The sequence below is a fragment of the Dendrobates tinctorius genome, unplaced genomic scaffold (assembly GCF_039654945.1).
Source record: "Dendrobates tinctorius isolate UK_male_01 unplaced genomic scaffold, ASM3965494v1 ptg000350l, whole genome shotgun sequence".
In the NCBI taxonomy this organism is placed as follows: Eukaryota; Metazoa; Chordata; class Amphibia; order Anura; family Dendrobatidae; genus Dendrobates; species Dendrobates tinctorius.
Window position 1 is genome coordinate 2,953,706 of NW_027362016.1, and position 116,701 is coordinate 3,070,406.

The window sequence follows — 116,701 nt, forward strand, 5'->3', positions numbered from 1 at the left end:
GTTATTTATTGACTTTTTTGGGGTGGTGTGACAAGTTTGTAATCACAAGGAATGGTAACATTTCTGCTGACTAGCATGGAAGGAGTTAAGTTCCAATTGCATATCGAAGTAAGGATGGCCGAGTGGTCTAAGCCGCAGCGTTCAGGTCGCAGTCTCCCCTGGAGGTGTGGGTTCAAATCCCACTTCTGACTTCAACATTTAATTTCAAGAAACTTTATCTTCATTTATTGATTAGATGAGGTCAAACAAAACTTAGTAATGTGGTTTTGAAAAATTTCCTGAGAGTCTTTGGAGTGAATCTGAATTTGTCCTCTCAAAAAAGAACTCTAGGAACATCAAACAGATTTTTTGTGCATATGTCTGTTGTTCTTTTGGCACTAGAAAAATCCTTTGGACAGTCAATGAGGAGGGACTATTTCACCTCTTTGTGTTCTCTGTCCCTATTAGGGTAGGGAATCAACCTTCTACAGTGCTGTCATGAAATATATCTAGAAACGGATTTGCTGGTAAGTCTACTTTCATAGTTTTCACCTCATACATCAATAGACCATAACGATACTTAATAAACAAAAACTTAACAAGTTGGTAATCATAGTTTAAAAAATGTGAAATGCCCATGTCATTCTGACATGTTTCAGCACATTTTGGGACAAATGGTCTCACTTTTAACAATCAATAAAATATTTTCTCTAAATTTTTGTCTCTTTTTTGCTCCAATTGTTTGCATCTCATAAAAAATAAAACTTGATGTAACATTATGCATGCAAATTGTGTTTTATGTGCGACCATGACCTATTCTAGAAGCACAGGGTCAGAATTATACTGGTGCGTGGAGACAAACTGAAAATGTAAAAATTCAATGGCAAAATTGCTGTCTTTTTCTACTCATTCACAAATAGTTAATGAATGTTATTAAATATGTACAGCAAAATGGAAGGCGTTTCAAATAGAAATCATGCTTCAAAAAACAGTCAAATGAAAAATTATAATATATCCCTCCAGGTGTGACACTTGACATTTGCAGAGTGTCAAACCCCCCAGAAAATGTATAGATATGTCTGAAATAGCTCAGTTGGGAGAGCGTTAGACTGAAGATCTAAAGGTCCCGGGTTTCGGCAAAATGCTTTTTCTTCACCATTTACATTTTAAGGAGATATTAAACAAAGCACATGGACTGATCATGATCAAAAGGCCTAAAAATCTTAACTATCTACAGAAAACAAAATGTTAAAAATTTGAGAAACGGTAACTTTTTCCTTTTGAACACGTGAATGTTTTTTAGTAATTTTTCCTCTATTTTGTTTTATTTCAGATTGACTTAGCTGTAAGAGGATTAAAAGGTAACCTGATAGCTGAAACAGACAGCACTTATCAGACACTAGCTGAATGATTATAGTCAGCTTGTTTGACTTTGAAACACTGAGGCATTACTGAGACAAATGTCCTTAAAAAATATGCTGTGGACAACGTCAAAAAGGCAAAAAACACAAGCTCCACACAGGTCCGTCATCTTTAATTTGAAATATAGGAGGTTTCTACTTTAATGGTGAGACAAAGCATCTACATATTTGACATTGCTCCAGTGAGTAGAGCCCACTTAAAAATGTATGGGTTGCTTGCCTCTGCAAGCAAAAGCTGGGCACTAAACTGGCATACTTGCAATGCTGGATGGTTCAGAGTGAAAACACCTATAGGCTGACAATAGTAATTGCAGGTGTTGATTAACTCATTGTGCAAAATAATTTCTAAAATGTGGTCACTTTGGGAGGTTTTCTGCTGTTTTGGTACTCTGCAAATTTCATCTGCAAGGTATTCCTGCAAAATCTGCATTGCAAAACCCAAATAGGGCTCTTCCTTTCAAAGCCCTGCTGTGTGGCCAAACAGTAGTTTCTGAAGAAATGTGGTGCATCACCGTATTTGTGAGAAATCTAACATTTCTAATATCCAAACAAAATAAATGGAGGTTTAAAAATTAATGCAGACGAAAAGTACGCATATAAAAAATGTTATTTATTGACTTTTTTGGGGTGGTGTGACAAGTTTGTAATCACAAGGAATGGTAACATTTCTGCTGACTAGCATGGAAGTAGTTAAGTTCCAATTGCATATTGAAGTCAGGATGGCCTAGCGGTCTAAGGTTCAGGTTCAGGTCGCAGTCTCCCCTGGAGGCGTGGGTTCAAATCCCACTTCTGACATCAACATTTAATTTCAAGTAACTTTATCTTCATGTAATGTGGTTTTGAAAAATTTCCTGAGAGTCTTTGGAGTGAATCTGAATTTGTCCTCTCAAAAAAGAACTCTAGGAACATCAAACAGATTTTTTGTGCATATGTCTGTTGTTCTTTTGGCACTAGAAAAATCCTTTGGACAGTCAATGAGGAGGGACTATTTCACCTCTTTGTGTTCTCTGTCCCTTTTAGGGTAGGGAATCAACCTTCTACAGTGCTGTCATGAAATATATCTAGAAACGGATTTGCTAGTAAGTCTACTTTCATAGTTTTCACCTCATACATCAATAGACCATAACGATACTTAATAAACAAAAACTTAACAAGTTGGTAATCATAGTTTAAAAAATGTGAAATGCCCATGTCATTCTGACATGTTTCAGCACATTTTGGGACAAATGGTCTCACTTTTAACAATCAATAAAATATTTTCTCTAAATTTTTGTCTCTTTTTTGCTCCAATTGTTTGCATCTCATAAAAAATAAAACTTGATGTAACATTATGCATGCAAATTGTGTTTTATGTGTGACCATGACCTATTCTAGAAGCACAGGGTCAGAATTATACTGGTGCATGGAGACAAACTGAAAATGTAAAAATTCAATGGCAAAATTGCTGTCTTTTTCTACTCATTCACAAATAGTTAATGAATGTTATTAAATATGTACAGCAAAATGGAAGGCGTTTCAAATAGAAATCATGCTTCAAAAAACAGTCAAATGAAAAATTATAATATATCCCTCCAGGTGTGACACTTGACATTTGCAGAGTGTCAAACCCCCCAGAAAATGAATAGATATGGCTGAAATAGCTCAGTTGGGAGAGCGTTAGACTGAAGATCTAAAGGTCCCTGGTCCAATCCCGGGTTTCGGCAAAATGCTTTTTCTTCACCGTTTACATTTTAAGGAGATATTAAACAAAGCACATGGGCTGATCATGATCAAAAGGCCTAAAAATCTTAACTATCTACAGAAAACAAAATGTTAAAAATTTGAGAAACGGTAACTTTTTCCTTTTGAACACATGAATGTTTTTTAGTAATTTTTCCTCTATTTTGTTTTATTTCAGATTGACTTAGCTGTAAGAGGATTAAAAGGTAACCTGATAGCTGAAACAGACAGCACTTATCAGACACTAGCTGAATGATTATAGTCAGCTTGTTTGACTTTGAAACACTGAGGCATTACTGAGACAAATGTCCTTAAAAAATATGCTGTGGACAACGTCAAAAAGGCAAAAAACACAAGCTCCACACAGGTCCGTCATCTTTAATTTGAAATATAGGAGGTTTCTACTTTAATGGTGAGACAAAGCATCTACATATTTGACATTGCTCCAGTGAGTAGAGCCCACTTAAAAATGTATGGGTTGCTTGCCTCTGCAAGCAAAAGCTGGGCACTAAACTGGCATACTTGCAATGCTGGATGGTTCAGAGTGAAAACACCTATAGGCTGACAATAGTAATTGCAGGTGTTGATTAACTCATTGTGCAAAATAATTTCTAAAATGTGGTCACTTTGGGAGGTTTTCTGCTGTTTTGGTACTCTGCAAATTTCATCTGCAAGGTATTCCTGCAAAATCTGCATTGCAAAACCCAAATAGGGCTCTTCCTTTCAAAGCCCTGCTGTGTGGCCAAACAGTAGTTTCTGAAGAAATGTGGTGCATCACCGCATTTGTGAGAAATCTAACATTTCTAATATCCAAACAAAATAAATGGAGGTTTAAAAATTAATGCAGACGAAAAGTACGCATATAAAAAATGTTATTTATTGACTTTTTTGGGGTGGTGTGACAAGTTTTTAATCACAAGGAATGGTAACATTTCTGCTGACTAGCATGGAAGGAGTTAAGTTCCAATTGCATATCGAAGCGGTCTAAGGCGAGCGGTCTAATACCGAGCGGTCTAAGGTGCTGCGTTCAGATCGCAGTCTCCCCTTGAGGCGTGGGTTCAAATCCCACTTCTGACATTTAATTTCAAGAAACTTTATCTTCATTTATTGATTAGATGAGGTCAAACAAAACTTAGTAATGTGGTTTTGAAAAATTTCCTGAGAGTCTTTGGAGTGAATCTGAATTTGTCCTCTCAAAAAAGAACTCTAGGAACATCAAACAGATTTTTTGTGCATATGTCTGTTGTTCTTTTGGCACTAGAAAAATCCTTTGGACAGTCAATGAGGAGGGACTATTTCACCTCTTTGTGTTCTCTGTCCCTATTAGGGTAGGGAATCAACCTTCTACAGTGCTGTCATGAAATATATCTAGAAACGGATTTGCTGGTAAGTCTACTTTCATAGTTTTCACCTCATACATCAATAGACCATAATGATACTTAATAAACAAAAACTTAACAAGTAGGTAATCATAGTTTAAAAAATGTGAAATGCCCATGTCATTCTGACATGTTTCAGCACATTTTGGGACAAATGGTCTCACTTTTAACAATCAATAAAATATTTTCTCTAAATTTTTGTCTCTTTTTTGCTCCAATTGTTTGCATCTCATAAAAAATAAAACTTGATGTAACATTATGCATGCAAATTGTGTTTTATGTGCGACCATGACCTATTCTAGAAGCACAGGGTCAGAATTATACTGGTGCATGGAGACAAACTGAAAATGTAAAAATTCAATGGCAAAATTGCTGTCTTTTTCTACTCATTCACAAATAGTTAATGAATGTTATTAAATATGTACAGCAAAATGGAAGGCGTTTCAAATAGAAATCATGCTTCAAAAAACAGTCAAATGAAAAATTATAATATATCCCTCCAGGTGTGACACTTGACATTTGCAGAGTGTCAAACCCCCCAGAAAATGTATAGATATGGCCGAAATAGCTCAGTTGGGAGAGCGTTAGACTGAAGATCTAAAGGTCCCTGGTCCAATCCCGGGTTTCGGCAAAATGCTTTTTCTTCACCGTTTACATTTTAAGGAGATATTAAACAAAGCACATGGACTGATCATGATCAAAAGGCCTAAAAATCTTAACTATCTACAGAAAACAAAATGTTAAAAATTTGAGAAACGGTAACTTTTTCCTTTTGAACACATGAATGTTTTTTAGTAATTTTTCCTCTATTTTGTTTTATTTCAGATTGACTTAGCTGTAAGAGGATTAAAAGGTAACCTGATAGCTGAAACAGACAGCACTTATCAGACACTAGCTGAATGATTATAGTCAGCTTGTTTGACTTTGAAACACTGAGGCATTACTGAGACAAATGTCCTTAAAAAATATGCTGTGGACAAAGTCAAAAAGGCAAAAAACACAAGCTGAACACAGGTCCGTCATCTTTAATTTGAAATATAGGAGGTTTCTACTTTAATGGTGAGACAAAGCATCTACATATTTGACATTGCTCCAGTGAGTAGAGCCCACTTAAAAATGTATGGGTTGCTTGTCTCTGCAAGCAAAAGCTGGGCACTAAACTGGCATACTTGCAATGCTGGATGGTTCAGAGTGAAAACACCTATAGGCTGACAATAGTAATTGCAGGTGTTGATTAACTCATTGTGCAAAATAATTTCTAAACTGTGGTCACTTTGGGAGGTTTTCTGCTGTTTTGGTACTCTGCAAATTTCATCTGCAAGGTATTCCTGCAAAATCTGCATTGCAAAACCCAAATAGGGCTCTTCCTTTCAAAGCCCTGCTGTGTGGCCAAACAGTAGTTTCTGAAGAAATGTGGTGCATCACCGCATTTGTGAGAAATCTAACATTTCTAATATCCAAACAAAATAAATGGAGGTTTAAAAATTAATGCAGACGAAAAGTACGCATATAAAAAATGTTATTTATTGACTTTTTTGGGGTGGTGTGACAAGTTTTTAATCACAAGGAATGGTAACATTTCTGCTGACTAGCATGGAAGGAGTTAAGTTCCAATTGCATATCGAAGCAGTCTAAGGCGAGCGGTCTAATACCGAGCGGTCTAAGGCGCTGCGTTCAGGTCGCAGTCTCCCCTGGAGGCGTGGGTTCAAATCCCACTTCTAACATCAACATTTAATTTCAAGAAACTTTATCTTCATTTATTGATTAGATGAGGTCAAACAAAACTTAGTAATGTGGTTTTGAAAAATTTCCTGAGAGTCTTTGGAGTGAATCTGAATTTGTCCTCTCAAAAAAGAACTCTAGGAACATCAAACAGATTTTTTGTGCATATGTCTGTTGTTCTTTTGGCACTAGAAAAATCCTTTGGACAGTCAATGACGAGGGACTATTTCACCTCTTTGTGTTCTCTGTCCCTATTAGGGTAGGGAATCAACCTTCTACAGTGCTGTCATGAAATATATCTAGAAACGGATTTGCTGGTAAGTCTACTTTCATAGTTTTCACCTCATACATCAATAGACCATAACGATTCTTAATAAACAAAAACTTAACAAGTAGGTAATCATAGTTTAAAAAATGTGAAATGCCCATGTCCTTCTGACATGTTTCAGCACATTTTGGGACAAATGGTCTCACTTTTAACAATCAATAAAATATTTTCTCTAAATTTTTGTCTCTTTTTTGCTCCAATTGTTTGCATCTCATAAAAAATAAAACTTGATGTAACATTATGCATGCAAATTGTGTTTTATGTGCGACCATGACCTATTCTAGAAGCACAGGGTCAGAATTATACTGGTGCATGGAGACAAACTGAAAATGTAAAAATTCAATGGCAAAATTGCTGTCTTTTTCTACTCATTCACAAATAGTTAATGAATGTTATTAAATATGTACAGCAAATTGGAAGGCGTTTCAAATAGAAATCATGCTTCAAAAAACAGTCAAATGAAAAATTATAATATATCCCTCCAGGTGTGACACTTGACATTTGCAGAGTGTCAAACCCCCCAGAAAATGTATAGATATGGCCAAAATAGCTCAGTTGGGAGAGCGTTAGACTGAAGATCTAAAGGTCCCGGGTTTCGGCAAAATGCTTTTTCTTCACCATTTACATTTTAAGGAGATATTAAACAAAGCACATGGACTGATCATGATCAAAAGGCCTAAAAATCTTAACTATCTACAGAAAACAAAATGTTAAAAATTTGAGAAACGGTAACTTTTTCCTTTTGAACACATGAATGTTTTTTAGTAATTTTTCCTCTATTTTGTTTTATTTCAGATTGACTTAGCTGTAAGAGGATTAAAAGGTAACCTGATAGCTGAAACAGACAGCACTTATCAGACACTAGCTGAATGATTATAGTCAGCTTGTTTGACTTTGAAACACTGAGGCATTACTGAGACAAATGTCCTTAAAAAATATGCTGTGGACAACGTCAAAAAGGCAAAAAACACAAGCTCCACACAGGTCCATCATCTTTAATTTGAAATATAGGAGGTTTCTACTTTAATGGTGAGACAAAGCATCTACATATTTGACATTGCTCCAGTGAGTAGAGCCCACTTAAAAATGTATGGGTTGCTTGCCTCTGCAAGCAAAAGCTGGGCACTAAGCTGGCATACTTGCAATGCTGGATGGTTCAGAGTGAAAACACCTATAGGCTGACAATAGTAATTGCAGGTGTTGATTAACTCATTGTGCAAAATAATTTCTAAAATGTGGTCACTTTGGGAGGTTTTCTGCTGTTTTGGTACTCTGCAAATTTCATCTGCAAGGTATTCCTGCAAAATCTGCATTGCAAAACCCAAATAGGGCTCTTCCTTTCAAAGCCCTGCTGTGTGGCCAAACAGTAGTTTCTGAAGAAATGTGGTGCATCACCGTATTTGTGAGAAATCTAACATTTCTAATATCCAAACAAAATAAATGGAGGTTTAAAAATTAATGCAGACGAAAAGTTCGCATATAAAAAATGTTATTTATTGACTTTTTTGGGGTGGTGTGACAAGTTTGTAATCACAAGGAATGGTAACATTTCTGCTGACTAGCATGGAAGGAGTTAAGTTCCAATTGCATATCGAAGTCAGGATGGCCGAGCGGTCTAAGGCGCTGCGTTCAGGTCGCAGTCTCCCCTGGAGGCGTGGGTTCAAATCCCACTTCTGACATCAACATTTAATTTCAAGTAACTTTATCTTCATGTAATGTGGTTTTGAAAAATTTCCTGAGAGTCTTTGGAGTGAATCTGAATTTGTCCTCTCAAAAAAGAACTCTAGGAACATCAAACAGATTTTTTGTGCATATGTCTGTTGTTCTTTTGGCACTAGAAAAATCCTTTGGACAGTCAATGAGGAGGGACTATTTCACCTCTTTGTGTTCTCTGTCCCTATTAGGGTAGGGAATCAACCTTCTACAGTGCTGTCATGAAATATATCTAGAAACGGATTTGCTGGTAAGTCTACTTTCATAGTTTTCACCTCATACATCAATAGACCATAACGATACTTAATAAACAAAAACTTAACAAGTTGGTAATCATAGTTTAAAAAATGTGAAATGCCCATGTCATTCTGACATGTTTCAGCACATTTTGGGACAAATGGTCTCACTTTTAACAATCAATAAAATATTTTCTCTAAATTTTTGTCTCTTTTTTGCTCCAATTGTTTGCATCTCATAAAAAATAAAACTTGATGTAACATTATGCATGCAAATTGTGTTTTATGTGTGACCATGACCTATTCTAGAAGCACAGGGTCAGAATTATACTGGTGCATGGAGACAAACTGAAAATGTAAAAATTCAATGGCAAAATTGCTGTCTTTTTCTACTCATTCACAAATAGTTAATGAATGTTATTAAATATGTACAGCAAAATGGAAGGCGTTTCAAATAGAAATCATGCTTCAAAAAACAGTCAAATGAAAAATTATAATATATCCCTCCAGGTGTGACACTTGACATTTGCAGAGTGTCAAACCCCCCAGAAAATGTATAGATATGGCAGAAATAGCTCAGTTGGGAGAGCGTTAGACTGAAGATCTAAAGGTCCCTGGTCCAATCCCGGGTTTCGGCAAAATGCTTTTTCTTCACCGTTTACATTTTAAGGAGATATTAAACAAAGCACATGGACTGATCATGATCAAAAGGCCTAAAAATCTTAACTATCTACAGAAAACAAAATGTTAAAAATTTGAGAAACGGTAACTTTTTCCTTTTGAACACATGAATGTTTTTTAGTAATTTTTCCTCTATTTTGTTTTATTTCAGATTGACTTAGCTGTAAGAGGATTAAAAGGTAACCTGATAGCTGAAACAGACAGCACTTATCAGACACTAGCTGAATGATTATAGTCAGCTTGTTTGACTTTGAAACACTGAGGCATTACTGAGACAAATGTCCTTAAAAAATATGCTGTGGACAAAGTCAAAAAGGCAAAAAACACAAGCTGAACACAGGTCCGTCATCTTTAATTTGAAATATAGGAGGTTTCTACTTTAATGGTGAGACAAAGCATCTACATATTTGACATTGCTCCAGTGAGTAGAGCCCACTTAAAAATGTATGGGTTGCTTGTCTCTGCAAGCAAAAGCTGGGCACTAAACTGGCATACTTGCAATGCTGGATGGTTCAGAGTGAAAACACCTATAGGCTGACAATAGTAATTGCAGGTGTTGATTAACTCATTGTGCAAAATAATTTCTAAACTGTGGTCACTTTGGGAGGTTTTCTGCTGTTTTGGTACTCTGCAAATTTCATCTGCAAGGTATTCCTGCAAAATCTGCATTGCAAAACCCATATAGGGCTCTTCCTTTCAAAGCCCTGCTGTGTGGCCAAACAGTAGTTTCTGAAGAAATGTGGTGCATCACCGCATTTGTGAGAAATCTAACATTTCTAATATCCAAACAAAATAAATGGAGGTTTAAAAATTAATGCAGACGAAAAGTACGCATATAAAAAATGTTATTTATTGACTTTTTTGGGGTGGTGTGACAAGTTTTTAATCACAAGGAATGGTAACATTTCTGCTGACTAGCATGGAAGGAGTTAAGTTCCAATTGCATATCGAAGCAGTCTAAGGCGAGCGGTCTAATACCGAGCGGTCTAAGGCGCTGCGTTCAGGTCGCAGTCTCCCCTGGAGGCGTGGGTTCAAATCCCACTTCTGACATCAACATTTAATTTCAAGAAACTTTATCTTCATTTATTGATTAGATGAGGTCAAACAAAACTTAGTAATGTGGTTTTGAAAAATTTCCTGAGAGTCTTTGGAGTGAATCTGAATTTGTCCTCTCAAAAAAGAACTCTAGGAACATCAAACAGATTTTTTGTGCATATGTCTGTTGTTCTTTTGGCACTAGAAAAATCCTTTGGACAGTCAATGACGAGGGACTATTTCACCTCTTTGTGTTCTCTGTCCCTATTAGGGTAGGGAATCAACCTTCTACAGTGCTGTCATGAAATATATCTAGAAACGGATTTGCTGGTAAGTCTACTTTCATAGTTTTCACCTCATACATCAATAGACCATAACGATTCTTAATAAACAAAAACTTAACAAGTAGGTAATCATAGTTTAAAAAATGTGAAATGCCCATGTCCTTCTGACATGTTTCAGCACATTTTGGGACAAATGGTCTCACTTTTAACAATCAATAAAATATTTTCTCTAAATTTTTGTCTCTTTTTTGCTCCAATTGTTTGCATCTCATAAAAAATAAAACTTGATGTAACATTATGCATGCAAATTGTGTTTTATGTGCGACCATGACCTATTCTAGAAGCACAGGGTCAGAATTATACTGGTGCATGGAGACAAACTGAAAATGTAAAAATTCAATGGCAAAATTGCTGTCTTTTTCTACTCATTCACAAATAGTTAATGAATGTTATTAAATATGTACAGCAAAATGGAAGGCGTTTCAAATAGAAATCATGCTTCAAAAAACAGTCAAATGAAAAATTATAATATATCCCTCCAGGTGTGACACTTGACATTTGCAGAGTGTCAAACCCCCCAGAAAACGTATAGATATGGCCAAAATAGCTCAGTTGGGAGAGCGTTAGACTGAAGATCTAAAGGTCCCTGGTCCAATCCCGGGTTTCGGCAAAATGCTTTTTCTTCACCGTTTACATTTTAAGGAGATATTAAACAAAGCACATGGACTGATCATGATCAAAAGGCCTAAAAATCTTAACTATCTACAGAAAACAAAATGTTAAAAATTTGAGAAACGGTAACTTTTTCCTTTTGAACACATGAATGTTTTTTAGTAATTTTTCCTCTATTTTGTTTTATTTCAGATTGACTTAGCTGTAAGAGGATTAAAAGGTAACCTGATAGCTGAAACAGACAGCACTTATCAGACACTAGCTGAATGATTATAGTCAGCTTGTTTGACTTTGAAACACTGAGGCATTACTGAGACAAATGTCCTTAAAAAATATGCTGTGGACAACGTCAAAAAGGCAAAAAACACAAGCTCCACACAGGTCCGTCATCTTTAATTTGAAATATAGGAGGTTTCTACTTTAATGGTGAGACAAAGCATCTACATATTTGACATTGCTCCAGTGAGTAGAGCCCACTTAAAAATGTATGGGTTGCTTGCCTCTGCAAGCAAAAGCTGGGCACTAAACTGGCATACTTGCAATGCTGGATGGTTCAGAGTGAAAACACCTATAGGCTGACAATAGTAATTGCAGGTGTTGATTAACTCATTGTGCAAAATAATTTCTAAAATGTGGTCACTTTGGGAGGTTTTCTGCTGTTTTGGTACTCTGCAAATTTCATCTGCAAGGTATTCCTGCAAAATCTGCATTGCAAAACCCAAATAGGGCTCTTCCTTTCAAAGCCCTGCTGTGTGGCCAAACAGTAGTTTCTGAAGAAATGTGGTGCATCACCGTATTTGTGAGAAATCTAACATTTCTAATATCCAAACAAAATAAATGGAGGTTTAAAAATTAATGCAGACGAAAAGTACGCATATAAAAAATGTTATTTATTGACTTTTTTGGGGTGGTGTGACAAGTTTGTAATCACAAGGAATGGTGACATTTCTCCTGACTAGCATGGAAGGAGTTAAGTTCCAATTGCATATCGTAGTCAGGATGGCCGAGCGGTCTAAGTCGCTGCGTTCAGGTCGCAGTCTCCCCTGGAGGCGTGGGTTCAAATCCCACTTCTGACATCAACATTTAATTTCAAGTAACTTTATCTTCATGTAATGTGGTTTTGAAAAATTTCCTGAGAGTCTTTGGAGTGAATCTGAATTTGTCCTCTCAAAAAAGAACTCTAGGAACATCAAACAGATTTTTTGTGCATATGTCTGTTGTTCTTTTGGCACTAGAAAAATCCTTTGGACAGTCAATGAGGAGGGACTATTTCACCTCTTTGTGTTCTCTGTCCCTATTAGGGTAGGGAATCAACCTTCTACAGTGCTGTCATGAAATATATCTAGAAACGGATTTGCTGGTAAGTCTACTTTCATAGTTTTCACCTCATACATCAATAGACCATAACGATACTTAATAAACAAAAACTTAACAAGTAGGTAATCATAGTTTAAAAAATGTGAAATGCCCATGTCATTCTGACATGTTTCAGCACATTTTGGGACAAATGGTCTCACTTTTAACAATCAATAAAATATTTTCTCTAAATTTTTGTCTCTTTTTTGCTCCAATTGTTTGCATCTCATAAAAAATAAAACTTGATGTAACATTATGCATGCAAATTGTGTTTTATGTGCGACCATGACCTATTCTAGAAGCACAGGGTCAGAATTATACTGGTGCGTGGAGACAAACTGAAAATGTAAAAATTCAATGGCAAAATTGCTGTCTTTTTCTACTCATTCACAAATAGTTAATGAATGTTATTAAATATGTACAGCAAAATGGAAGGCGTTTCAAATAGAAATCATGCTTCAAAAAACAGTCAAATGAAAAATTATAATATATCCCTCCAGGTGTGACACTTGACATTTGCAGAGTGTCAAACCCCCCTGAAAATGTATAGATATGGCCGAAATAGCTCAGTTGGGAGAGCGTTAGACTGAAGATCTAAAGGTCCCTGGTCCAATCCCGGGTTTCGGCAAAATGCTTTTTCTTCACCGTTTACATTTTAAGGAGATATTAAACAAAGCACATGGACTGATCATGATCAAAAGGCCTAAAAATATTAACTATCTACAGAAAACAAAATGTTAAAAATTTGAGAAACGGTAACTTTTTCCTTTTGAACACATGAATGTTTTTTAGTAATTTTTCCTCTATTTTGTTTTATTTCAGATTGACTTAGCTGTAAGAGGATTAAAAGGTAACCTGATAGCTGAAACAGACAGCACTTATCAGACACTAGCTGAATGATTATAGTCAGCTTGTTTGACTTTGAAACACTGAGGCATTACTGAGACAAATGTCCTTAAAAAATAGCTGTGGACAAAGTCAAAAAGGCAAAAAACACAAGCTCCACACAGGTCCGTCATCTTTAATTTGAAATATAGGAGGTTTCTACTTTAATGGTGAGACAAAGCATCTACATATTTGACATTGCTCCAGTGAGTAGAGCCCACTTAAAAATGTATGGGTTGCTTGCCTCTGAAAGCAAAAGCTGGGCACTAAACTGGCATACTTGCAATGCTGGATGGTTCAGAGTGAAAACACCTATAGGCTGACAATAGTAATTGCAGGTGTTGATTAACTCATTGTGCAAAATAATTTCTAAAATGTGGTCACTTTGGGAGGTTTTCTGCTGTTTTGGTACTCTGCAAATTTCATCTGCAAGGTATTCCTGCAAAATCTGCATTGCAAAACCCAAATAGGGCTCTTCCTTTCAAAGCCCTGCTGTGTGGCCAAACAGTAGTTTCTGAAGAAATGTGGTGCATCACCGTATTTGTGAGAAATCTAACATTTCTAATATCCAAACAAAATAAATGGAGGTTTAAAAATTAATGCAGACGAAAAGTACGCATATAAAAAATGTTATTTATTGACTTTTTTGGGGTGGTGTGACAAGTTTGTAATCACAAGGAATGGTAACATTTCTGCTGACTAGCATGGAAGGAGTTAAGTTCCAATTGCATATCCAAGTCAGGATGGCCGAGCGGTCTAAGGCGCAGCGTTCAGGTCGCAGTCTCGCAGGCGTGGGTTCAAATCCCACTTCTGACATCAACATTTAATTTCAAGAAACTTTATCTTCATTTATTGATTAGATGAGGTCAAACAAAACTTAGTAATGTGGTTTTGAAAAATTTCCTGAGAGTCTTTGGAGTGAATCTGAATTTGTCCTCTCAAAAAACAACTCTAGGAACATCAAACAGATTTTTTGTGCATATGTCTGTCGTTCTTTTGGCACTAGAAAAATCCTTTGGACAGTCAATGAGGAGGGACTATTTCACCTCTTTGTGTTCTCTGTCCCTATTAGGGTAGGGAATCAACCTTCTACAGTGCTGTCATGAAATATATCTAGAAACGGATTTGCTGGTAAGTCTACTTTCATAGTTTTCACCTCATACATCAATAGACCATAACGATACTTAATAAACAAAAACTTAACAAGTAGGTAATCATAGTTTAAAAAATGTGAAATGCCCATGTCATTCTGACATGTTTCAGCACATTTTGGGACAAATGGTCTCACTTTTAACAATCAATAAAATATTTTCTCTAAATTTTTGTCTCTTTTTTGCTCCAATTGTTTGCATCTCATAAAAAATAAAACTTGATGTAACATTATGCATGCAAATTGTGTTTTATGTGCGACCATGACCTATTCTAGAAGCACAGGGTCAGAATTATACTGGTGCGTGGAGACAAACTGAAAATGTAAAAATTCAATGGCAAAATTGCTGTCTTTTTCTACTCATTCACAAATAGTTAATGAATGTTATTAAATATGTACAGCAAAATGGAAGGCGTTTCAAATAGAAATCATGCTTCAAAAAACAGTCAAATGAAAAATTATAATATATCCCTCCAGGTGTGACACTTGACATTTGCAGAGTGTCAAACCCCCCTGAAAATGTATAGATATGGCCGAAATAGCTCAGTTGGGAGAGCGTTAGACTGAAGATCTAAAGGTCCCTGGTTTCGGCAAAATGCTTTTTCTTCACCATTTACATTTTAAGGAGATATTAAACAAAGCACATGGACTGATCATGATCAAAAGGCCTAAAAATCTTAACTATCTACAGAAAACAAAATGTTAAAAATTTGAGAAACGGTAACTTTTTCCTTTTGAACACATGAATGTTTTTTAGTAATTTTTCCTCTATTTTGTTTTATTTCAGATTGACTTAGCTGTAAGAGGATTAAAAGGTAACCTGATAGCTGAAACAGACAGCACTTATCAGACACTAGCTGAATGATTATAGTCAGCTTGTTTGACTTTGAAACACTGAGGCATTACTGAGACAAATGTCCTTAAAAAATATGCTGTGGACAAAGTCAAAAAGGCAAAAAACACAAGCTCCACACAGGTCCGTCATCTTTAATTTGAAATATAAGAGGTTTCTACTTTAATGGTGAGACAAAGCATCTACATATTTGACATTGCTCCAGTGAGTAGAGCCCACTTAAAAATGTATGGGTTGCTTGCCTCTGCAAGCAAAAGCTGGGCACTAAACTGGCATACTTGCAATGCTGGATGGTTCAGAGTGAAAACACCTATAGGCTGACAATAGTAATTGCAGGTGTTGATTAACTCATTGTGCAAAATAATTTCTAAAATGTGGTCACTTTGGGAGGTTTTCTGCTGTTTTGGTACTCTGCAAATTTCATCTGCAAGGTATTCCTGCAAAATCTGCATTGCAAAACCCAAATAGGGCTCTTCCTTTCAAAGTCCTGCTGTGTGGCCAAACAGTAGTTTCTGAAGAAATGTGGTGCATCACCGTATTTGTGAGAAATCTAACATTTCTAATATCCAAACAAAATAAATGGAGGTTTAAAAATTAATGCAGACGAAAAGTACGCATATAAAAAATGTTATTTATTGACTTTTTTGGGGTGGTGTGACAAGTTTGTAATCACAAGGAATGGTAACATTTCTGCTGACTAGCATGGAAGGAGTTAAGTTCCAATTGCATATCGAAGTCAGGATGGTCGAGCAGTCTAAGGCGCAGCTTTCAGGTCGCAGTCTCCCCTGGAGGCGTGGGTTCAAATCCCACTTCTGACATCAACATTTAATTTCAAGAAACTTTATCTTCATTTATTGATTAGATGAGGTCAAACAAAACTTAGTAATGTGGTTTTGAAAAATTTCCTGAGAGTCTTTGGAGTGAATCTGAATTTGTCCTCTCAAAAAAGAACTCTAGGAACATCAAACAGATTTTTTGTGCATATGTCTGTTGTTCTTTTGGCACTAGAAAAATCCTTTGGACAGTCAATGAGGAGGGACTATTTCACCTCTTTGTGTTCTCTGTCCCTATTAGGGTAGGGAATCAACCTTCTACAGTGCTGTCATGAAATATATCTAGAAACGGATTTGCTGGTAAGTCTACTTTCATAGTTTTCACCTCATACATCAATAGACCATAACGATACTTAATAAACAAAAACTTAACAAGTAGGTAATCATAGTTTAAAAAATGTGAAATGCCCATGTCATTCTGACATGTTTCAGCACATTTTGGGACAAATGGTCTCACTTTTAACAATCAATAAAATATTTTCTCTAAATTTTTGTCTCTTTTTTGCTCCAATTGTTTGCATCTCATAAAAAATAAAACTTGATGTAACATTATGCATGCAAATTGTGTTTTATGTGTGACCATGACCTATTCTAGAAGCACAGGGTCAGAATTATACTGGTGCGTGGAGACAAACTGAAAATGTAAAAATTCAATGGCAAAATTGCTGTCTTTTTCTACTCATTCACAAATAGTTAATGAATGTTATTAAATATGTACAGCAAAATGGAAGGCGTTTCAAATAGAAATCATGCTTCAAAAAACAGTCAAATGAAAAATTATAATATATCCCTCCAGGTGTGACACTTGACATTTGCAGAGTGTCAAACCCCCCAGAAAATGTATAGATATGGCTGAAATAGCTCAGTTGCGAGAGCGTTAGACTGAAGATCTAAAGGTCCCGGGTTTCGGCAAAATGCTTTTTCTTCACCGTTTACATTTTAAGGAGATATTAAACAAAGCACATGGACTGATCATGATCAAAAGGCCTAAAAATCTTAACTATCTACAGAAAACAAAATGTTAAAAATTTGAGAAACGGTAACTTTTTCCTTTTGAACACATGAATGTTTTTTAGTAATTTTTCCTCTATTTTGTTTTATTTCAGATTGACTTAGCTGTAAGAGGATTAAAAGATAACCTGATAGCTGAAACAGACAGCACTTATCAGACACTAGCTGAATGATTATAGTCAGCTTGTTTGACTTTGAAACACTGAGGCATTACTGAGACAAATGTCCTTAAAAAATATGCTGTGGACAAAGTCAAAAAGGCAAAAAACACAAGCTCCACACAGGTCCGTCATCTTTAATTTGAAATATAGGAGGTTTCTACTTTAATGGTGAGACAAAGCATCTACATATTTGACATTGCTCCAGTGAGTAGAGCCCACTTAAAAATGTATGGGTTGCTTGTCTCTGCAAGCAAAAGCTGGGCACTAAACTGGCATACTTGCAATGCTGGATGGTTCAGAGTGAAAACACCTATAGGCTGACAATAGTAATTGCAGGTGTTGATTAACTCATTGTGCAAAATAATTTCTAAAATGTGGTCACTTTGGGAGGTTTTCTGCTGTTTTGGTACTCTGCAAATTTCATCTGCAAGGTATTCCTGCAAAATCTGCATTGCAAAACCCAAATAGGGCTCTTCCTTTCAAAGCCCTGCTGTGTGGCCAAACAGTAGTTTCTGAAGAAATGTGGTGCATCACCGTATTTGTGAGAAATCTAACATTTCTAATATCCAAACAAAATAAATGGAGGTTTAAAAATTAATGCAGACGAAAAGTACGCATATAAAAAATGTTATTTATTGACTTTTTTGGGGTGGTGTGACAAGTTTGTAATCACAAGGAATGGTAACATTTCTGCTGACTAGCATGGAAGGAGTTAAGTTCTAATTGCATATCGAAGTCAGGATGGCCGAGTGGTCTAAGGCGCTGCGTTCAGGTCGCAGTCTCCCCTGGAGGCGTGGGTTCAAATCCCACTTCTGACATCAACATTTAATTTCAAGAAACTTTATCTTCATTTATTGATTAGATGAGGTCAAACAAAACTTAGTAATGTGGTTTTGAAAAATTTCCTGAGAGTCTTTGGAGTGAATCTGAATTTGTCCTCTCAAAAAAGAACTCTAGGAACATCAAACAGATTTTTTGTGCATATGTCTGTTGTTCTTTTGGCACTAGAAAAATCCTTTGGACAGTCAATGAGGAGGGACTATTTCACCTCTTTGTGTTCTCTGTCCCTATTAGGGTAGGGAATCAACCTTCTACAGTGCTGTCATGAAATATATCTAGAAACGGATTTGCTGGTAAGTCTACTTTCATAGTTTTCACCTCATACATCAATAGACCATAACGATACTTAATAAACAAAAACTTAACAAGTAGGTAATCATAGTTTAAAAAATGTGAAATGCCCATGTCATTCTGACATGTTTCAGCACATTTTGGGACAAATGGTCTCACTTTTAACAATCAATAAAATATTTTCTCTAAATTTTTGTCTCTTTTTTGCTCCAATTGTTTGCATCTCATAAAAAATAAAACTTGATGTAACATTATGCATGCAAATTGTGTTTTATGTGTGACCATGACCTATTCTAGAAGCACAGGGTCAGAATTATACTGGTGCATGGAGACAAACTGAAAATGTAAAAATTCAATGGCAAAATTGCTGTCTTTTTCTACTCATTCACAAATAGTTAATGAATGTTATTAAATATGTACAGCAAAATGGAAGGCGTTTCAAATAGAAATCATGCTTCAAAAAACAGTCAAATGAAAAATTATAATATATCCCTCCAGGTGTGACACTTGACATTTGCAGAGTGTCAAACCCCCCAGAAAATGTATAGATATGGCTGAAATAGCTCAGTTGGGAGAGCGTTAGACTGAAGATCTAAAGGTCCCGGGTTTCGGCAAAATGCTTTTTCTTCACCGTTTACATTTTAAGGAGATATTAAACAAAGCACATGGACTGATCATGATCAAAAGGCCTAAAAATCTTAACTATCTACAGAAAACAAAATGTTAAAAATTTGAGAAACGGTAACTTTTTCCTTTTGAACACATGAATGTTTTTTAGTAATTTTTCCTCTATTTTGTTTTATTTCAGATTGACTTAGCTGTAAGAGGATTAAAAGATAACCTGATAGCTGAAACAGACAGCACTTATCAGACACTAGCTGAATGATTATAGTCAGCTTGTTTGACTTTGAAACACTGAGGCATTACTGAGACAAATGTCCTTAAAAAATATGCTGTGGACAAAGTCAAAAAGGCAAAAAACACAAGCTCCACACAGGTCCGTCATCTTTAATTTGAAATATAGGAGGTTTCTACTTTAATGGTGAGACAAAGCATCTACATATTTGACATTGCTCCAGTGAGTAGAGCCCACTTAAAAATGTATGGGTTGCTTGTCTCTGCAAGCAAAAGCTGGGCACTAAACTGGCATACTTGCAATGCTGGATGGTTCAGAGTGAAAACGCCTATAGGCTGACAATAGTAATTGCAGGTGTTGATTAACTCATTGTGCAAAATAATTTCTAAAATGTGGTCACTTTGGGAGGTTTTCTGCTGTTTTGGTACTCTGCAAATTTCATCTGCAAGGTATTCCTGCAAAATCTGCATTGCAAAACCCAAATAGGGCTCTTCCTTTCAAAGCCCTGCTGTGTGGCCAAACAGTAGTTTCTGAAGAAATGTGGTGCATCACCGTATTTGTGAGAAATCTAACATTTCTAATATCCAAACAAAATAAATGGAGGTTTAAAAATTAATGCAGACGAAAAGTACGCATATAAAAAATGTTATTTATTGACTTTTTTGGGGTGGTGTGACAAGTTTGTAATCACAAGGAATGGTAACATTTCTGCTGACTAGCATGGAAGGAGTTAAGTTCTAATTGCATATCGAAGTCAGGATGGCCGAGCGGTCTAAGGCGCTGCGTTCAGGTCGCAGTCTCCCCTGGAGGCGTGGGTTCAAATCCCACTTCTGACATCAACATTTAATTTCAAGAAACTTTATCTTCATTTATTGATTAGATGAGGTCAAACAAAACTTAGTAATGTGGTTTTGAAAAATTTCCTGAGAGTCTTTGGAGTGAATCTGAATTTGTCCTCTCAAAAAAGAACTCTAGGAACATCAAACAGATTTTTTGTGCATATGTCTGTTGTTCTTTTGGCACTAGAAAAATCCTTTGGACAGTCAATGAGGAGGGACTATTTCACCTCTTTGTGTTCTCTGTCCCTATTAGGGTAGGGAATCAACCTTCTACAGTGCTGTCATGAAATATATCTAGAAACGGATTTGCTGGTAAGTCTACTTTCATAGTTTTCACCTCATACATCAATAGACCATAACGATACTTAATAAACAAAAACTTAACAAGTAGGTAATCATAGTTTAAAAAATGTGAAATGCCCATGTCATTCTGACATGTTTCAGCACATTTTGGGACAAATGGTCTCACTTTTAACAATCAATAAAATATTTTCTCTAAATTTTTGTCTCTTTTTTGCTCCAATTGTTTGCATCTCATAAAAAATAAAACTTGATGTAACATTATGCATGCAAATTGTGTTTTATGTGTGACCATGACCTATTCTAGAAGCACAGGGTCAGAATTATACTGGTGCATGGAGACAAACTGAAAATGTAAAAATTCAATGGCAAAATTGCTGTCTTTTTCTACTCATTCACAAATAGTTAATGAATGTTATTAAATATGTACAGCAAAATGGAAGGCGTTTCAAATAGAAATCATGCTTCAAAAAACAGTCAAATGAAAAATTATAATATATCCCTCCAGGTGTGACACTTGACATTTGCAGAGTGTCAAACCCCCCAGAAAATGTATAGATATGGCTGAGATAGCTCAGTTGGGAGAGCGTTAGACTGAAGATCTAAAGGTCCCTGGTCCAATCCCGGGTTTCGGCAAAATGCTTTTTCTTCACCGTTTACATTTTAAGGAGATATTAAACAAAGCACATGGACTGATCATGATCAAAAGGCCTAAAAATCTTAACTATCTACAGAAAACAAAATGTTAAAAATTTGAGAAACGGTAACTTTTTCCTTTTGAACACATGAATGTTTTTTAGTAATTTTTCCTCTATTTTGTTTTATTTCAGATTGACTTAGCTGTAAGAGGATTAAAAGATAACCTGATAGCTGAAACAGACAGCACTTATCAGACACTAGCTGAATGATTATAGTCAGCTTGTTTGACTTTGAAACACTGAGGCATTACTGAGACAAATGTCCTTAAAAAATATGCTGTGGACAAAGTCAAAAAGGCAAAAAACACAAGCTCCACACAGGTCCGTCATCTTTAATTTGAAATATAGGAGGTTTCTACTTTAATGGTGAGACAAAGCATCTACATATTTGACATTGCTCCAGTGAGTAGAGCCCACTTAAAAATGTATGGGTTGCTTGTCTCTGCAAGCAAAAGCTGGGCACTAAACTGGCATACTTGCAATGCTGGATGGTTCAGAGTGAAAACACCTATAGGCTGACAATAGTAATTGCAGGTGTTGATTAACTCATTGTGCAAAATAATTTCTAAAATGTGGTCACTTTGGGAGGTTTTCTGCTGTTTTGGTACTCTGCAAATTTCATCTGCAAGGTATTCCTGCAAAATCTGCATTGCAAAACCCAAATAGGGCTCTTCCTTTCAAAGCCCTGCTGTGTGGCCAAACAGTAGTTTCTGAAGAAATGTGGTGCATCACCGTATTTGTGAGAAATCTAACATCTCTAATATCCAAACAAAATAAATGGAGGTTTAAAAATTAATGCAGACGAAAAGTACGCATATAAAAAATGTTATTTATTGACTTTTTTGGGGTGGTGTGACAAGTTTGTAATCACAAGGAATGGTAACATTTCTGCTGACTAGCATGGAAGGAGTTAAGTTCTAATTGCATATCGAAGTCAGGATGGCCGAGCGGTCTAAGGCGCTGCGTTCAGGGCGCAGTCTCCCCTGGAGGCGTGGGTTCAAATCCCACTTCTGACATCAACATTTAATTTCAAGTAACTTTATCTTCATGTAATGTGGTTTTGAAAAATTTCCTGAGAGTCTTTGGAGTGAATCTGAATTTGTCCTCTCAAAAAAGAACTCTAGGAACATCAAACAGATTTTTTGTGCATATGTCTGTTGTTCTTTTGGCACTAGAAAAATCCTTTGGACAGTCAATGAGGAGGGACTATTTCACCTCTTTGTGTTCTCTGTCCCTATTAGGGTAGGGAATCAACCTTCTACAGTGCTGTCATGAAATATATCTAGAAACGGATTTGCTGGTAAGTCTACTTTCATAGTTTTCACCTCATACATCAATAGACCATAACGATACTTAATAAACAAAAACTTAACAAGTAGGTAATCATAGTTTAAAAAATGTGAAATGCCCATGTCATTCTGACATGTTTCAGCACATTTTGGGACAAATGGTCTCACTTTTAACAATCAATAAAATATTTTCTCTAAATTTTTGTCTCTTTTTTGCTCCAATTGTTTGCATCTCATAAAAAATAAAACTTGATGTAACATTATGCATGCAAATTGTGTTTTATGTGTGACCATGACCTATTCTAGAAGCACAGGGTCAGAATTATACTGGTGCATGGAGACAAACTGAAAATGTAAAAATTCAATGGCAAAATTGCTGTCTTTTTCTACTCATTCACAAATAGTTAATGAATGTTATTAAATATGTACAGCAAAATGGAAGGCGTTTCAAATAGAAATCATGCTTCAAAAAACAGTCAAATGAAAAATTATAATATATCCCTCCAGGTGTGACACTTGACATTTGCAGAGTGTCAAACCCCCCAGAAAATGTATAGATATGGCTGAAATAGCTCAGTTGGGAGAGCGTTAGACTGAAGATCTAAAGGTCCCGGGTTTCGGCAAAATGCTTTTTCTTCACCGTTTACATTTTAAGGAGATATTAAACAAAGCACATGGACTGATCATGATCAAAAGGCCTAAAAATCTTAACTATCTACAGAAAACAAAATGTTAAAAATTTGAGAAACGGTAACTTTTTCCTTTTGAACACATGAATGTTTTTTAGTAATTTTTCCTCTATTTTGTTTTATTTCAGATTGACTTAGCTGTAAGAGGATTAAAAGATAACCTGATAGCTGAAACAGACAGCACTTATCAGACACTAGCTGAATGATTATAGTCAGCTTGTTTGACTTTGAAACACTGAGGCATTACTGAGACAAATGTCCTTAAAAAATATGCTGTGGACAAAGTCAAAAAGGCAAAAAACACAAGCTCCACACAGGTCCGTCATCTTTAATTTGAAATATAGGAGGTTTCTACTTTAATGGTGAGACAAAGCATCTACATATTTGACATTGCTCCAGTGAGTAGAGCCCACTTAAAAATGTATGGGTTGCTTGTCTCTGCAAGCAAAAGCTGGGCACTAAACTGGCATACTTGCAATGCTGGATGGTTCAGAGTGAAAACACCTATAGGCTGACAATAGTAATTGCAGGTGTTGATTAACTCATTGTGCAAAATAATTTCTAAAATGTGGTCACTTTGGGAGGTTTTCTGCTGTTTTGGTACTCTGCAAATTTCATCTGCAAGGTATTCCTGCAAAATCTGCATTGCAAAACCCAAATAGGGCTCTTCCTTTCAAAGCCCTGCTGTGTGGCCAAACAGTAGTTTCTGAAGAAATGTGGTGCATCACCGTATTTGTGAGAAATCTAACATTTCTAATATCCAAACAAAATAAATGGAGGTTTAAAAATTAATGCAGACGAAAAGTACGCATATAAAAAATGTTATTTATTGACTTTTTTGGGGTGGTGTGACAAGTTTGTAATCACAAGGAATGGTAACATTTCTGCTGACTAGCATGGAAGGAGTTAAGTTCTAATTGCATATCGAAGTCAGGATGGCCGAGCGGTCTAAGGCGCTGCGTTCAGGTCGCAGTCTCCCCTGGAGGCGTGGGTTCAAATCCCACTTCTGACATCAACATTTAATTTCAAGAAACTTTATCTTCATTTATTGATTAGATGAGGTCAAACAAAACTTAGTAATGTGGTTTTGAAAAATTTCCTGAGAGTCTTTGGAGTGAATCTGAATTTGTCCTCTCAAAAAAGAACTCTAGGAACATCAAACAGATTTTTTGTGCATATGTCTGTTGTTCTTTTGGCACTAGAAAAATCCTTTGGACAGTCAATGAGGAGGGACTATTTCACCTCTTTGTGTTCTCTGTCCCTATTAGGGTAGGGAATCAACCTTCTACAGTGCTGTCATGAAATATATCTAGAAACGGATTTGCTGGTAAGTCTACTTTCATAGTTTTCACCTCATACATCAATAGACCATAACGATACTTAATAAACAAAAACTTAACAAGTAGGTAATCATAGTTTAAAAAATGTGAAATGCCCATGTCATTCTGACATGTTTCAGCACATTTTGGGACAAATGGTCTCACTTTTAACAATCAATAAAATATTTTCTCTAAATTTTTGTCTCTTTTTTGCTCCAATTGTTTGCATCTCATAAAAAATAAAACTTGATGTAACATTATGCATGCAAATTGTGTTTTATGTGTGACCATGACCTATTCTAGAAGCACAGGGTCAGAATTATACTGGTGCATGGAGACAAACTGAAAATGTAAAAATTCAATGGCAAAATTGCTGTCTTTTTCTACTCATTCACAAATAGTTAATGAATGTTATTAAATATGTACAGCAAAATGGAAGGCGTTTCAAATAGAAATCATGCTTCAAAAAACAGTCAAATGAAAAATTATAATATATCCCTCCAGGTGTGACACTTGACATTTGCAGAGTGTCAAACCCCCCAGAAAATGTATAGATATGGCTGAAATAGCTCAGTTGGGAGAGCGTTAGACTGAAGATCTAAAGGTCCCTGGTCCAATCCCGGGTTTCGGCAAAATGCTTTTTCTTCACCGTTTACATTTTAAGGAGATATTAAGCAAAGCACATGGACTGATCATGATCAAAAGGCCTAAAAATCTTAACTATCTACAGAAAACAAAATGTTAAAAATTTGAGAAACGGTAACTTTTTCCTTTTGAACACATGAATGTTTTTTAGTAATTTTTCCTCTATTTTGTTTTATTTCAGATTGACTTAGCTGTAAGAGGATTAAAAGATAACCTGATAGCTGAAACAGACAGCACTTATCAGACACTAGCTGAATGATTATAGTCAGCTTGTTTGACTTTGAAACACTGAGGCATTACTGAGACAAATGTCCTTAAAAAATATGCTGTGGACAAAGTCAAAAAGGCAAAAAACACAAGCTCCACACAGGTCCGTCATCTTTAATTTGAAATATAGGAGGTTTCTACTTTAATGGTGAGACAAAGCATCTACATATTTGACATTGCTCCAGTGAGTAGAGCCCACTTAAAAATGTATGGGTTGCTTGTCTCTGCAAGCAAAAGCTGGGCACTAAACTGGCATACTTGCAATGCTGGATGGTTCAGAGTGAAAACACCTATAGGCTGACAATAGTAATTGCAGGTGTTGATTAACTCATTGTGCAAAATAATTTCTAAAATGTGGTCACTTTGGGAGGTTTTCTGCTGTTTTGGTACTCTGCAAATTTCATCTGCAAGGTATTCCTGCAAAATCTGCATTGCAAAACCCAAATAGGGCTCTTCCTTTCAAAGCCCTGCTGTGTGGCCAAACAGTAGTTTCTGAAGAAATGTGGTGCATCACCGTATTTGTGAGAAATCTAACATTTCTAATATCCAAACAAAATAAATGGAGGTTTAAAAATTAATGCAGACGAAAAGTACGCATATAAAAAATGTTATTTATTGACTTTTTTGGGGTGGTGTGACAAGTTTGTAATCACAAGGAATGGTAACATTTCTGCTGACTAGCATGGAAGGAGTTAAGTTCTAATTGCATATCGAAGTCAGGATGGCCGAGCGGTCTAAGGCGCTGCGTTCAGGTCGCAGTCTCCCCTGGAGGCGTGGGTTCAAATCCCACTTCTGACATTAACATTTAATTTCAAGTAACTTTATCTTCATGTAATGTGGTTTTGAAAAATTTCCTGAGAGTCTTTGGAGTGAATCTGAATTTGTCCTCTCAAAAAAGAACTCTAGGAACATCAAACAGATTTTTTGTGCATATGTCTGTTGTTCTTTTGGCACTAGAAAAATCCTTTGGACAGTCAATGAGGAGGGACTATTTCACCTCTTTGTGTTCTCTGTCCCTATTAGGGTAGGGAATCAACCTTCTACAGTGCTGTCATGAAATATATCTAGAAACGGATTTGCTGGTAAGTCTACTTTCATAGTTTTCACCTCATACATCAATAGACCATAACGATACTTAATAAACAAAAACTTAACAAGTTGGTAATCATAGTTTAAAAAATGTGAAATGCCCATGTCATTCTGACATGTTTCAGCACATTTTGGGACAAATGGTCTCACTTTTAACAATCAATAAAATATTTTCTCTAAATTTTTGTCTCTTTTTTGCTCCAATTGTTTGCATCTCATAAAAAATAAAACTTGATGTAACATTATGCATGCAAATTGTGTTTTATGTGTGACCATGACCTATTCTAGAAGCACAGGGTCAGAATTATACTGGTGCATGGAGACAAACTGAAAATGTAAAAATTCAATGGCAAAATTGCTGTCTTTTTCTACTCATTCACAAATAGTTAATGAATGTTATTAAATATGTACAGCAAAATGGAAGGCGTTTCAAATAGAAATCATGCTTCAAAAAACAGTCAAATGAAAAATTATAATATATCCCTCCAGGTGTGACACTTGATATTTGCAGAGTGTCAAACCCCCCAGAAAATGTATAGCTATGGCCGAAATAGCTCAGTTGGGAGAGCGTTAGACTGAATATCTAAAGGTCCCGTGTTTCGGCAAAATGCTTTTTCTTCACCGTTTACATTTTAAGGAGATATTAAACAAAGCACATGGACTGATCATGATCAAAAGGCCTAAAAATCTTAACTATCTACAGAAAACAAAATGTTAAAAATTTGAGAAACGGTAACTTTTTCCTTTTGAACACATGAATGTTTTTTAGTAATTTTTCCTCTATTTTGTTTTATTTCAGATTGACTTAGCTGTAAGAGGATTAAAAGATAACCTGATAGCTGAAACAGACAGCACTTATCAGACACTAGCTGAATGATTATAGTCAGCTTGTTTGACTTTGAAACACTGAGGCATTACTGAGACAAATGTCCTTAAAAAATATGCTGTGGACAAAGTCAAAAAGGCAAAAAACACAAGCTCCACACAGGTCCGTCATCTTTAATTTGAAATATAGGAGGTTTCTACTTTAATGGTGAGACAAAGCATCTACATATTTGACATTGCTCCAGTGAGTAGAGCCCACTTAAAAATGTATGGGTTGCTTGTCTCTGCAAGCAAAAGCTGGGCACTAAACTGGCATACTTGCAATGCTGGATGGTTCAGAGTGAAAACACCTATAGGCTGACAATAGTAATTGCAGGTGTTGATTAACTCATTGTGCAAAATAATTTCTAAAATGTGGTCACTTTGGGAGGTTTTCTGCTGTTTTGGTACTCTGCAAATTTCATCTGCAAGGTATTCCTGCAAAATCTGCATTGCAAAACCCAAATAGGGCTCTTCCTTTCAAAGCCCTGCTGTGTGGCCAAACAGTAGTTTCTGAAGAAATGTGGTGCATCACCGTATTTGTGAGAAATCTAACATTTCTAATATCCAAACAAAATAAATGGAGGTTTAAAAATTAATGCAGACGAAAAGTACGCATATAAAAAATGTTATTTATTGACTTTTTTGGGGTGGTGTGAAAAGTTTTTAATCACAAGGAATGGTAACATTTCTGCTGACTAGCATGGAAGGAGTTAAGTTCCAATTGCATATCGAAGGACGATACCAGATGATCACAGCCGCAACAAAATCTCCCCCCAGGACGGACGTCTTTCCAGCGGGACGAGACTGCAGCTCGAGACCTGGTGAGAAAATATATCATCTTACCTAACCTTCTGTATTCACGTCCGGCTGGGAGGAGATAGTTGGCTGTCTTCTCTGAACCCTTAAACTGACCACGTTTGAAAGTCCTGAGCCTATGGACCCGGTCAGGTATATAATTCCTTAATTGTCTGTGTGTATTATCCGGTCTAACCAATTCGGAGGGTGTATCTAGAATCCATCTAGTATCTGATAAAAACTATTTCATACTGCACTAGGGCTACTAGAAGCATACAGAGCAGAGTGCAAAGGGGCTGTTTCCACTGAGTTATCACCCTGGTTCCGACCTTAGACGGTCGAAGAAGTTATATATATATATCAGATATATACATATAGGTGCTCACGTCCGGCCATACGCCCACGGTATAAACTGGGCCCGGTGACGTGAATGACACGGTATATACATTTTTAAGGAAAGAGGTGATTACTAATTTTTCCCCCTCTGCTGAAATATCAACCACCTATCTAGAAGTGATTACCACTATTTACTATACCTAAAGTGACAAAAAGCCCAGCCCTAGTTGCCTTGGTAACAAAAGAACAGTGAAAGGGATAAGGAATACATTCATAATAGTTTTTTTTTATGTTTGAAGTATTGATGCATTGTTGTGACACGCCTGTCCGCAGCTCTCATATTGAATATACTGCCATACTGGTTAGACTGCTATTTCAGCTGCATTTCCTGAATGCAAAGTGTTTAATAATCACGCTACATTATCTGTATTCAGTCCGGAGGATATAAAATATAAAATGTAATAAGTTGTTTTATAGTATACACACAGTAACCCTTCAAGCATATTTATAATTACGGTAATCTAAAAGTTTAATTGTCTGCCTTATCTGCTTTGCCTCTCTGCTTTGCTGTTTTGGTTGTTTGCATACGTGATTGTTACCTCAGCCAGCCTGAAAAGGAAAAAAATATAGATAGGGAGACGTACTGAGCAAATTCTCTGTCACTCTGGTTCCGGTCCTGCTCTCGGCTTGACCGATGATCGCAGAAGTCTGAACTGTGTCTCTCCCAGTGGGCAAGTGGGAGTAGGGGCTTGATTACTCTCAGTGATTTTCCAACCTCTAAGTGGTTGGTAACTTCTTGCGGGTTTCCCACCGGACATCATCTGGCTAAGATGATGGTGTTTTAGCTGCAGCATAGGTTCATAAGTTATATGGGTGGAAGGGTAATTTCAATTACCGTGTTGATGTGACTGAGTGATTGCTCTCTCCCTGAAAAGTATGGTTTGCCCAGGTGTAGATTTTTCACCTCTACAAATCAGGCTGGCATATGGATAGGTAAATTGCGAATTGTTTTGGTGTCAAGGATTCGCAGTATTTGATGTCAGTACCAGTTTTAAATTCATTGTCTTTTGTCTTTTGTAGTGTGTATAATTTGCAGGAGGCGTACTAGCATGTGGTTAAAATTTTTGAATGCATTCTATGTGTGTATACATATATATGTTGTGAAATTAGAGAATTGGATAAACTGGTTTTGTTCTGCATACTATAATTATAAGGTTAGTTGGTTCAGGTAGAAAGAGAATTACTTGAATGGTAATTGCTTGATTTGTACAGATATCTCTGTGAGATCCGAGGTCTATTGTTACTTTTTAGTTATTGTTTTACTAATGTCACTACATTTCTCTATGAGATGGTTTTCTTTGAAAGGTTTTAGAGCGAAAGTTTTGAGGAAACAGAAATTTTAACAATTTATAAGGTATTTTTATACTACGCAGTTTCTGGATACACAAGATTTGTGAAATACTCTGGTGTTAGTTGTTGGTTAATTCCCTATATTACTGTGTTCAAGATAGCTAGACATCACTATGTTCACTGAAGACCCCTTTACTCGGACATAAGGAGTACATACAGCTTTTACAGTCACATATCCAACTGTTCATAACCCCGTGAGAATTTGTTTCAAGACGCCCACATACATATGTTTTTCAGATATACTCAGAATTCAGATGATAGAATGGGTGGGAGCAGTCAGTCAATATCTATAAGACAGATATGACCCATAGTGGAGTGAGAAAGAAAATGTACGTTAAGAAACCCTCTGATCACGAGGGGAGGAGCATTAGATAAGAAGGGATAGAAGAATGTGTTAATGAGTGGAGAGCAGCGTCCCAGCCTCAGGTATTATGAGGTGTTACAGGACCCTGAAGCATTTTATAAGATGGCAGAGGAAGTTAGGAAAAAAGGCATGAGGAGAGGAATATAACAAGATTGCTGAATTTTGTGCAAAACAAATATTTACACAGGAAGATGTCAGTTGCAATATCTGCATTACATTCATTTATACATCTATATACATTCCCGATGACTGGACGTGTGCCAGCTGTCAAACGCAGAATGCAGAATATCGTGAGACTTGTTCTGACTGTCAGATGACCAACCCAAAGAGCCGTACCTTCTTTCCAACTATTTATATAGACGGCACGTCTTGTGCTACATCCTGTCCAGCATCCATTATAGTTTTATTAATTAATGTAATTTATGAAAAGAATAATGAAGAAAAAGATGAATATGACATGGAGGTATATAAGTAAACAGAACCGGAGGAGACAGGAAATAAATAGCTCAGACTGATAATCTACAGTATTTATCGTTATATGGTGAGGGGACATAATTATCATCATCATCTTTTAAGCCTCAAAGCTCATACTTTTATACACAATCTACTACATGCAAGGACTCCTGGAAATGCCAGGAGACAGATACCCTAGTAAACAGCTCGCCCCCCCCCACAAAAATACAGTAGAGAAACAACATCTCTCACCCAGACAGAGGTTGAGGATACTCCTCTCAAATTCCTGGTGGGTCCCGATGCAATCAGAAGATTGATCAGGGACATTGATCTACTTGCTGAAGAAGTATGTAGTCTTTTTTTTTTTTTTTTTTTTTTACAGGACACATCTGTAGATCATGTGGGCGTTGAACTAATGGCACTGATCCCAGACTCAATATTGGCAGGCTGAAAATCCAGTTTGTAAAGGTGGGGCCGAAGCCAGTAGCCCTGCTGCCAAGGAAATTGCAATATTCATCCTATTTCACCCTCCATTTCATAATTTGCAATTATTTCTATGAAGTTATGGATAATACATGACTTATGTGCTGTCAATGAAGTTATAGTACTGAACACATCTATGGTACCAAATCCACACACTATGTTTTTTTTTATCAATTCTATTTATTTTTCTATGGTTTACGGTGATTGACCTGGCCAATGCTTTCTTCAGTTTATTTCTACATGCTGCAAGCCAGTACCTGTTTGTTTTCACATGAGGGCCAGCAATATATTTGGACTATGATGCCTCAAGGGGCACAGTATAGCCTCTCTATGTTCACCCGAGCCATGACCACGGTCCTGGAGCCCTGGAAGAGGATACATCCCACAGCCACTTCGTTTTACAATATATATGGATGACCTCTTCCCCTGACTGAAGACAGCCAAGCCAATACTGCTCTTCTACACATGCAACCTTTTTATAATTATTTCAAGACTTTCCAAGAAGGTAATCAGTGTGTTTTATATACTAAATTGCAATCACATTTTCACAGCTCTAGGACTGCCAGGCTATACCGAACTGTTTTGTCTGTTTGTCATGAAGAAGCCTGACCATGTAAATGGAGTCCTAACACAGCTTCACGGAGGAAGACAATGCCCTCCTGGCTTCTACTCTCCAAGACTTGACCAAGTGGCTCGTGGAGTCCCAACTTGCATGAGAACCGTGTTTGCAACCCACCTGTGCTGGACAAAGCTTCTGATATTTTTATGGGTCACCAGTTGAAGATCCTGGCCCAAAGCACCTGTCTGCAATGCCCTACTCTGCTCCCGGACGTCACCATCTCCAGATGTGCTGTCCATAATTCAGCTACTCTTCTACCTCTGCCAAAGGGGGGAGGAAGATGGAGGATGAAAACCACATCTCTGACACATTAGTGGAAGAGGTAGTCGACTCTGAAATGGCTGAACGCGATTGTCTTGCTGTCATGAGGCAAGAGAACACCTGGAAGATCCTGACCTGATGCTCATTGTGGATAGACCAAGGTATGCAGACCAAGAAGGCCGTTCGCACACTGGTATAGCAGTAGCCACAGAAGTAACTTGCTGCCAGCAAAACCACTGCCTATATCCAAAAGGACTGCAGGCCTTGACAGAAGCATACGAGAGGTCCACTCAACATGAAGCTATCAAGATCAATCTGGAGAGAAAGAGACTTCATCACGGCTAACGGAACGCCGGTCAGACACCACAAAGCCATGCAAGAATTAATGGAGTCCTTGTTGATGCCAGGAAGAGTTGCGGTGGTAAAAGTAAAAGCACACACACTGGAGACACTTCAAGGGAAGCAGTGGGCAACAGGCTAGCTGAAGTAACAGCAAAAGAAGCAGCAGTAATACCGGTTGACACGGAAACAGAGGAAAAGGAATAACACTCCAGAAACAAGTATCCAAGGAAGAAAAGAAGAAATGGACCTAAGATGAAGTTATACAGGATGAAATACACCTAAGGATGAACAAGGAAAATTTAAGGCCTCGAACAAAACTTTACATACTTGATGCTATACAGGAAACAGGGGTCATAGCATAAGAGTTTAGTCTTTCCCTTGGGTCACATACACGCACAAGTATAATTGCCTATATGTAGACTAAGTTTAAAAACATGTGACTAAAATGCATTTTCGAGTCTTTTCATCCATCCCAGATCCTGAGGACATAGGAGCCCACCAGATCCTGCCCGGTGACTGAGTCCTCATCACCAAGAGGTTCAACAGACGTACCCTTGAACCTAGAGATGACAGCCTGTTCCAAGTCCTGTCAACTATCGCAGCAGTCCATGGGTCCTCGCTTCCCACTGCAAGGAGATGCCGGATCCAGAGTCCAGTAGCGGCTGCCACTCTTCATCCATCTGGCACTTATCCTTCTCCTAGCTCAAGGGGTAGTCAATCACCAAGGGGTAGTCACTCATGAGAAGGGCATACTGACTTTCTGGTATAATGTCTCCACCCCAAGAGTAACATATCAATTTGACTACTGTCTCACAATAAGAATGTCCAGGCCCCATGGCACAGTTTCATATCAGGTTTAATACACAATTCATCTGTGTCACTACTGCTGAAATAGGGGAAGGTTCAAACTGGGAGGATTAGTCTCTTGTTGGGTGGCACACTGGTGAAAGTGACTGGAGACATCAACCAGCCCAGGCCCTACAGCGAAGGGACAAATGGGGAATAAGCCTATTAAGTCGCATGACCCTGTCCAAAGCCCATTTTAAGGGTCAGAGTGGCCTTCCAGATTCAATACTCCCTGTCACTGCCACTCACTGCCCCAAGGAGGGATGCATAGTTCTGTACCTTACTATTGACAACCCTTCAGAGTATGAGCAAGGGTTATATGTACTAGGCTCAAGTACTAAACTTGGGAGGGAAAATGGTGACACAAAAGGTAAATTTTGGCTAAGAAGCATAGATACCAGTGGGGGCACACAGGGAGCACCTGACAAATTCAAAGTCGAGAACGAGACAATAGTTGTGTTTAAACCCACCATCCCCGCAAATAAGAATGCAAAGCGGATAAACTATTTATACAATAATCAACAACGGTTTATAAAATACACTGGGGATGCCATGAAGGCAATTATTGACCCATTAAGTTTGCAAAAGTTATTTTATGTCCTTTGATCATATTTTCTTTAATTCTATGCTGCATAGTGCCATGCCTTAAGAAAATGATGATGAAAACTATGGAAACCACAGTGATGACCATGCATGCCGATTTTGAAGATCCCCTGTATGAAAGATGTCCCAATGAAAACATGCAAGCACCACCTCCGGAATATGCCTGCTTGAAGCAAGCCAATGAGGGAAAGTCCAGGATCTGACTTCCTCCTGTGCAAAGTCCGTTAGGAGGGGGTCCATCTACTAGAGATGGGTCGTCTCGTATATACGGTGAAGATTAGTTAGTTAGGTTCCAGCAATGTTGAGATAGGTAGGCTGGGAGGACAGATCGATAGGTTCGACGAGATTAGGATTTTGATTTTGCATATCTCCAAAGGAGGGACTGTTAAGGGAAGAATATATGGCACATTAATATATACAAGAATCAAAACTGTATCACTATATGGACGCTTTGCTGGATATTGGGATCATGTTGCTTTAAGATACTTCTGATTTTCTTATATTTTCTTATATTTTCTTAGAGTTGTTTCTGTATGGTATCATTCACCTAAGCTTCACCAAATATTGAATAAACTGGGTGGACCAGGGTAAGCCAAGCTAGAAAACAATACTTGTGTATATAAGTATTGTTTAGCAATGTGGGAGCAGTAAACGGTAACCCAGAAGTGTACATAATGATTGTGTAGCGACCTGAGAAAAGCAAATAGTAACTGGAAATATGTCCATGATGTAACTGATGATGTAGCTCAAATTCTGTTATAAAAGCTGTACACGTATGATTAAAGACAGAGAAGAATCATACTGACACGATACCCTCTTGTCTTGTGTATTCTTTCCTCGAGTATACGTATACCTTGTGCCAAAGCTACAATTCGGCCACAGACAATTAAGACGGGTCGCACCTTAGTGTGACAGAATCATCACTTGCAATGCTGGATGGTTCAGAGTGAAAACACCTATAGGCTGACAATAGTAATTGCAGGTGTTGATTAACTCATTGTGCAAAATAATTTCTAAAATGTGGTCACTTTGGGAGGTTTTCTGCTGTTTTGGTACTCTGCAAATTTCATCTGCAAGGTATTCCTGCAAAATCTGCATTGCAAAACCCAAATAGGGCTCTTCCTTTCAAAGCCCTGCTGTGTGGCCAAACAGTAGTTTCTGAAGAAATGTGGTGCATCACCGCATTTGTGAGAAATCTAACATTTCTAATATCCAAACAAAATAAATGGAGGTTTAAAAATTAATGCAGACGAAAAGTACGCATATAAAAAATGTTATTTATTGACTTTTTTGGGGTGGTGTGAAAAGTTTTTAATCACAAGGAATGGTAACATTTCTGCTGACTAGCATGGAAGGAGTTAAGTTCCAATTGCATATCGAAGTCAGGTTGGCCGAGCGGTCTAAGGCGCTGCGTTCAGTTCGCAGTCTTCCCTGGAGGCGTGGGTTCAAATCCCACTTCTGACATCAACATTTAATTTCAAGAAACTTTATCTTCATTTATTGATTAGATGAGGTCAAACAAAACTTAGTAATGTGGTTTTGAAAAATTTCCTGAGAGTCTTTGGAGTGAATCTGAATTTGTCCTCTCAAAAAAGAACTCTAGGAACATCAAACAGGTTTTTTGTGCATATGTCTGTTGTTCTTTTGGCACTAGAAAAATCCTTTGGACAGTCAATGAGGAGGGACTATTTCACCTCTTTGTGTTCTCTGTCCCTATTAGGGTAGGGAATCAACCTTCTAAAGTGCTGTCATGAAATATATCTAGAAACGGATTTGCTGGTAAGTCTACTTTCATAGTTTTCACCTCATACATCAATAGACCATAACGATACTTAATTAACAAAAACTTAACAAGTAGGTAATCATAGTTTAAAAAATGTGAAATGCCCATGTCCTTCTGACATGTTTCAGCACATTTTGGGACAAATGGTCTCACTTTTAACAATCAATAAAATATTTTCTCTAAATTTTTGTCTCTTTTTTGCTCCAATTGTTTGCATCTCATAAAAAATAAAACTTGATGTAACATTATGCATGCAAATTGTGTTTTATGTGCGACCATGACCTATTCTAGAAGCACAGGGTCAGAATTATACTGGTGCATGGAGACAAACTGAAAATGTAAAAATTCAATGGCAAAATTGCTGTCTTTTTCTACTCATTCACAAATAGTTAATGAATGTTATTAAATATGTACAGCAAAATGGAAGGCGTTTCAAATAGAAATCATGCTTCAAAAAACAGTCAAATGAAAAATTATAATATATCCCTCCAGGTGTGACACTTGACATTTGCAGAGTGTCAAACCCCCCAGAAAATGTATAGATATGGCCGAAATAGCTCAGTTGGGAGAGCGTTAGACTGAAGATCTAAAGGTCCCTGGTCCAATCCCGGGTTTCGGCAAAATGCTTTTTCTTCACCGTTTACATTTTAAGGAGATATTAAACAAAGCACATGGACTGATCATGATCAAAAGGCCTAAAAATCTTAACTATCTACAGAAAACAAAATGTTAAAAATTTGAGAAACGGTAACTTTTTCCTTTTGAACACATGAATGTTTTTTAGTAATTTTTCCTCTATTTTGTTTTATTTCAGATTGACTTAGCTGTAAGAGGATTAAAAGGTAACCTGATAGCTGAAACAGACAGCACTTATCAGACACTAGCTGAATGATTATAGTCAGCTTGTTTGACTTTGAAACACTGAGGCATTACTGAGACAAATGTCCTTAAAAAATATGCTGTGGACAAAGTCAAAAAGGCAAAAAACACAAGCTCCACACAGGTCCGTCATCTTTAATTTGAAATATAGGAGGTTTCTACTTTAATGGTGAGACAAAGCATCTACATATTTGACATTGCTCCAGTGAGTAGAGCCCACTTAAAAATGTATGGGTTGCTTGTCTCTGCAAGCAAAAGCTGGGCACTAAACTGGCATACTTGCAATGCTGGATGGTTCAGAGTGAAAACACCTATAGGCTGACAATAGTAATTGCAGGTGTTGATTAACTCATTGTGCAAAATAATTTCTAAAATGTGGTCACTTTGGGAGGTTTTCTGCTGTTTTGGTACTCTGCAAATTTCATCTGCAAGGTATTCCTGCAAAATCTGCATTGCAAAACCCAAATAGGGCTCTTCCTTTCAAAGCCCTGCTGTGTGGCCAAACAGTAGTTTCTGAAGAAATGTGGTGCATCACCGCATTTGTGAGAAATCTAACATTTCTAATATCCAAACAAAATAAATGGAGGTTTTAAAATTAATGCAGACGAAAAGTACGCATATAAAAAATGTTATTTATTGACATTTTTGGGGTGGTGTGACAAGTTTTTAATCACAAGGGATGGTAACATTTCTGCTGACTAGCATGGAAGGAGTTAAGTTCCAATTGCATATCGAAGTCAGGATGGCTGAGTGGTCTAAGGCGCTGCGTTCAGGTCGCAGTCTTCCCTGGAGGCGTGGGTTCAAATCCCACTTCTGACATCAACATTTAATTTCAAGAAACTTTATCTTCATTTATTAATTAGATGAGGTCAAACAAAACTTAGTAATGTGGTTTTGAAAAATTTCCTGAGAGTCTTTGGAGTGAATCTGAATTTGTCCTCTCAAAAAAGAACTCTAGGAACATCAAACAGGTTTTTTTGTGCATATGTCTGTTGTTCTTTTGGCACTAGAAAAATCCTTTGGACAGTCAATGAGGAGGGACTATTTCACCTCTTTGTGTTCTCTGTCCCTATTAGGGTAGGGAATCAACCTTCTACAGTGCTGTCATGAAATATATCTAGAAACGGATTTGCTGGTAAGTCTACTTTCATAGTTTTCACCTCATACATCAATAGACCATAACGATACTTAATTAACAAAAACTTAACAAGTAGGTAATCATAGTTTAAAAAATGTGAAATGCCCATGTCCTTCTGACATGTTTCAGCACATTTTGGGACAAATGGTCTCACTTTTAACAATCAATAAAATATTTTCTCTAAATTTTTGTCTCTTTTTTGCTCCAATTGTTTGCATCTCATAAAAAATAAAACTTGATGTAACATTATGCATGCAAATTGTGTTTTATGTGCGACCATGACCTATTCTAGAAGCACAGGGTCAGAATTATACTGGTGCATGGAGACAAACTGAAAATGTAAAAATTCAATGGCAAAATTGCTGTCTTTTTCTACTCATTCACAAATAGTTAATGAATGTTATTAAATATGTACAGCAAAATGGAAGGCGTTTCAAATAGAAATCATGCTTCAAAAAACAGTCAAATGAAAAATTATAATATATCCCTCCAGGTGTGACACTTGACATTTGCAGAGTGTCAAACCCCCCAGAAAATGTATAGATATGGCCGAAATATCTCAGTTGGGAGAGCGTTAGACTGAAGATCTAAAGGTCCCTGGTCCAATCCCGGGTTTCGGCAAAATGCTTTTTCTTCACCGTTTACATTTTAAGGAGATATTAAACAAAGCACATGGACTGATCATGATCAAAAGGCCTAAAAATCTTATCTATCTACAGAAAACAAAATGTTAAAAATTTGAGAAACGGTAACTTTTTCCTTTTGAACACATGAATGTTTTTTAGTAATTTTTCCTCTATTTTGTTTTATTTCAGATTGACTTAGCTGTAAGAGGATTAAAAGGTAACCTGATAGCTGAAACAGACAGCACTTATCAGACACTAGCTGAATGATTATAGTCAGCTTGTTTGACTTTGAAACACTGAGGCATTACTGAGACAAATGTCCTTAAAAAATATGCTGTGGACAAAGTAAAAAAGGCAAAAAACACAAGCTCCACACAGGTCCGTCATCTTTAATTTGAAATATAGGAGGTTTCTACTTTAATGGTGAGACAAAGCATCTACATATTTGACATTGCTCCAGTGAGTAGAGCCCACTTAAAAATGTAAGGGTTGCTTGTCTCTGCAAGCAAAAGCTGGGCACTAAACTGGCATACTTGCAATGCTGGATGGTTCAGAGTGAAAACACCTATAGGCTGACAATAGTAATTGCAGGTGTTGATTAACTCATTGTGCAAAATAATTTCTAAAATGTGGTCACTTTGGGAGGTTTTCTGCTGTTTTGGTACTCTGCAAATTTCATCTGCAAGGTATTCCTGCAAAATCTGCATTGCAAAACCCAAATAGGGCTCTTCCTTTCAAAGCCCTGCTGTGTGGCCAAACAGTAGTTTCTGAAGAAATGTGGTGCATCACCGCATTTGTGAGAAATCTAACATTTCTAATATCCAAACAAAATAAATGGAGGTTTAAAAATTAATGCAGACGAAAAGTACGCATATAAAAAATGTTATTTATTGACTTTTTTGGGGTGGTGTGACAAGTTTTTAATCACAAGGGATGGTAACATTTCTGCTGACTAGCATGGAAGGAGTTAAGTTCCAATTGCATATCGAAGTCAGGATGGCTGAGTGGTCTAAGGCGCTGCGTTCAGGTCGCAGTCTTCCCTGGAGGCGTGGGTTCAAATCCCACTTCTGACATCAACATTTAATTTCAAGAAACTTTATCTTCATTTATTGATTAGATGAGGTCAAACAAAACTTAGTAATGTGGTTTTGAAAAATTTCCTGAGAGTCTTTGGAGTGAATCTGAATTTGTCCTCTCAAAAAAGAACTCTAGGAACATCAAACAGGTTTTTTTTGTGCATATGTCTGTTGTTCTTTTGGCACTAGAAAAATCCTTTGGACAGTCAATGAGGAGGGACTATTTCTCCTCTTTGTGTTCTCTGTCCCTATTAGGGTAGGGAATCAACCTTCTACAGTGCTGTCATGAAATATATCTAGAAACGGATTTGCTGGTAAGTCTACTTTCATAGTTTTCACCTCATACATCAATAGACCATAACGATACTTAATTAACAAAAACTTAACAAGTAGGTAATCATAGTTTAAAAAATGTGAAATGCCCATGTCCTTCTGACATGTTTCAGCACATTTTGGGACAAATGGTCTCACTTTTAACAATCAATAAAATATTTTCTCTAAATTTTTGTCTCTTTTTTGCTCCAATTGTTTGCATCTCATAAAAAATAAAACTTGATGTAACATTATGCATGCAAATTGTGTTTTATGTGCGACCATGACCTATTCTAGAAGCACAGGGTCAGAATTATACTGGTGCATGGAGACAAACTGAAAATGTAAAAATTCAATGGCAAAATTGCTGTCTTTTTCTACTCATTCACAAATAGTTAATGAATGTTATTAAATATGTACAGCAAAATGGAAGGCGTTTCAAATAGAAATCATGCTTCAAAAAACAGTCAAATGAAAAATTATAATATATCCCTCCAGGTGTGACACTTGACATTTGCAGAGTGTCAAACCCCCCAGAAAATGTATAGATATGGCCGAAATAGCTCAGTTGGGAGAGCGTTAGACTGAAGATCTAAAGGTCCCTGGTCCAATCCCGGGTTTCGGCAAAATGCTTTTTCTTCACCGTTTACATTTTAAGGAGATATTAAACAAAGCACATGGACTGATCATGATCAAAAGGCCTAAAAATCTTATCTATCTACAGAAAACAAAATGTTAAAAATTTGAGAAACGGTAACTTTTTCCTTTTGAACACATGAATGTTTTTTAGTAATTTTTCCTCTATTTTGTTTTATTTCAGATTGACTTAGCTGTAAGAGGATTAAAAGGTAACCTGATAGCTGAAACAGACAGCACTTATCAGACACTAGCTGAATGATTATAGTCAGCTTGTTTGACTTTGAAACACTGAGGCATTACTGAGACAAATGTCCTTAAAAAATATGCTGTGGACAAAGTAAAAAAGGCAAAAAACACAAGCTCCACACAGGTCCGTCATCTTTAATTTGAAATATAGGAGGTTTCTACTTTAATGGTGAGACAAAGCATCTACATATTTGACATTGCTCCAGTGAGTAGAGCCCACTTAAAAATGTAAGGGTTGCTTGTCTCTGCAAGCAAAAGCTGGGCACTAAACTGGCAGACTTGCAATGCTGGATGGTTCAGAGTGAAAACACCTATAGGCTGACAATAGTAATTGCAGGTGTTGATTAACTCATTGTGCAAAATAATTTCTAAAATGTGGTCACTTTGGGAGGTTTTCTGCTGTTTTGGTACTCTGCAAATTTCATCTGCAAGGTATTCCTGCAAAATCTGCATTGCAAAACCCAAATAGGGCTCTTCCTTTCAAAGCCCTGCTGTGTGGCCAAACAGTAGTTTCTGAAGAAATGTGGTGCATCACCGCATTTGTGAGAAATCTAACATTTCTAATATCCAAACAAAATAAATGGAGGTTTAAAAATTAATGCAGACGAAAAGTACGCATATAAAAAATGTTATTTATTGACTTTTTTGGGGTGGTGTGACAAGTTTTTAATCACAAGGGATGGTAACATTTCTGCTGACTAGCATGGAAGGAGTTAAGTTCCAATTGCATATCGAAGTCAGGATGGCTGAGTGGTCTAAGGCGCTGCGTTCAGGTCGCAGTCTTCCCTGGAGGCGTGGGTTCAAATCCCACTTCTGACATCAACATTTAATTTCAAGAAACTTTATCTTCATTTATTGATTAGATGAGGTCAAACAAAACTTAGTAATGTGGTTTTGAAAAATTTCCTGAGAGTCTTTGGAGTGAATCTGAATTTGTCCTCTCAAAAAAGAACTCTAGGAACATCAAACAGGTTTTTTTTGTGCATATGTCTGTTGTTCTTTTGGCACTAGAAAAATCCTTTGGACAGTCAATGAGGAGGGACTATTTCTCCTCTTTGTGTTCTCTGTCCCTATTAGGGTAGGGAATCAACCTTCTACAGTGCTGTCATGAAATATATCTAGAAACGGATTTGCTGGTAAGTCTACTTTCATAGTTTTCACCTCATACATCAATAGACCATAACGATACTTAATTAACAAAAACTTTACAAGTAGGTAATCATAGTTTAAAAAATGTGAAATGCCCATGTCCTTCTGACATGTTTCAGCACATTTTGGGACAAATGGTCTCACTTTTAACAATCAATAAAATATTTTCTCTAAATTTTTGTCTCTTTTTTGCTCCAATTGTTTGCATCTCATAAAAAATAAAACTTGATGTAACATTATGCATGCAAATTGTGTTTTATGTGCGACCATGACCTATTCTAGAAGCACAGGGTCAGAATTATACTGGTGCATGGAGACAAACTGAAAATGTAAAAATTCAATGGCAAAATTGCTGTCTTTTTCTACTCATTCACAAATAGTTAATGAATGTTAATAAATATGTACAGCAAAATGGAAGGCGTTTCAAATAGAAATCATGCTTCAAAAAACAGTCAAATGAAAAATTATAATATATCCCTCCAGGTGTGACACTTGACATTTGCAGAGTGTCAAACCCCCCAGAAAATGTATAGATATGGCCGAAATAGCTCAGTTGGGAGAGCGTTAGACTGAAGATCTAAAGGTCCCTGGTCCAATCCCGGGTTTCGGCAAAATGCTTTTTCTTCACCGTTTACATTTTAAGGAGATATTAAACAAAGCACATGGACTGATCATGATCAAAAGGCCTAAAAATCTTAACTATCTACAGAAAACAAAATGTTAAAAATTTGAGAAACGGTAACTTTTTCCTTTTGAACACATGAATGTTTTTTAGTAATTTTTCCTCTATTTTGTTTTATTTCAGATTGACTTAGCTGTAAGAGGATTAAAAGGTAACCTGATAGCTGAAACAGACAGCACTTATCAGACACTAGCTGAATGATTACACTGGTCAACAGCATTTTTGGTGCCAAAGATATTTCATCGAATTTAGGGTATTTTTGGGGTGCTGATTCTGAATATGTCATCAGTTTTGCCAGATTGGCTCAAGTTTTTGAGATTTTTGGTATCTTATTTATAGCACTTGTTGGTAAATGCGACGCATCATCTCATTAATTTCTTTGGATTAGTACTTGAACTGAGCAGTTCTCAATATAGTTTTGTGTTAATTAGTGTTCTAAAAGTTTGTTCATAGCTTGATTTTTGCACTAACTTTATGTTGTTGTCTGTTTTCCAGTGAAAAGCATGAACTCATCAAGAAGAAGTTGTCTTAACGATCCAGACTCATTCTGTTACATTTGTGGTGAATACACACTGCCAAAACATAGAAGAAACATAACAGACTTCGTAAAAAAAGTGTATTTTGCCTATTTTGGGGTTATGCTTGGGGACCAAGACAAGTTTTGGGCACCACACATAGTGTGCAAAGCATGTATCGAATTATTACGAAAATGGAGCAAAGGACAAAGAAAAAGCTTCAAATTTGGTGTTCCAATGGTGTGGAGAGAGCCAAAAAATCATCATGATGACTGTTATTTATGGTAAACACAGGTACAGGCACATCTTCACAATGAGGGACAGGCCTTCTTGCAGATTCCATGTTACTCCCATTTTCGTTTCTTATGCTTATTGAATCCTTGCACTTGCACTGCACAGAAATAACAGTCATCATGATGATTTTTTGGCTCTCTCCACACCATTGGAACACCAAATTTGAAGCTTTTTCTTTGTCCTTTGCTCCATTTTCGTAATAATTCGATACATGCTTTGCACACTATGTGTGGTGCCCAAAACTTGTCTTGGTCCCCAAGCATAACCCCAAAATAGGCAAAATACACTTTTTTTACGAAGTCTGTTATGTTTCTTCTATGTTTTGGCAGTGTATATTCACCACAAATGTAACAGAATGAGTCTGGATCGTTAAGACAACTTCTTCATGATGAGTTCATGCTTTTCACTGGAAAACAGACAACAACATAAAGTTAGTGCAAAAATCAAGCTATGAACAAACTTTTAGAACACTAATTAACACAAAACTATATTGAGAACTGCTCAGTTCAAGTACTAATCCAAAGAAATTAATGAGATGATGCGTCGCATTTACCAACAAGTGCTATAAATAAGATACCAAAAATCTCAAAAACTTGAGCCAATCTGGCAAAACTGATGACATATTCAGAATCAGCACCCCAAAAATACCCCAAATTCATTAAAATATTTTGGACACCAGAAAAAAAAATTTTTTTCGTTGACCTGTGTTATAGTCAGCTTGTTTGACTTTGAAACACTGAGGCATTACTGAGACAAATGTCCTTAAAAAATATGCTGTGGACAAAGTCAAAAAGGCAAAAAACACAAGCTCCACACAGGTCCGTCATCTTTAATTTGAAATATAGGAGGTTTCTACTTTAATGGTGAGACAAAGCATCTACATATTTGACATTGCTCCAGTGAGTAGAGCCCACTTAAAAATGTATGGGTTGCTTGTCTCTGCAAGCAAAAGCTGGGCACTAAACTGGCATACTTGCAATGCTGGATGGTTCAGAGTGAAAACACCTATAGGCTGACAATAGTAATTGCAGGTGTTGATTAACTCATTGTGCAAAATAATTTCTAAAATGTGGTCACTTTGGGAGGTTTTCTGCTGTTTTGGTACTCTGCAAATTTCATCTGCAAGGTATTCCTGCAAAATCTGCATTGCAAAACCCAAATAGGGCTCTTCCTTTCAAAGCCCTGCTGTGTGGCCAAACAGTAGTTTCTGAAGAAATGTGGTGCATCACCGCATTTGTGAGAAATCTAACATTTCTAATATCCAAACAAAATAAATGGAGGTTTAAAAATTAATGCAGACGAAAAGTACGCATATAAAAAATGTTATTTATTGACTTTTTTGGGGTGGTGTGACAAGTTTTTAATCACAAGGGATGGTAACATTTCTGCTGACTAGCATGGAAGGAGTTAAGTTCCAATTGCATATCGAAGTCAGGATGGCCGAGCGGTCTAAGGCGCTGCGTTCAGTTCGCAGTCTTCCCTGGAGGCGTGGGTTCAAATCCCACTTCTGACATCAACATTTAATTTCAAGAAACTTTATCTTCATTTATTGATTAGATGAGGTCAAACAAAACTTAGTAATGTGGTTTTGAAAAATTTCCTGAGAGTCTTTGGAGTGAATCTGAATTTGTCCTCTCAAAAAAGAACTCTAGGAACATCAAACAGGTTTTTTAGTGCATATGTCTGTTGTTCTTTTGGCACTAGAAAAATCCTTTGGACAGTCAATGAGGAGGGACTATTTCACCTCTTTGTGTTCTCTGTCCCTATTAGGGTAGGGAATCAACCTTCTAAAGTGCTGTCATGAAACATATCTAGAAACGGATTTGCTGGTAAGTCTACTTTCATAGTTTTCACCTCATACATCAATAGACCATAACGATACTTAATTAACAAAAACTTAACAAGTAGGTAATCATAGTTTAAAAAATGTGAAATGCCCATGTCCTTCTGACATGTTTCAGCACATTTTGGGACAAATGGTCTCACTTTTAACAATCAATAAAATATTTTCTCTAAATTTTTGTCTCTTTTTTGCTCCAATTGTTTGCATCTCATAAAAAATAAAACTTGATGTAACATTATGCATGCAAATTGTGTTTTATGTGCGACCATGACCTATTCTAGAAGCACAGGGTCAGAATTATACTGGTGCATGGAGACAAACTGAAAATGTAAAAATTCAATGGCAAAATTGCTGTCTTTTTCTACTCATTCACAAATAGTTAATGAATGTTATTAAATATGTACAGCAAAATGGAAGGCGTTTCAAATAGAAATCATGCTTCAAAAAACAGTCAAATGAAAAATTATAATATATCCCTCCAGGTGTGACACTTGACATTTGCAGAGTGTCAACCCCCCCAGAAAATGTATAGATATGGCCGAAATAGCTCAGTTGGGAGAGCGTTAGACTGAAGATCTAAAGGTTCCTGGTCCAATCCCGGGTTTCGGCAAAATGCTTTTTCTTCACCGTTTACATTTTAAGGAGATATTAAACAAAGCACATGGACTGATCATGATCAAAAGGCCTAAAAATCTTAACTATCTACAGAAAACAAAATGTTACAAATTTGAGAAACGGTAACTTTTTCCTTTTGAACACATGAATGTTTTTTAGTAATTTTTCCTCTATTTTGTTTTATTTCAGATTGACTTAGCTGTAAGAGGATTAAAAGGTAACCTGATAGCTGAAACAGACAGCACTTATCAGACACTAGCTGAATGATTATAGTCAGCTTGTTTGACTTTGAAACACTGAGGCATTACTGAGACAAATGTCCTTAAAAAATATGCTGTGGACAAAGTCAAAAAGGCAAAAAACACAAGCTCCACACAGGTCCGTCATCTTTAATTTGAAATATAGGAGGTTTCTACTTTAATGGTGAGACAAAGCATCTACATATTTGACATTGCTCCAGTGAGTAGAGCCCACTTAAAAATGTATGGGTTGCTTGTCTCTGCAAGCAAAAGCTGGGCACTAAACTGGCATACTTGCAATGCTGGATGGTTCAGAGTGAAAACACCTATAGGCTGACAATAGTAATTGCAGGTGTTGATTAACTCATTGTGCAAAATAATTTCTAAAATGTGGTCACTTTGGGAGGTTTTCTGCTGTTTTGGTACTCTGCAAATTTCATCTGCAAGGTATTCCTGCAAAATCTGCATTGCAAAACCCATATAGGGCTCTTCCTTTCAAAGCCCTGCTGTGTGGCCAAACAGTAGTTTCTGAAGAAATGTGGTGCATCACCGCATTTGTGAGAAATCTAACATTTCTAATATCCAAACAAAATAAATGGAGGTTTAAAAATTAATGCAGACGAAAAGTACGCATATAAAAAATGTTATTTATTGACTTTTTTGGGGTGGTGTGACAAGTTTTTAATCACAAGGAATGGTAACATTTCTGCTGACTAGCATGGAAGGAGTTAAGTTCCAATTGCATATCGAAGCAGTCTAAGGCGAGCGGTCTAATACCGAGCGGTCTAAGGCGCTGCGTTCAGGTCGCAGTCTCCCCTGGAGGCGTGGGTTCAAATCCCACTTCTGACATCAACATTTAATTTCAAGAAACTTTATCTTCATTTATTGATTAGATGAGGTCAAACAAAACTTAGTAATGTGGTTTTGAAAAATTTCCTGAGAGTCTTTGGAGTGAATCTGAATTTGTCCTCTCAAAAAAGAACTCTAGGAACATCAAACAGATTTTTTGTGCATATGTCTGTTGTTCTTTTGGCACTAGAAAAATCCTTTGGACAGTCAATGACGAGGGACTATTTCACCTCTTTGTGTTCTCTGTCCCTATTAGGGTAGGGAATCAACCTTCTACAGTGCTGTCATGAAATATATCTAGAAACGGATTTGCTGGTAAGTCTACTTTCATAGTTTTCACCTCATACATCAATAGACCATAACGATTCTTAATAAACAAAAACTTAACAAGTAGGTAATCATAGTTTAAAAAATGTGAAATGCCCATGTCCTTCTGACATGTTTCAGCACATTTTGGGACAAATGGTCTCACTTTTAACAATCAATAAAATATTTTCTCTAAATTTTTGTCTCTTTTTTGCTCCAATTGTTTGCATCTCATAAAAAATAAAACTTGATGTAACATTATGCATGCAAATTGTGTTTTATGTGCGACCATGACCTATTCTAGAAGCACAGGGTCAGAATTATACTGGTGCATGGAGACAAACTGAAAATGTAAAAATTCAATGGCAAAATTGCTGTCTTTTTCTACTCATTCACAAATAGTTAATGAATGTTATTAAATATGTACAGCAAAATGGAAGGCGTTTCAAATAGAAATCATGCTTCAAAAAACAGTCAAATGAAAAATTATAATATATCCCTCCAGGTGTGACACTTGACATTTGCAGAGTGTCAAACCCCCCAGAAAATGTATAGATATGGCCAAAATAGCTCAGTTGGGAGAGCGTTAGACTGAAGATCTAAAGGTCCCTGGTCCAATCCCGGGTTTCGGCAAAATGCTTTTTCTTCACCGTTTACATTTTAAGGAGATATTAAACAAAGCACATGGACTGATCATGATCAAAAGGCCTAAAAATCTTAACTATCTACAGAAAACAAAATGTTAAAAATTTGAGAAACGGTAATTTTTTCCTTTTGAACACATGAATGTTTTTTAGTAATTTTTCCTCTATTTTGTTTTATTTCAGATTGACTTAGCTGTAAGAGGATTAAAAGGTAACCTGATAGCTGAAACAGACAGCACTTATCAGACACTAGCTGAATGATTATAGTCAGCTTGTTTGACTTTGAAACACTGAGGCATTACTGAGACAAATGTCCTTAAAAAATATGCTGTGGACAAAGTCAAAAAGGCAAAAAACACAAGCTCCACACAGGTCCGTCATCTTTAATTTGAAATATAGGAGGTTTCTACTTTAATGGTGAGACAAAGCATCTACATATTTGACATTGCTCCAGTGAGTAGAGCCCACTTAAAAATGTATGGGTTGCTTGCCTCTGCAAGCAAAAGCTGGGCACTAAACTGGCATACTTGCAATGCTGGATGGTTCAGAGTGAAAACACCTATAGGCTGACAATAGTAATTGCAGGTGTTGATTAACTCATTGTGCAAAATAATTTCTAAAATGTGGTCACTTTGGGAGGTTTTCTGCTGTTTTGGTACTCTGCAAATTTCATCTGCAAGGTATTCCTGCAAAATCTGCATTGCAAAACCCAAATAGGGCTCTTCCTTTCAAAGCCCTGCTGTGTGGCCAAACAGTAGTTTCTGAAGAAATGTGGTGCATCACCGTATTTGTGAGAAATCTAACATTTCTAATATCCAAACAAAATAAATGGAGGTTTAAAAATTAATGCAGACGAAAAGTATGCATATAAAAAATGTTATTTATTGACTTTTTTGGGGTGGTGTGACAAGTTTGTAATCACAAGGAATGGTAACATTTCTGCTGACTAGCATGGAAGGAGTTAAGTTCCAATTGCATATCGAAGTCAGGATGGCTGAGCGGTCTAAGGCGCAGCGTTCAGGTCGCAGTCTCGCAGGCGTGGGTTCAAATTCCACTTCTGACATCAACATTTAATTTCAAGAAACTTTATCTTCATTTATTGATTAGATGAGGTCAAACAAAACTTAGTAATGTGGTTTTGAAAAATTTCCTGAGAGTCTTTGGAGTGAATCTGAATTTGTCCTCTCAAAAAAGAACTCTAGGAACATCAAACAGGTTTTTTAGTGCATATGTCTGTTGTTCTTTTGGCACTAGAAAAATCCTTTGGACAGTCAATGAGGAGGGACTATTTCACCTCTTTGTGTTCTCTGTCCCTATTAGGGTAGGGAATCAACCTTCTACAGTGCTGTCATGAAATATATCTAGAAACGGATTTGCTGGTAAGTCTACTTTCATAGTTTTCACCTCATACATCAATAGACCATAACGATACTTAATAAACAAAAACTTAACAAGTTGGTAATCATAGTTTAAAAAATGTGAAATGCCCATGTCATTCTGACATGTTTCAGCACATTTTGGGACAAATGGTCTCACTTTTAACAATCAATAAAATATTTTCTCTAAATTTTTGTCTCTTTTTTGCTCCAATTGTTTGCATCTCATAAAAAATAAAACTTGATGTAACATTATGCATGCAAATTGTGTTTTATGTGTGACCATGACCTATTCTAGAAGCACAGGGTCAGAATTATACTGGTGCATGGAGACAAACTGAAAATGTAAAAATTCAATGGCAAAATTGCTGTCTTTTTCTACTCATTCACAAATAGTTAATGAATGTTATTAAATATGTACAGCAAAATGGAAGGCGTTTCAAATAGAAATCATGCTTCAAAAAACAGTCAAATGAAAAATTATAATATATCCCTCCAGGTGTGACACTTGACATTTGCAGAGTGTCAAACCCCCTAGAAAATGTATAGATATGGCTGAAATAGCTCAGTTGGGAGAGCGTTAGACTGAAGATCTAAAGGTCCCTGGTCCAATCCCGGGTTTCGGCAAAATGCTTTTTCTTCACCGTTTACATTTTAAGGAGATATTAAACAAAGCACATGGACTGATCATGATCAAAAGGCCTAAAAATCTTAACTATCTACAGAGAACAAAATGTTAAAAATTTGAGAAACGGTAACTTTTTCCTTTTGAACACATGAATGTTTTTTAGTAATTTTTCCTCTATTTTGTTTTATTTCAGATTGACTTAGCTGTAAGAGGATTAAAAGGTAACCTGATAGCTGAAACAGACAGCACTTATCAGACACTAGCTGAATGATTATAGTCAGCTTGTTTGACTTTGAAACACTGAGGCATTACTGAGACAAATGTCCTTAAAAAATATGCTGTGGACAACGTCAAAAAGGCAAAAAACACAAGCTCCACACAGGTCCGTCATCTTTAATTTGAAATATAGGAGGTTTCTACTTTAATGGTGAGACAAAGCATCTACATATTTGACATTGCTCCAGTGAGTAGAGCCCACTTAAAAATGTATGGGTTGCTTGCCTCTGCAAGCAAAAGCTGGGCACTAAACTGGCATACTTGCAATGCTGGATGGTTCAGAGTGAAAACACCTATAGGCTGACAATAGTAATTGCAGGTGTTGATTAACTCATTGTGCAAAATAATTTCTAAAATATGGTCACTTTGGGAGGTTTTCTGCTGTTTTGGTACTCTGCAAATTTCATCTGCAAGGTATTCCTGCAAAATCTGCATTGCAAAACCCAAATAGGGCTCTTCCTTTCAAAGCCCTGCTGTGTGGCCAAACAGTAGTTTCTGAAGAAATGTGGTGCATCACCGTATTTGTGAGAAATCTAACATTTCTAATATCCAAACAAAATAAATGGAGGTTTAAAAATTAATGCAGACGAAAAGTACGCATATAAAAAATGTTATTTATTGACTTTTTTGGGGTGGTGTGACAAGTTTGTAATCACAAGGATTGGTAACATTTCTGCTGACTAGCATGGAAGGAGTTAAGTTCCAATTGCATATCGAAGTCAGGATGGCCGAGCGGTCTAAGGCGCTGCGTTCAGGTCGCAGTCTCCCCTGGAGGAGTGGGTTCAAATCCCACTTCTGACATCAACATTTAATTTCAAGAAACTTTATCTTCATGTAATGTGTTTTTGAAAAATTTCCTGAGAGTCTTTGGAGTGAATCTGAATTTGTCCTCTCAAAAAAGAACTCTAGGAACATCAAACAGATTTTTTGTGCATATGTCTGTTGTTCTTTTGGCACTAGAAAAATCCTTTGGACAGTCAATGAGGAGGGACTATTTCACCTCTTTGTGTTCTCTGTCCCTATTAGGGTAGGGAATCAACCTTCTACAGTGCTGTCATGAAATATATCTAGAAACGGATTTGCTGGTAAGTCTACTTTCATAGTTTTCACCTCACACATCAATAGACCATAACGATATTTAATAAACAAAAACTTAACAAGTAGGTAATCATAGTTTAAAAAATGTGAAATGCCCATGTCATTCTGACATGTTTCAGCACATTTTGGGACAAATGGTCTCACTTTTAACAATCAATAAAATATTTTCTCTAAATTTTTGTCTCTTTTTTGCTCCAATTGTTTGCATCTCATAAAAAATAAAACTTGATGTAACATTATGCATGCAAATTGTGTTTTATGTGCGACCATGACCTATTCTAGAAGCACAGGGTCAGAATTATACTGGTGCATGGAGACAAACTGAAAATGTAAAAATTCAATGGCAAAATTGCTGTCTTTTTCTACTCATTCACAAATAGTTAATGAATGTTATTAAATATGTACAGCAAAATGGAAGGCGTTTCAAATAGAAATCATGCTTCAAAAAACAGTCAAATGAAAAATTATAATATATCCCTCCAGGTGTGACACTTGACATTTGCAGAGTGTCAAACCCCCCAGAAAATGTATAGATATGGCCGAAATAGCTCAGTTGGGAGAGCGTTTGACTGAAGATCTAATGGTCCCTAGTCCAATCCCGGGTTTCGGCAAAATGCTTTTTCTTCACCGTTTACATTTTAAGGAGATATTAAACAAAGCACATGGACTGATCATGATCAAAAGGCCTAAAAATCTTAACTATCTACAGAAAACAAAATGTTAAAAATTTGAGAAACGGTAACTTTTTCCTTTTGAACACATGAATGTTTTTTAGTAATTTTTCCTCTATTTTGTTTTATTTCAGATTGACTTAGCTGTAAGAGGATTAAAAGGTAACCTGATAGCTGAAACAGACAGCACTTATCAGACACTAGCTGAATGATTATAGTCAGCTTGTTTGACTTTGAAACACTGAGGCATTACTGAGACAAATGTCCTTAAAAAATATGCTGTGGACAAAGTCAAAAAGGCAAAAAACACAAGCTCCACACAGGTCCGTCATCTTTAATTTGAAATATAGGAGGTTTCTACTTTAATGGTGAGACAAAGCATCTACATATTTGACATTGCTCCAGTGAGTAGAGCCCACTTAAAAATGTATGGGTTGCTTGTCTCTGCAAGCAAAAGCTGGGCACTAAACTGGCATACTTGCAATGCTGGATGGTTCAGAGTGAAAACACCTATAGGCTGACAATAGTAATTGCAGGTGTTGATTAACTCATTGTGCAAAATAATTTCTAAAATGTGGTCACTTTGGGAGGTTTTCTGCTGTTTTGGTACTCTGCAAATTTCATCTGCAAGGTATTCCTGCAAAATCTGCATTGCAAAACCCAAATAGGGCTCTTCCTTTCAAAGCCCTGCTGTGTGGCCAAACAGTAGTTTCTGAAGAAATGTGGTGCATCACCGCATTTGTGAGAAATCTAACATTTCTAATATCCAAACAAAATAAATGGAGGTTTAAAAATTAATGCAGACGAAAAGTACGCATATAAAAAATGTTATTTATTGACTTTTTTGGGGTGGTGTGACAAGTTTGTAATCACAAGGAATGGTGACATTTCTCCTGACTAGCATGGAAGGAGTTAAGTTCCAATTGCATATCGTAGTCAGGATGGCCGAGCGGTCTAAGTCGCTGCGTTCAGGTCGCAGTCTCCCCTGGAGGCGTGGGTTCAAATCCCACTTCTGACATCAACATTTAATTTCAAGTAACTTTATCTTCATGTAATGTGGTTTTGAAAAATTTCCTGAGAGTCTTTGGAGTGAATCTGAATTTGTCCTCTCAAAAAAGAACTCTAGGAACATCAAACAGATTTTTTGTGCATATGTCTGTTGTTCTTTTGGCACTAGAAAAATCCTTTGGACAGTCAATGAGGAGGGACTATTTCACCTCTTTGTGTTCTCTGTCCCTATTAGGGTAGGGAATCAACCTTCTACAGTGCTGTCATGAAATATATCTAGAAACGGATTTGCTGGTAAGTCTACTTTCATAGTTTTCACCTCATACATCAATAGACCATAACGATACTTAATAAACAAAAACTTAACAAGTAGGTAATCATAGTTTAAAAAATGTGAAATGCCCATGTCATTCTGACATGTTTCAGCACATTTTGGGACAAATGGTCTCACTTTTAACAATCAATAAAATATTTTCTCTAAATTTTTGTCTCTTTTTTGCTCCAATTGTTTGCATCTCATAAAAAATAAAACTTGATGTAACATTATGCATGCAAATTGTGTTTTATGTGCGACCATGACCTATTCTAGAAGCACAGGGTCAGAATTATACTGGTGCGTGGAGACAAACTGAAAATGTAAAAATTCAATGGCAAAATTGCTGTCTTTTTCTACTCATTCACAAATAGTTAATGAATGTTATTAAATATGTACAGCAAAATGGAAGGCGTTTCAAATAGAAATCATGCTTCAAAAAACAGTCAAATGAAAAATTATAATATATCCCTCCAGGTGTGACACTTGACATTTGCAGAGTGTCAAACCCCCCTGAAAATGTATAGATATGGCCGAAATAGCTCAGTTGGGAGAGCGTTAGACTGAAGATCTAAAGGTCCCTGGTCCAATCCCGGGTTTCGGCAAAATGCTTTTTCTTCACCGTTTACATTTTAAGGAGATATTAAACAAAGCACATGGACTGATCATGATCAAAAGGCCTAAAAATATTAACTATCTACAGAAAACAAAATGTTAAAAATTTGAGAAACGGTAACTTTTTCCTTTTGAACACATGAATGTTTTTTAGTAATTTTTCCTCTATTTTGTTTTATTTCAGATTGACTTAGCTGTAAGAGGATTAAAAGGTAACCTGATAGCTGAAACAGACAGCACTTATCAGACACTAGCTGAATGATTATAGTCAGCTTGTTTGACTTTGAAACACTGAGGCATTACTGAGACAAATGTCCTTAAAAAATAGCTGTGGACAAAGTCAAAAAGGCAAAAAACACAAGCTCCACACAGGTCCGTCATCTTTAATTTGAAATATAGGAGGTTTCTACTTTAATGGTGAGACAAAGCATCTACATATTTGACATTGCTCCAGTGAGTAGAGCCCACTTAAAAATGTATGGGTTGCTTGCCTCTGAAAGCAAAAGCTGGGCACTAAACTGGCATACTTGCAATGCTGGATGGTTCAGAGTGAAAACACCTATAGGCTGACAATAGTAATTGCAGGTGTTGATTAACTCATTGTGCAAAATAATTTCTAAAATGTGGTCACTTTGGGAGGTTTTCTGCTGTTTTGGTACTCTGCAAATTTCATCTGCAAGGTATTCCTGCAAAATCTGCATTGCAAAACCCAAATAGGGCTCTTCCTTTCAAAGCCCTGCTGTGTGGCCAAACAGTAGTTTCTGAAGAAATGTGGTGCATCACCGTATTTGTGAGAAATCTAACATTTCTAATATCCAAACAAAATAAATGGAGGTTTAAAAATTAATGCAGACGAAAAGTACGCATATAAAAAATGTTATTTATTGACTTTTTTGGGGTGGTGTGACAAGTTTGTAATCACAAGGAATGGTAACATTTCTGCTGACTAGCATGGAAGGAGTTAAGTTCCAATTGCATATCCAAGTCAGGATGGCCGAGCGGTCTAAGGCGCAGCGTTCAGGTCGCAGTCTCGCAGGCGTGGGTTCAAATCCCACTTCTGACATCAACATTTAATTTCAAGAAACTTTATCTTCATTTATTGATTAGATGAGGTCAAACAAAACTTAGTAATGTGGTTTTGAAAAATTTCCTGAGAGTCTTTGGAGTGAATCTGAATTTGTCCTCTCAAAAAACAACTCTAGGAACACCAAACAGATTTTTTGTGCATATGTCTGTTGTTCTTTTGGCACTAGAAAAATCCTTTGGACAGTCAATGAGGAGGGACTATTTCACCTCTTTGTGTTCTCTGTCCCTATTAGGGTAGGGAATCAACCTTCTACAGTGCTGTCATGAAATATATCTAGAAACGGATTTGCTGGTAAGTCTACTTTCATAGTTTTCACCTCATACATCAATAGACCATAACGATACTTAATAAACAAAAACTTAACAAGTAGGTAATCATAGTTTAAAAAATGTGAAATGCCCATGTCATTCTGACATGTTTCAGCACATTTTGGGACAAATGGTCTCACTTTTAACACTCAATAAAATATTTTCTCTAAATTTTTGTCTCTTTTTTGCTCCAATTGTTTGCATCTCATAAAAAATAAAACTTGATGTAACATTATGCATGCAAATTGTGTTTTATGTGCGACCATGACCTATTCTAGAAGCACAGGGTCAGAATTATACTGGTGCGTGGAGACAAACTGAAAATGTAAAAATTCAATGGCAAAATTGCTGTCTTTTTCTACTCATTCACAAATAGTTAATGAATGTTATTAAATATGTACAGCAAAATGGAAGGCGTTTCAAATAGAAATCATGCTTCAAAAAACAGTCAAATGAAAAATTATAATATATCCCTCCAGGTGTGACACTTGACATTTGCAGAGTGTCAAACCCCCCAGAAAATGTATAGATATGGCTGAAATAGCTCAGTTGGGAGAGCGTTAGACTGAAGATCTAAAGGTCCCGGGTTTCGGCAAAATGCTTTTTCTTCACCGTTTACATTTTAAGGAGATATTAAACAAAGCACATGGACTGATCATGATCAAAAGGCCTAAAAATCTTAACTATCTACAGAAAACAAAATGTTAAAAATTTGAGAAACGGTAACTTTTTCCTTTTGAACACATGAATGTTTTTTAGTAATTTTTCCTCTATTTTGTTTTATTTCAGATTGACTTAGCTGTAAGAGGATTAAAAGATAACCTGATAGCTGAAACAGACAGCACTTATCAGACACTAGCTGAATGATTATAGTCAGCTTGTTTGACTTTGAAACACTGAGGCATTACTGAGACAAATGTCCTTAAAAAATATGCTGTGGACAAAGTCAAAAAGGCAAAAAACACAAGCTCCACACAGGTCCGTCATCTTTAATTTGAAATATAGGAGGTTTCTACTTTAATGGTGAGAAAAAGCATCTACATATTTGACATTGCTCCAGTGAGTAGAGCCCACTTAAAAATGTATGGGTTGCTTGTCTCTGCAAGCAAAAGCTGGGCACTAAACTGGCATACTTGCAATGCTGGATGGTTCAGAGTGAAAACGCCTATAGGCTGACAATAGTAATTGCAGGTGTTGATTAACTCATTGTGCAAAATAATTTCTAAAATGTGGTCACTTTGGGAGGTTTTCTGCTGTTTTGGTACTCTGCAAATTTCATCTGCAAGGTATTCCTGCAAAATCTGCATTGCAAAACCCAAATAGGGCTCTTCCTTTCAAAGCCCTGCTGTGTGGCCAAACAGTAGTTTCTGAAGAAATGTGGTGCATCACCGTATTTGTGAGAAATCTAACATTTCTAATATCCAAACAAAATAAATGGAGGTTTAAAAATTAATGCAGACGAAAAGTACGCATATAAAAAATGTTATTTATTGACTTTTTTGGGGTGGTGTGACAAGTTTGTAATCACAAGGAATGGTAACATTTCTGCTGACTAGCATGGAAGGAGTTAAGTTGTAATTGCATATCGAAGTCAGGATGGCCGAGCGGTCTAAGGCGCTGCGTTCAGGTCCCACTTCTGACATCAACATTTAATTTCAAGAAACTTTATCTTCATTTATTGATTAGATGAGGTCAAACAAAACTTAGTAATGTGGTTTTGAAAAATTTCCTGAGAGTCTTTGGAGTGAATCTGAATTTGTCCTCTCAAAAAAGAACTCTAGGAACATCAAACAGATTTTTTGTGCATATGTCTGTTGTTCTTTTGGCACTAGAAAAATCCTTTGGACAGTCAATGAGGAGGGACTATTTCACCTCTTTGTGTTCTCTGTCCCTATTAGGGTAGGGAATCAACCTTCTACAGTGCTGTCATGAAATATATCTAGAAACGGATTTGCTGGTAAGTCTACTTTCATAGTTTTCACCTCATACATCAATAGACCATAACGATACTTAATAAACAAAAACTTAACAAGTAGGTAATCATAGTTTAAAAAATGTGAAATGCCCATGTCATTCTGACATGTTTCAGCACATTTTGGGACAAATGGTCTCACTTTTAACAATCAATAAAATATTTTCTCTAAATTTTTGTCTCTTTTTTGCTCCAATTGTTTGCATCTCATAAAAAATAAAACTTGATGTAACATTATGCATGCAAATTGTGTTTAATGTGTGACCATGACCTATTCTAGAAGCACAGGGTCAGAATTATACTGGTGCATGGAGACAAACTGAAAATGTAAAAATTCAATGGCAAAATTGCTGTCTTTTTCTACTCATTCACAAATAGTTAATGAATGTTATTAAATATGTACAGCAAAATGGAAGGCGTTTCAAATAGAAATCATGCTTCAAAAAACAGTCAAATGAAAAATTATAATATATCCCTCCAGGTGTGACACTTGACATTTGCAGAGTGTCAAACCCCCCAGAAAATGTATAGATATGGCTGAAATAGCTCAGTTGGGAGAGCGTTAGACTGAAGATCTAAAGGTCCCGGGTTTCGGCAAAATGCTTTTTCTTCACCGTTTACATTTTAAGGAGATATTAAACAAAGCACATGGACTGATCATGATCAAAAGGCCTAAAAATCTTAACTATCTACAGAAAACAAAATGTTAAAAATTTGAGAAACGGTAACTTTTTCCTTTTGAACACATGAATGTTTTTTAGTAATTTTTCCTCTATTTTGTTTTATTTCAGATTGACTTAGCTGTAAGAGGATTAAAAGATAACCTGATAGCTGAAACAGACAGCACTTATCAGACACTAGCTGAATGATTATAGTCAGCTTGTTTGACTTTGAAACACTGAGGCATTACTGAGACAAATGTCCTTAAAAAATATGCTGTGGACAAAGTCAAAAAGGCAAAAAACACAAGCTCCACACAGGTCCGTCATCTTTAATTTGAAATATAGGAGGTTTCTACTTTAATGGTGAGAAAAAGCATCTACATATTTGACATTGCTCCAGTGAGTAGAGCCCACTTAAAAATGTATGGGTTGCTTGTCTCTGCAAGCAAAAGCTGGGCACTAAACTGGCATACTTGCAATGCTGGATGGTTCAGAGTGAAAACGCCTATAGGCTGACAATAGTAATTGCAGGTGTTGATTAACTCATTGTGCAAAATAATTTCTAAAATGTGGTCACTTTGGGAGGTTTTCTGCTGTTTTGGTACTCTGCAAATTTCATCTGCAAGGTATTCCTGCAAAATCTGCATTGCAAAACCCAAATAGGGCTCTTCCTTTCAAAGCCCTGCTGTGTGGCCAAACAGTAGTTTCTGAAGAAATGTGGTGCATCACCGTATTTGTGAGAAATCTAACATTTCTAATATCCAAACAAAATAAATGGAGGTTTAAAAATTAATGCAGACGAAAAGTACGCATATAAAAAATGTTATTTATTGACTTTTTTGGGGTGGTGTGACAAGTTTGTAATCACAAGGAATGGTAACATTTCTGCTGACTAGCATGGAAGGAGTTAAGTTGTAATTGCATATCGAAGTCAGGATGGCCGAGCGGTCTAAGGCGCTGCGTTCAGGTCCCACTTCTGACATCAACATTTAATTTCAAGAAACTTTATCTTCATTTATTGATTAGATGAGGTCAAACAAAACTTAGTAATGTGGTTTTGAAAAATTTCCTGAGAGTCTTTGGAGTGAATCTGAATTTTTCCTCTCAAAAAAGAACTCTAGGAACATCAAACAGATTTTTTGTGCATATGTCTGTTGTTCTTTTGGCACTAGAAAAATCCTTTGGACAGTCAATGAGGAGGGACTATTTCACCTCTTTGTGTTCTCTGTCCCTATTAGGGTAGGGAATCAACCTTCTACAGTGCTGTCATGAAATATATCTAGAAACGGATTTGCTGGTAAGTCTACTTTCATAGTTTTCACCTCATACATCAATAGACCATAACGATACTTAATAAACAAAAACTTAACAAGTAGGTAATCATAGTTTAAAAAATGTGAATTGCCCATGTCATTCTGACATGTTTCAGCACATTTTGGGACAAATGGTCTCACTTTTAACAATCAATAAAATATTTTCTCTAAATTTTTGTCTCTTTTTTGCTCCAATTGTTTGCATCTCATAAAAAATAAAACTTGATGTAACATTATGCATGCAAGTTGTGTTTTATGTGCGACCATGACCTATTCTAGAAGCACAGGGTCAGAATTATACTGGTGCATGGAGACAAACTGAAAATGTAAAAATTCAATGGCAAAATTGCTGTCTTTTTCTACTCACTCACAAATAGTTAATGAATGTTATTAAATATGTACAGCAAAATGGAAGGCGTTTCAAATAGAAATCATGCTTCAAAAAACAGTCAAATGAAAAATTATAATATATCCCTCCAGGTGTGACACTTGACATTTGCAGAGTGTCAAACCCCCAAGAAAATGTATAGATATGGCCGAAATAGCTCAGTTGGGAGAGCGTTAGACTGAAGATCTAAAGGTCCCGGGTTTCGGCAAAATGCTTTTTCTTCACCATTTACATTTTAAGGAGATATTAAACAAAGCACATGGACTGATCATGATCAAAAGGCCTAAAAATCTTAACTATCTACAGAAAACAAAATGTTAAAAATTTGAGAAACGGTAACTTTTTCCTTTTGAACACATGAATGTTTTTTAGTAATTTTTCCTCTATTTTGTTTTATTTCAGATTGACTTAGCTGTAAGAGGATTAAAAGGTAACCTGATAGCTGAAACAGACAGCACTTATCAGACACTAGCTGAATGATTATAGTCAGCTTGTTTGACTTTGAAACACTGAGGCATTACTGAGACAAATGTCCTTAAAAAATATGCTGTGGACAAAGTCAAAAAGGCAAAAAACACAAGCTCCACACAGGTCCGTCATCTTTAATTTGAAATATAGGAGGTTTCTACTTTAATGGTGAGACAAAGCATCTACATATTTGACATTGCTCCAGTGAGTAGAGCCCACTTAAAAATGTATGGGTTGCTTGTCTCTGCAAGCAAAAGCTGGGCACTAAACTGGCATACTTGCAATGCTGGATGGTTCAGAGTGAAAACACCTATAGGCTGACAATAGTAATTGCAGGTGTTGATTAACTCATTGTGCAAAATAATTTCTAAAATGTGGTCACTTTGGGAGGTTTTCTGCTGTTTTGGTACTCTGCAAATTTCATCTGCAAGGTATTCCTGCAAAATCTGCATTGCAAAACCCAAATAGCGCTCTTCCTTTCAAAGCCCTGCTGTGTGGCCAAACAGTAGTTTCTGAAGAAATGTGGTGCATCACCGCATTTGTGAGAAATCTAACATTTCTAATATCCAAACAAAATAAATGGAGGTTTAAAAATTAATGCAGACGAAAAGTACGCATATAAAAAATGTTATTTATTGACTTTTTTGGGGTGGTGTGACAAGTTTGTAATCACAAAAAATGGTAACATTTCTGCTGACTAGCATGGAAGGAGATAAGTTCCAATTGCATATCAAAGTCAGGATGGCCGAGCGGTCTAAGGCGCAGCTTTCAGGTCGCAGTCTCCCCTGGAGGCGTGGGTTCAAATCCCACTTCTGACATCAACATTTAATTTCAAGAAACTTTATCTTCATTTATTGATTAGATGAGGTCAAACAAAACTTAGTAATGTGGTTTTGAAAAATTTCCTGAGAGTCTTTGGAGTGAATCTGAATTTGTCCTCTCAAAAAAGAACTCTAGGAACATCAAACAGATTTTTTGTGCATATGTCTGTTGTTCTTTTGGCACTAGAAAAATCCTTTGGACAGTCAATGAGGAGGGACTATTTCACCTCTTTGTGTTCTCTGTCCCTATTAGGGTAGGGAATCAACCTTCTACAGTGCTGTCATGAAATATATCTAGAAACGGATTTGCTGGTAAGTCTACTTTCATAGTTTTCACCTCATACATCAATAGACCATAACGATACTTAATAAACAAAAACTTAACAAGTAGTTAATCATAGTTTAAAAAATGTGAAATGCCCATGTCATTCTGACATGTTTCAGCACATTTTGGGACAAATGGTCTCACTTTTAACATTAACAATCAATAAAATATTTTCTCTAAATTTTTGTCTCTATTTTGCTCAAGTTGTTTGCATCTCATAAAAAATAAATCTTGATGTAACATTATGCATGCAAATTGTGTTTTATGTGCGACCATGACCTATTCTAGAAGCACAGGGTCAGAATTATACTGGTGCATGGAGACAAACTGAAAATGTAAAACTTCAATGGCAAAATTGCTGTCTTTTTCTACTCATTCACAAATAGTTAATGAATGTTATTAAATATGTACAGCAAAATGGAAGGCCTTTCAAAAAGAAATCATGCTTCAAAAAACAGTCAAATGAAAAATTATAATATATCCCTCCAGGTGTGACACTTGACATTTGCAGAGTGTCAAACCCCCCAGAAAATGTATAGATATGGCCGAAATAGCTCAGTTGGGAGAGCGTTAGACTGAAGATCTAAAGGTCCCTGGTCCAATACCGGGTTTCGGCAAAATGCTTTTTCTTCACCGTTTACATTTTAAAGAGATATTAAACAAAGCACATGGACTGATCATGATCAAAAGGCCTAAAAATCTTAACTATCTACAGAAAACAAAATGTTAAAAATTTGAGAAACGGTAACTTTTTCCTTTTGAACACATGAATGTTTTTTAGTAATTTTTCCTCTATTTTGTTTTATTTCAGATTGACTTAGCTGTAAGAGGATTAAAAGGTAACCTGATAGCTGAAACAGTCAGCACTTATCAGACACTAGCTGAATGATTATAGTCAGCTTGTTTGACTTTGAAACACTGAGGCATTACTGAGACAAATGTCCTTAAAAAATATGCTGTGGACAAAGTCAAAAAGGCAAAAAACACAAGCTCCACAAAGGTCCGTCATCTTTAATTTGAAATATAGGAGGTTTCTACTTTAATGGTGAGACAAAGCATCTACATATTTGACATTGCTCCAGTGAGTAGAGCCCACTTAAAAATGTATGGGTTGCTTGTCTCTGCAAGCAAAAGCTGGGCACTAAACTGGCATACTTGCAATGCTGGATGGTTCAGAGTGAAAACACCTATAGGCTGACAATAGTAATTGCAGGTGTTGATTAACTCATTGTGCAAAATAATTTCTAAAATGTGGTCACTTTGGGAGGTTTTCTGCTGTTTTGGTACTCTGCAAATTTCATCTGCAAGGTATTCCTGCAAAATCTGCATTGCAAAACCCAAATAGGGCTCTTCCTTTCAAAGCCCTGCTGTGTGGCCAAACAGTAGTTTCTGAAGAAATGTGGCGCATCACCGCATTTGTGAGAAATCTAACATTTCTAATATCCAAACAAAATAAATGGAGATTTAAAAATTAATGCAGACGAAAAGTACGCATATAAAAAATGTTATTTATTGACTTTTTTGGGGTGGTGTGACAAGTTTTTAATCACAAGAAATGGTAACATTTCTGCTGACTAGCATGGAAGGAGTTAAGTTCCAATTGCATATCGAAGTCAGGATGGCCGAGCGGTCTAAGGCGCTGCGTTCAGGTCGCAGACTCCAACTTCTCCCACTTCTGACATCAACATTTAATTTCAAGAAACTTTATCTTCATTTATTGATTAGATGAGGTCAAACAAAACTTAGTAATGTGGTTTTGAAAAATTTCCTGAGAGTCTTTGGAGTGAACCGGAATTTGTCCTCTCAAAAAAGAACTCTAGGAACATCAAACAGATTTTTTGTGCATATGTCTGTTGTTCTTTTGGCACTAGAAAAATCCTTTGGACAGTCAATGAGGAGGGACTATTTCACCTCTTTGTGTTCTCTGTCCCTATTAGGGTAGGGAATCAACCTTCTACAGTGCTGTCATGAAATATATCTAGAACGGATTTGCTGGTAAGTCTACTTTCATAGTTTTCACCTCATACATCAATAGACCATAACGATACTTAATAAACAAAAACTTAACAAGTAGTTAATCATAGTTTAAAAAATGTGAAATGCCCATGTCATTCTGACATGTTTCAGCACATTTTGGGACAAATGGTCTCACTTTTAACATTAACAATCAATAAAATATTTTCTCTAAATTTTTGTCTCTATTTTGCTCCAGTTGTTTGCATCTCATAAAAAATAAATCTTGATGTAACATTATGCATGCAAATTGTGTTTTATGTGCGACCATGACCTATTCTAGAAGCACAGGGTCAGAATTATACTGGTGCATGGAGACAAACTGAAAATGTAAAACTTCAATGGCAAAATTGCTGTCTTTTTCTACTCATTCACAAATAGTTAATGAATGTTATTAAATATGTACAGCAAAATGGAAGGCGTTTCAAATAGAAATCATGCTTCAAAAAACAGTCAAATGAAAAATTATAATATATCCCTCCAGGTGTGACACTTGACATTTGCAGAGTGTCAAACCCCCCAGAAAATGTATAGATATGGCCGAAATAGCTCAGTTGGGAGAGCGTTAGACTGAAGATCTAAAGGTCCCTGGTCCAATCCCGGGTTTCGGCAAAATGCTTTTTCTTCACCGTTTACAAGTGGTTCAAATCCCACCTCTGACATCAACTTTTAATTTCAAGAAACTTTTTTCTTCATTTATTGATTAGATGAGGTCAAACAAAACTTAGTAATGTGGTTTTGAAAAATTTCCTGAGAGTCTTTGGAGTGAATCTGAATTTGTCCTCTCAAAAAAGAACTCTAGGAACATCAAACAGATTTTTTGTGCATATGTCTGTTGTTCTTTTGGCACTAGAAAAATCCTTTGGACAGTCAATGAGGAGGGACTATTTCACCTCTTTGTGTTCTCTGTCCCTATTAGGGTAGGGAATCAACCTTCTACAGTGCTGTCATGAAATATATCTAGAAACGGATTTGCTGGTAAGTCTACTTTCATAGTTTTCACCTCATACATCAATAGACCATAACGATACTTAATAAACAAAAACTTAACAAGTAGTTAATCATAGTTTAAAAAATGTGAAATGCCCATGTCATTCTGACATGTTTCAGCACATTTTGGGACAAATGGTCTCACTTTTAACATTAACAATCAATAAAATATTTTCTCTAAATTTTTGTCTCTATTTTGCTCCAGTTGTTTGCATCTCATAAAAAATAAATCTTGATGTAACATTATGCATGCAAATTGTGTTTTATGTGCGACCATGACCTATTCTAGAAGCACAGGGTCAGAATTATACTGGTGCATGGAGACAAACTGAAAATGTAAAACTTCAATGGCAAAATTGCTGTCTTTTTCTACTCATTCACAAATAGTTAATGAATGTTATTAAATATGTACAGCAAAATGGAAGGCGTTTCAAATAGAAATCATGCTTCAAAAAACAGTCAAATGAAAAATTATAATATATCCCTCCAGGTGTGACACTTGACATTTGCAGAGTGTCAAACCCCCCAGAAAATGTATAGATATGGCCGAAATAGCTCAGTTGGGAGAGCGTTAGACTTAAGATCTAAAGGTCCCTGGTCCAATCCCGGGTTTCGGCAAAATGCTTTTTCTTCACCGTTTACAAGTGGTTCAAATCCCACCTCTGACATCAACTTTTAATTTCAAGAAACTTTTTTCTTCATTTATTGATTAGACGAGGTCAAACAAAACTTAGTAATGTGGTTTTGAAAAATTTCCTGAGAGTCTTTGGAGTGAATCTGAATTTGTCCTCTCAAAAAAGAACTCTAGGAACATCAAACAGATTTTTTGTGCATATGTCTGTTGTTCTTTTGGCACTAGAAAAATCCTTTGGACAGTCAATGAGGAGGGACTATTTCACCTCTTTGTGTTCTCTGTCCCTATTAGGGTAGGGAATCAACCTTCTACAGTGCTGTCATGAAATATATCTAGAAACGGATTTGCTGGTAAGTCTACTTTCATAGTTTTCACCTCATACATCAATAGACCATAACGATACTTAATAAACAAAAACGTAACACGTAGCTAATCATAGTTTAAGAAATGTGAAATGCCCATGTCATTCTGACATGTTTCAGCACATTTTGGGACAAATGGTCTCACTTTTAACATTAACAATCAATAAAATATTTTCTCTAAATTTTTGTCTCTTTTTTGCTCCAATTGTTTGCATCTCATAAAAAATAAAACTTGATGTAACATTATGCATGCAAATTGTGTTTTATGTGCGACCATGACCTATTCTAGAAGCACGGGGTCAGAATTATACTGGTGCATGGAGACAAACTGAAAATGTAAAAATTCAATGGCAAAATTGCTGTCTTTTTCTACTCATTCACAAATAGTTAATGAATGTTATTAAATATGTGCAGCAAAATGGAAGGCGTTTCAAATAGAAATCATGCTTCAAAAAACAGTCAAATGAAAAATTATAATATATCCCTCCAGGTGTGACACTTGACATTTGCAGAGTGTCAAACCCACCAGAAAATGTATAGATATGGACGAAATAGCTCAGTTGGGAGAGCGTTAGACTGAAGATCTAAAGGTCTGTGGTCCAATCCCGGGTTTCGGCAAAATGCTTTTTCTTCACCGTTTACATTTTAAGGAGATATTAAACAAAGCACATGGACTGATCATGATCAAAAGGCCTAAAAATCTTAACTATCTACAGAAAACAAAATGTTAAAAATTTGAGAAACGGTAACTTTTTCCTTTTGAACACATGAATGTTTTTTAGTAATTTTTCCTCTATTTTGTTTTATTTCAGATTGACTTAGCTGTAAGAGGATTAAAAGGTAACCTGATAGCTGAAACAGTCAGCACTTATCAGACACTAGCTGAATGATTATAGTCAGCTTGTTTGACTTTGAAACACTGAGGCATTACTGAGACAAATGTCCTTAAAAAATATGCTGTGGACAAAGTCAAAAAGGCAAAAAACACAAGCTCCACACAGGTCCGTCATCTTTAATTTGAAATATAGGAGGTTTCTACTTCAATGGTGAGACAAAGCATCTACATATTTGACATTGCTCCAGTGAGTAGAGCCCACTTAAAAATGTATGGGTTGCTTGTCTCTGCAAGCAAAAGCTGGGCACTAAACTGACATACTTGCAATGCTGGATGGTTCAGAGTGAAAACACCTATAGGCTGACAATAGTAATTGCAGGTGTTGATTAACTCATTGTGCAAAATAATTTCTAAAATGTGGTCACTTTGGGAGGTTTTCCGCTGTTTTGGTACTATGCAAATTTCATCTGCAAGGTATTCCTGCAAAATCTGCATTGCAAAACCCAAATAGGGCTCTTCCTTTCAAAGCCCTGCTGTGTGGCCAAACAGTAGTTTCTGAAGAAATGTGGTGCATCACCGCATTTGTGAGAAATCTAACATTTCTAATATCCAAACAAAATAAATGGAGGTTTAAAAATTAATGCAGACGAAAAGTACGCATATAAAAAATGTTATTTATTGACTTTTTTGGGGTGGTGTGACAAGTTTTTAATCACAAGGAATGGTAACATTTCTGCTGACTAGCATGGAAGGAGTTAAGTTCCAATTGCATATCAAAGTCAGTATGGCCGAGCGGTCTAAGGCGCTGCATTCACGTGGAGTTGTGGGTTCAAATCCCACTTCTGACATCAACATTTAATTTCAAGAAACTTTATCTTCATTTATTGATTAGATGAGGTCAAACAAAACTTAGTAATGTGGTTTTGAAAAATTTCCTGAGAGTCTTTGGAGTGAATCTGAATTTGTCCTCTCAAAAAAGAACTCTAGGAACATCAAACAGATTTTTTGTTCATATGTCTGTTGTTCTTTTGGCACTAGAAAAATCCTTTGGACAGTCAATGAGGAGGGACTATTTCAACTCTTTGTGTTCTCTGTCCCTATTAGGGTAGGGTATCAACCTTCTACAGTGCTGTCATGAAATATATCTAGAAACGGATTTGCTGGTAAGTCTACTTTCATAGTTTTCACCTCATACATCAATAGACCATAACTATACTTAATAAACAAAAATTTAACAAGTAGGTAATCATAGTTTAAAAAATGTGAAATGCCCATGTCATTCTGACATGTTTCAGCACATTTTGGGACAAATGGTCTCACTTTTAACATTAACAATCAATATAATATTTTCTCTAAATTTTTGTCTCTTTTTTGCTCCAATTGTTTGCATCTCATAAAAAATAAAACTTGATGTAACATTATGCATGCAAATTGTGTTTTATGTGCGACCATGACCTATTCTAGAAGCACAGGGTCAGAATTATACTGGTGCATGGAGACAAACTGAAAATGTAAAACTTCAATGGCAAAATTGCTGTCTTTTTCTACTCATTCACAAATAGTTAATGAATGTTATTAAATATGTACAGCAAAATGGAAGGCGTTTCAAATAGAAATCATGCTTCAAAAAACAGTCAAATGAAAAATTATAATATATCCCTCCAGGTGTGACACTTGACATTTGCAGAGTGTCAAACCCCCCAGAAAATGTATAGAAATCGACGAAATAGCTCAGTTGGGAGAGCGTTAGACTGAAGATCTAAAGGTCCCGGGTTTCGGCAAAATGCTTTTTCTTCACCATTTACATTTTAAGGAGATATTAAACAAAGCACATGGACTGATCATGATCAAAAGGCCTAAAAATCTTAACTATCTACAGAAAACAAAATGTTAAAAATTTGAGAAACGGTAACTTTTTCCTTTTGAACACATGAATGATTTTTAGTAATTTTTCCTCTATTTTGTTTTATTTCAGATTGACTTAGCTGTAAGAGGATTAAAAGGTAACCTGATAGCTGAAACAGACAGCACTTATCAGACACTAGCTGAATGATTATAGTCAGCTTGTTTGACTTTGAAACACTGAGGCATTACTGAGACAAATGTCCTTAAAAAATATGCTGTGGACAAAGTCAAAAAGGCAAAAAACACAAGCTCCACACAGGTCCGTCATCTTTAATTTGAAATATAGGAGGTTTCTACTTTAATGGTGAGACAAAGCATCTACATATTTGACATTGCTCCAGTGAGTAGAGCCCACTTAAAACTGTATGGGTTGCTTGTCTCTGCAAGCAAAAGCTGGGCACTAAACTGACATACTTGCAATGCTGGATGGTTCAGAGTGAAAACACCTATAGGCTGACAATAGTAATTGCAGGTGTTGATTAACTCATTGTGCAAAATAATTTCTAAAATGTGGTCACTTTGGGAGGTTTTCTGCTGTTTTGGTACTCTGCAAATTTCATCTGCAAGGTATTCCTGCAAAATCTGCATTGCAAAACCCAAATAGGGCTCTTCCTTTCAAAGCCCTGCTGTGTGGCCAAACAGTAGTTTCTGAAGAAATGTGGTGCATCACCGCATTTGTGAGAAATCTAACATTTCTAATATCCAAACAAAATAAATGGAGGTTTAAAAATTAATGCAGACGAAAAGTACGCATATAAAAAATGTTATTTATTGACTTTTTTGGGGTGGTGTGACAAGTTCTTAATCACAAGGAATGGTAACATTTCTGCTGACTAGCATGGAAGGAGTTAAGTTCCAATTGCATATCGAAGTCAGGATGGCCGAACGGTCTAAGGCGCTGCGTTCAGGTCGCAGTCTCCCTTGGAGGCGTGGGTTCAAATCCCACTTCTGACATCAACATTTAATTTCAAGAAACTTTATCGTCATTTATTGATTAGATGAGGTCAAACAAAACTTAGTAATGTGGTTTTGAAAAATTTCCTGAGAGTCTTTGGAGTGAATCTGAATTTGTCCTCTCAAAAAAGAACTCTAGGAACATCAAACAGATTTTTTGTGCATATGTCTGTTGTTATTTTGGCATTAGAAAAATCCTTTGGACAGTCAATGAGGAGGGACTATTTCACCTCTTTGTGTTCTCTGTCCCCATTAGGATAGGGAATCAACCTTCTACAGTGCTGTCATGAAATATATCTAGAAACGGATTTGCTGGTAAGTCTACTTTCATAGTTTTCACCTCATACATCAATAGACCATAACGATACTTAATAAACAAAAACTTAACAAGTAGGTAATCATAGTTTAAAAATGTGAAATGCCCATGTCCTTCTGACATGTTTCAGCACATTTTGGGACAAATGGTCTCACTTTTAACATTAACAATCAATAAAATATTTTCTCTAAATTTTTGTCTCTTTTTTGCTCCAATTGTTTGCATCTCATAAAAAATAAAACTTGATGTAACATTATGCATGCAAATTGTGTTTTATGTGCGACCATGACCTATTCTAGAAGCACAGGGTCAGAATTATACTGGTGCATGGAGACAAACTGAAAATGAAAAAATTAAATGGCAAAATTGCTGTCTTTTTCTACTCATTCACAAATAGTTAATGAATGTTATTAAATATGTACAGCAAAATGGAAGGCGTTTCAAATAGAAATCATGCTTCAAAAAACAGTCAAATGAAAAATTATAATATATCCCTCCAGGTGTGACACTTGACATTTGCAGAGTGTCAAACCCCCCAGAAAATGTATAGAAATGGCTGAAATAGCTCTGTTGGGAGAGCGTTAGACTGAAGATCTAAAGGTCCCGGGTTTCGGCAAAATGCTTTTTCTTCACCGTTTACATTTTAAGGAGATATTAAACAAAGCACATGGACTGATCATGATCAAAAGGCCTAAAAATCTTAACTATCTACAGAAAACAAAATGTTAAAAATTTGAGAAACGGTAACTTTTTCCTTTTGAACACATGAATGTTTTTTAGTAATTTTTCCTCTATTTTGTTTTATTTCAGATTGACTTAGCTGTAAGAGGATTAAAAGGTAACCTGATAGCTGAAACAGACAGCACTTATCAGACACTAGCTGAATGATTATAGTCAGCTTGTTTGACTTTGAAACACTGAGGCATTACTGAGACAAATGTCCTTAAAAAATATGCTGTGGACAAAGTCAAAAAGGCAAAAAACACAAGCTCCACACAGGTCCGTCATCTTTAATTTGAAATATAGGAGGTTTCTACTTTAATGGTGAGACAAAGCATCTACATATTTGACATTGCTCCAGTGAGTAGAGCCCACTTAAAACTGTATGGGTTGCTTGTCTCTGCAAGCAAAAGCTGGGCACTAAACTGGCATACTTGCAATGCTGGATGGTTCAGAGTGAAAACACCTGTAGGCTGACAATAGTAATTGCAGGTGTTGATTAACTCATTGTGCAAAATAATTTCTAAAATGTGGTCACTTTGGGAGGTTTTCTGCTGTTTTGGTACTCTGCAAATTTCATCTGCAAGGTATTCCTGCAAAATCTGCATTGCAAAACCCAAATAGGGCTCTTCCTTTCAAAGCCCTGCTGTGTGGCCAAACAGTAGTTTCTGAAGAAATGTGGTGCTTCACCGCATTTGTGAGAAATCTAACATTTCTAATATCCAAACAAAATAAATGGAGGTTTAAAAATTAATGCAGACGAAAAGTACGCATATAAAAAATGTTATTTATTGACTTTTTTGGGGTGGTGTGACAAGTTTTTAATCACAAGGAATGGTAACATTTCTGCTGACTAGCATGGAAGGAGTTAAGTTCCAATTGCATATAGAAGTCGGGATGGCCGAGCGGTCTAAGTCGCTGCGTTCAGGTCCCACTTCTGACATCAACATTTAATTTCAAGAAACTTTATCTTCATTTATTGATTAGATGAGGTCAAACAAAACTTAGTAATGTGGTTTTGAAAAATTTCCTGAGAGTTTTTGGAGTGAATCTGAATTTTTCCTCTCAAAAAAGAACTCTAGGAACATCAAACAGATTTTTTGTGCATATGTCTGTTGTTCTTTTGGCACTAGAAAAATCCTTTGGACAGTCAATGAGGAGGGACTATTTCACCTCTTTGTGTTCTCTGTCCCCATTAGGATAGGGAATCAACCTTCTACAGTGCTGTCATGAAATATATCTAGAAACGGATTTGCTGGTAAGTCTACTTTCATAGTTTTCACCTCATACATCAATAGACCATAACGATACTTAATAAACAAAAACTTAACAAGTAGGTAATCATAGTTTAAAAATGTGAAATGCCCATGTCCTTCTGACATGTTTCAGCACATTTTGGGACAAATGGTCTCACTTTTAACATTAACAATCAATAAAATATTTTCTCTAAATTTTTGTCTCTTTTTTGCTCCAATTGTTTGCATCTCATAAAAAATAAAACTTGATGTAACATTATGCATGCAAATTGTGTTTTATGTGCGACCATGACCTATTCTAGAAGCACAGGGTCAGAATTATACTGGTGCATGGAGACAAACTGAAAATGTAAAAATTCAATGGCAAAATTGCTGTCTTTTTCTACTCATTCACAAATAGTTAATGAATGTTATTAAATATGTACAGCAAAATGGAAGGCGTTTCAAACAGAAATCATGCTTCAAAAAACAGTCAAATGAAAAATTATAATATATCCCTCCAGGTGTGACACTTGACATTTGCAGAGTGTCAAACCCCCCAGAAAATGTATAGATATGGCCGAAATAGCTCAGTTGGGAGAGCGTAAGACTGAAGATCTAAAGGTCCCTGGTCCATTCCCGGGTTTCGGCAAAATGCTTTTTCTTCACCGTTTACATTTTAAGGAGATATTAAACAAAGCACATGGACTGATCATGATCAAAAGGCCTAAAAATCTTAACTATCTACAGAAAACAAAATGTTAAAAATTTGAGAAACGGTAACTTTTTCCTTTTGAACACATGAATGTTTTTTAGTAATTTTTCCTCTATTTTGTTTTATTTCAGATTGACTTAGCTGTAAGAGGATTAAAAGGTAACCTGATAGCTGAAACAGACAGCACTTATCAGACACTAGCTGAATGATTATAGTCAGCTTGTTTGACTTTGAAACACTGAGGCATTACTGAGACAAATGTCCTTAAAAAATATGCTGTGGACAAAGTCAAAAAGGCAAAAAACACAAGCTCCACACAGGTCCGTCATCTTTAATTTGAAATATAGGAGGTTTCTACTTTAATGGTGAGACAAAGCATCTACATATTTGACATTGCTCCAGTGAGTAGAGCCCACTTAAAAATGTATGGGTTGCTTGTCTCTGCAAGCAAAAGCTGGGCACTAAACTGGCATACTTGCAATGCTGGATGGTTCAGAGTGAAAACACCTATAGGCTGACAATAGTAATTGCAGGTGTTGATTAACTCATTGTGCAAAATAATTTCTAAAATGTGGTCACTTTGGGAGGTTTTCTGTTGTTTTGGTACTCTGCAAATTTCATCTGCAAGGTATTCCTGCAAAATCTGCATTGCAAAACCCAAATAGGGCTCTTCCTTTCAAAGCCCTGCTGTGTGGCCAAACAGTAGTTTCTGAAGAAATGTGGTGCATCACCGCATTTGTGAGAAATCTAACATTTCTAATATCCAAACAAAATAAATGGAGGTTTAAAAATTAATGCAGACGAAAAGTACGCATATAAAAAATGTTATTTATTGACTTTTTTTGGGGTGGTGTGACAAGTTTTTAATCACAAAGAATGGTAACATTTCTGCTGACTAGCATGGAAGGAGTTAAGTTCCAGTTGCATATCAAAGTCAGGATGGCCGAGCGGTCTAAGGCGCTGCATTCAGGTCGCAGTCTCCCCGCGAGGTGTGGGTGCAAATCCCACTTCTGAGATCACCTTTTAATTTCAAGAAACTTTATCTTCATTTATTGATTAGATGAGGTCAAACAAAACTTAGTAATGTGGTTTTGAAAAATTTCCTGAGAGTCTTTGGAGTGAATCTGAATTTGTCCTCTCAAAAAAGAACTCTAGGAACATCAAACAGATTTTTTGTGCATATGTCTGTTGTTCTTTTGGCACTAGAAAAATCCTTTGGACAGTCAATGAGGAGGGACTATTTCACCTCTTTGTGTTCTCTGTCCCTATTAGGGTAGGGAATCAACCTTCTACAGTGCTGTCATGAAATATATCTAGAAACGGATTTGCTGGTAAGTCTACTTTCATAGTTTTCACCTCATACATCAATAGACCATAACGATACTTAATAAACAAAAACTTAACAAGTAGGTAATCATAGTTTAAAAAATGTGAAATGCCCATGTCATTCTGACATGTTTCAGCACATTTTGGGACAAATGGTCTCACTTTTAACAATCAATAAAATATTTTCTCTAAATTTTTGTCTCTTTTTTGCTCCAATTGTTTGCATCTCATAAAAAATAAAACTTGATGTAACATTATGCATGCAAATTGTGTTTTATGTGCGACCATGACCTATTCTAGAAGCACAGGGTCAGAATTATACTGGTGCATGGAGACAAACTGAAAATGTAAAAATTCAATGGCAAAATTGCTGTCTTTTTCTACTCATTCACAAATAGTTAATGAATGTTATTAAATATGTACAGCAAAATGGAAGGCGTTTCAAATAGAAATCATGCTTCAAAAAACAGTCAAATGAAAAATTATAATATATCCCTCCAGGTGTGACACTTGACATTTGCAGAGTGTCAAACCCCCCATAAAATGTTGGGAGAGCGTTAAACTGAAGATCTAAAGGTCCCTGGTCCAATCCCGGGTTTCGGCAAAATGCTTTTTCTTCACCGTTTACATTTTAAGGAGATATTAAACAAAGCACATGGACTGATCATGATCAAAAGGCCTAAAAATCTTAACTATCTACAGAAAACAAAATGTTAAAAATTTGAGAAACGGTAACTTTTTCCTTTTGAACACATGAATGTTTTTTAGTAATTTTTCCTCTATTTTGTCGCAGTCGCAGGTCGCAGTCTCCCCTGGAGGCGTGGGTTCAAATCCCACTTCTGACATCAACATTTAATTTCAAGAAACTTTATCTTCATTTATTGATTAGATGAGGTCAAACAAAACTTAGTAATGTGGTTTTGAAAAATTTCCTGAGAGTCTTTGGAGTGAATCTGAATTTGTCCTCTCAAAAAAGAACTCTAGGAACATCAAACAGATTTTTTGTGCATATGTCTGTTGTTCTTTTGGCACTAGAAAAATCCTTTGGACAGTCAATGAGGAGGGACTATTTCACCTCTTTGTGTTCTCTGTCCCTATTAGGGTAGGGAATCAACCTTCTACAGTGCTGTCATGAAATATATCTAGAAACGGATTTGCTGGTAAGTCTACTTTCATAGTTTTCACCTCATACATCAATAGACCATAACGATACTTAATAAACAAAAACTTAACAAGTAGGTAATCATAGTTTAAAAAATGTGAAATGCCCATGTCATTCTGACATGTTTCAGCACATTTTGGGACAAATGGTCTCACTTTTAACAATCAATAAAATATTTTCTCTAAATTTTTGTCTCTTTTTTGCTCCAATTGTTTGCATCTCATAAAAAATAAAACTTGATGTAACATTATGCATGCAAATTGTGTTTTATGTGCGACCATGACCTATTCTAGAAGCACAGGGTCAGAATTATACTGGTGCATGGAGACAAAATGAAAATGTAAAAATTCAATGGCAAAATTGCTGTCTTTTTCTACTCATTCACAAATAGTTAATGAATGTTATTAAATATGTACAGCAAAATGGAAGGCGTTTCAAATAGAAATCATGCTTCAAAAAACAGTCAAATGAAAAATTATAATATATCCCTCCAGGTGTGACACTTGACATTTGCAGAGTGTCAAACCCCCCATAAAATGTTGGGAGAGCGTTAGACTGAAGATCTAAAGGTCCCTGGTCCAATCCCGGGTTTCGGCAAAATGCTTTTTCTTCACCGTTTACATTTTAAGGAGATATTAAACAAAGCACATGGACTGATCATGATCAAAAGGCCTAAAAATCTTAACTATCTACAGAAAACAAAATGTTAAAAATTTGAGAAACGGTAACTTTTTCCTTTTGAACACATGAATGTTTTTTAGTAATTTTTCCTCTATTTTGTCGCAGTCGCAGGTCGCAGTCTCCCCTGGAGGCGTGGGTTCAAATCCCACTTCTGACATCAACATTTAATTTCAAGAAACATTATCTTCATTTATTGATTAGATGAGGTCAAACAAAACTTAGTAATGTGGTTTTGAAAAATTTCCTGAGAGTCTTTGGAGTGAATCTGAATTTGTCCTCTCAAAAAAGAACTCTAGGAACATCAAACAGATTTTTTGTGCATATGTCTGTTGTTCTTTTGGCACTAGAAAAATCCTTTGGACAGTCAATGAGGAGGGACTATTTCACCTCTTTGTGTTCTCTGTCCCTATTAGGGTAGGGAATCAACCTTCTACAGTGCTGTCATGAAATATATCTAGAAACGGATTTGCTGGTAAGTCTACTTTCATAGTTTTCACCTCATACATCAATAGACCATAACAATACTTAATAAACAAAAACTTAACAAGTAGGTAATCATAGTTTAAAAAATGTGAAATGCCCATGTCATTCTGACATGTTTCAGCACATTTTGGGACAAATGGTCTCACTTTTAACAATCAATAAAATATTTTCTCTAAATTTTTGTCTCTTGTTTGCTCCAATTGTTTGCATCTCATAAAAAATAAAACTTGATGTAACATTATGCATGCAAATTGTGTTTTATGTGCGACCATGACCTATTCTAGAAGCACAGGGTCAGAATTATACTGGTGCATGGAGACAAACTGAAAATGTAAAAATTCAATGGCAAAATTGCTGTCTTTTTCTACTCATTCACAAATAGTTAATGAATGTTATTAAATATGTACAGCAAAATGGAAGGCGTTTCAAATAGAAATCATGCTTCAAAAAACAGTCAAATGAAAAATTATAATATATCCCTCCAGGTGTGACACTTGACATTTGCAGAGTGTCAAACCCCCCATAAAATGTTGGGAGAGCGTTAGACTGAAGATCTAAAGGTCCCTGGTCCAATCCCGGGTTTCGGCAAAATGCTTTTTCTTCACCGTTTACATTTTAAGGAGATATTAAACAAAGCACATGGACTGATCATGATCAAAAGGCCTAAAAATCTTAACTATCTACAGAAAACAAAATGTTAAAAATTTGAGAAACGGTAACTTTTTCCTTTTGGACACATGAATGTTTTTTAGTAATTTTTCCTCTATTTTGTCGCAGTCGCAGGTCGCAGTCTCCCCTGGAGGCGTGGGTTCAAATCCCACTTCTGACATCAACATTTAATTTCAAGAAACTTTATCTTCATTTATTGATTAGATGAGGTCAAACAAAACTTAGTAATGTGGTTTTGAAAAATTTCCTGAGAGTCTTTGGAGTGAATCTGAATTTGTCCTCTCAAAAAAGAACTCTAGGAACATCAAACAGATTTTTTGTGCATATGTCTGTTGTTCTTTTGGCACTAGAAAAATCCTTTGGACAGTCAATGAGGAGGGACTATTTCACCTCTTTGTGTTCTCTGTCCCTATTAGGGTAGGGAATCAACCTTCTACAGTGCTGTCATGAAATATATCTAGAATTGGATTTGCTGGTAAGTCTACTTTCATAGTTTTCACCTCATACATCAATAGACCATAACGATACTTAATAAACAAAAACTTAACAAGTAGGTAATCATAGTTTAAAAAATGTGAAATGCCCATGTCCTTCTGACATGTTTCAGCACATTTTGGGACAAATGGTCTCACTTTTAACAATCAATAAAATATTTTCTCTAAATTTTTGTCTCTTTTTTGCTCCAATTGTTTGCATCTCATAAAAAATAAAACTTGATGTAACATTATGCATTCAAATTGTGTTTTATGTGCGACCATGACCTATTCTAGAAGCACAGGGTCAGAATTATACTGGTGCATGGAGACAAACTGAAAATGTAAAAATTCAATGGCAAAATTGCTGTCTTTTTCTACTCATTCACAAATAGTTAATGAATGTTATTAAATATGTACAGCAAAATGGAAGGCGTTTCAAATAGAAATCATGCTTCAAAAAACAGTCAAATGAAAAATTATAATATATCCCTCCAGGTGTGACACTTGACATTTGCAGAGTGTCAAACCCCCCAGAAAATGTATAGATATCGTCAAAATAGCTCAGTTGGGAGAGCGTTAGACTGAAGATCTAAATGTCCCTGGTCCAATCCCGGGTTTCGGCAAAATGCTTTTTCTTCACCGTTTACATTTTAAGGAGATATTAAACAAAGCACATGGACTGATCATGATCAAAAGGCCTAAAAATCTTAACTATCTACAGAAAACAAAATGTTAAAAATTTGAGAAACGGTAACTTTTTCCTTTTGAACACATGAATGTTTTTTAGTAATTTTTCCTCTATTTTGTTTTATTTCAGATTGACTTAGCTGTAAGAGGATTAAAAGGTAACCTGATAGCTGAAACAGACAGCACTTATCAGACACTAGCTGAATGATTATAGTCAGCTTGTTTGACTTTGAAACACTGAGGCATTACTGAGACAAATGTCCTTAAAAAATATGCTGTGGACAAAGTCAAAAAGGCAAAAAACACAAGCTCCACACAGGTCCGTCATCTTTAATTTGAAATATAGGAGGTTTCTACTTTAATGGTGAGACAAAGCATCTACATATTTGACATTGCTCCAGTGAGTAGAGCCCACTTAAAAATGTATGGGTTGCTTGTCTCTGCAAGCAAAAGCTGGGCACTAAACTGGCATACTTGCAATGCTGGATGGTTCAGAGTGAAAACACCTATAGGCTGACAATAGTAATTGCAGGTGTTGATTAACTCATTGTGCAAAATAATTTCTAAAATGTGGTCACTTTGGGAGGTTTTCTGCTGTTTTGGTACTCTGCAAATTTCATCTGCAAGGTATTCCTGCAAAATCTGCATTGCAAAACCCAAATAGGGATCTTCCTTTCAAAGCCCTGCTGTGTGGCCAAACAGTAGTTTCTGAAGAAATGTGGTGCATCACCGCATTTGTGAGAAATCTAACATTTCTAATATCCAAACAAAATAAATGGAGGTTTAAAAATTAATGCAGACGAAAAGTACGCATATAAAAAATGTTATTTATTGACTTTTTTTGGGGTGGTGTGACAAGTTTTTAATCACAAAGAATGGTAACATTTCTGCTGACTAGCATGGAAGGAGTTAAGTTCCAGTTGCATATCAAAGTCAGGATGGCCGAGCGGTCTAAGGCGCTGCATTCAGGTCGCAGTCTCCCCGCGAGGTGTGGGTGCAAATCCCACTTCTGAGATCACCTTTTAATTTCAAGAAACTTTATCTTCATTTATTGATTAGATGAGGTCAAACAAAACTTAGTAATGTGGTTTTGAAAAATTTCCTGAGAGTCTTTGGAGTGAATCTGAATTTGTCCTCTCAAAAAAGAACTCTAGGAACATCAAACACATTTTTTGTGCATATGTCTGTTGTTCTTTTGGCACTAGAAAAATCCTTTGGACAGTCAATGAGGAGGGACTATTTCACCTCTTTGTGTTCTCTGTCCCTATTAGGGTAGGGAATCAACCTTCTACAGTGCTGTCATGAAATATATCTAGAAACGGATTTGCTGGTAAGTCTACTTTCATAGTTTTCACCTCATACATCAATAGACCATAACGATACTTAATAAACAAAAACTTAACAAGTAGGTAATCATAGTTTAAAAAATGTGAAATGCCCATGTCATTCTGACATGTTTCAGCACATTTTGGGACAAATGGTCTCACTTTTAACAATCAATAAAATATTTTCTCTAAATTTTTGTCTCTTTTTTGCTCCAATTGTTTGCATCTCATAAAAAATAAAACTTGATGTAACATTATGCATGCAAATTGTGTTTTATGTGCGACCATGACCTATTCTAGAAGCACAGGGTCAGAATTATACTGGTGCATGGAGACAAACTGAAAATGTAAAAATTCAATGGCAAAATTGCTGTCTTTTTCTACTCATTCACAAATAGTTAATGAATGTTATTAAATATGTACAGCAAAATGTAAGGCGTTTCAAATAGAAATCATGCTTCAAAAAACAGTCAAATGAAAAATTATAATATATCCCTCCAGGTGTGACACTTGACATTTGCAGAGTGTCAAACCCCCCATAAAATGTTGGGAGAGCGTTAAACTGAAGATCTAAAGGTCCCTGGTCCAATCCCGGGTTTCGGCAAAATGCTTTTTCTTCACCGTTTACATTTTAAGGAGATATTAAACAAAGCACATGGACTGATCATGATCAAAAGGCCTAAAAATCTTAACTATCTACAGAAAACAAAATGTTAAAAATTTGAGAAACGGTAACTTTTTCCTTTTGAACACATGAATGTTTTTTAGTAATTTTTCCTCTATTTTGTCGCAGTCGCAGGTCGCAGTCTCCCCTGGAGGCGTGGGTTCAAATCCCACTTCTGACATCAACATTTAATTTCAAGAAACTTTATCTTCATTTATTGATTAGATGAGGTCAAACAAAACTTAGTAATGTGGTTTTGAAAAATTTCCTGAGAGTCTTTGGAGTGAATCTGAATTTGTCCTCTCAAAAAAGAACTCTAGGAACATCAAACAGATTTTTTGTGCATATGTCTGTTGTTCTTTTGGCACTAGAAAAATCCTTTGGACAGTCAATGAGGAGGGACTATTTCACCTCTTTGTGTTCTCTGTCCCTATTAGGGTAGGGAATCAACCTTCTACAGTGCTGTCATGAAATATATCTAGAAACGGATTTGCTGGTAAGTCTACTTTCATAGTTTTCACCTCATACATCAATAGACCATAACGATACTTAATAAACAAAAACTTAACAAGTAGGTAATCATAGTTTAAAAAATGTGAAATGCCCATGTCATTCTGACATGTTTCAGCACATTTTGGGACAAATGGTCTCACTTTTAACAATCAATAAAATATTTTCTCTAAATTTTTGTCTCTTTTTTGCTCCAATTGTTTGCATCTCATAAAAAATAAAACTTGATGTAACATTATGCATGCAAATTGTGTTTTATGTGCGACCATGACCTATTCTAGAAGCACAGGGTCAGAATTATACTGGTGCATGGAGACAAAATGAAAATGTAAAAATTCAATGGCAAAATTGCTGTCTTTTTCTACTCATTCACAAATAGTTAATGAATGTTATTAAATATGTACAGCAAAATGGAAGGCGTTTCAAATAGAAATCATGCTTCAAAAAACAGTCAAATGAAAAATTATAATATATCCCTCCAGGTGTGACACTTGACATTTGCAGAGTGTCAAACCCCCCATAAAATGTTGGGAGAGCGTTAGACTGAAGATCTAAAGGTCCCTGGTCCAATCCCGGGTTTCGGCAAAATGCTTTTTCTTCACCGTTTACATTTTAAGGAGATATTAAACAAAGCACATGGACTGATCATGATCAAAAGGCCTAAAAATCTTAACTATCTACAGAAAACAAAATGTTAAAAATTTGAGAAACGGTAACTTTTTCCTTTTGAACACATGAATGTTTTTTAGTAATTTTTCCTCTATTTTGTCGCAGTCGCAGGTCGCAGTCTCCCCTGGAGGCGTGGGTTCAAATCCCACTTCTGACATCAACATTTAATTTCAAGAAACTTTATCTTCATTTATTGATTAGATGAGGTCAAACAAAACTTAGTAATGTGGTTTTGAAAAATTTCCTGAGAGTCTTTGGAGTGAATCTGAATTTGTCCTCTCAAAAAAGAACTCTAGGAACATCAAACAGATTTTTTGTGCATATGTCTGTTGTTCTTTTGGCACTAGAAAAATCCTTTGGACAGTCAATGAGGAGGGACTATTTCACCTCTTTGTGTTCTCTGTCCCTATTAGGGTAGGGAATCAACCTTCTACAGTGCTGTCATGAAATATATCTAGAAACGGATTTGCTGGTAAGTCTACTTTCATAGTTTTCACCTCATACATCAATAGACCATAACAATACTTAATAAACAAAAACTTAACAAGTAGGTAATCATAGTTTAAAAAATGTGAAATGCCCATGTCATTCTGACATGTTTCAGCACATTTTGGGACAAATGGTCTCACTTTTAACAATCAATAAAATATTTTCTCTAAATTTTTGTCTCTTGTTTGCTCCAATTGTTTGCATCTCATAAAAAATAAAACTTGATGTAACATTATGCATGCAAATTGTGTTTTATGTGCGACCATGACCTATTCTAGAAGCACAGGGTCAGAATTATACTGGTGCATGGAGACAAACTGAAAATGTAAAAATTCAATGGCAAAATTGCTGTCTTTTTCTACTCATTCACAAATAGTTAATGAATGTTATTAAATATGTACAGCAAAATGGAAGGCGTTTCAAATAGAAATCATGCTTCAAAAAACAGTCAAATGAAAAATTATAATATATCCCTCCAGGTGTGACACTTGACATTTGCAGAGTGTCAAACCCCCCAGAAAATGTATAGATATCGTCAAAATAGCTCAGTTGGGAGAGCGTTAGACTGAAGATCTAAAGGGCCCTGGTCCAATCCCGGGTTTCGGCAAAATGCTTTTTCTTCACCGTTTACATTTTAAGGAGATATTAAACAAAGCACATGGACTGATCATGATCAAAAGGCCTAAAAATCTTAACTATCTACAGAAAACAAAATGTTAAAAATTTGAGAAACGGTAACTTTTTCCTTTTGAACACATGAATGTTTTTTAGTAATTTTTCCTCTATTTTGTCGCAGTCGCAGGTCGCAGTCTCCCCTGGAGGCGTGGGTTCAAATCCCACTTCTGACATCAACATTTAATTTCAAGAAACTTTATCTTCATTTATTGATTAGATGAGGTCAAACAAAACTTAGTAATGTGGTTTTGAAAAATTTCCTGAGAGTCTTTGGAGTGAATCTGAATTTGTCCTCTCAAAAAAGAACTCTAGGAACATCAAACAGATTTTTTGTGCATATGTCTGTTGTTCTTTTGGCACTAGAAAAATCCTTTGGACAGTCAATGAGGAGGGACTATTTCACCTCTTTGTGTTCTCTGTCCCTATTAGGGTAGGGAATCAACCTTCTACAGTGCTGTCATGAAATATATCTAGAATTGGATTTGCTGGTAAGTCTACTTTCATAGTTTTCACCTCATACATCAATAGACCATAACGATACTTAATAAACAAAAACTTAACAAGTAGGTGATCATAGTTTAAAAAATGTGAAATGCCCATGTCATTCAGACATGTTTCAGCACATTTTGGGACAAATGGTCTCACTTTTAACAATCAATAAAATGTTTTCTCTAAATTTTTGTCTCTTTTTTGCTCCAATTGTTTGCATCTCATAAAAAATAAAACTTGATGTAACATTATGCATTCAAATTGTGTTTTATGTGCGACCATGACCTATTCTAGAAGCACAGGGTCAGAATTATACTGGTGCATGGAGACAAACTGAAAATGTAAAAATTCAATGGCAAAATTGCTGTCTTTTTCTACTCATTCACAAATAGTTAATGAATGTTATTAAATATGTACAGCAAAATGGAAGGCGTTTCAAATAGAAATCATGCTTCAAAAAACAGTCAAATGAAAAATTATAATATATCCCTCCAGGTGTGACACTTGACATTTGCAGAGTGTCAAACCCCCCAGAAAATGTATAGATATCGTCAAAATAGCTCAGTTGGGAGAGCGTTAGACTGAAGATCTAAAGGGCCCTGGTCCAATCCCGGGTTTCGGCAAAATGCTTTTTCTTCACCGTTTACATTTTAAGGAGATATTAAACAAAGCACATGGACTGATCATGATCAAAAGGCCTAAAAATCTTAACTATCTACAGAAAACAAAATGTTAAAAATTTGAGAAACGGTAACTTTTTCCTTTTGAACACATGAATGTTTTTTAGTAATTTTTCCTCTATTTTGTTTTATTTCAGATTGACTTAGCTGTAAGAGGATTAAAAGGTAACCTGATAGCTGAAACAGACAGCACTTATCAGACACTAGCTGAATGATTATAGTCAGCTTGTTTGACTTTGAAACACTGAGGCATTACTGAGACAAATGTCCTTAAAAAATATGCTGTGGACAAAGTCAAAAAGGCAAAAAACACAAGCTCCACACAGGTCCGTCATCTTTAATTTGAAATATAGGAGGTTTCTACTTTAATGGTGAGACAAAGCATCTACATATTTGACATTGCTCCAGTGAGTAGAGCCCACTTAAAAATGTATGGGTTGCTTGTCTCTGCAAGCAAAAGCTGGGCACTAAACTGGCATACTTGCAATGCTGGATGGTTCAGAGTGAAAACACCTATAGGCTGACAATAGTAATTGCAGGTGTTGATTAACTCATTGTGCAAAATAATTTCTAAAATGTGGTCACTTTGGGAGGTTTTCTGCTGTTTTGGTACTCTGCAAATTTCATCTGCAAGGTATTCCTGCAAAATCTGCATTGCAAAACCCAAATAGGGATCTTCCTTTCAAAGCCCTGCTGTGTGGCCAAACAGTAGTTTCTGAAGAAATGTGGTGCATCACCGCATTTGTGAGAAATCTAACATTTCTAATATCCAAACAAAATAAATGGAGGTTTAAAAATTAATGCAGACGAAAAGTACGCATATAAAAAATGTTATTTATTGACTTTTTTGGGGTGGTGTGACAAGTTTGTAATCACAAGGAATGGTAACATTTCTGCTGACTAGCATGGAAGGAGTTAAGTTCCAATTGCATATTGAAGTCAGGATGGCCAAGCGGTCTAAGGCACTGCGTTGAGGTCACAGTCTCCCCTGGAGGCGTGGGTTCAAATCCCACTTCTGACATCAACATTTAATTTCAAGAAACTTTATCTTGATTGATTAGATGAGGTCGAACAAAACTTAGTAATGTGGTTTTGAAAAATTTCCTGAGAGTCTTTGGAGTGAATCTGAATTTGTCCTCTCAAAAAAGAACTCTAGGAACATCAAACAGATTTTTTGTGCATATGTCTGTTGTTCTTTTGGCACTAGAAAAATCCTTTGGACAGTCAATGAGGAGGGACTATTTCACCTCTTTGTGTTCTCTGTCCCTATTAGGGTAGGGAATCAACCTTCTACAGTGCTGTCATGAAATATATCTAGAAACGGATTTGCTGGTAAGTCTACTTTCATAGTTTTCACCTCATACATCAATAGACCATAACGATACTTAATAAACAAAAACTTAACAAGTAGGTAATCATAGTTTAAAAAATGTGAAATGCCCATGTCCTTCTGACATGTTTCAGCACATTTTGGGACAAATGGTCTCACTTTTAACAATCAATAAAATATTTTCTCTAAATTGTTGTCTCTTTTTTGCTCCAATTGTTTGCATCTCATAAAAAATAAAACTTGATGTAACATTATGCATACAAATTGTGTTTTATGTGCGACCATGACCTATTCTAGAAGCACAGGGTCAGAATTATACTGGTGCATGGAGACAAACTGAAAATGTAAAAATTCAATGGCAAAATTGCTGTCTTTTTCTACTCATTCACAAATAGTTAATGAATGTTATTAAATATGTACAGCAAAATGGAAGTCGTTTCAAAAAGAAATCATGCTTCAAAAAACAGTCAAATGAAAAATTATAATATATCCCTCCAGGTGTGACACTTGACATTTGCAGAGTGTCAAACCCCCCAGAAAATGTATAGATATGGCCGAAATAGCTCAGTTGGGAGAGCATTAGACTGAAGATCTAAAGGTCCCTGGTCCAATCCCGGGTTTCGGCAAAATGCTTTTTCTTCACCGTTTACATTTTAAGGAGATATTAAACAAAGCACATGGACTGATCATGATCAAAAGGCCTAAAAATCTTAACTATCTACAGAAAACAAAATGTTAAAAATTTGAGAAACGGTAACTTTTTCCTTTTGAACACATGAATGTTTTTTAGTAATTTTTCCTCTATTTTGTTTTATTTCAGATTGACTTAGCTGTAAGAGGATTAAAAGGTAACCTGATAGCTGAAACAGACAGCACTTATCAGACACTAGCTGAATGATTATAGTCAGCTTGTTTGACTTTGAAACACTGAGGCATTACTGAGACAAATGTCCTTAAAAAATATGCTGTGGACAAAGTCAAAAAGGCAAAAAACACAAGCTCCACACAGGTCCGTCATCTTTAATTTGAAATATAGGAGGTTTCTACTTTAATGGTGAGACAAAGCATCTACATATTTGACATTGCTCCAGTGAGTAGAGCCCACTTAAAAATGTATGGGTTGCTTGTCTCTGCAAGCAAAAGCTGGGCACTAAACTGGCATACTTGCAATGCTGGATGGTTCAGAGTGAAAACACCTATAGGCTGACAATAGTAATTGCAGGTGTTGATTAACTCATTGTGCAAAATAATTTCTAAAATGTGGTCACTTTGGGAGGTTTTCTGCTGTTTTGGTACTCTGCAAATTTCATCTGCAAGGTATTCCTGCAAAATCAGCATTGCAAAACCCAAATAGGGCTCTTCCTTTCAAAGCCCTGCTGTGTGGCCAAACAGTAGTTTCTGAAGAAATGTGGTGCATCACCGCATTTGTGAGAAATCTAACATTTCTAATATCCAAACAAAATAAATGGAGGTTTAAAAATTAATGCAGACGAAAAGTACGCATATAAAAAATGTTATTTATTGACTTTTTTGGGGTGGTGTGACAAGTTTTTAATCACAAGGAATGGTAACATTTCTGCTGACTAGCATGGAAGGAGTTAAGTTCCAATTGCATATCGAAGTCAGGATGGCCGAGCGGTCTAAGGCGCTGCGTTCAGGTCGCAGTCTCCCCTGGAGGTGTGGGTTCAAATCCCACTTCTGACATCAACATTTAATTTCAAGAAACTTTATCTTCATTGATTAGATGAGGTCAAACAAAACTTAGTAATGTGGTTTTGAAAAATTTCCTGAGAGTCTTTGGAGTGAATCTGAATTTGTCCTCTCAAAAAAGAACTCTAGGAACATCAAACAGATTTTTTGTGCATATGTCTGTTATCATAGAATCATAGAATCATAGAATCGTAGAGTTGGAAGGGACCTCCTGGGCCATCTGGTCCAACCCCCTGCTCAAAGCAGGATTCGCTAAATCATCCCAGTCAGATGTCTGTCCAGCCTCTGTTTGAAGACTTCCATTGAAGGAGAACTCACCACTTCTCGTGGCAGCCTGTTCCACTCATTGATCACTCTAACTGTCAAAAAGTTTTTTCTAATATCTAATCTGTGTCTCCTCCCAAAATCTGTTTGATGTTCCTAGAGTTTTTTGGCACTAGAAAAATCCTTTGGACAGTCAATGAGGAGGGACTAATTCACCTCTTTGTGTTCTCTGTCCCTATTAGGGTAGGGAATCAACCTTCTACAGTGCTGTCATGAAATATATCTAGAAACGATTTGCTGGTAAGTCTACTTTCATAGTTTTCACCTCATACATCAATAGACCATAACAATACTTAATAAACAAAAACTTAACAAGTAGGTAATCATAGTTTAAAAAATGTGAAATGCCCATGTCATTCTGACATGTTTCAGCACATTTTGGGACAAATGGTCTCACTTTTAACAATCAATAAAATATTTTCTCTAAATTTTTGTCTCTTGTTTGCTCCAATTGTTTGCATCTCATAAAAAATAAAACTTGATGTAACATTATGCATGCAAATTGTGTTTTATGTGCGACCATGACCTATTCTAGAAGCACAGGGTCAGAATTATACTGGTGCATGAAGACAAACTGAAAATGTAAAAATTCAATGGCAAAATTGCTGTCTTTTTCTACTCATTCACAAATAGTTAATGAATGTTATTAAATATGTACAGCAAAATGGAAGTCGTTTCAAATAGAAATCATGCTTCAAAAAACAGTCAAATGAAAAATTATAATATATCCCTCCAGGTGTGACACTTGACATTTGCAGAGTGTCAAACCCCCCATAAAATGTTGGGAGAGCGTTAGACTGAAGATCTAAAGGTCCCAGGTCCAATCCCGGGTTTCGGCAAAATGCTTTTTCTTCACCGTTTACATTTTAAGGAGATATTAAACAAAGCACATGGACTGATCATGATCAAAAGGCCTAAAAATCTTAACTATCTACAGAAAACAAAATGTTAAAAATTTGAGAAACGGTAACTTTTTCCTTTTGAACACATGAATGTTTTTTAGTAATTTTTCCTCTATTTTGTCGCAGTCGCAGGTCGCAGTCTCCCCTGGAGGCGTGGGTTCAAATCCCACTTCTGACATCAACATTTAATTTCAAGAAACTTTATCTTCATTTATTGATTAGATGAGGTCAAACAAAACTTAGTAATGTGGTTTTGAAAAATTTCCTGAGAGTCTTTGGAGTGAATCTGAATTTGTCCTCTCAAAAAAGAACTCTAGGAACATCAAACAGATTTTTTGTGCATATGTCTGTTGTTCTTTTGGCACTAGAAAAATCCTTTGGACAGTCAATGAGGAGGGACTATTTCACCTCTTTGTGTTCTCTGTCCCTATTAGGGTAGGGAATCAACCTTCTACAGTGCTGTCATGAAATATATCTAGAAACGGATTTGCTGGTAAGTCTACTTTCATAGTTTTCACCTCATACATCAATAGACCATAACGATACTTAATAAACAAAAACTTAACAAGTAGGTAATCATAGTTTAAAAAATGTGAAATGCCCATGTCATTCTGACATGTTTCAGCACATTTTGGGACAAATGGTCTCACTTTTAACAATCAATAAAATGTTTTCTCTAAATTTGTGTCTCTTTTTTGCTCCAATTGTTTGCATCTCATAAAAAATAAAACTTGATGTTACATTATGCATGCAAATTGTGTTTTATGTGCGACCATGACCTATTCTAGAAGCACAGGGTCAGAATTATACTGGTGCATGGAGACAAACTGAAAATGTAAAAATTCAATGGCAAAATTGCTGTCTTTTTCTACTCATTCACAAATAGTTAATGAATGTTATTAAATATGTACAGCAAAATGGAAGGCGTTTCAAATAGAAATCATGCTTCAAAAAACAGTCAAATGAAAAATTATAATATATCCCTCCAGGTGTGACACTTGACATTTGCAGAGTGTCAAACCCCCCAGAAAATGTATAGATATCGTCAAAATAGCTCAGTTGAGAGAGCGTTAGACTGAAGATCTAAAGGTCCCTGGTCCAATCCCGGGTTTCGGCAAAATGCTTTTTCTTCACCGTTTACATTTTAAGGAGATATTAAACAAAGCACATGGACTGATCATGATCAAAAGGCCTAAAAATCTTAACTATCTACAGAAAACAGAAAACAAAATGTTAAAAATTTGAGAAACGGTAACTTTTTCCTTTTGAACACTTGAATGTTTTTTAGTAATTTTTCCTCTATTTTGTTTTATTTCAGATTGACTTAGCTGTAAAAGGATTAAAAGGTAACCTGATAGCTGAAACAGACAGCACTTATCAGACACTAGCTGAATGATTATAGTCAGCTTGTTTGACTTTGAAACACTGAGGCATTACTGAGACAAATGTCCTTAAAAAATATGCTGTGGACAAAGTCAAAAAGGCAAAAAACACAAGCTCCACACAGGTCCGTCATCTTTAATTTGAAATATAGGAGGTTTCTACTTTAATGGTGAGACAAAGCATCTACATATTTGACATTGCTCCAGTGAGTAGAGCCCACTTAAAAATGTATGGGTTGCTTGTCTCTGCAAGCAAAAGCTGGGCACTAAACTGGCATACTTGCAATGCTGGATGGTTCAGAGTGAAAACACCTATAGGCTGACAATAGTAATTGCAGGTGTTGATTAACTCATTGTGCAAAATAATTTCTAAAATGTGGTCACTTTGGGAGGTTATCTGCTGTTTTGGTACTCTGCAAATTTCATCTGCAAGGTATTCCTGCAAAATCTGCATTGCAAAACCCAAATAGGGCTCTTCCTTTCAAAGCCCTGCTGTGTGGCCAAACAGTAGTTTCTGAAGAAATGTGGTGCATCACCGCATTTGTGAGAAATCTAACATTTCTAATATCCAAACAAAATAAATGGAGGTTTAAAAATTAATGCAGACGAAAAGTACGCATATAAAAAATGTTATTTATTGACTTTTTTGGGGTGGTGTGACAAGTTTTTAATCACAAGGAATGGTAACATTTCTGCTGACTAGCATGGAAGGAGTTAAGCTCCAATTGCATATCAAAGTCGGGATGTCCGAGGCGCTGGGTTCAGGTTGCAGTCTCCCCTGGAGACGTGGGTTCAAATCCCACTTCTGACATCAACATTTAATTTCAAGAAACTTTATCTTCATTTATTGATTAGATGAGGTCAAACAAAACTTAGTAATATGGTTTTGAAAAATTTCCTGAGAGTCTTTGGAGTGAATCTGAATTTGTCCTCTCAAAAAAGAACTCTAGGAACATCAAACAGATTTTTTGTGCATATGTCTGTTGTTCTTTTGGCACTAGAAAAATCCTTTGGACAGTCAATGACGAGGGACTATTTCACCTCTTTGTGTTCTCTGTCCCTATTAGGGTAGGGAATCAACCTTCTACAGTGCTGTCATGAAATATATCTAGAAACGGATTTGCTGGTAAGTCTACTTTCATAGTTTTCACCTCATACATCAATAGACCATAGCGATACTTAATAAACAAAAACTTAACAAGTAGGTAATCATAGTTTAAAAAATGTGAAATGCCCATGTCCTTCTGACATGTTTCAGCACATTTTGGGACAAATGGTCTCACTTTTAACAATCAATAAAATATTTTCTCTAAATTTTTGTCTCTTTTTTGCTCCAATTGTTTGCATCTCATAAAAAATAAAACTTGATGTAACATTATGCATGCAAATTGTGTTTTATGTGCGACCATGACCTATTCTAGAAGCACAGGGTCAGAATTATACTGGTGCATGGAGACAAACTGAAAATGTAAAAATTCAATGGCAAAATTGCTGTCTTTTTCTACTCATTCACAAATAGTTAATGAATGTTATTAAATATGTACAGCAAAATGGAAGGCGTTTCAAATAGAAATCATGCTTCAAAAAACAGTCAAATGAAAAATTATAATATATCCCTCCAGGTGTGACACTTGACATTTGCAGAGTGTCAAACCCCCCAGAAAATGTATAGATATGGCCGAAATATCTCAGTTGGGAGAGCGTTAGACTGAAAATCTAAAAGTCCCTGGTCCAATCCCGGGTTTCGGCAAAATGCTTTTTCTTCACCGTTTACATTTTAAGGAGATATTAAACAAAGCACATGGGCTGATCATGATCAAAAGGCCTAAAAATCTTAACTATCTACAGAAAACAAAATGTTAAAAATTTGAGAAACGGTAACTTTTTCCTTTTGAACACATGAATGTTTTTTTAGTAATTTTTCCTCTCTTTTGTTTTATTTCAGATTGACTTAGCTGTAAGAGGATTAAAAGGTAACCTGATAGCTGAAACAGACAGCACTTATCAGACACTAGCTGAATGATTATAGTCAGCTTGTTTGACTTTGAAACACTGAGGCATTACTGAGACAAATGTCCTTAAAAAATATGCTGTGGACAAAGTCAAAAAGGCAAAAAACACAAGCTCCACACAGGTCCGTCATCTTTAATTTGAAATATAGGAGGTTTCTACTTTAATGGTGAGACAAAGCATCTACATATTTGACATTGCTCCAGTGAGTAGAGCCCACTTAAAAATGTATGGGTTGCTTGTCTCTGCAAGCAAAAGCTGGTCACTAAACTGGCATACTTGCAATGCTGGATGGTTCAGAGTGAAAACACCTATAGGCTGACAATAGTAATTGCAGGTGTTGATTAACTCATTGTGCAAAATAATTTCTAAAATGTGGTCACTTTGGGAGGTTTTCTGCTGTTTTGGTACTATGCAAATTTCATCTGCAAGGTATTCCTGCAAAATCAGCATTGCAAAACCCAAATAGGGCTCTTTCTTTCAAAGCCCTGCTGTGTGGCCAAACAGTAGTTTCTGAAGAAATGTGGTGCATCACCGCATTTGTGAGAAATCTAACATTTCTAATATCCAAACAAAATAAATGGAGGTTTAAAAATTAATGCAGACGAAAAGTACGCATATAAAAAATGTTATTTATTGACTTTTTGGGGTGGTGTGACAAGTTTTTAATCACAAGGAATGGTAACATTTCTGCTGACTAGCATGGAAGGAGTTAAGTTCCAATTGCATATTGAAGTCAGGATGGCCGAGCGGTCTAAGGTGCTGCGTTCAGGTCGCAGACTCCCCTGGAGGCGTGGGTTCAAATCCCACTTCTGACATCAACATTTAATTTCAAGAAACTTTATCTTCATTTATTGATTAGATGAGGTCAAACAAAACTTAGTAATGTGGTTTTGAAAAATTTCCTGAGAGTCTTTGGAATGAATCTGAATTTGTCCTCTCAAAAAAGAACTCTAGGAACATCAAACAGATTTTTTGTGCATATGTCTGTTGTTCTTTTGGCACTAGAAAAATCCTTTGGACAGTCAATGAGGAGGGACTATTTCACCTCTTTGTGTTCTCTGTCCCTATTAGGGTAGGGAATCAACCTTCTACAGTGCTGTCATGAAATATATCTAGAAACGGATTTGCTGGTAAGTCTACTTTCATAGTTTTCACCTCATACATCAATAGACCATAACGATACTTAATAAACAAAAACTTAACAAGTAGGTAATCATAGTTTAAAAAATGTGAAATGCCCATGTCCTTCTGACATGTTTCAGCACATTTTGGGACAAATGATCTCACTTTTAACAATCAATAAAATATTTTCTCTAAATTTTTGTCTCTTTTTTGCTCCAATTGTTTGCATCTCATAAAAAATAAAACTTGATGTAACATTATGCATGCAAATTGTGTTTTATGTGCGACCATGACCTATTCTAGAAGCACAGGGTCAGAATTATACTGGTGCATGGAGACAAACTGAAAATGTAAAAATTCAATGGCAAAATTGCTGTCTTTTTCTACTCATTCACAAATAGTTAATGAATGTTATTAAATATGTACAGCAAAATGGAAGGCGTTTCAAATAGAAATCATGCTTCAAAAAACAGTCAAATGAAAAATTATAATATATCCCTCCAGGTGTGACACTTGACATTTGCAGAGTGTCAAACCTCCAGAAAATGTATAGATATGGCCGAAATAGCTCATTTGGGAGAGCGTTAGACTGAAGATCTAAAGGTCACTGGTCCAATCCCGGGTTTTGGCAAAATGCTTTTTCTTCACCGTTTACATTTTAAGGAGATATTAAACAAAGCACATGGGCTGATCATGATCAAAAGGCCTAAAAATCTTAACTATCTACAGAAAACAAAATGTTAAAATTTGAGAAACGGTAACTTTTTCCTTTTGAACACATGAATGTTTTTTAGTAATTTTTCCTCTCTTTTGTTTTATTTCAGATTGACTTAGCTGTAAGAGGATTAAAAGGTAACCTGTTAGCTGAAACAGACAGCACTTATCAGACACTAGCTGAATGATTATAGTCAGCTTGTTTGACTTTGAAACACTGAGGCATTACTGAGACAAATGTCCTTAAAAAATATGCTGTGGACAAAGTCAAAAAGGCAAAAAACACAAGCTCCACACAGGTCCGTCATCTTTAATTTGAAATATAGGAGGTTTCTACTTTAATGGTGAGACAAAGCATCTACATATTTGACATTGCTCCAGTGAGTAGAGCCCACTTAAAAATGTATGGGTTGCTTGTCTCTGCAAGCAAAAGCTGGGCACTAAACTGGCATACTTGCAATGCTGGATGGTTCAGAGTGAAAACACCTATAGGCTGACAATAGTAATTGCAGGTGTTGATTAACTCATTGTGCAAAATAATTTCTAAAATGTGGTCACTTTGGGAGGTTTTCTGCTGTTTTGGTACTCTGCAAATTTCATCTGCAAGGTATTCCTGCAAAATCTGCATTGCAAAACCCAAATAGGGCTCTTCCTTTCAAAGCCCTGCTGTGTGGCCAAACAGTAGTTTCTGAAGAAATGTGGTGCATCACCGCATTTGTGAGAAATCTAACATTTCTAATATCCAAACAAAATAAATGGAGGTTTAAAAATTAATGCAGACGAAAAGTACGCATATAAAAAATGTTATTTATTGACTTTTTTGGGGTGGTGTGACAAGTTTTTAATCACAAGGAATGGTAACATTTCTGCTGACTAGCATGGAAGGAGTTAAGCTCCAATTGCATATCAAAGTCGGGATGGCCGAGGCGCTGGGTTCAGGTTGCAGTCTCCCCTGGAGACGTGGGTTCAAATCCCACTTCTGACATCAACATTTAATTTCAAGAAACTTTATCTTCATTTATTGATTAGATGAGGTCAAACAAAACTTAGTAATGTGGTTTTGAAAAATTTCCTGAGAGTCTTTGGAGTGAATCTGAATTTGTCCTCTCAAAAAAGAACTCTAGGAACATCAAACAGATTTTTTGTGCATATGTCTGTTGTTCTTTTGGCACTAGAAAAATCCTTTGGACAGTCAATGACGAGGGACTATTTCACCTCTTTGTGTTCTCTGTCCCTATTAGGGTAGGGAATCAACCTTCTACAGTGCTGTCATGAAATATATCTAGAAACGGATTTGCTGGTAAGTCTACTTTCATAGTTTTCACCTCATACATCAATAGACCATAGCGATACTTAATAAACAAAAACTTAACAAGTAGGTAATCATAGTTTAAAAAATGTGAAATGCCCATGTCCTTCTGACATGTTTCAGCACATTTTGGGACAAATGGTCTCACTTTTAACAATCAATAAAATATTTTCTCTAAATTTTTGTCTCTTTTTTGCTCCAATTGTTTGCATCTCATAAAAAATAAAACTTGATGTAACATTATGCATGCAAATTGTGTTTTATGTGCGACCATGACCTATTCTAGAAGCACAGGGTCAGAATTATACTGGTGCATGGAGACAAACTGAAAATGTAAAAATTCAATGGCAAAATTGCTGTCTTTTTCTACTCATTCACAAATAGTTAATGAATGTTATTAAATATGTACAGCAAAATGGAAGGTGTTTCAAATAGAAATCATGCTTCAAAAAACAGTCAAATGAAAAATTATAATATATCCCTCCAGGTGTGACACTTGACATTTGCAGAGTGTCAAACCCCCCAGAAAATGTATAGATATGGCCGAAATAGCTCAGTTGGGAGAGCGTTAGACTGAAGATCTAAAGGTCACTGGTCCAATCCCGGGTTTCGGCAAAATGCTTTTTCTTCACCGTTTACATTTTAAGGAGATATTAAACAAAGCACATGGGCTGATCATGATCAAAAGGCCTAAAAATCTTAACTATCTACAGAAAACAAAATGTTAAAAATTTGAGAAACGGTAACTTTTTCCTTTTGAACACATGAATGTTTTTTAGTAATTTTTCCTCTATTTTGTTTTATTTCAGATTGACTTAGCTGTAAGAGGATTAAAAGGTAACCTGATAGCTGAAACAGACAGCACTTATCAGACACTAGCTGAATGATTATAGTCAGCTTGTTTGACTTTGAAACACTGAGGCATTACTGAGACAAGTGTCCTTAAAAAATATGCTGTGGACAAAGTCAAAAAGGCAAAAAACACAAGCTCCACACAGGTCCGTCATCTTTAATTTGAAATATAGGAGGTTTCTACTTTAATGGTGAGACAAAGCATCTACATATTTGACATTGCTCCAGTGAGTAGAGCCCACTTAAAAATGTATGGGTTGCTTGTCTCTGCAAGCAAAAGCTGGGCACTAAACTGGCATACTTGCAATGCTGGATGGTTCAGAGTGAAAACACCTATAGGCTGACAATAGTAATTGCAGGTGTTGATTAACTCATTGTGCAAAATAAATTCTAAAATGTGGTCACTTTGGGAGGTTTTCTGCTGTTTTGGTACTCTGCAAATTTCATCTGCAAGGTATTCCTGCAAAATCTGCATTGCAAAACGCAAATAGGGCTCTTCCTTTCAAAGCCCTGCTGTGTGGCCAAACAGTAGTTTCTGAAGAAATGTGGTGCATCACCGCATTTGTGAGAAATCTAACATTTCTAATATCCAAACAAAATAAATGGAGGTTTAAAAATTAATGCAGACGAAAAGTACGCATATAAAAAATGTTATTTATTGACTTTTTTGGGGTGGTGTGACAAGTTTTTAATCACAAGGAATGGTAACATTTCTGCTGACTAGCATGGAAGGAGTTAAGTTCCAGTTGCATGTCAAAGTTGGGATGGCCGAGCGGTCTAAGGCGCTGCGTTCAGTTTGCAGTCTCCCCTGGGTTCAAATCCCACTTCTGACATCAACATTTAATTTCAAGAAACTTTATCTTGATTTATTGATTAGATGAGGTCAAACAAAACTTAGTAATGTGGTTTTGAAAAATTTCCTGAGAGTCTTTGGAGTGAATCTGAATTTGTCCTCTCAAAAAAGAACTCTAGGAACATCAAACAGATTTTTTGTGCATATGTCTGTTGTTCTTTTGGCACTAGAAAAATCCTTTGGACAGTCAATGACGAGGGACTATTTCACCTCTTTGTGTTCTCTGTCCCTATTAGGGTAGGGAATCAACCTTCTACAGTGCTGTCATGAAATATATCTAGAAACGGATTTGCTGGTATGTCTACTTTCATAGTTTTCACCTCATACATCAATAGACCATAACGATACTTAATAAACAAAAACTTAACAAGTAGGTAATCATAGTTTAAAAAATGTGAAATGCCCATGTCATTCTGACATGTTTCAGCACATTTTGGGACAAATGGTCTCACTTTTAACAATCAATAAAATATTTTCTCTAAATTTTTGTCTCTTTTTTGCTCCAATTGTTTGCATCTCATAAAAAATAAAACTTGATGTAACATTATGCATGCAAATTGTGTTTTATGTGCGACCATGACCTATTCTAGAAGCACAGGGTCAGAATTATACTGGTGCATGGAGACAAACTGAAAATGTAAAAATTCAATGGCAAAATTGCTGTCTTTTTCTACTCATTCACAAATAGTTAATGAATGTTATTAAATATGTACAGCAAAATGGAAGGCGTTTCAAATAGAAATCATGCTTCAAAAAACAGTCAAATGAAAAATTATAATATATCCCTCCAGGTGTGACACTTGACATTTGCAGAGTGTCAAACCCCCCATAAAATGTTGGGAGAGCGTTAGACTGAAGATCTAAAGGTCCCTGGTCCAATCGCGGGTTTCGGCAAAATGCTTTTTCTTCACCGTTTACATTTTAAGGAGATATTAAACAAAGCACATGGATTGATCATGATCAAAAGGCCTAAAAATCTTAACTATCTACAGAAAACAAAATGTTAAAAATTTGAGAAACGGTAACTTTTTCCTTTTGAACATATGAATGTTTTTTAGTAATTTTTCCTCTATTTTGTCGCAGTCGCAGGTCGCAGTCTCCCCTGGAGGCGTGGGTTCAAATCCCACTTCTGACATCAACATTTAATTTCAAGAAACTTTATCTTCATTTATTGATTAGATGAGGTCAAACAAAACTTAGTAATGTGGTTTTGAAAAATTTCCTGAGAGTCTTTGGAGTGAATCTGAATTTGTCCTCTCAAAAAAGAACTCTAGGAACATCAAACAGGTTTTTTGTGCATATGTCTGTTGTTCTTTTGGCACTAGAAAAATCCTTTGGACAGTCAATGAGGAGGGACAATTTCACCTCTTTGTGTTCTCTGTCCCTATTAGGGTAGGGAATCAACCTTCTACAGTGCTGTCATGAAATATATCTAGAAACGGATTTGCTGGTAAGTCTACTTTCATAGTTTTCACCTCATACATCAATAGACCATAACGATACTTAATAAACAAAAACTTAACAAGTAGGTAATCATAGTTTAAAAAATGTGAAATGCCCATGTCCTTCTGACATGTTTCAGCACATTTTGGGACAAATGGTCTCACTTTTAACAATCAATAAAATATTTTCTCTAAATTTTTGTCTCTTTTTTGCTCCAATTGTTTGCATCTCATAAAAAATAAAACTTGATGTAACATTATGCATGCAAATTGTGTTTTATGTGCGACCATGACCTATTCTAGAAGCACAGGGTCAGAATTATACTGGTGCATGGAGACAAACTGAAAATGTAAAAATTCAATGGCAAAATTGCTGTCTTTTTCTACTCATTCACAAATAGTTAATGAATGTTATTAAATATGTACAGCAAAATGGAAGGCGTTTCAAATAGAAATCATGCTTCAAAAAACAGTCAAATGAAAAATTATAATATATCCCTCCAGGTGTGACACTTGACATTTGCAGAGTGTCAAACCCCCCAGAAAATGTATAGATATGGCCGAAATAGCTCAGTTGGGAGAGCATTAGACTGAAGATCTAAAGGTCCCGGGTTTCGGCAAAATGCTTTTTCTTCACCGTTTACATTTTAAGGAGATATTAAACAAAGCACATGGACTGATCATGATCAAATGGCCTAAAAATCTTAACTATCTACAGAAAACAAAATGTTAAAAATTTGAGAAACGGTAACTTTTTCCTTTTGAACACATGAATGTTTTTTAGTAATTTTTCCTCTATTTTGTTTTATTTCAGATTGACTTAGCTGTAAGAGGATTAAAAGGTAACCTGATAGCTGAAACAGACAGCACTTATCAGACACTAGCTGAATGATTATAGTCAGCTTGTTTGACTTTGAAACACTGAGGCATTACTGAGACAAATGTCCTTAAAAAATATGCTGTGGACAAAGTCAAAAAGGCAAAAAACACAAGCTCCACAGAGGTCCGTCATCTTTAATTTGAAATATAGGAGGTTTCTACTTTAATGGTGAGACAAAGCATCTACATATTTGACATTGCTCCAGTGAGTAGAGCCCACTTAAAAATGTATGGGTTGCTTGTCTCTGCAAGCAAAAGCTGGGCACTAAACTGGCATACTTGCAATGCTGGATGGTTCAGAGTGAAAACACCTATAGGCTGACAATAGTAATTGCAGGTGTTGATTAACTCATTGTGCAAAATATTTCTAAAATGTGGTCACTTTGGGAGGTTTTCTGCTGTTTTGGTACTCTGCAAATTTCATCTGCAAGGTATTCCTGCAAAATCTGCATTGCAAAACCCAAATAGGGCTCTTCCTTTCAAAGCCCTGCTGTGTGGCCAAACAGTAGTTTCTGAAGAAATGTGGTGCATCACCGCATTTGTGAGAAATCTAACATTTCTAATATCCAAACAAAATAAATGGAGGTTTAAAAATTAATGCAGACGAAAAGTACGCATATAAAAAATGTTATTTATTGACTTTTTTGGGGTGGTGTGACAAGTTTTTAATCACAAGGAATGGTAACATTTCTGCTGACTAGCATGGAAGGAGTTAAGTTCCAATTGCATATCAAAGTCGGGATGGCCGAGCGGTCTAAGGTTGCAGTCTCCTCTGGAGATGTGGGTTCAAATCCCACTTCTGACATCAACATTTAATTTCAAGAAACTTTATCTTCATTTATTGATTAGATGAGGTCAAACAAAACTTAGTAATGTGGTTTTGAAAAATTTCCTGAGAGTCTTTGGAGTGAATCTGAATTTGTCCTCTCAAAAAAGAACTCTAGGAACATCAAACAGATTTTTTGTGCATATGTCTGTTGTTCTTTTGGCACTAGAAAAATCCTTTGGACAGTCAATGACGAGGGACTATTTCACCTCTTTGTGTTCTCTGTCCCTATTAGGGTAGGGAATCAACCTTCTACAGTGCTGTCATGAAGTATATCTAGAAACGGATTTGCTGGTAAGTCTACTTTCATAGTTTTCACCTCATACATCAATAGACCATAACGATACTTATTAAACAAAAACTTAACAAGTAGGTAATCATAGTTTAAAAAATGTGAAATGCCCATGTCATTCTGACATGTTTCAGCACATTTTGGGACAAATGGTCTCACTTTTAACAATCAACAAAATATTTTCTCTAAATTTTTGTCTCTTTTTTGCTCCAATTGTTTGCATCTCATAAAAAATAAAACTTGATGTAACATTATGCATGCAAATTGTGTTTTATGTGCGACCATGACCTATTCTAGAAGCACAGGGTCAGAATTATACTGGTGCATGGAGACAAACTGAAAATGTAAAAATTCAATGGCAAAATTGCTGTCTTTTTCTACTCATTCACAAATAGTTAATGAATGTTATTAAATATGTACAGCAAAATGGAAGGCGTTTCATATAGGAATCATGCTTCAAGAAACAGTCAAATGAAAAATTATAATATATCCCTCCAGGTGTGACACTTGACATTTGCAGAGTGTCAAACCCCCCATAAAATGTTGGGAGAGCGTTAGACTGAAGATCTAAAGGTCCCTGGTCCAATCCCGGGTTTCGGCAAAATGCTTTTTCTTCACCGTTTACATTTTAAGGAGATATTAAACAAAGCACATGGACTGATCATGATCAAAAGGCCTAAAAATCTTAACTATCTACAGAAAACAAAATGTTATAAATTTGAGAAACGGTAACTTTTTCCTGTTGAACACATGAATGTTTTTTAGTAATTTTTCCTCTATTTTGTCGCAGTCGCAGGTCGCAGTCTCCCCTGGAGGCGTGGGTTCAAATCCCACTTCTGACATCAACATTTAATTTCAAGAAACTTTTTCTTCATTTATTGATTAGATGAGGTCAAACAAAACTTAGTAATGTGGTTTTGAAAAATTTCCTGAGAGTCTTTGGAGTGAATCTGAATTTGTCCTCTCAAAAAAGAACTCTAGGAACATCAAACAGATTTTTTGTGCATATGTCTGTTGTTCTTTTGGCACTAGAAAAATCCTTTGGACAGTCAATGAGGAGTGACCATTTCACCTCTTTGTGTTCTCTGTCCCTATTAGGGTAGGGAATCAACCTTCTACAGTGCTGTCATGAAATATATCTAGAAACGGATTTGCTGGTAAGTCTACTTTCATAGTTTTCACCTCATACATCAATAGACCATAACGAAACTTAATAAACAAAAACTTAACAAGTAGGTAATCATAGTTTAAAAAATGTGAAATGCCCATGTCATTCTGACATGTTTCAGCACATTTTGGGACAAATGGTCTCACTTTTAACAATCAATAAAATATTTTCTCTAAATTTTTGTCTCTTTTTTGCTCCAATTGTTTGCATCTCATAAAAAATAGAACTTGATGTAACATTATGCATGCAAATTGTGTTTTATGTGCGACCATGACCTATTCTAGAAGCACAGGGTCAGAATTATACTGGTGCATGGAGACAAACTGAAAATGTAAAAATTCAATGGCAAAATTGCTGTCTTTTTCTACTCATTCACAAATAGTTAATGAATGTTATTAAATATGTACAGCAAAATGGAAGGCGTTTCAAATAGAAATCATGCTTCAAAAAACAGTCAAATGAAAAATTATAATATATCCCTCCAGGTGTGACACTTGACATTTGCAGAGTGTCAAACCCCCCAGAAAATGTATAGATATGGCCGAAATAGCTCAGTTGGGAGAGCGTTAGACTGAAGATCTAAAGGTCCCGGGTTTCGGCAAAATGCTTTTTCTTCACCGTTTACATTTTAAGGAGATATTAAACAAAGCACATGGACTGATCATGATCAAAAGGCCTAAAAATCTTAACTATCTACAGAAAACAAAATGTTAAAAATTTGAGAAACGGTAACTTTTTCCTTTTGAACACATGAATGTTTTTTAGTAATTTTTCCTCTATTTTGTTTTATTTCAGATTGACTTAGCTGTAAGAGGATTAAAAGGTAACCTGATAGCTGAAACAGACAGCACTTATCAGACACTAGCTGAATGATTATAGTCAGCTTGTTTGACTTTGAAACACTGAGGCATTACTGAGACAAATGTCCTTAAAAAATATGCTGTGGACAAAGTCAAAAAGGCAAAAAACACAAGCTCCACACAGGTCCGTCATCTTTAATTTGAAATATAGGAGGTTTCTACTTTAATGGTGAGACAAAGCATCTACATATTTGACATTGCTCCAGTGAGTAGAGCCCACTTAAAAATGTATGGGTTGCTTGTCTCTGCAAGCAAAAGCTGGGCACTAAACTGGCATACTTGCAATGCTGGATGGTTCAGAGTGAAAACACCTATAGGCTGACAATAGTAATTGCAGGTGTTGATTAACTCATTGTGCAAAATAATTTCTAAAATGTGGTCACTTTGGGAGGTTTTCTGCTGTTTTGGTACTCTGCAAATTTCATCTGCAAGGTATTCCTGCAAAATCTGCATTGCAAAACCCAAATAGGGCTCTTCCTTTCAAAGCCCTGCTGTGTGGCCAAACAGTAGTTTCTGAAGAAATGTGGTGCATCACCGCATTTGTGAGAAATCTAACATTTCTAATATCCAAACAAAATAAATGGAGGTTTAAAAATTAATGCAGACGAAAAGTACGCATATAAAAAATGTTATTTATTGACTTTTTTGGGGTGGTGTGACAAGTTTTTAATCACAAGGAATGGTAACATTTCTGCTGACTAGCATGGAAAGAGTTAAGTTCCAATTGCATATCGAAGTCAGGATGGCCGAGCGGTCTCCCCTGGAGGCGTGGGTTCAAATCCGACTTCGGACATCAACATTTAATTTCAAGAAACTTTATCTTCATTTATTGATTAGATGAGGTCAAACAAAACTTAGTAATGTGGTTTTGAAAAGAGTCTTTGGAGTGAATCTGAATTTGTCCTCTCAAAAAAGAACTCTAGAAACATCAAACAGATTTTTTGTGCATATGTCTGTTGTTCTTTTGGCACTAGAAAAATCCTTTGGACAGTCAATGAGGAGGGACTATTTCACCTCTTTGTGTTCTCTGTCCCTATTAGGGTAGGGAATCAACCTTCTACAGTGCTGTCATGAAATATATCTAGAAACGGATTTGCTGGTAAGTCTACTTTCATAGTTTTCACCTCATACATCAATAGACCATAACGATACTTAATAAACAAAAACTTAACAAGTAGGTAATCATAGTTTAAAAAATGTGAAATGCCCATGTCATTCTGACATGTTTCAGCACATTTTGGGACAAATGGTCTCACTTTTAACATTAACAATCAATAAAATATTTTCTCTAAATTTTTGTCTCTTTTTTGCTCCAATTGTTTGCATCTCATAAAAAATAAAACTTGATGTAACATTATGCATGCAAATTGTGTTTTATGTGCGACCATGACCTATTCTAGAAGCACAGGGTCAGAATTATACTGGTGCATGGAGACAAACTGAAAATGTAAAAATTCAATGGCAAAATTGCTGTGTTTTTCTACTCATTCACAAATAGTTAATGAATGTTATTAAATATGTACAGCAAAATGGAAGGCGTTTCAAATAGAAATCATGCTTCAAAAAACAGTCAAATAAAAAATTATAATATATCCCTCCAGGTGTGACACTTGACATTTGCAGAGTGTCAAACCCCCCAGAAAATGTATAGATATGGCCGAAATAGCTCAGTTGGGAGAGCGTTTGACTGAAGATCTAAAGATCCCTGGTCCATTCCCGGGTTTCGGCAAAATGCTTTTTCTTCACCGTTTACATTTTAAGGAGATATTAAACAAAGCACATGGACTGATCATGATCAAAAGGCCTAAAAATCTTAACTATCTACAGAAAACAAAATGTTAAAAATTTGAGAAACGGTAACTTTTTCCTTTTGAACACATGAATGTTTTTTAGTAATTTTTCCTCTATTTTGTTTTATTTCAGATTGACTTAGCTGTAAGAGGATTAAAAGGTAACCTGATAGCTGAAACAGACAGCACTTATCAGACACTAGCTGAATGATTATAGTCAGCTTGTTTGACTTTGAAACACTGAGGCATTACTGAGACAAATGTCCTTAAAAAATATGCTGTGGACAAAGTCAAAAAGGCAAAAAACACAAGCTCCACACAGGTCCGTCATCTTTAATTTGAAATATAGGAGGTTTCTACTTTATTGGTGAGACAAAGCATCTACATATTTGACATTGCTCCAGTGAGTAGAGCCCACTTAAAAATGTATGGGTTGCTTGTCTCTGCAAGCAAAAGCTGGGCACTAAACTGGCATACTTGCAATGCTGGATGGTTCAGAGTGAAAACACCTATAGGCTGACAATAGTAATTGCAGGTGTTGATTAACTCATTGTGCAAAATAATTTCTAAAATGTGGTCACTTTGGGAGGTTTTCTGCTGTTTTGGTACTCTGCAAATTTCATCTGCAAGGTATTCCTGCAAAATCTGCATTGCAAAACCCAAATAGGGCTCTTCCTTTCAAAGCCCTGCTGTGTGGCCAAACAGTAGTTTCTGAAGAAATGTGGTGCATCACCGCATATGTGAGAAATCTAACATTTCTAATATCCAAACAAAATAAATGGAGGTTTAAAAATTAATGCAGATGAAAAGTACGCATATAAAAAATGTTATTTATTGACTTTTTTGGGGTGGTGTGACAAGTTTTTAATCTCAAGGAATGGTAACATTTATGCTGACTAGCATGGAAGGAGTTAAGTTCCAAATGCATATCGAAGGCAGGATGGCCGAGCGGTCTAAGGCGCTGCGTTCAGGTCGCAGTCTCTCCTGGAGATGCTTCTGACATCAACATTTAATTTCAATAAACTTTATCTTCATTTATTGATTAGATGAGGTCAAACAAAACTTAGTAATGTGGTTTTGAAAAATTTCCTGAGAGTCTTTGGAGTGAATCTGAATTTGTCCCCTCAAAAAAGAACTCTAGGAACATCAAACAGATTTTTTGTGCATATGTCTGTTGTTCTTTTGGCACTAGAAAAATCCTTTGGACAGTCAATGAGGAGGGACTATTTCACCTCTTTGTGTTCTCTGTCCTTCATAGGAATGTATTAAAAGAGATTACACCAAATCAGATGCAAAAAAAACATTTATTAACCATAAACTTATTAAAACTAAAAGTACCACTTTTCGGTAGTACCGCCAAATAGGCTCCAGTTATCTTTACTTAACTATTGCTTAAATATAAAATTATGGAAAAAAACTTAAAGGATATTGCACTTAGATGTTACTTAATTATTTTCTACTCATCTTCAGTGGTTTCAATTGCAGCAGAAGCAGCACAGGTACACTTAGAAAAGCAAGGCTGGCAGACGAAAGTTGCATGGGAAAGGCAGATTGATTCTTTACATATTTTGCAGTCATATTTAGAAAGCCTTCTGAAACCAGATACAAATGAGCAGGTAGTACAACTGCGTCTTTTAGAAGGTGATAGAGTCGGTGTTTGTTCTGGAACGTCCTTGGGACGATATTTCTTCAACCGGTGTTGCAGGGCAAGGGGCATTCCAACCGTCTTTGTACTTCTTAGGCTTAGCTCTCCACTCACCAGTTCATTAGCCAATTGTTTTAGGTACATTCTTCTGCGCATTTGTTTAAGTTCATTACCGAGGTAAATTACTTGTGAGTTGATGCCACCCACATTCAGCATTGTAAAGAAGATTACCATCGGCCAGCGTTTGGTATTTCGACTTACATTGAAATTGCCACACATTTGGTCAGCAGTGTCAACGCCGCTTTTGGTCAAATTATAAAAAGTTATGATTTCTGGTTTCCTTAGCTCCCCAGACTCTGGATCAATGGTGTAATCATTATGTAATGAAGAGACCAAAATCACATTTTTCCTCTCGCGTGGGATGTAAGAAACTAAAATCTTTCCATTACTGAACCCAAACATAGTGCTATACTGTTGTTTGCCTTTTGTATATAGAAAATCTGGCGGCAACTGCCTTTTGTTTTTTCTAACAGTTCCCACATATGACAGCTTTTTCGTTTTTAAAAAATCAATCAGATCAAAGTCAGTAAACCAGTTGTCAGCAGTGATATTTCGACCAGATCCAAACATTGGCTCAGCAATTCTCTTTACCACATCACTAGGCTTGTTGCTCACATTGAAAGGACCTGGTGGCTGTCTTCCACAATAAACTTCCATGTTCATAGTGTACATCATCCTTGCATCAACCATGGCAAAAATTTTAATTCCATATTTGTTTGGCTTTGATGGTATATATTGCCGAAAACCACATCTTCCACGGAAACCTGGAAGCATCTCATCAATAGTGAGGTTTTGCCCCGGGCAATAGTTTTTTTGACAATTCATAATAAATTGTTGAAATATGTCCCGAATTGGTGCAAGCCGGTCATAACCTTTTCATTCTGTCCAGGTACTTCGATCATTGAAACGGAGGCAACGGATCAGGACTTTGAATCGTTTCAGATTCATCACAAGGCTGAATTTTTCGATGCCATCACCGTCTGTCCCCCACAGCTCCTCCAAACTTTGCCTATTTGCTCTGAAAGCACCAGCTAGGTATAACAAGCCAATAAATGCCTTGAGTTCAATCACATCAGTGTTTTTGATGTCCCTCTCTCTGGAGAATTGCTCTTTGATTGTGTCAATATACTGGTTAGTGAACCGAACAATAGTTTCCAACATGCTATCTGTAATTAGATTACTCCAACATTCCACTGCAGTTTTAGCTTTTCTAGCACTTCCAATAACTCCAGGAAGGTGTGTAATAATATTGTGGGATTCTCTGCGCTGTTTGTTCTTGGGTGCCTTTTTGTTCCACTTTGTATTTTTATCTTTGCCCAAATAATAAGCTAGATCTGTGTCTGTTTCCTCTGTATCAGTGTCATCACCATCCTGCTCTGTTCCAGAATCAGTGTTACATTCTGCTACCTCATCTTCAGATGAAATGTCACTAGATTCCTCTAAATCCTCAGTTACTGCTGGTTCTTCCTCATCATCTTCTAACAAAAAAATCTTCATTTCTTCTAAATGAAGGGGTTTAGATGAATCATACTGTTTTCTGGCCATTGCAGCAGAAAATCTGAAGCAAGAGAGAAAGAGTATGTGTTAGGGCGCAATGTGCCTTAGAAGCCACCCTCCTTTTGTCTAAGAAAACAGTACTTATGTACACTAACTTAGCATTAATCCTTCATAAAACAAGCTAAATACACAATCGTGATGAATAAAAAAAGAAAATACTAACCTTTCAATTTGTGTTGAAATCAGGCGCAATGTGCCTGAGAAGCCAAAGTGTTGATATCTGCTCACTAGAAGGTCTGCTGAGTCACTGTGATATCAGGTTTCACAGAGCCTGTAGAGTCAGGAGATAACTAGGAGGGGTGGGGTTTTCTGATAAGTGGGCAAGGAGAGAGAAGTGAAACTAATTACTGTGTGCCTGTCAGATCTATTGCGCCTGACGGAGGGTTAGGGTAGGGAATCAACCTTCTACAGTGCTGTCATGAAATATATCTAGAAACGGATTTGCTGGTAAGTCTACTTTCATAGTTTTCACCTCATACATCAATAGACCATAACGATACTTAATAAACAAAAACTTAACAAGTAGGTAATCATAGTTTAAAAAATGTGAAATGCCCATGTCATTCTGACATGTTTCAGCACATTTTGGGACAAATGGTCTCACTTTTAACATTAACAATCAATAAAATATTTTCTCTAAATTTTTGTCTCTATTTTGCTCCAATTGTTTGCATCTCATAAAAAATAAAACTTGATGTAACATTATGCATGCAAATTGTGTTTTATGTGCGACCATGACCTATTCTAGAAGCACAGGGTCAGAATTATACTGGTGCATGGAGACAAACTGAAAATGTAAAACTTCAATGGCAAAATTGCTGTCTTTTTCTACTCATTCACAAATAGTTAATGAATGTTATTAAATATGTACAGCAAAATGGAAGGCGTTTCAAATAGAAATCATGCTTCAAAAAACAGTCAAATGAAAAATTATAATATATCCCTCCAGGTGTGACACTTGACATTTGCAGAGTGTCAAACCCCCCAGAAAATGTATAGATATGGCCGAAATAGCTCAGTTGGGAGAGCTTTAGACTGAAGATCTAAAGGTCCCTGGTCCAATCCCGGGTTTCCGCAAAATGCTTTTTCTTCACCGTTTACAAGTGGTTCAAATCCCACCTCTGACATCAACTTTTAATTTCAAGAAACTTTTTTCTTCATTTATTGATTAGATGAGGTCAAACAAAACTTAGTAATGTGGTTTTGAAAAATTTCCTGAGAGTCTTTGGAGTGAATCTGAATTTGTCCTCTCAAAAAAGAACTCTAGGAACATCAAACAGATTTTTTTGTGCATATGTCTGTTGTTCTTTTGGCACTAGAAAAATCCTTTGGACAGTCAATGAGGAGGGACTATTTCACCTCTTTGTGTTCTCTGTCCCTATTAGGGTAGGGAATCAACCTTCTACAGTGCTGTCATGAAATATATCTAGAAACGGATTTGCTGGTAAGTCTACTTTCATAGTTTTCACCTCATACATCAATAGACCATAACGATACTTAGTAAACAAAAACGTAACAAGTAGGTAATCATAGTTTAAAAAATGTGAAATGCCCATGTCATTCTGACATGTTTCAGCACATTTTGGGACAAATGGTCTCACGTTTAACATTAACAATCAATAAAATATTTTCTCTAAATTTTTGTCTCTTTTTTGCTCCAATTGTTTGCATCTCATAAAAAATAAAACTTGATGTAACATTATGCATGCAAATTGTGTTTTATGTGCGACCATGACCTATTCTAGAAGCACAAGGTCAGAATTATACTGGTGCATGGAGACAAACTGAAAATGTAAAAATTCAATGGCAAAATTGCTGTCTTTTTCTACTCATTCACAAATAGTTAATGAATGTTATTAAATATGTACAGCAAAATGGAAGGCGTTTCAAATAGAAATCATGCTTCAAAAAACAGTCAAATGAAAAATTATAATATATCCCTCCAGGTGTGACACTTGACATTTGCAGAGTGTCAAACCCCCCAGAAAATGTATAGATATGGCTGAAATAGCTCAGTTGGGAGAGCGATAGACTGAAGATCTAAAGGTCCCGGGTTTCGGCAAAATGCTTTTTCTTCACCATTTACATTTTAAGGAGATATTAAACAAAGCACATGGACTGATCATGATCAAAAGGCCTAAAAATCTTAACTATCTACAGAAAACAAAATGTTAAAAATTTGAGAAACAGTAACTTTTTCCTTTTGAACACATGAATGTTTTTTAGTAATTTTTCCTCTATTTTGTTTTATTTCAGATTGACTTAGCTGTAAGAGGATTAAAAGGTAACCTGATAGCTGAAACAGACAGCACTTATCAGACACTAGCTGAATGATTATAGTCAGCTTGTTTGACTTTGAAACACTTAGGCATTACTGAGACAAATGTCCTTAAAAAATATGCTGTGGACAAAGTCAAAAAGGCAAAAAACACAAGCTCCACACAGGTCCGTCATCTTTAATTTGAAATATAGGAGGTTTCTACTTTAATGGTGAGACAAAGCATCTACATATTTGACATTGCTCCAGTGAGTAGAGCCCACTTAAAAATGTATGGGTTGCTTGTCTCTGCAAGCAAAAGCTGGGCACTAAACTGGCATACTTGCAATGCTGGATGGTTCAGAGTGAAAACACCTATAGGCTGACAATAGTAATTGCAGGTGTTGATTAACTCATTGTGCAAAATAATTTCTAAAATGTGGTCACTTTGGGAGGTTTTCTGCTGTTTTGGTACTCTGCAAATTTCATCTGCAAGGTATTCCTGCAAAATCTGCATTGCAAAACCCAAATAGGGCTCTTCCTTTCAAAGCCCTGCTGTGTGGCCAAACAGTAGTTTCTGAAGAAATGTGGTGCATCACCGAAATTGTGAGAAATCTAACATTTCTAATATCCAAACAAAATAAATGGAGGTTTAAAAATTAATGCAGACGAAAAGTACGCATATAAAAAATGTTATTTATTGACTTTTTTGGGGTGGTGTGACAAGTTTTTAATCACAAGAAATGATAACATTTCTGCTGACTAGCATGGAAGGAGTGAAGTTCCAATTGCATTTCGAAGTCAGGATGGCCGAGCGGTCTGAGGTGCTGCGTTCAGGTCGCCTTCTCCCCTGGAGGCGTGGGTTCAAATCCTACTTCTGACATCAACATTTAATTTCAAGAAACTTTATCTTCATTTATTGATTAGATGAGGTCAAACAAAACTTAGTAATATGGTTTTGAAAAATTTCCTGAGTCTTTGGAGTGAATCTGAATTTGTCCTCTCAAAAAAGAACTCTAGGAACATCAAACAGATTTTTTGTGCATATGTCTGTTGTTCTTTTGGCACTAGAAAAATCCTTTGGACAGTCAATGAGGAGGGACTATTTCACCTCTTTGTGTTCTCTGTCCCTATTAGGGTAGGGAATCAACCTTCTACAGTGCTGTCATGAAATATATCTAGAAACAGATTTGCTGGTAAGTCTACTTTCATAGTTTTCACCTCATACATCAATAGACCATAGCGATACACAATAAACAAAAACTTAACAAGTAGGTAATCATAGTTTAAAAAATGTGAAATGCCCATGTCATTCTGACATGTTTCAGCACATTTTGGGACAAATGGTCTCACTTTTAACATTAAAAATCAATAAAATATTTTCTCTAAATTTTTGTCTCTTTTTTGCTCCAATTGTTTGCATCTCATAAAAAATAAAACTTGATGTAACATTATGCATGCAAATTGTGTTTTATGTGCGACCATGACCTATTCTAGAAGCACAGGGTCAGAATTATACTGGTGCATGGAGACAAACTGAAAATGTAAAAATTCAATGGCAAAATTGCTGTCTTTTTCTACTCATTCACAAATAGTTAATGAATGTTATTAAATATGTACAGCAAAATGGAAGGCGTTTCAAATAGAAATCATGCTTCAAAAAACAGTCAAATGAAAAATTATAATATATCCCTCCAGGTGTGACACTTGACATTTGCAGAGTGTCAAACCCCCCAGAAAATATATAGATATGACCGAAATAGCTCAGTTGGGAGAGCGTTAGACTGAAGATCTAAAGGTCCCTGGTCCAATCCCGGGTTTCGTCAAAATGCTTTTTCTTCACCATTTACAAGTGGTTCAAATCCCACTTCTGACATCAACATTTAATTTAAAGAAACTTTTTTCTTCATTTATTGATTAGATGAGGTCAAACAAAACTTAGTAATGTGGTTTTGAAAAATTTCCTGAGAGTCTTTGGAGTGAATCTGAATTTGTCCTCTCAAAAAAGAACTCTGGGAACATCAAACAGATTTTTTGTGCATATGTCTGTTGTTCTTTTGGCACTAGAAAAATCCTTTGGACAGTCAATGAGGAGGGACTATTTCACCTCTTTGTGTTCTCTGTCCCTATTAGGGTAGGGAATCAACCTTCTACAGTGCTGTCATGAAATATATCTAGAAACGGATTTGCTGGTAAGTCTACTTTCATAGTTTTCACCTCATACATCAATAGACCATAACGATACTTAATAAACAAAAACTTAACAAGTAGGTAATCATAGTTTAAAAAATGTGAAATGCCCATGCATTCTGACATGTTTCAGCACATTTTGGGACAAATGGTCTCACTTTTAACATTAACAATCAATAAAATATTTTCTCTAAATTTTTGTCTCTTTTTTGCTCCAATTGTTTGCATCTCATAAAAAATAAAACTTGATGTAACATTATGCATGCAAATTGTGTTTTATGTGCGACCATGACCTATTCTAGAAGCACAGGGTCAGAATTATACTGGTGCATGGAGACAAACTGAAAATGTAAAAATTCAATGGCAAAATTGCTATCTTTTTCTACTCATTCACAAATAGTTAATGAATGTTATTAAACATGTACAGCAAAATGGAAGGCGTTTCAAATAGAAATCATGCTTCAAAAAACAGTCAAATGAAAAATTATAATATATCCCTCCAGGTGTGACACTTGACATTTGCAGAGTGTCAAACCCCCCAGAAAATGTATAGATATGGCTGAAATACCTCAGTTGGGAGAGCGTTAGACTGAAGATCTAAAGGTCCCGGGTTTCGGCAAAATGCTTTTTCTTCACCGTTTACATTTTAAGGAGATATTAAACAAAGCACATGGACTGATCATGATCAAAAGGCCTAAAAATCTTAACTATCTACAGAAAACAAAATGTTAAAAATTTGAGAAACGGTAACTTTTTCCTTTTGAACACATGAATGTTTTTTAGTAATTTTTCCTCTATTTTGTTTTATTTCAGATTGACTTAGCTGTAAGAGGATTAAAAGGTAACCTGATAGCTGAAACAGACAGCACTTATCAGACACTAGCTGAATGATTATAGTCAGCTTGTTTGACTTTGAAACACTGAGGCATTACTGAGACAAATGTCCTTAAAAAATATGCTGTGGACAAAGTCAACAAAGGCAAAAAACACAAGCTCCATACAGGTCCATCATCTTTAATTTGAAATATAGGAGGTTTCTCCTTTAATGGTAAGACAAAGCATCTACATATTTGACATTGCTCCAGTGAGTAGAGCCCACTTAAAAATGTATGGGTTGCTTGTCTCTGCAAGCAAAAGCTGGGCACTAAACTGGCATACTTGCAATGCTGGATGGTTCAGAGTGAAAACACCTATAGGCTGACAATAGTAATTGCAGGTGTTGATTAACTCATTGTGCAAAATAATTTCTAAAATGTGGTCACTTTGGGAGGTTTTCTGCTGTTTTGGTACTCTGCAAATTTCATCTGCAAGGTATTCCTGCAAAATCTGCATTGCAAAACCCAAATAGGGCTCTTCCTTTTAAAGCCCTGCTGTGTGGCCAAACAGTAGTTTCTGAAGAAATGTGGTGCATCACCGCATTTGTGAGAAATCTAACATTTCTAATATCCAAACAAAATAAATGGAGGTTTAAAAATTAATGCAGACGAAAAGTATGCATATAAAAAATGTTATTTATTGACTTTTTTGGGGTGGTGTGACAAGTTTTTAATCACAAGAAATGGTAACATTTCTGCTGACTAGCATGGAAGGAGTTAAGTTCCAATTGCATGGCGAAGTCAGGATGGCCGAGCGGTCTAAGACGCTGCGTTCAGGTCGCAGTCTCCCCTCGAGGTGTGGGTTCAAATCCCACTTCTGACATCACCTTTTAATTTCAAGAAACTTTATCTTTATTTATTGATTAGATGAGGTCAGACAAAACTTAGTAATGTGGTTTTGAAAAATTTCCTGAGAGTCTTTGGAGTGAATCTGAATTTGTCCTCTCAAAAAAGAACTCTAGGAACATCAAACACATTTTTTGTGCATATGTCTGTTGTTCTTTTGGCACTAGAAAAATCCTTTGGACAGTCAATGAGGAGGGACTATTTCACCTCTTTGTGTTCTCTGTCCCTATTAGGGTAGGGAATCAACCTTCTACAGTGCTGTCATGAAATATATCTAGAAACAGATTTGCTGGTAAGTCTACTTTCATAGTTTTCACCTTATACATCAATAGACCATAACGATACTTAATAAACAAAAACTTAACAAGTAGGTAATCATAGTTTAAAAAATGTGAAATGCCCATGTCATTCTGACATGCTTCAGCACATTTTGGGACAAATGGTCTCACTTTTAACATTAACAATCAATAAAATATTTTCTCTAAATTTTTGTCTCTTTTTTGCTCCAATTGTTTGCATCTCATAAAAAATAAAACTTGATGTAACATTATGCATGCAAATTGTGTTTTATGTGTGACCATGACCTATTCTAGAAGCACAGGGTCAGAATTATACTGGTGCATGGAGACAAACTGAAAATTTAAAAATTCAATGGCAAAATTGCTGTTTTTTCTACTCATTCACAAATAGTTAATGAATGTTATTAAATATGTACAGCAAAATGGAAGGCGTTTCAAATAGAAATCATGCTTCAAAAAACAGTCAAATGAAAAATGTTAATATATCAGACTTCTGACATCAACTTTTCATTTCAAGAAACTGTATCTTCATTTATTGATTAGATGAGGTCAAACAAAACTTAGTAATGTGGTTTTGAAAAATTTCTTCCTGAGAGTCTTTTGAGTGAATCTGAATTTGTCCTCTCAAAAAAGAACTCTAGGAACATCAAACAGATTTTTTGTGCATATGTCTGTTGTTCTTTTGGCACTAGAAAAATCCTTTGGACAGTCAATGAGGAAGGACTATTTCACCTCTTTGTGTTCTCTGTCCCTATTAGGGTAGGGAATCAACTTTCTACAGTGCTGTCATGAAATATATCTAGAAACGGATTCGCTGGTAAGTCTACTTTCATAGTTTTTACCTCATACATCAATAGACCATAACGATACTTAATAAACAAAAACTTAAAAAGTAGGTAATCATAGTTTAAAAAATATGAAATGCGCATGTCATTCTGACATGTTTCAGCACATTTTGGGACAAATGTTACCACTTTTAACATTAACAATCAATAAAATATTTTCTCTAAATTTTTGTCTCTTTTTTGTTCCAATTGTTTGCATCTCATAAAAAATAAAACTTGATGTAACATTATGCATGCAAATTGTGTTTTATGTGCGACCATGACCTATCCTAGAAGCACAGGGTCAGAATTATACTGGTGCATGGAGACAAACTGAAAATGTAAAAATTCAATGGCAAAATTGCTGTCTTTTTCTACTCATTCACAAATAGTTAATGAATGTTATTAAATATGTACAGCAAAATGGAAGGCGTTTCAAATAGAAATCATGCTTTAAAAAACAGTCAAATGAAAAATTATAATATATCCCACTTCTGACATCAACTTTTCATTTCAAGAAACTTTATCTTCATTTATTGATTAGATGAGGTCAAACAAAACTTAGTAATGTGGTTTTGAAAAATTTCCTGAGAGTCTTTGGAGTGAATCTGAATTTGTCCTCTCAAAAAAGAACTCTAGGAACATCAAACAGAATTTTTGTGCATATGTCTGTTGTTCTTTTGGCACTAGAAAAATCCTTTGGACAGTCAATGAGGAGGGACTATTTCACCTCTTTGTGTTCTCTGTCCCTATTAGGGTAGGGAATCAACCTTCTACAGTGCTGTCATGAAATATATCTAGAAACAGATTTGCTGGTAAGTCTACTTTCATAGTTTTCACCTTATACATCAATAGACCATAACGATACTTAATAAACAAAAACTTAACAAGTAGGTAATCATAGTTTAAAAAATGTGAAATGCCCATGTCATTCTGACATGCTTCAGCACATTTTGGGACAAATGGTCTCACTTTTAACATTAACAATCAATAAAATATTTTCTCTAAATTTTTGTCTCTTTTTTGCTCCAATTGTTTGCATCTCATAAAAAATAAAACTTGATGTAACATTATGCATGCAAATTGTGTTTTATGTGTGACCATGACCTATTCTAGAAGCACAGGGTCAGAATTATACTGGTGCATGGAGACAAACTGAAAATGTAAAAATTCAATGGCAAAATTGCTGTCTTTTTCTACTCATTCACAAATAGTTAATGAATGTTATTAAATATGTACAGCAAAATGGAAGGCGTTTCAATTAGAAATCATGCTTCAAAAAACAGTCAAATGAAAAATGTTAATATATCAGACTTCTGACATCAACTTTTCATTTCAAGAAACTTTATCTTCATTTATTGATTAGATGAGGTCAAACAAAACTTAGTAATGTGGTTTTGAAAAATTTCTTCCTGAGAGTCTTTTGAGTGAATCTGAATTTGTCCTCTCAAAAAAGAACTCTAGGAACATCAAACAGATTTTTTGTGCATATGTCTGTTGTTCTTTTGGCACTAGAAAAATCCTTTGGACCGTCAATGAGGAAGGACTATTTCACCTCTTTGTGTTCTCTGTCCCTATTAGGGTAGGGAATCAACTTTCTACAGTGATGTCATGAAATATATCTAGAAACGGATTCGCTGGTAAGTCTACTTTCATAGTTTTTACCTCATACATCAATAGACCATAACGATACTTAATAAACAAAAACTTAAAAAGTAGGTAATCATAGTTTAAAAAGTGTGAAATGCGCATGTCATTCTGACATGTTTCAGCACATTTTGGGACAAATGTTACCACTTTTAACATTAACAATCAATAAAATATTTTCTCTAAATTTTTGTCTCTTTTTTGTTCCAATTGTTTGCATCTCATAAAAAATAAAACTTGATGTAACATTATGCATGCAAATTGTGTTTTATGTGCGACCATGACCTATCCTTGAAGCACAGGGTCAGAATTATACTGGTGCATGGAGACAAACTGAAAATGCAAAAATTCAATGGCAAAATTGCTGTCTTTTTCTACTCATTCACAAATAGTTAATGAATGTTATTAAATATGTACAGCAAAATGGAAGGCGTTTCAAATAGAAATCATGCTTTAAAAAACAGTCAAATGAAAAATTATAATATATCCCACTTCTGACATCAACTTTTCATTTCAAGAAACTTTATCTTCATTTATTGATTAGATGAGGTCAAACAAAACTTAGTAATGTGGTTTTGAAAAATTTCCTGAGAGTCTTTGGAGTGAATCTGAATTTATCCTCTCAAAAAAGAACTCTAGGAACATCAAACAGAATTTTTGTGCATATGTCTGTTGTTCTTTTGGCACTAGAAAAATCCTTTGGACAGTCAATGAGGAGGGACTATTTCACCTCTTTGTGTTCTCTGTCCCTATTAGGGTAGGGAATCAACCTTCTACAGTGCTGTCATGAAATATATCTAGAAACAGATTTGCTGGTAAGTCTACTTTCATAGTTTTCACCTCATACATCAATAGACCATAACGATACTTAATAAACAAAAACTTAACAAGCAGGTAATCATAGTTTAAAAAATGTGAAATGCCCATGTCATTCTGACATGTTTCAGCACATTTTGGGACAAATGGTCTCACTTTTAACATTAACAATCAATAAAATATTTTCTCTAAATTTTTGTCTCTTTTTTGCTCCAATTGTTTGGATCTCATAAAAAATAAAACTTGATGTAACATTATGCATGCAAATTGTGTTTTATGTGCGACCATGACCTATTCTAGAAGCACAGGGTCAGAATTATACTGGTGCATGGAGACAAACTGAAAATGTAAAAATTCAATGGCAAAATTGCTGTCTTTTTCTACTCATTCACAAATAGTTAATGAATGTTATTAAATATGTACAGCAAAATGGAAGGCGTTTCAAATAGAAATCATGCTTCAAAAAACAGTCAAATGAAAAATTATAATATATCCCACTTCTGACATCAACTTTTCATTTCAAGAAACTTTATCTTCATTTATTGATTAGATGAGGTCAAACAAAACTTAGTAATGTGGTTTTGAAAAATTTCTTCCTGAGAGTCTTTGGAGTGAATCTGAATTTGTCCTCTCAAAAAAGAACTCTAGGAACATCAAACAGATTTTTTGTGCATATGTCTGTTGTTCTTTTGGCACTAGAAAAATCCTTTGGACAGTCAATGAGGACGGACTATTTCACCTCTTTGTGTTCTCTGTCCCTATTAGGGTAGGGAATCAACTTTCTACAGTGCTGTCATGAAATATATCTAGAAACGGATTCGCTGGTAAGTCTACTTTCATAGTTTTTACCACATACATCAATAGACCATAACGATACTTAATAAACAAAAACTTAAAAAGTAGGTAATCATAGTTTAAAAAGTGTGAAATGCGCATGTCATTCTGACATGTTTCAGCACATTTTGGGACAAATGTTACCACTTTTAACATTAACAATCAATAAAATATTTTCTCTAAATTTTTGTCTCTTTTTTGTTCCAATTGTTTGCATCTCATAAAAAATAAAACTTGATGTAACATTATGCATGCAAATTGTGTTTTATGTGCGACCATGACCTATCCTAGAAGCACAGGGTCAGAATTATACTGGTGCATGGAGACAAACTGAAA

General features: G+C 35.9%; 25 non-coding genes across 25 annotated transcripts; all 25 read left to right on the plus strand.

Annotated features, from left to right (window-relative positions):
* Window positions 1-5,056: 5,056 nt before the first annotated feature.
* TRNAF-GAA (transfer RNA phenylalanine (anticodon GAA)) lies at window positions 5,057-5,129 on the plus strand. Its single transcript has one exon. It is a non-coding gene; the product is annotated as a tRNA-Phe (tRNA).
* A 3,015-nt stretch (window positions 5,130-8,144) lies between these two features.
* TRNAL-CAG (transfer RNA leucine (anticodon CAG)) lies at window positions 8,145-8,227 on the plus strand. Its single transcript has one exon. It is a non-coding gene; the product is annotated as a tRNA-Leu (tRNA).
* A 4,853-nt stretch (window positions 8,228-13,080) lies between these two features.
* TRNAF-GAA (transfer RNA phenylalanine (anticodon GAA)) lies at window positions 13,081-13,153 on the plus strand. The gene has a single exon. It is a non-coding gene; the product is annotated as a tRNA-Phe (tRNA).
* A 5,000-nt stretch (window positions 13,154-18,153) lies between these two features.
* On the plus strand, window positions 18,154-18,236 carry TRNAL-CAG (transfer RNA leucine (anticodon CAG)). The gene has a single exon. It is a non-coding gene; the product is annotated as a tRNA-Leu (tRNA).
* Window positions 18,237-20,158: 1,922 nt separating this feature from the next.
* On the plus strand, window positions 20,159-20,241 carry TRNAL-CAG (transfer RNA leucine (anticodon CAG)). The gene has a single exon. It is a non-coding gene; the product is annotated as a tRNA-Leu (tRNA).
* A 1,934-nt stretch (window positions 20,242-22,175) lies between these two features.
* TRNAL-CAG (transfer RNA leucine (anticodon CAG)) lies at window positions 22,176-22,258 on the plus strand. Its single transcript has one exon. It is a non-coding gene; the product is annotated as a tRNA-Leu (tRNA).
* A 1,891-nt stretch (window positions 22,259-24,149) lies between these two features.
* On the plus strand, window positions 24,150-24,232 carry TRNAL-CAG (transfer RNA leucine (anticodon CAG)). Its single transcript has one exon. It is a non-coding gene; the product is annotated as a tRNA-Leu (tRNA).
* A 1,934-nt stretch (window positions 24,233-26,166) lies between these two features.
* Window positions 26,167-26,249, plus strand: TRNAL-CAG (transfer RNA leucine (anticodon CAG)). Its single transcript has one exon. It is a non-coding gene; the product is annotated as a tRNA-Leu (tRNA).
* A 10,000-nt stretch (window positions 26,250-36,249) lies between these two features.
* Window positions 36,250-36,322, plus strand: TRNAF-GAA (transfer RNA phenylalanine (anticodon GAA)). Its single transcript has one exon. It is a non-coding gene; the product is annotated as a tRNA-Phe (tRNA).
* A 995-nt stretch (window positions 36,323-37,317) lies between these two features.
* On the plus strand, window positions 37,318-37,400 carry TRNAL-CAG (transfer RNA leucine (anticodon CAG)). Its single transcript has one exon. It is a non-coding gene; the product is annotated as a tRNA-Leu (tRNA).
* A 1,935-nt stretch (window positions 37,401-39,335) lies between these two features.
* On the plus strand, window positions 39,336-39,418 carry TRNAL-CAG (transfer RNA leucine (anticodon CAG)). Its single transcript has one exon. It is a non-coding gene; the product is annotated as a tRNA-Leu (tRNA).
* Window positions 39,419-40,286: 868 nt separating this feature from the next.
* On the plus strand, window positions 40,287-40,359 carry TRNAF-GAA (transfer RNA phenylalanine (anticodon GAA)). Its single transcript has one exon. It is a non-coding gene; the product is annotated as a tRNA-Phe (tRNA).
* A 995-nt stretch (window positions 40,360-41,354) lies between these two features.
* Window positions 41,355-41,437, plus strand: TRNAL-CAG (transfer RNA leucine (anticodon CAG)). Its single transcript has one exon. It is a non-coding gene; the product is annotated as a tRNA-Leu (tRNA).
* An 868-nt stretch (window positions 41,438-42,305) lies between these two features.
* TRNAF-GAA (transfer RNA phenylalanine (anticodon GAA)) lies at window positions 42,306-42,378 on the plus strand. Its single transcript has one exon. It is a non-coding gene; the product is annotated as a tRNA-Phe (tRNA).
* A 2,310-nt stretch (window positions 42,379-44,688) lies between these two features.
* TRNAL-CAG (transfer RNA leucine (anticodon CAG)) lies at window positions 44,689-44,771 on the plus strand. The gene has a single exon. It is a non-coding gene; the product is annotated as a tRNA-Leu (tRNA).
* An 867-nt stretch (window positions 44,772-45,638) lies between these two features.
* Window positions 45,639-45,711, plus strand: TRNAF-GAA (transfer RNA phenylalanine (anticodon GAA)). Its single transcript has one exon. It is a non-coding gene; the product is annotated as a tRNA-Phe (tRNA).
* A 5,041-nt stretch (window positions 45,712-50,752) lies between these two features.
* On the plus strand, window positions 50,753-50,835 carry TRNAL-CAG (transfer RNA leucine (anticodon CAG)). Its single transcript has one exon. It is a non-coding gene; the product is annotated as a tRNA-Leu (tRNA).
* A 2,821-nt stretch (window positions 50,836-53,656) lies between these two features.
* On the plus strand, window positions 53,657-53,729 carry TRNAF-GAA (transfer RNA phenylalanine (anticodon GAA)). Its single transcript has one exon. It is a non-coding gene; the product is annotated as a tRNA-Phe (tRNA).
* Window positions 53,730-63,635: 9,906 nt separating this feature from the next.
* TRNAF-GAA (transfer RNA phenylalanine (anticodon GAA)) lies at window positions 63,636-63,708 on the plus strand. The gene has a single exon. It is a non-coding gene; the product is annotated as a tRNA-Phe (tRNA).
* A 923-nt stretch (window positions 63,709-64,631) lies between these two features.
* On the plus strand, window positions 64,632-64,704 carry TRNAL-UAA (transfer RNA leucine (anticodon UAA)). Its single transcript has one exon. It is a non-coding gene; the product is annotated as a tRNA-Leu (tRNA).
* A 3,989-nt stretch (window positions 64,705-68,693) lies between these two features.
* On the plus strand, window positions 68,694-68,776 carry TRNAL-CAG (transfer RNA leucine (anticodon CAG)). Its single transcript has one exon. It is a non-coding gene; the product is annotated as a tRNA-Leu (tRNA).
* Window positions 68,777-83,685: 14,909 nt separating this feature from the next.
* Window positions 83,686-83,768, plus strand: TRNAL-GAG (transfer RNA leucine (anticodon GAG)). Its single transcript has one exon. It is a non-coding gene; the product is annotated as a tRNA-Leu (tRNA).
* Window positions 83,769-84,630: 862 nt separating this feature from the next.
* On the plus strand, window positions 84,631-84,703 carry TRNAF-GAA (transfer RNA phenylalanine (anticodon GAA)). The gene has a single exon. It is a non-coding gene; the product is annotated as a tRNA-Phe (tRNA).
* A 995-nt stretch (window positions 84,704-85,698) lies between these two features.
* Window positions 85,699-85,781, plus strand: TRNAL-CAG (transfer RNA leucine (anticodon CAG)). The gene has a single exon. It is a non-coding gene; the product is annotated as a tRNA-Leu (tRNA).
* A 5,359-nt stretch (window positions 85,782-91,140) lies between these two features.
* On the plus strand, window positions 91,141-91,223 carry TRNAL-CAG (transfer RNA leucine (anticodon CAG)). Its single transcript has one exon. It is a non-coding gene; the product is annotated as a tRNA-Leu (tRNA).
* The last annotated feature ends 25,478 nt before the right edge of the window (window positions 91,224-116,701 follow it).